The sequence below is a fragment of the Dama dama genome, chromosome 11 (genome assembly GCF_033118175.1).
Source record: "Dama dama isolate Ldn47 chromosome 11, ASM3311817v1, whole genome shotgun sequence".
Lineage (NCBI taxonomy): Eukaryota > Metazoa > Chordata > Mammalia > Artiodactyla > Cervidae > Dama > Dama dama.
The window spans coordinates 89,650,189-89,794,367 of record NC_083691.1 but is presented as its reverse complement, the minus strand read 5'-3'; the positions used below and the strand labels follow the sequence as shown (position 1 = coordinate 89,794,367).

The 144,179-nt window shown below is 38.1% G+C and overlaps 1 protein-coding gene across 4 annotated transcripts; it reads right to left on the bottom strand.

The window, feature by feature from the left end:
- Positions 1–23,092: 23,092 nt before the first annotated feature.
- ZNF638 (zinc finger protein 638) lies at positions 23,093–107,047 on the bottom strand. 4 transcript variants are annotated; one of them, XM_061155672.1, is made up of 28 exons: positions 106,916–107,047; positions 93,205–94,720; positions 88,765–88,826; positions 81,964–82,002; positions 80,941–81,233; positions 79,555–79,832; positions 76,005–76,151; positions 74,973–75,095; positions 60,082–60,140; positions 59,799–59,851; positions 54,908–54,958; positions 53,143–53,214; positions 52,282–52,368; positions 51,766–51,834; positions 51,162–51,199; positions 48,603–48,734; positions 46,162–46,290; positions 44,945–44,986; positions 44,302–44,436; positions 42,699–42,824; positions 40,150–40,187; positions 32,948–34,166; positions 32,283–32,348; positions 29,460–30,414; positions 28,537–28,641; positions 25,699–25,797; positions 24,853–24,971; positions 23,093–23,413 (listed from the first exon to the last, which is right to left on the bottom strand). In XM_061155672.1, exons 2-28 carry the CDS (start codon positions 94,516–94,518, stop codon positions 23,348–23,350), a joined length of 5,916 nt encoding a protein of 1,971 aa, XP_061011655.1. In that variant the 5' UTR covers positions 94,519–94,720; positions 106,916–107,047; the 3' UTR covers positions 23,093–23,347. The 4 variants fall into 4 exon arrangements, with proteins under 4 accessions (XP_061011655.1, XP_061011656.1, XP_061011654.1 ...); XM_061155673.1 differs by having other exon boundaries at positions 106,926–107,045; XM_061155671.1 differs by lacking the exon at positions 106,916–107,047 and adding an exon at positions 105,037–105,145.
- Positions 107,048–144,179: the final 37,132 nt, after the last annotated feature.

Below are 144,179 nucleotides of genomic sequence, written 5' to 3'. Positions count from 1 at the left end.
TTGACTGTGTGGATCACAATAAACTGTGGAAAATTCTGAAAGAGATGGGAATACCAGACCACCTGGCCTGCCTCTTGAGAAACCTATATGCAGGTCAAGAAGTAACAGTTAGACCTGGACATGGAACAACAGACTGGTTCCAAATAGGAAAAGGAGTACGTCAAGGCTGTATATTGTCAACGTGCTTATTTAACTTCTATGCAGAGTGCATCATGAGAAACGCTGGGCTGAAAGAAGCACAGGCTGGAATCAAGATTGCCGGGAGAAATATCAATAACCTCAGATATGCAGATTACACCACCCTTATGGAAGAAAGTGAAGAGGAACTAAAAAGCCTCTTGATGAAAGTGAAAGAGGAGAGTGAAAAGGTTGGCTTAAAGCTCAACATTCAGAAAACAAAGATCATGGCATCCGGTCCCATCACTTCATGGCAAATAGATGGGGAAATAGTGGAAACAGTGTCAGACTGTATTTTTTGGGGCTCCAAAATCACTGCAGATGGTGACTGCAGCCATGAAATTAAAAGATGCTTACTCCTTGGAAGGAAAGTTATGACCAACCTAGACAGCATGTTAAAAAGCAGAGACATTACTTTGCCAACAAACGTCCATCTAGTCAAGGCTATGGTTTTTCCAGTGGTCATGTATGGATGTGAGAGTTGGACTGTGAAGAAAGCTGAGCACAGAAGAATTGATACCTTTGAACTGTGGTGTTGGAGAAGACTCTTGAGAGTCCCTTGGACTGCAAGGAGATCCAACCAGTCCATCCTGAAGGAGCTCAGTCCTGGGTGTTCGTTTGAAGGACTGATGCTGAAGCTGGAACTCCAATACTTTGGCCACCTCATGCAAAGAGTCGACTCATTGGAAAAGACCCTGATGCTGGGAGGGATTGGGGGCAGGAGGAGAAGGGGACGACAGAGGATGAGATGGCTGGATGGCATCACCGGCTCGATGGACATGAGTTTGAGTAAACTCTGGGAGTTGGTGATAGACAGGGAGGCCTGGCGTGCTGCGATTCATGGGGTTGCAAAGAGTTGGACACTAATGAGCAACTGAACTGAACTGACTGATGTTGAGTAACAGATGTGGGAGTGGCCAGCCTTTCATTACTTGGGATCTGAGAAGGAGAACAGTCTGTCAGTGTTAAGTGGTATGCTAGCTGTAGATTTTCCACAGTGGATCCTCTTTATGAGACTGCGGAATTTCCCATCCATTTTTAATGTTTTCTTTTAAACCATGAATCGGTACTGAATTTTGTCAAATGTCATTTCTGAATCAAAAGATACAGCTCTTATCTGCTTTAGCCTCTTGATAATGTTGGATTATATTGATGAGTTTCCATATTGAACCCACCTTGTATCTGGAATAAATCTCTCATAAAATGTGTCAGGAAGCATTCTTTCTACTTTCTAAAAGAAATTGTATAAAATACTTCTTTGAATGTTTCAAAAAATTCTTCAGGGAAACTACCTTGTTCTGGAGTTATTATTATTTTTTTTAGAGTGTTTTAATTACAAATTCAATTTTAGCATTATCTGGGTTCTCTACTGCATCTTGGCTTCATTTGGTGGCTTTAGGTTTTTGAGGAACTTGTCCATTTCTTCTGAATTTTTTAATTTGAGCATAGTATTCCTTTATTATTCTTTTAATAACTACAGTATCTGTTGTGACATTTCCTTTTTCATTCCTGATATTAGTAGTTTGTGTCTTCTTCTTGTTAGTCGCTCAGTCATGTCCGACTCTTTGTGACCCCATGGACTACAGTCCACCAAGCTCCTCTGTCTATGGAATTCGCCAAGTAAGAATACTGGAGTGGGTAGCCATTCTCTTCAGGGAATCTTCCCAACCCACAGATCAGATCTGGGTCTCCTATATTGTAGGCAGATTCTTTACCATCTGAGACACCAGGGAAGTCTTTTTTGGTGGATCTTGCTGATTCAACAAAATCTTCATCAATTTTGTTGGGTTTCTTAAGGGAGTAGCTTTGTTTCATTAATTTTTCCCTCTCATAGTCCTCTTTTCAATTTCATTAATTTCTGCTCTTTATACTTTCCTTTTTTGGGTTTCTTTTGCTGTTTTTTTTCTAGCTTCTTTAACTATGAACTTAAGTGACTTGAGACACTTCTTTTACAAAGTAAGCACTTAAATTTCCCTCAGTACAGTGCTGTACTCAATATGTCAGCAAATTTGGAAAACTCAGCAGTGGTCACAGTATTGGAAAAGGTCAGTTTTCATTCCAATCCCAAAGAAGGGCAATGCCAAAGAATATTCAAACTACCATACAATTGCACTCATTTCACATGCTAGCAAGGTTATGTTCAAAATCTTTCAAGCTAGGCTTCAGCAGTATGTGAACCAAGAACTTCCAGATGTACAAACTGGATTTAGAAAAGGCAGAGGAATCAGAGATCAAATTGCCAACATTCATTGGATCACAGAAAAAGCAAGGAAATTCCAGAAAAACATCTACTTTTGCTTCACTGACTATGCTAAAGCCTTTGTGTTGATCACAACAAACTGGGAAATTTTTAGAAAGACAGGAATACCAGACCACCTTACCTGCCTCCTGAAAAGCCTGTATGCTGGTCAAGAAGCAACAGCTAGAACCAAACATGGGGAAATGGACTGGTACAAAATTGGGAAAGGAATATGATAAGGCTGTATACTGTCACCCTGCTTATGTAATTTGTATGCAGAGTATATCATGCAAAATGCCAGGCTGCATGAATCACAAACTGGAATCAAGATTGCCAATAAAAATATCAACAAACTCAGATATGCAGATGGTACCCCATTCTAATGGCAGAAAGTGAAGAGGAACTAAAGAACCTCTTGATGAAAGTGAAAGAAGAGAGTAAAAAGGCCGGCTTGAAACTCAACACTCAAAAAACTAAGATCATCCATTGGTCACATCACTTCATGGCAAATAGATGGGGAACAAGTGGAAATAGCGATAGATTTTATTTTCTTGGGCTCCAATATCACTGCAGAAGGTGACTGCAGCCATGAAATTCAAAGATGCTTGCTCCTTGGAAGAAAGCTATGACAAACCTAGACAGCATATTAAAAACCAACTTTACCAGCAAAGGTCCATATAGCCAAAGTTGTGATTTTTCCAGTAGTCATGTATGAGTGTGAGAGTTGGACCACAAAGAAGGCTGAGTGCCAAAGAATTTTGATGCTTTTGAATTGTGTTGGAGAAGACTCCTGAGAGTCTCTTGAACTGCAGGGATCAAACGAGTCAATCCCAAAGAAAATCAACCCTGAATATTCATTGGGAGGACTAATCCTAAAGTTATGCAAAGAGCCAACTCATTGGAAAAGACCCTAATGCTGGGTAAAGTTGAAGGCAAAAGGAGAAGGGGCAGCAGACTGAATGATTAGATAGCATCACCGACTCAATGAACATGAATCTGAGCAAACTGGGAGACAGCGGAGGACAGGGGAGCCTGGCGTGCTATATGTAGTCCATGGGGTTGCAAAGAGCTGGATGTGACTTACTGACTGAACAACAACATATTTTGATGTTTTCATCTTCATTCCTTCTTTTTTTCCTTCAAAAATCTTCTTTGACCCATAGATTACTTAGAAGGGTGCTGTTTAATTTTCAAGTGTTCGTGATTTTCTTATTGCCATTGCAAGGTATGGAGTTAGAGCAGGCGAGGTTCAGAAAAAAAACAAGACTGGCACTCTACAGGAACAGATCACCTTTAATGAGGCGAGAGGGGCAGCAGTCAGATTAGCAAGCTGCTGCACTTACCTAAGAAAAGAGTAAGTATATACAGGCATGTATGTAGAAAGTTACTGTCTTAAGGGGGCCTGTTCTTCTTCAAGGTTGCTGGGAGTAGTTATCTCTTAAACGGCTGGGGCAAGGAGTTCTGGAGATCAGCCAGAGGCTGGGCCAGCTTGGAGCTGGGCATAATCAACCTAATGTCTATTTTTTCTCTGGGTGAGACAGTTCTTTGTTTTGCCTAGAATGGTGGGGAGGACCTGGAAGGGAGTTTTAACTCCAGGCTACCTGGAGCCATGCAACTTTCCTTCATTCCAGACCTTAAGGAATATATATAAAAAGAGAAAAAGATATGGGCGCTGTTAATGCTCAGGGCTTCTTCATGCTGATAAATGAGGGTCAAGGGTTTGCAGTCTGGGAGGAAGGAAGTCTAAGGCCTGTAGTGTTGATTTTCTATTCTTGCCGTCAGGGTTTCAAGCAAAAGAACAATCTTGACTTGATCTCGAGAGATGGGCCGAATCCGTTCTTGGAAGAACGGTTGAAAGAGATTGAAGAGACAGGGTCCAAATAAGAGGAATAAAATGATAAGTACCAATGGTCCCAAGAAAGGGAGCAACCAAGGGAGGGCCTGTTGGAACAGGTTTTGGGGAGTTTAAACAGGTTTTGTAACTCTTTTTTGCGGCATTCAATTCTGTCTCTAAGTTCTTTGACTCTGCCCTGGACTATGCCCATTTCATTAACAAAATAGCAGCAGTCTTCCCCTAGAAAAAGGCAGGTCCCTCTCTTTTCTGTGGTGAGGTCCAAGGCTAGCCTATTTTGTAGGGCCACAGAAGCTAATGAGTTAATTTGTCTTTGGACTGAAATGAAGGACTCTGCTACTTGCTCCATATCCTCATTAAGTTCTTGGGACAGCTTGTAGTAAAAATGGGCCGAGGTCGAGATGTCCCCAATCTCGGTGTCTAGGGCTGCTGCTATGCCAGTCCCAATCAGGAGGGGGGGCTATGACAGCTTGTCTTTTTCTGTGGGAAAGTTTCCCTTGGGGGTAGACTATTTGTTCTGCCTCTTCTTCTTTGAAGAATGTTAGACCTGGGGTCAGGAAGACCAAGATGCAAGGTCCAGGGGGGTCAAGGGGGAGACATGAATATGCATAGGTCCCACAGAGAACGAAGATTCCCGGGTTGGTATAATTATTTGTGCTCTTCCAGAGAACCTAAGTGGAACAGAAGGAGGGAGTGGAGTTTGTAAGACCAGTGTAGTTGGGACTATAGTAGTTGATACAGGTTAGGTTTGAAGAGGCTGAGAGTAGGACATTGTCAGAGACTGGCCCAATAAGTTGTGTGGGTTTTTGTTGGGAAGAGGAGGTATAGTTACCCTGTGACAGACAGGTTGAGGGTAAGGAAATTGCTATGTGTGCTGAGGGAGACAGTGACATGCATATCCAACACTGGGATGTGTGTTGTGTGTACTGGAAGAATTGGAAAGAAGAGTTGAGAAGGCGGGTAAGGTGTTGGTTATCAGAGGTAGGTTTTAGGAGAGGCCGTAATTGGGAAAGGAGGTCTAGGTGTTTATAAGGCTCAGGGGTCTCCTGTAACTGGGAAATTAAGTTCTTTATATTATAACTTGTTCTTGTTTTTTTTTTTTTTTTCCTGATTTTGATCCAGTATCCTGCCCCCATCTGAGTACCCCCGGTGGGTAATGGGATAGAAACATGTTTGCTTGTTTTTTTTTTTAGCAAAGGCAGTTTAATGTCTTAAGAAACTTGTATCATGCACAAAACTCTCTTCTACTTGCCACAAACCTTTTTTACACTTCCTGTATTCATCACTTTATTTGTCCATTTGTAGAACAGCCATCTATAAGCCATACTTCCTTTTACTGTTAATAAAATGTAATTCCATTTCTTATACCTTTTTTACTGAAAACATGCATCTTACTTTCTTTCAGAAACCACGAACTGTTGCCTAGCTCATTTATAAGTTAACCTCAGCAATATTATCCAGAGACGAAGACATACACTGAGACATACATATAAATCCAGAGAGCTCACAGTTTTCTGCTTTAAGATTTAAAAGATCTCTTTGCCCTCTTTTTTTTTTGGGGGGGGGGGGGCTTGAGGTTGTACTAATCTGTCTAAGGCTGACATCTCAGGCAAAGTGGGTTGTCTATTTCAATAATGTGATAAGAGTTAACTACAGCCTTTTGTCTAGGCATGTTTCTGTTATATCAGGGTTGGAGCTGTTGGGTCAGAAACAGCTGTAGGTTGAAGTGTCCAGGTCATTCAGTGTCTTCTTGGATGGTCAACAGAGGTTGTCGCTGGGTGATTTTTAAGGAGGTAGGCCCTGTGAGAGAGATCTGATAGGGGTCAGTTAAGGAGGGCAGCGCAGTATCAGAAGTGACCCATTTTAGGCAAGAGAGGTGTACCCAGGAGGTGACCTCCTTGAGTTTAGCTGCAGTTGGGGTAAGCAGGATGATTTTGAATGGTCCCTGCCACTTTGGGTTTAGGACACCCTGGGGATTATCTGACAGACAGACCATGTCCCCAATTTGTAAAGGGAGCAAAGGGGCTTGGGGGTCAGGGGCAGGCAGGTTGTGGTTGACGAATTTTCAGAGGGCATTGCCGAATTCCGCCAGCAGAGGGGAGTGTAGGAAGCTTGGTATGGGAGGAGGTTCAGGGGGGAGTCCAGGAGGGAGCATGGGCCTTCCGTACATCACCTCAAAGGGGCTTAGCCCCAGGGGCTTTCTGGGCAAAGCCCGCGCTTTGAGGAGAACAATCAGCAAAAGTTTAGTCCAATCCAGATGTACCTCGAGGATTAATTTGGTAAGAGTTTCTTTGACTATTCTATTCATCCTTTCCCCCTTTCCTGAGGACTGGGGACGATAAGGAATGTGAAATTTCCAGGGTATCTGTAAGAATTGGACAAGTTGTTGGGTGACCATGGATGTAAATTCCAGGCCCTTATCAGACTGTAGGGATGAAGGCAGCCCAAACCTGGGGATAATTTCTGTGAGGAGGATTTGGGCCACAGTGTGGGCTCTTTTGTTTGTAGTGGGAAATGCTTCCACCCATCCCGAAAAAGTGTCCACAAGGACCAGGAGGTATCTGAATCTCCGAACCGGGGGCATATGAGTAAAGTCTATCTGCCAATCCTGTGCTGGGAGGCTGCCTCGCATTTGATGGGTTGGAAAGGAGGTAGGTTTAAGGTTGGAACTGGGATTAATACGTTGACATGTTTGACAGGAGGAGGTAAGGTTATCTAAATATTGTTGGTCAGCAGTGGATATGGGGAAGTGGTTACGGAGGGACTGTTGGAGTGTCTTGGATGAGGGATGAAAGAGTGAGTGTAGATAAGAGAGGATTTTTCTGGTGGTGGGAGGGTCGGATGGAGTCAGAGCTAAGAAGACAGGGAGGGAGAGATGGGACAGGGCTATCTCTTTTGCCTTCTGGTCTGTAGCATTGTTGGAGGCTGATATGAGACTTCTCTTTTGATGTCCCCTACAGGGGAGGATGGAAGCTTTGTTTGGTAAGAGTGCTGCTTCTAGAAGTTTGTGGATCAGGTCCGAATTAATAATGGGGGATCCCTTTTGGGTTAGGAAACCTCTCCCTCTCCATATTAGGAAGTTTGAATGAAGTCTGTTATAGGCATATTTGGAGTCTGTGTGGATGTTAACCCTTAGATTTTTAGCCAGAGTCAAAGCTCTGGTGAGAGCTATCAGTTCTGCCTGTTTGGAGGTGGTGTGAGGTGGCAGAGGTGAAGCTTCAATTGTCTGGGTCTCGTAATTGTGGCAAAGGTCCCCCTGGATGTGGCATATCCTGCTGCGAAGGGTGGGGAGTTTTGAGAGCTGCCATCAATGAACCACTGTGAGGTATCTGGGTCTGGGATGGGCTGATTGATCTGTTAAATGTTGAAAGGGGTTTTGGGTAAGATCTACTGTTAGGCTGCAGCTATGTAGGAGAGGGTCTGTTGTAGAGGATGTGGGTAATAAGCTGACTGGGTTAAGGGGAGAGCAGGGGGAGAATGAGAGCCAAGGGTTGAGGAGAAAGGCATGTAGGACTTGCACCCTGAAAGGAGGAAGGGAGAGGAAAGCCCGATGTGATAGTAAGTCTCAGGTGTGTGGAGAACAGACTCTTAAAGGGGCATGCCTAGAGAGTTTATTTGCTTCGGGTACGAGGGCTCTGATAGCAGCCATGGCCTGTATGCAGGGAGGCCACCCCTTGGTCACCATGTCCAGCTGTTTTGATAGATAGGCTATGGGAGCTCAGGTGTCTCCGGCCCGCTGACAGAGAAGTCCCAGGGCCTGTCCTTGGTTGGAATGGGCAAAGAGAGAGAATGGTCTGGTGTGATCTGGCAGGTGGAGAGTTGGCACTCAGAGGAGGCTCTGGGTGAGCTGGCGAATAGGATTGGCCAGAGAGGAGGGGTTAAAGAGGGGCTCATCTAGACATCCTTTAGTAGCCTCATAGAGCAGCTTTGCAATGAGGGAGAAATTAGGGATCCAGGTATGGAAAAAGTTTAGGAGGCTGAGGATAGACAGGAGTTCTCTTTTTGTTTTTGGAAGTGGACAGTTAATTAAGGCCTGCTTTCTATCTGGGGGAATAGTTTTTTGTTGGTGGAATATGGAGAGCCCCAAGTAGATGACGTTTGTCTGTACTACTTGGGCCTTGGATCAGGACACCCGGTAACCCCAGGATCCCAGGGACCCGAGGAGTTTGGCAATTATGTTGCAGACAGAGTTTTTGGGTTGGGCTACAAAGGAGGTCATCTACGTATTGGAGGAGATGACTTGGGGCTAGGTCCAGTGTCTGTAGGTCCTTTTGTAAAGCCTGTCCAAAAAAGTTGGGGCTGTCTCTGAACCCCTGGGGGAGAACTGTCCATGTTAGTTGTTGGGAAATGTGAGTCTTGGGGTCTTGCCAAGTGAAGGCAAAAAGGGGTTGGGAGAGGGGATAGAGGTGGATGGTGAAAAAAGCATCTTTGAGATCTAATACTGTGAAGTGGCTTGCAGTTGGGGGTATGGCAGACAGAAGGGTATAAGGATTAGGGGCTACTGGGAATGTTGGCATAATAGCCTCATTGATTTTTCTCAGGTCCTGGACCAGTCTCCAAGAGTTTGGTCCCTTTCTTACTGCCAGAATAGGGTGTTGTGTGGTGAATGGGTAGGAATTAAGATAGAGGCTTGAAGAAGACGGTCTATGATAGGCTTAAGTCCCTTGTGGGCCTCCGGGGTTAGAGAGTACTGTTGTTGGGTGATTATAGTTGAGGGGTCTTTTATGGTAATGTGGACTGGGGGATTATGTTTGGCTATGGATGGGTGATCAGTGTCCCAGACTTGGGGGTCTAAGGCGGGTAGATCCAAGGGAAGGTCAGGGGTGAGCGATAGGGACCGTCCAGGTGCCATCTGCATGCAGAATATAGAGACTGTATTGAGCGAGGGGTATGGTAATAAAGACTCCCAATCTGGATAATAGATCTCTCCCTAGGAGTGCCATTGAGCACTTGGGCATTATGAGGAATGAGTGTATGAGGGATGATGATTTTCCAAATTGACAGAGTAATGGAGGGCTGATTTTTGGCCTTAAGGGAACTCCAGAGACCACCTTGATTGCGAGTTCTGAGTCTTGAGTTAGGCCAGAGTAGGAAGTTGAGAGAGAGAAAGCGGCTCCAATGTTTACTGTAAAGGAGGTCTTTTTTCCGGCCACTATCCTGTCTACCCTAAGTTCCGAGCTCATGTCCAGCACATGGGCTGGGGGACTGTAATCTGGGCCCCGTCATTGGAACAACTCTTGTAGTGTTGGGCTGGGGTTCTGGAGAGAAGTGGGGATCTGCCCAGGGGCGCCAGGGCATCCCTGTGGACATTCCATTCTCCAAGTCTGGGAGATGGGGACCTCTCCAGGGGCGTCAGGGCGTCCCTGGGGGCAGTCCATCTTCCAGTGCCCCCACTGGCCACAGGTTGGGCATGCTTTTGTGGGGGGGCCGCAGGTTTGGGCATGCCATTGCCCAGCGTCCTGACTGGTTGCATCAGAAGCAGGGTCCGGGGCGGGTCTTGAGTCCCAGTCTGGGATGACTTGGGCCGGGCTGATCTCGTCCCTTAATTGCTGCCACCAAAAGGGCATATTTAGCTTTTCTCTCACGGTCTTTTCTCTCTTAGCTTCCTCCTATTATTGAACACCTTGAAGGCTACTTCTAGAAGGTCTCTTTGAGGAACCTTCTCTAGTTGTCGAAGCTTGTGTCTTATGTCAGAGGCGGACTGGCTGATGAACTGAACATGAAGGTAGAGTAACCCAGTAGGGGTGGTGATATCTAGGTTGGTATACTTTTGGACTGCCTCTATGAGGCATGCCAAGAATAAGGCTGGATTTTCGTCTGCCCCTTGGGTGATTTCTCTAACTTTATCATAATTGACATGGATATGAGTATTTTTCTGCATTCCTTCTAGAAGGCAAGTAATCATATGATTGAGTCTCTTGATACCTGGGTCACTGGGCTGGTAAGTCCACTGGGGAACTGACTGAGGCACCCCCTCATCAGCAACTGGGCTGTCCCGGTCTTGGTTATGTAAGTGATCGGCATGGGCTTTTGCTGCTTGCCAGATACAGTCTTTTTCATCTGGGGTGAGAGTGGCATTTAGGATATAATATATGTCATTCCATGTGAGGTTATAGGCCTGGGAGAGTCTCAGGAATTCTTTTCTGTATCTGGTAGGATTTTCAGAAAATGATCCTAACTTTTCTTCTATCTGGCTCATATCTGACAATGAAAATGGCATGTGGACTCAGGTGGGGCCCTCTGGCCCTGCTACCTCTCTCAGGGGAAACATATGTTGGGTACGTGACCATGTGGCAGGAGGGGAGGGAAGAGGGGAGGGGGAGTCAGGGAGATGGGGTAGTGGGGTTGAGGGGGAGTCAGGAGAGGTTTTGGGGTCAGTAGGTGAATTGGATGAGGGGGAAGGAGAGGGTTGGGGTGGCAGACAGGGAGGGGGCTCGTACGCTGGGTCAAACTCTGGGGGTGCAGAAGGTCGTGACCGGTGGTTAGTTGAAGAAGAGCCCTTTGGTTTGGGAGGCAAGGTGCATAGAATGACCTCGTGGGTGGAGCAGTTCTTGCATAGGGAGGGGCTGCTCCGAAGGGCCCAAAAGGCTTGGGCATACGGGACCTCCGACCCTTTGCCATTCTGTTTGAGGAAGTTTGTGAGATCTGATAAAATATTGAAATCGAAAGTCCCAAACTCAGGCCAGTGGTTTTGGTTATCTAATTGGTATTGAGGCCAGATCTGTATACAGAGTTGTTTTAAGTGGTTAGCTTTGAATTCAGTGAGAGAGAGTGGCTTGAGATTTTTGAGAACCCAGGCCAGAGGGGAATCCTTTGGGACAGATTGGCCAGACCCTGTAATTGAAAGGCAAGCAGAGGCTCCTATTGGGAGCTAGAGTCGTCACCAATAGTCGCAATAGGAGTTATGAGAAGGGAGCTCTGTGTCGAGGTGGAGCATCCCCCATCGTCACCTACAGAGTGGCCCTAGGCCGGGGGTCCCCGGGACCCGGAGAGGACTAAGTTTTAGGGCACCTCTAGAAAACCGTCCGGATTGGATCTTACCTTAATTTAGGGGCCGGCCTAAATGGAGTGTTGCGTGTAAAGCGGTCGAATAGCAAAAGGCCTCTGTCCTGGAGTTGGTCAGTCTTGCGAAAAAGAGAGTGTAGAGAAAACAGGGAGAGAGAGAGAGAGAGAGAGAAAGGCCAATATTCCTCGGGGTACGTGGAAAACCAATAAAGTCCTTACATAGGACTTGTACCACTCACGAAGGCACAGGGCGTCCTCTCGAGGAGGTCATGAAAGCCCAGGCAGGAAAGTGAGCTCGGCAGGCTTCCACGCTCCAAAGAGCTGGCCGTGGAGAAGAAGGAACCTCAAGCTCTCGGGTTTTGGCACCAAAAATGTAAGGTATGGAGTTAGAGTAGGCGAGGTTCAGAAAAAGAACGAGATTGGCACGCTACAGGAACAGATCACCTTTAATGAGGCGAGAAGGGGCAGCAGTCAGATTAGCGAGCTGCTGCACTTACCTAAGAAAAGAGTAAGTATATATAGGCATGTATGTAGAAAGCTACTGTCTTAAGGGGGCCTGTTCTCCAAGGTTGCTGGGAGTAGTTATCTCCTAAACAGCGGGGGCAAGGAGCTCTGGAGATAAGCCAGAGGCTGGGCCGGCTTGGAGCTGGGTGTAATCAACCTAATGTCTATTTTTTCTCTGGGTGAGAGAGTTCTTTGTTTTGCCTAGAATGGTGGGGAGGACCTGGAAAGGAGTTTTAACTCCAGGCTACCTTGAGCCATGCAACTTTCCTTCAGCCATTATGCTGTTGATTTCTGTGGGATTTCATTATGGTCAAGGAGCCTATTCTGCATTATTCTGATTGTTTTAAATGTGTCAAGGTTTGTTTCATGGTCCAGATTATGGTCTATGTTGGTGTACATTTTATATGTGCTTGAAAAGAATGTGTATTCTGCTATTGCTCAATGTTCTATTACTGCCAATTAGTTCCTGTTGATATGATGATTTTCATCAGTTTTTCTATATCCTTGATGATTTTCTCTCTAGCAATTCTATCAATCAGTCAGAGTGTGGTGTTGAAGTTCCCAAGTATAACTGATTTTTCTACTTCTCCTTTTAGCTCTATCAGTTTTTGCTTCAGGTATTTTAAAGCTTTCTTGCTTGGTTTTAAACATTTAGATTGCTACATCTTTTTGGTGGATTGATCTTTTCATTGTCATGCAATGTTCCTCTTTGTCTCTAGTAATACACTTTGCTTTACAGTATAATTATCTGATATTAATATAACCAGTTTAAAAGAACTGGTGGCCCAGTTTTGAAGTATAGTTTCCTAGAGCCACTTGCAGTATTGATCTCAATCTGTCTCAGTAAGAAACAGCACACTGAATAATGGAAATAAAAACAAAAATAACAAATGGGACCTACTTAAACTCAAAAGCTCTTGCACAGCAAAGGAAAAAATAAGCAAAATGAAGACAGCCCACCGATGGGGAAAAAATATTTGCAAATGATATGACTGGTAAGGGATTAGTTTCCAAAATTTAAAGTTTATGACACTTTACAGCATCAAAACAAACAATCCACTTAAAAAATGGGCAGAAGACGACCTGGACAGACATTTTGCCAAAGAGGACACACAGATGGCCAACAGGCACATGAAAAGATATTCAGTATCACAAGTTACTAGAGAAATGCAAATCAAACTACAAGGGGGTATCACCTCACACTGGTCAGAATGGCTATCATCAAAAATTTCACAAACAACAAAAGCTGGAGAGGGTGTAGAGAGAAGGGAACCCTCCTGCACTGTTGGGGGGAATGTAAATTGGTACAGCCACTATAGAGAACAGCATGGAGGTTCCTTACAAAACTGAAAATAGAGATACGATATGACCTTGCAATCCTACTCCTAGGCATATCACTGGAGAAAAAAATGATATGAAAGGGCCCATGTACCCCAATGTTCACTGCAGCACTGTTTACAATAGACAAGACATGAAAACAACCTAAATGTCCATCAACAGAGGAATGGATAAAGATGATGTGGTACATATATACAGTGGAATATTACTCAAATCATTAAAAAGAATGAAATAATGCCATTTGCGGCTACATGGATTGACCTACAGATGTCATACTGAGTGAAGTCAGGCAGAGAAGGAAAAATATATGACATCCCTTATATGTGGAATCTAAAAAGAAATGATACAGATGAACACACTTACAAAACAGAAAAAGACTCACAGACTTAGAAAATGAAATTATGGTTGCTGGTAGGGAAGGGAAGGAAGTTAGGGAGTTTGAGAAGGTCATGAACACACTGGTATATTCAAAATGAATAACCAACAAGGACCTACTGTATAGCACAGGTAAGTCTACTCAACATTATGTACCAGCCTGGATGGTGGGGGGTGGGGGTTGGGGGAGAATGGGTACATGTCTATGTATGGCTGAGCCCCTTGGCTGTTCACCTGAAACTACCACGTTGTTAATTGGCTATACCCCAATACAATTTAGTTTAAAGTTTGAAAAGAAAAAAAGAAATAGCATACTGATATTAGGATAACTTAAGGAAGATTTAATAAAGGTATGGCGGCTCTGGGGTAACAACGGGTAGTTCAGCACCTTATGATGAGTATCAGCAGTTACTAGCTACTGGAACCTAAATGGAGATTCCTATAAAGAACACATAGCCTTGATAAAAAATATTGATCTATGGTCGAAGTACAAAGCCTGTCTGAGGTGATCCTGCAGGGAGGGAGCCAGGAGAAATACTCTAACCTCATTCTGTTCAATCTCTTTCCCTGGCTCCTCATTATTCAAAGCCACTAAGAAGTGGACAAGCAAGGGATGCAGTTCACACAGCTTAGCCTCCTAGCCAGAAAGCAGGGTGACAAAGGGTAGACTGGATCTGGAAGGCCAAACAAAAAATATCTTAACAGTTCCTAACCTGAAGGACTTCTCTCTTGGATTATCTCTAGGTTTATCAGGCTCGAATTCTAAAGAAAGGATTATAATAACTGTATCTGTCCACAGTGGGAGCAAACCTGGACCTGTCCAGTGGGAGCACCCAGGCCCTAGAAAATACTTCTTCAATAGACAGACACTCTGTGGTAGAAATGCCATGGAGAATTTCAAGTTTCTGAGGACTGCTCTTGGTGACCTCTGACAGCCCTCCCAGAACTGAGATTCCACTGCCAAGACAGCTACAACAAACAGCCTGAAAAGTATGGAAACTATAGTCAGTGTGGAGGTCCTAACCACTGGCATTAGGACTCAGGCGGGAGTCAGAGGACACAGACTGGGGCTGTCCACAAGACATGACAATCACTGTGTGTGTGGATGCTTGAAGCAAGGCTGAGGAGATGAAAGAGGTAAGAGACTAGTGGACATCAGCCACAGATGAACAAGGAAAGCAGCAATATTACATTACAGAAAATGTGGGGGGGGGGGGGGGGAAGCCGTTCCCTTACATCAGCGTCAGAGCATGTAAAAACCACTGTGTAAATGTAATTTTCCTAAATGTGGGATTTCCTCTCAAAACTCTGCAAATTTCCCCTTGACGATGGGATGAAGTTCAAATTCCTTACCTGAACATCTAAAGCTATGAGTCTGAGAGGATGCTGACAAAACCTAAGAAAATGTGTTAGTTCTCAGAACTGAAAACCCAGAGGTAGGGTGGCTTCCACGTTGGTCCCCAGTGGCAGGGCTACGTAGAAGGGAAGAAATGAGTGCTTCACAAGCAAGCATCAGTAATCACATATATATAAGCCCTCCTAAGTATCTTTCATTCCCACCTCTAAACCTCACTTCCCCACCACATCAACCCTTCTCTCTCAGGTCTTGGAGCTATAGTATATGTCCCTTTAATTGACATGCTGGACAGATGAGATTGGAAGTTTGAAATACTTACGCACTAAGCTCTTCTACTCAAGGAGAAAGGCACCCTGGGTGAACACAAGAAGGCATGATCTTTGCCTTCCTTCTAACTGTAGGTCACAGGTATAATTCCAAGTTTAATGACACAATGTATTTAAGTAAGAAAGGCCTGAAATACAAGCTAATTACTTAATCAAGGGCTCAAAGAAAGAAAAGAACAGATTCAACATTCTTCTGTTGAATTCCATTTCCTTTTGTCTAAGTGTTTCTCAGGTTTCTAACATAATATAGCTTTGAATATTATGAGTTAAACGAACTCGATTGGGTTGCACTAAACAAGAGCCCCAGCAGCTCCCAGTGAAGTATGGGGCCACTTCTGTAACTGCAGAGTAGTTACATCTCAGTGCAAAAGTTTGACCCTCACCTTTGCAACATCCCTGAGGTGTTCTGACCCCCTCCTTCCCTGGCTGTGACAGCTGACCACAGGGGTTTGCCTTGGGAAGGTGGGGCAACAGGTCTGTTGCAGTTAGAGGACTGAAAATTAGAAAGTTTCAGACAACAGGGCCGTAACAGAACAGATAACACCTGAGTGCAGGTCCCAGTCAGTCCCTGCAGTGTCTGTTACAAGCCAGGCATCTTCTCTCTGGTCCTTAAATCATGACTAGCACCACCTCTGGGGCCTACGCACACCTGGAGTCAAGAAGCTGTCCTCCCTGCAACCAAGCCTAGGAAGCAGTGGTGCAATTACACTTCCACTCAAGCCTCTGGCTAATCTTTTCAAAAAGGCACCAAAAAACTCCAGGTGCCCCTCCTGCCCACAAAGAAGCTTTTCTTGGCAAGTGAGGAGAGGCTCAGAGGCTGCAGCTGTTCTACAGGCTGCAGGAGTCACCCCAGATGCAGCAGGGCTGCCCCTGCTAGGGGAATGCAGTCTACTAGCAGGGGTGTACAGAGGCAGAGCAATGGGCAGGTCTATTCCATAAAGGCCAAACTGGGAGAAGAGGCAGTCTGTAAAATACTTAAAAATAATAAAAAGTGAATATGACTGCTTTTTATCATCATCATTTACTGCAGGCAACACTACAATAGTAGTGATAAAATACCCCCTACCCTACCAGAAACCACTCCTACCAGTGAGCTACCAAGATTTTCCACCTTATTCACTAATGCTTTTGCAAGTAAACAAAATACTCCATCCCTATGCAAGGAAGGCCATCCTTCTTCCTTCTCTGACTCCATCACTATGTTTATCTATCAATTTCTCTTCCTCCTGACCCCAAGGATTCTAATCAGCCGACCAGAACTCTGAAGGGTAAAAAAAGCATGGGGCTCTGGGATAATGGTTTTCAATTCCAGTGCTATCACTTGCTAGATGTAGTCACCATCTCTTTGAGCTTGCTTCCTCACTAAGTTGAATGGGAATTATCATAGCATCTATTTCCTAGGATTATTTTGAAGATTAACTGAGAATGCTGCAAAACATTTAGCATTCTGGCACATAGATAAGATTCATATTCCACATACTCCTAGATTATGAGAATTAAATACTACAAGTCCACACTCTACCAGACAATATTCTTTTTTTCACTCACTCTTGACTCTAGTTCCAATGTCTAGTTTGATAAATTAGCTCATCTTACAGAAGAAAGAATTTTCATACAAATTATACATCTACAGTCACTGGAGTTGTTCCCTCATAGGTTGTATTACTTTCTCTGTATGAAAACTTAAAATTTACAAAAAGTAAAACCTTCATCTACAAGTTTAGTGACCACTACAGTAAAAGAAGCTGGCCAAGGAGGATGTGCTAACCACTTAAGTTTCAGTTCATGCCTAAAGTATACTTCATTAGTTCAATTGAAATATATAGTCCATTGACATTTCATAAAATTATTGATACACATAGGGTCCAAGTCTATCATCTTTCTGTAAGTTTTCAAATAGAAAACTTAATCCTTTATTTGCCCTTTCCTTTTTTTGGGGGGGGGTTAGATTATTTTTTAGTAATCATTTATCTTCTCTGTTGACTTTTTAAACGTATCAGGTTTTTTTTTTTTGGGGGGGGGTTTGGTGGTAGATGGTTAATTTATCACCATCTATCTTGAGTTATTATACCACTTCACAAGTAACATAAAAATTTACAACAGTATAATTCCATTTTACTAACCTTCCTCCTCTTTGTTGTAATTTTTCTTTTCCATATGTTACTTCCAAGTTTTACTTTTCCATATGTTACTTCCATATTTTACTTTTCCATATGTTCCAATTCTCAACATCTATACCTCTCAGCATTCAGCATAGGTGAAGTTGTCAACTATCTTTTTATGCTTCTGTTCCCATATAACCCTTTGAAAAAGACAGGAACATGATTTATATACAATATATTTACACATACCCTTTTTTAAAAAAAGTTCAGCAAATACCTCAGAAGCCTGTAATGTTTTGCTGATGAAGATTCATAGATGTCAGGGCAGAGCAAAATGGTAGAGTCAATCACAGAACCCTATCTCCCTTTTCTCATGGACTCTGTAGCATAGAATACGTTTTCCATTTCCCACTCTCTCCTTTCAAATCTTCTGAAGATCTTCTTATAAAAACCACTCCTTTAAGAAAAAAAATACTAAAGTTTCATTAAAAGATGTACTTCAGCTCATGGAACATGTAATTTTAACTTCAGCAGTTTTGTAATATATTAAAGATTCAGCATCTGGCAAATCCCCTCCTCTTATAAGGGATTCAGATATTCGCAGCCTCTCCTCTACCTTCAACCTCTGTTTTTCTTGTCACTGGATCCCCATTAAGGTTGGGCTTCCCAGGTGGCAGAGTGGTAAAGAATCCACCTGCCAAGGCCAAAGACCCAAGAGACATGGGTTTGATTGCTGGGTCAGCAAGATACTTTGGTGTAGGAAATGGCACTTCACTCCAGTATTTTTGCCTGAAAATCCTATAGACAGAGGAGCCTAGTGGGCTACAATCCACAGGGTCACAAAGAGTCAGACATGACTGAGCACACATGCAAGCACACGATCTCCATTTAGGCTGGCAATCAACGGCACAAGGTTATCTGATTATCCTATGGGTATGACTCTGCATATATACATAAAAATATATTACAAAATTAACAAAGAAAGGTTACTTGTATCAGAAAGAAAACCAAGAGAATGGAGATAGAAGCTAGGCTTCTTCTTAAGTGTGACTTTAGAACCATGTTAAATATTTTAGGTAACACAAAATTAAATTGAAAAGGTAACCCTTAGAAACAAAAAATGAAATAAACCTCAGTGTTAATCTAGATGGCAGCATAACTGTTAACTATTGGAGGTGACTTGAAAGCCCTATACTTTGAAGACAAAGTGAAAGGAAAATAGAAAAAAATTTTAATTTTTATTGGAGTACAGTTGATTTACAATGTCCTGTTAGCTTCAGGTATACAGCAATGTGAATCAGTTATACAAATACATACTTCTGTTTTGTAGGTAAGTTCATTTGTAACATTTCTTAGATTCCACTTAGAAGCGATACCATGTATTTGTCTTTCTGTCTTACTTCACCTTGTGTAACAATCTCTAGGTCCATTCATGTTGCTGCAAATCACATCATTTCATCCTTATTTTGCGGCTAACTAATATTCCATTGTAGATACGCACCACTACCACATCTTCTTTTATCCATTCCTCTGTCGATGGACATTTAGGTTGCGTCTATGTCCTGGCTATTGTAGATAACACTGCAATGAACACTGGGCTGCATGTATTTTTTTGAATTATGATTTTCTCTAGATACACACCCAGGACTGGGATTGCTGAATGATACGGTAGCTCTATTTTTAGGTTTTTGAGGAACCTCTATACAGTTCTCCAAAGTGGCTATACCAATTTACCTTCCCAACAGTGTAGAGGTTTCCCCTTTCTTCACACCCTCCTCAGCATTTACTGTCAGTATTAATAGATTTTTGGATGATGGCCATTCTGACTGGTTTGAGGTAATACCTCATTGTAGTTCTGATTCGCATTTTTCTAATAATTAATGGTGCTGAGCATCTTTTCATGTCCTTTTGTGGCCATGTGTATGTCTCTTTGGAGATATGTCTACTTAAATTTTTCATCTGTTTTTTGTTGGGTTGTTTCTTTTGAAAGACATTGAATTGCATGAGCTGTTTGTGTATTGCTTTGGCCCAAAAGTTCACTCGGGTTGGAAAAACCTGAAAAAATCTTTTGGCCAGCCCAGTTATTTTGGAGATTAATCTTGTTGGTTGCTTTGTTTGCGAACATTTTCTCCCATTCTGAGGGTCATCTTTTCATTTTGTTTATGGTTTCTTTTGATATAGAAAAGCTTTTGAGTTTAAAATTTTGTTTTTAATAATCACAATGTTGGTTGTGCTCTTGATATTGTTAATTCTAACTGATGTCCTTAAGAATCAGAATTTCTAACATAGGACAAAGAAAGATTTAGATTTAAGACAGAAGAGATTAAATACATTCGGTCTTAGTTGTGGCATGTGGGATATAGTTCCCTGACCAGGGATTGAACTTGGGTCACCTGCATTGGGAGCACAGACTCTTAGCCATTGGACCACCAAGGAAGTTCTCCATGATGCATTTTATTTTAAAAACAAAACATATAATTCCAAATTCCATCTACTGAAGAGCAATAACCAAATATAAGCAATGAACACCCTAAATAGCCACTGTTAAGAAATGGCTGACTCCAGATGTAGGGCAGGAGGTATACAAAATGAATCTGCAAAACCTTCACATACTAATAGCAAGGAACCTATGAAAATTACCTGTGTCATGTTAAAAAGAATGAAAAGTCAAATCAAAAAGGCCAAAAATCAAACAATTTGAACATCAACAGGCTAATATTGCAAAGGTTTTGCAACAAATATACTAAGATTTATGAATTAAAATACTTAAAATTTGCTTCTCAAACTATGTAATGCATGTTTAGTTTTTACCCCTATTTTTCAATCACAGACTAGTATTTGTACAATTTTTTAAATCAAATCAAAAAAAAAAAAAAAACCACAAGCCCAATTTTAAAAATTATTAGATCCAAGAGACAGTCTCTGTCAAACTATGATAAATTTTCTTTCAATTTCTGTACTAATACCAGTTTGTGGACTGGCCCTAGATCCAAAGACCAAATTCTGAGTAGCATGGCTTTACAGAACTGAGTATCTCATTTCTTCATTAAATAGGATACCAGAAGAGAGTCTATATATTAAAAATAATTTAAAAGACTTATGAACACTAAAAATATATGGATCTAACTTTGATCTTGATTCAAACAGTAAAAGAAAAATCATTTATGGAAGAGTAGAAAACCTTAACTTGATTTATATTTAAGAAATATTTTTAATCATATTATTGGTTAAGAATCCTTATCTTTTAGAAATACATAATGAAACATTTATAGGTAAAATGACATGCTGAGATTTACTTTACAATAATATGAGAAGTGAAACCAGGTAATTAAGTATGTACAGATAAATTACTGTATTCTTTTTAAAATGCTTGATATTTTCTACAATCATATAATAAAACATTAAAATAAAAATTTTAAGTTTTAAAACCTGACTCTCATACCTTTTTTTTTTTTTTAAAAGAACTCAAAAGGAGCCATTTTGGAGAGGCAAACTTCCACATTCTGTGCCAGAAAGGGTAAAAAATCTAAAAGCTTTTATAGAGATGTTGAACACAACCTTTTCTTGTTCTGGTGTCTAGATAAAGAAATGATACAAACTATGATGAAATGATAAAAGTTGTAATCCAATTATGTCCCTTAACTAACTAGTAAGCAGAAACTACTATGCAAATAACAGTCCATGTATGTAGTGTGAATAAAGGGAGGGAGATATTTCCAAGCTTTTCTGGAAAAGTCTAGAATACTTCTAAGATTATATGCAAAGAATATATGCTTATTTTGGGGGGTGGATATAAATAAATAAAAATCTTTTATATTTGGAGCCCTAAGATAAAACTCCCAGTCTTAAATACAGGCAGCAGTAGAGAGACCACTGTTTACTACATATAGTGAAAACATCAACATCTGTTACTAGGATGAAACACATAAATCACCTCTACTATACTTTCACACTTTAACAGTTCCTTTTAATTTAGAATCTCAATGTCATGATAACTAATTTGAAGGAAATAAGTGTTTCACATTTAAACTCTTATGATTAGGGAACTCCCAGGTGATCTAGTGGTTAGGACTATGCTTTCACTGCCATGCCCTGGGTTCAGTCCCTAATTGGGGAACTGAGATCCTGCAAGCCACAATTCAGTTAAGTTCAGTTGCTCAGTTGTGTCCGACTCTTTGCGACCCCACGGACTGCAGCACACCAGGATTCCCTGTCCATTACCATCTCCCGGAGGTAACTCAAACTCATGTTCATCGAGTCAGTGATGCCATCCAACCATCTCATCATCTGTCGTCCCGTTCTCCTCCTACCTTCAATCTTTGCCAGCATCAGGGTCTTTTCAAATGATTCAGTTCTTGGCATCAGGTGGCCAAAGTATTGGAGTTTCAATATTCAGGACTGATTTCCAGTAGGATTGACTGGTTTGATCTCTCTGCAGTCCAAGGGACTCTCAAGAGTCTTCTCCAACACCACAGTTCAAAAGCATCGATTCTTCGGCACTCAGCTTTCTTTACAGTCTAAGTCTCACATCCATACATGACTACTGGAAAAACTATAGCTTTGACTAGATGGATCTTTGCTGGCAAAGGCACAGCCAAAAATAAAAGTTCCAGACCAGGGAGTGAATGAATGCAAGCCTTGGCAGTGCAAGTGCCTGCCAGCACCTTATACTCCAATCTTTTAACAGTTCTTCTCTTGTCACCTCATTCACCTATATGGTTTTAATAATTCTAACAGACTCGTGGCATTCACAAGCCATCCCTCTCCACACACCATTCCTTAGTTTGTGGCATGTGGTACTATGCCATTTTGCTCAGGCTGTGGTTAAATGTGAACCGATTGTGCAACAATTGGTTGCTCACAATTGTGTTGTGAGCAACAACAGAGAAATGCTGCCTTGTGTTCTTCATTTCACTCTTGCTGACTGTGAGGTAATGTGCGCTGTTATGGGAGTAAGAGATCTAAAAAAGTAGTTGTTTTTTGTTTCCTTCCATTCACCCTCTTTGTTAATTGGTGCATTCTAATAAAAACAGGGGCTTCCCTGGTGGTTTAATGGTAAAGAAACTGCTTGCCAATGCAGAAGCCACAGGTTTGATCCCTGGGTTGGGAGAAGGAAATGACTACTCATTCCAATATGCCTGGCAGGCAGGCTACAGTTAACAGGGTCACAAAAGAGGCGGACATGACTGAGCAACTAAAACAGCAGCAATATAGAGAGATGGAAGATCAGATATTAAAAATTCAAAGTCAGTAGGCTTGTGTCTAAAGCACAGTTTCATCTACAACTTCACAGTACAGGGCTGTGTCCAGCACCTAACAATTCAGTGAGTTCCTTTTTTGCACCTTTGTAACTCCCTACGAACATATTCAATAATAATTCAAATGGTTTACAAAGCAATTCCTGTGGTCTACAGGAAGTAAAAGTTGTTCTGTCTTTGCAGTTTCAAGGTAATATTAAATGACTTGCTAGGAATCACCTTAAATGGATCCTGGCAAAAACAGCTGTTATCAGAAGCAGAAAAAGTATCTTTCTAATCCATTAAAAAACTCAAGCAAAGTTTTACTCAAACCTACCTGGGCTAAGCATGCCATAATTAAATTTTATCCAGAAAAACTGAAAATTTTAGAAAAACTGAAAATTTTAAGAAATCTTTGACCTGTACAAGGATAGCTGAAGCAAAGCCAAACACTCATGCCTTGATTCCTAGTAACATAAGAAAGAATCCCCAAGCACCCCAAGTCACAGTGGTTGTAGAGAAGCCTGTCTGCAACCAGAGGCAAGCAAGTCTTTAATAAATCAGCCACAAACACAACATGGTATTTTAAATATACAGTAGGAACATTTATTTTAACACTTCTAAAAGATATTTCTCCATGCCTGATGATTTGATATAAAAATCAAACCCATCATACTTTCCCCATCAGTCTCTCTACATCAAGGGCAATCAGAAATTTGTACAACATGAATATTTGCTTCTGAAACAAAAATTACAAATTAAGTGATAACAAAAATACACAAATCAACTGGACCCTAAACAAATTTCTAATGAATTCTTCCCCCCACCCCCTCAATCACCTAGAGCTTCTTTCTTCAGCCTCATTCTGCTCCTTTTCCTTTCTTTGCTTGGCCATGAACTTCTGTTAAAAGTAATTCACAATATAAAATATTTATTAGATGTTGCTTTGCTGTGTTACAATTATACCTAATACATTTCATTGTATTTACAATTTATAAAGCTTGATCCTACAAAATAAAGATTAAAGAAACACAGTGCCTTACATTAACATTACTTCTTTTCATCAATCATCTGGTATTTATGATATACTATGCATTATATTGATGCTTGGGGACTCAGTGGTCAACAGGATAGGTTAAGACCCTTTACCTCATGGAGCTTACATTCTAGTGGGGAAAAAGAAATAATAAAGAAATAATTAAGATAATTTGGGGGGTGGCAGTAAGTATTATAAGGGAAAGAAAGACAGTATAGTAAATGAGACTGATCCTTTTTAGGTGGGAGGAGTTCTCTATTTTAGCTAGGTCTTTTCTCTGTCAAAGGCCTTTCAGGGAAGCTGTTGTTTGAGCTGGGATTTAAAAGATGATGAAGAACCAGTTAGACAAAAGGGGTAACGAAAGGGCAAAAGAATAGCAATATAAAGGTGCAAAGGGGCCTTTAATATAGGAAAAATAAAGAAACAAAAAAGCTGGAACACAGTGAGCAATAATAGGAGGTCAGAAAAGCAGAAAAGAATCAGATCATGTAGGGCCTTAAAGACCCACAATAAGAAGTTTGGATATTATTCTAAGGGTAATATGAAGCCAGTGGAAGATTTCAAGTGGAAAAGTGATATGTTAACTTAAGAGCACAGGTAACATAGTACAATGTTAAAGGGCACAAGCCTAGAATAAAACAAAAGTAGGTTCAAATCCTAAATCTGCCCCTAACTAGCTATGTGATCTTGGGGATTAGATCCTTGGGTTTAGATACTCTTTAAGTTGACTGGGGGATTGAATAAGCTTCCAGCAAATAAATAACAGCTCAAAGAATGTTAGGTGAGTGTCTGTGCCACAAATAAAACATAGAGGATACTATAGAGCAACTCTCAAACATTCAGGAGGAAATGAGAACCACTGTTTCAACTATGGCTAATGATGATTCTCTGGGGTTGTAATCTAAATGCTTCCCAAAGATATACAACTTCAAAAGGGGGTAGTGGAAGTAAGGAAATGGTTTAAATAAAGTTAAGTGGATTCTTTGGCTAGACAAGTCCAAAACATTAATATATTATGTGTCCATGACTCTGCAAGAGGGCATCAGATTATATAGTTTCCCACACTTCTAATGGAGTGTCACATGGGACAAATAATACACAAAATCTATTCTGGCAAATGCTACCAGAAAATAAGGAATAAAAGCTAGAAGTTAGTGGCAAGATACAGTGAAGGACACAAATAAACTGGCACAAACCTTAAAAAGTTGTTCCAAGGGAAAGAACGTACATTTTGTAAGGGTACTTCAGTACTCTGACTGTGGTAGCAACACCTGAAGATTCTGAGTTAGGAATAAAGAACTCACCTCTGTATTTTGCTTATGACGTGTACTCTTGCAGTGATTCGTCATTGCTTTTTCATCTGAGTAGAAGAGGGAACAAATTGGGCAGAAGAATCCAGCCTTCGGTACAAGAAAGTCTAAATCTTGAAAATTCAGAAAGAGAAGGGGAAGAGGCAGGGGAAAAAAAAATCAATGTTATTTTTTCTATAGCTGTGTAATAAATTTATCTAAACATGACAAACATACTAAGCACAGCATACATTTATACATACACAAACACAGCAGTCAAGAGCAATTAAACCTCTAATCACAAAACTGAGGTCTTTATTTTTAAATGAATTCTACAATATCCCAGAGCTTCCAGGATGCCAGGGCACTGGAAAAGAATCTGGCAGTCTTTGAAATAAATCTCTTAAGAATCCACTGGTTTTTTTTTTTTTTTTTGGTTTTTTTTTTTAAAGAAACGGTATAATGGTATGAAGAGGCAAAATGACAGGCAACTGTCTGCTTGAGGAATATATTAGGTAAACAAAGAAGGTGCCCCCCAGCTCATCTGAGCTGGCCATGAACAAAGTTTGCTAGCTAAGCTTTTCCAGCATGTCCTAATACTCAACTATAATTTCTGTCTGGGAAAGTATAACTCAATTTTTACCAGAGCAGCAAAGAGAGTACATATCCCAGACTTCAAGAGTGCAATAAAAATATCTTTGCCAGGTCAAAACACAGAAATGCCAGTGTGCAAAACTTGTTAATTTCCACTCTAATCATCTAAGCAAGGTCACCACATTACTTATCTAAACAGTAGAATACTTATTATAATACTGAATTTTTATTTCACGTGAATAAGGAAAAATGTTATTTTTACTTTACCTTCAGGGACATCAGGTGCCACTGATCTCCCTGAAGAGTCCTCAATCTTCTTGCGTTTCTGTTCTGGTTCTGAATCCTCTAATCCAGATTCTTCACCAACTAAAGTCATTAAATTTTTCAAAGAAAAAAAGTTACTCAAAATAGATTTACAGATTTGTCTTTAATTTTTACAAAGTTGTGTTGGTTTCTGCTATACAATAACGCGAATCAGCCATAATTATGTATATATATACATCCCCTCCCTCCCTTCCATTTCACCCTTCCAGGTCATCAGAGCGCCAGACTGGGTCCCTGTGTTACACAGCAACTTCTTACCAACTATCCACTTCACACGCAATAGTGTATATATGTTGATACTACTTTCTCCATTCATCCCACTCATTCTCTCCCCCAACTGTGTCTACAAAGTCCATTCTTTACATCTGCATCTCCATTCCTTCACTGCAAATAGGTTCATTTCTAGATTTTGTGAGGCTAATATCAGATAATCTCTGCCTTCAAAGACTAATTTATGGATCATCTCTCTAAGTAAACCTTTCTCACCCAACTATTTTTCCAAGAGTCTTTATATAAGGAATAAATGGGTAAATTGGTTCAACCTTATTAAATGAACTTAAGGATATGGGACTGAAGTTTAACAGCATATTTATACATGATTCCAGAAAAAATTCAAAGGTTAATGGGAGAACTTCAGGTTCTACATTATGGATAACAGTTAGCATGTGATGCAAAAGTGCTGGCTTGGGAGAAGAGTGTAGATTAAAGGGAAAAGCACACGAGCAGAGAATAATTCTGACGGCCTCTACAGAAGTCATTCCAACCAAGAAAAACAGAGTCTACACTGATGGACTGAGACCCTTGTTAGACTGAATCACAAGTAAAATTACAAACATTCAAATCCAGCAAAGTGAATTAACATCTAAGAAAGAACTCAACGTTATCAGCAGACTGCATAATATGATCTTGGGGGAAGACAAAACCAAAAACTGGTTCCAAGCAATTCTAGTTACCCTCAGTAGGTGAAATACCTAACTGTTTTATAGCACTTGACAAACCTTTTTCATATATATATATCCCATTTGGCTTTTAACACATGTGAGATAGGCAGGTCAAATCATTATTATCCATATTTCTTCACAATGGAGAAAGAAAAACCACAAGAGGTAAAAAACTGATTTTGTTCAAGGTTGCATAGCCAGGAAGTGATGGGAGATTTGTGACTTCAAGTTCAGTGCTCTGCCCATGTAACTGGGCCACTGTTTACCACATCTGAGGGGATGGTTAGAAACTATTGAACTCATTATTTACTCTTCTTTTATTCCTTTTATCTTAACAGTCATCAAGTCCCAAAGAGTTGATTAAAAAGACTGTCTCCCTTTTCTTGACTTGATGGTTAAAACAGCCTCCAATCTCTTGCTGTAAGAATTTATTCCCTTACCAGAGTAACAAGCTTTCTCAAACATATTTGCTCCTACCATTCCAAAGGCACAATTTAATAATAAAAACAACAATGACATGTATTATTAATATATATAGTTACATAATAATTAAAAGATTAAAACAATTATTTTAAATTTAAAACTGTTTAAGTAATGACTTTCTTAAGCTAGGTTCTTCATCAAACATATTGCCCAATAATGAAAATAAATGGTTACAAAAGCAGTAAAGACGTGATCCTTTCTTTATTTTTCTGTGGAAATGAGGCAGTACTAAGCAAGCTGATAGCTGAAGCTGCCGCATCACAATAGAAATCCTGAGGGGGGGGAAAGCTCTGATGAAATCCTGCTAGAAGCATTTGTCAGTTAGTAAAACCACTGACTGGGTTTCCCTGGTGGCTCAATGGTAAAGAATCTGCCTGCAATGCAGGAGACATGGTTTAACCCCTGGGTTGGGAAGATCCTCTGAAGAAGGAAACAGCAACTCACTCCAGTAACCTGGCCTGAGAAATCCTGTGGACAGAGGCACCTGGCAGACTAGTCTGTGGGGTCACAAGAGCTGGACACAACTGAACAACTAAACAACAACAAAACCACTGACTATGGTTTGGTATCAAGGAGAGGTTAATGGAGAAGAACAGACAAAGGAGGAGTACCCACTTAGCCAAGAGAGAGAGCATCAAGAAAGAGCACATGATCAACAGTAACAAATGATACAGAGAAATCAAGTAAAACTATAACAAAAAAAACTTTATCCAGTTTGACAAAAAGCAGAAGGGTTTCAAGTTTCTATCACACCTGGTTAGGAAACGGGAAAGGAAGGAGGCCTAGATAAACTGTGGAGCAGCACGGAGGACCCAGCTGAGAGCCAGGTCAACCAGCCTGGACTGCATCACAGCTGGCGAACTTTCCTTAGAGAACATGGGATACAAAAGCAAGAGGGCAATGAGGATGCTGCAGAGACAATGGTACAAGGAATTCAGCATTTTGCTATGAATATAACAGACATTGGAGAAGGGCATGGCAACCCACTCCAGTATTCCTGCCTGGAGAATCCATGGACAGAGAAGCCTGGTCCACAAGTAACAATTAGCTAGTAAACGATCCCTACTTGATGCTGCAACATGGTCAGAATAACCTTTCATGGATCATTTCCATGAAAATTAGTAACAAATTACAACAGGATCGCCTATTATTCTATTATCCCACTCCACTAATCACTTTAATGCAAAGATAAAAAACTTTACCCAGATCTAATTATTAATAGCCTGCCTCCCCTCACTCCTATCCCTTGCCCTGTTCAATATTTTTCGATACTTTTCTTAGTAGATCTTTGGAACTTTAACCACCACCACCTCATGTCGTGTTACTCTCTCTCCCACTTCAATTAATCTTAGTTTACCTTCACTAATTTGGAAGGCCTCTTCATCTTTCGCTGGTTCCATTGTGACAGCTTTTTCTGATGGTGGCATTTTTCCAATTCTAACTCTCTTGGTTGGCACTGTAGCTTTAAAGAGAAAGTCTAATTTATTACAACAGTAACAGTGTTTAAATTAGTTTTAATTTAAAAAAATTACAGACTATACAAAAAATACTTCTTTGCAAAAAATACAGACTATACAAATTTGGAAAGGAAACCTATTTCTAATAAAAAAAAATAGGAGAATTCTATTTTAAAACACTCAGCATTAGTCTAAGGATTCTCCTTTCATTTTCCCATTTATCTTGACCAAAACTATACTTTGCTACCTGCTTTTCTTAAAGAACCTACACACATTTTTTTCTATTTTGTTCCACAAGTCTGTGGGATCTTTCTAGTATTTTGTACTCTTAGTATGGCTAAATCGCTCAAGATTTCTGTATTGGAAATTATCTTGCTCTCCCTAAAGTACTAAAAGTGAACTGACCTATCATTGTATACCATCAAAATATTACTTAAAAGTGAAATGGTACCTTCACAAACTTTTTCCTGAATTCTGTGTCTAAGCAAAAACTAAGAGGCAGTCAGACATAAATAGCCTTCTACTTACCAAAGCTGTATTATTCTCAATAATACAAATATAACACTGTCATTCCAATTCTAATCTGGGTACCCTAGTTTGCCTTCTGTTTTTGTTATTTTTTCCTTGAGATACAGTAACTTAGGCATAAGATCTGAACTAAGACAACTTAGTGAATCTTGAACATATTTCTTTGGAAAATATCACTTGGCCACAACTATCTGTTGGCTAAAAATGACATTATCAGTAATACTATAAAATATATTTAAAAAAATTTAAATGTAGTCCTCTCATAAAAAAAAAATTACTACTTCTAAGTATCTACCTGATGAACGTCTTTCAATCATGGTTTTCGGATTTTCTTCCATAATATTCTCATTTATTGGGCCCACTTGAGACAAAGCTTCAAGTTTTGTCTTCTTTTTGTCCACAGTTCTCTTTTTTCTATCACCTCTCTTATCAGCGGGATGGTCATTTTTCCTCTGTGTTAACTCAATTTTTAAATCATTGTCTCCATCTTCTTCCTCCCCAACTTCATCAACAGTAACAAAATTAAGCTCTTCTTTAAGGTTGTTAAAATCTGCCAGAGAGTCTTCATCCTCTTCAGTTACTTCATCTAAAGTCACTAAATGCAGATCACTGCTGTCATCCTGTATTTCATCTACAGTAACTAAAGTAGAAGGGTCTTCAGGCATCTGAGAAGAAATGAACCCAATAGAATCCCTTCCAGTATTTCCCTCTTCTCCTTTAGTATTTAAAGCAGCAAAACTGATATCTGCTGACTCATTTAAAGGTAGCTCTTCTACTTCCCCAATTTCATCCACAGTTACCAAGCGTTCCTGTTTGAGAAGATCTTGCTCTTCAGCCACAGACAGCACAGTAACATCTTTAGTTTCACTGTGAGAAATGCAATCATCTTGATCAATTAACTCATCTAATGTAAGAAGTGAGTTTGAATTTTTAACCATGTCTTCCACATTGATGTCATCCTCATCAATTACTTCATCCACAGTGACCAGAGCTTGTGCTAGCTGTGCGGCTGCATCTTCCTCTTCCCCAATCTCATCCAGTGTTACAAAAGATAACTCTCCCTCAACCACACGAGGAGCAGAGATCTTTCCCTTCTTCTTCTTCAAGTTCAGTTCAGAGGAAGGGGTATTTTTGAGAGCTTCTTTCCTTTTTCCCTTCAGTGGATTCTGCTTGACTTGAAAAGGATTTACTTCTTCTATAACCTCATCCACAGTAACAAATTCATCCAAATTAAATGGAAATAAAGGTTCCTGTTGGAAAAATTTTTTTAAAAAATCAGAATTGTGAACAACTGCTGATAACTGGCTAGGTCCCAAATAGTTTCAATAAATGTGCATGACATATCTATCATTTGCGAGAATTTCAAGAGACAGTATGAGAATTTCAGCATAGAGATGTTTCCTAAAGCTGAAATTATTTTTCAAAGCCACAAAAAGCCAAAGAGTAAACAATGCCTAAGGTAAATCCTAACAGTGTCAATTCAATTTCAGTAAGATTAAAATTATTTCCTAAATGATGTATGAGTTTTAAAATATGGTGCACAAAAATACTGCATTTAAAGCACTTATCAAACAATATAATGTCAAAGCTTACAACTTCCATATGTTAAATGATATCTAGCAAGAGTTTTGGAGACTTCAGAGACTACTAAAAGCACTTCAAATGAAACTAGAAAATTAACAGCTAACTAGATTGTTCCACTGATGAATTTACACATATAATACATATTTTAAGATATGCAATATTAAGATACTGGCATACTTTGCTTTATTGTACTTTGCAGATACATTTTTTACAAACTGAAGATTCGTGAAAACCCTGTGATAAGCAAGTCTACTGGAGCCACTTTTTCAACAGCATCTGCTAACTTCATGTCTCTGTCACATTTCAGTAATTCTCACATTATTCAAACTTTTTCGTCATTATTATATTTGTTATGATGATCTCTAGTTAGTGATCTTTGATGTTTCCATTTACAAAAAGATTGAGTTACTTAAGGCTCAGATGATAGTGTTTTTTGGCAATAAGGTATTTTAAAATTAAGGTATGTACATTTTCTTAAGACACAATGCAACTGCACACTTAACAAGAGTACAGTATAGTACAGACATAACATACATGCACTGGGAAACCAAAAAGTTCATGTGACTCACTTTTACTGTGATATTCACTTTACTATGGCAGTCTGGAACCAAATTTGTAATATCTCTAAGGTATGCCTATATAAGGTTTATGTTTTGAGAAAGTTACATGGAAAACTTATTACTAAGACTTAATGACAAATATAACTACATGTAAAAAAAAGAAGAAAACTAAAAAAAAAAAAAAAAAAAAGAGTTATCTGTGATTTGAAAAATGGTGCCAATACTAAAGAAAATCAATTCCTGGCAGGCCTCCTACACATTTAGTATGCTATCAATGGTCAATTACCAGCAAACATAATAATGGCATTAGAATACATGCCCCATTAATTTGAAGGCAGGAGAAGGAATCTGTACACAATTGTATGATCAATTTATTAAGCCATGAAACAAACCATAATCCTTACTTCTGGCTTTTTAAACTAGTAACATTTCTCCCTGCCCTAATAAAATAGGTTCAAATTTATCCCCTACCAGAAGAAAAATGTAAAATAACTGAAAAAATAATCTATGAGTAACAGAAACCTAAAATACCAACTAGCCAAATAAAAATTATAGTATGTTTATTTGGCAGTAGATGTCAGTAACCCTTAGAGTCCATCTAGTTAGGGTAAACTGAACCATACCAAAAGGACCACAATTTGGAGAGGACTCCAGTCAAAAGTCAATCTCCTTTACACACAAGACTTTACTCTGTATTATAACCTAACTCCTACTGAGAGGAGATTGTAGGTGTCTCCCTTTCTAATTCCCTTTCCATCCTTGTATAACTTTTTGCCCCACACTAAGAACACAAACTATTTAGCTTAGCTCAAGGTCAGAAAACAAACTGGTAGTAAGGTCAAAAGTAAAATATCTCATTCCTGTCCCTTGCTCTATACCAAGCTAATTACTATAGGAGAGACACAAATTACAAGGTAGACAAACTCTCATGGTATGATGGAACAGATGGGTCCATATTATGGACTGTTTCTTACCTCTTTGGATTTTGAACTTCTACCAGTGGTGTTTTTAGGATTCTTAGTGTTTTGCCCTGTCAGAGTCTGAAATATTAAATAAGAAACACAGAAAAACAAAATTTACAACTAGATTATTAATGTCCTTTAAAACCAAAAAAAGAATGCAGAAAGCAAATATTACCCAAACACATTTAATTATACAAATATTTAATAGGTATTTCAAGTGAAGTCAACAATCATTTTAACAGTACAGGCATCATCTCCATAAACTGTAGTTAAAATCAGTTTTACTGATCTTTTCTTCTCAATAGCTACAATGTCTATCAGTAAGTTGATAAATGAAGCTTCAATTTAAAAGAAAAAACAGTTTCCCATTTCAGAAGCAGGATGTTAAATCACTGCAGGAGATTCACTGAAGAATTTTTTTTTAATTCAAAGTTTTATTACTGACCATATTTTATCCAAATAATGCTTTCACATGTTAATTACAAATTTGAGCTTATTATTCTAACTGTCTACTGGCTTAAATCAATGGAGTCATTTAAGAAAGGGAAAAGGGAGTTTGGGGGCAAAAGGAGTGAGGAGATGAACGTATAAAACGGAATTACATCTCCTACTCCTTAGCTACAATAGAGAGACTTATCACTTCAAAGACACTTAGCCATTCTTCCTACCCTCCTCACCTTATTGTTGCTGTCATCCCGTTTCATGACTGAAGGTTTAGCCTCTGTTTCCTGAGGCTGTTTTGTAACATCCCTGTAATCCAGTTTAGAATCTTTGCCTTGCAGGGCCGAGATCCTTCCACTGCTTCCTCTGGTAACACCGCTCTGAATGGGTTTTAATTTACTGCTGTTTTCAGCCAAGCCTGACCTGGCACTTGTAGCCTTAAGTAGACCTGATTCCTTGGCTGAAAGCCTCTTTTCAGCATTTATTTGATCTCTGAGTACGGATTTTAGAAAACTTTTCTGGTTTTCAGATTTTGAAGCCGTAGCTTTTGCCTTTGTAGAGGAGACCACATCAGCCTTGATGCCTGATTTACTGCTAGATGCACTTGATGCAACCAGCACACTAATTTTACCAGTTTCATCAGGCTTATTGGCCTGAACCACTGTTTTATTTGGACATGCCTTGGTCACTGAGTTTTCTGCAGGTTTTTCTTTCACTGCAGCTAGAACCTTATCCAGCTTCTCTGTAACCATCCTATCATTCTTCTCAGCCTTCTCTCTTCCTATTTTCAGATCCATTCTGGCTTCCTTAGTGTTTAATTCATTCTCCTCCTTCTCATCCATGTTAGTTTTTTCAGAAATTCCCTTTGTGCTCACTGCTTGCTCATCCCCAGTAGAAATTCCAGGTACTAAGGCCACAGCACAAGTAGATGGTACTATTTCTGAAACAGTTTCTTGTTTGTCTACTTCAGCTACAGCTTCTATCACAGACTGTGTAATCCCAGAAAAGAAATCTGCTTCAGATGGAGAGTCTTCTAGAATTCCTTTGATGTTCTTTTCTTCTATAAATGTATTATCACATGTTGATAACTCTGTTTCCGGGTTAATAATTTCTGTCTCTTCCTTCTCAAAGTCACTGGTATATACCTGCTGATTTAAAACAGAGTCCCCTACATTTTCAGTGAATAAGTCAATACTGGCTGACGTGGACGCTCCAAGAGGAATTTCCACTTTGACCTCCTCTCCTTGAGTTTCAACTTCAAATGTTTCAAGAGCAAAATCAGAGACACATAGTGTTTTTTCTGGTTCTTCCTCAAAAGGCTCTTTCTGCTGTATAAAAGTTCCTGTTTGAACGTTGGGAACAGATTCTTCTTCAACCTCACTAGGTTTAATAGAGGGACTATCAGCTGCTGTTTGCACCTCACTTTCATCAACTGGACTGTTTTTCAAGTCAGGGCTAAAAGTATTTAAAAACAAAAAGAATACAAACAAAAACACAAACAAAAATCAAACTATGATGAGAATTCAACCATCATAAATAACCCTGCCAATGCTAACTGTTAAAACTTCCTAATGCAATAGCGATAAGCACTGGGAAATCCAGTCAATCAACATTAAAATGGTTAAGAAGTTTTGATGTAAATTTATAGATAACATAAAATTTTAAAAAGAGCCTCCACTGCACTAATGATTTCTTTTTAGCTCAATGAAATAATGGCAATATTATGACTACTGATATGAACTTTTTACCCACATAAGTTATAACCAGTTTTTCCCCTTCTGTGTCGTTTTCCCCCTGATACTAGAAGGCTGAATGTGAATTCAAGACATTGCAAATTATTATTAGATCCTATCTTCCCAACAGTAAAATAAGTTCATGGTTCATAAAACTAATGACTCATGCTTTAAAATTTACAATTTTCTAAGTGAGCCTTTCCAAAAAGGAACATAAAGAGAAAGTGCAAGTTCACACTCTTAATATGTCACCTCTTTCTTTAGGATGTGAAACAGATTTGTTTTTAATCTCCCAAGAACTATATTTATTAGTAATACTTACAAGAAAACTTTCTTGGGAAATATCTTTTAAATACTCTTGTCAGAAATTAAGTTTATGGCAAAGCTGATAGGATCACCTTTACATAAACAGGTAGTCTTATTATAAAGTATGTAGGTGCCTTTGCTATATCACAAGAAGATGTTAAATCTTTCCAGTTATAGAGAATAATTAAAGATACACTACTCTTCAGTTACCGCAAGATGATGTATTACCTGTGTCCTGAGACATTAATAGTATTTTAAAAGTTTGGAAAAACTGCTATCATATTAGGGTCTAATCATATGAGCCAATAAACAATTCCTTCCTCCCTCAAAGATGGTGAACTTAAAATTCCAAAGGAGAAAACTTTCCTAAGAGATCAGAGAAACACCTCTTGAATACGAAAGCTGTTAAGGCAAAGAGTTTCAAGAATTTATTTAAGTTAAAAAGTCAGGAACCACAGACTTTAATCAAATAATATTCTATTCATCTGTATAAGCTACCCTTTGTATGCTGAAAAGATTTAAAGACTTTTATTTGAAATAATTCGCATACCTTATACTAAAATATAAAATGGGTGCTTTTGATGTCTCAAATTCTTAACACAAGTGAAGAAAAAATTTGTTGCCAAGCACAAATATGATAAAGAAAAAGCTGTGAAGTCTTTAATATTCAATTAAAGCAGTCATGTAAATATTACTTCTCAAAAGGTGAGTTTTCATTTTTAAATTATAAATTTATAACTTCATTTATAAGTTTCATTTTTAAGAGACTGATTTCCAATAATGACTTAATTCAAATTCCTACCTCATTATAGAACTGAGCATTAACCCTAAAGGCTTACAAGTTAGAGCTATATGAAACTACCAATTTATCGGGCTTTACAAAGAGAAAAACGGTGATTTTGATTCCTGGCTCTAGGATATAGCAAGTCCTTCCTGTTTACCATATTTACATTTTGTCAGTAAATTTAAAAAGCTATTATCTTTTTTAACATAATGAATCAGTATGTAGGTCCACACTTCGGACAGACAGCATGAGTCTACTTGGGAAAATAGCTTAATTCTGTATTTGTTCTTGTGTGTCAGTCTTTTAAAATTATACTGCTTTCTTCACAGGATTCAAATAGTATCTAGTTTTCTGGCTAATATGGAAAAAGCTTCAGTGTTCACCAAGTTAACTTGGAGAGTAAGTTTGAGAAGTCAAATAAGTGAAATTATTAACACCAGAGTAAAAAAATCAGTCTTTTAAAAGATCAAAGAAAACAAAATCATATTCTGGAAACTAGACCAAAAAAGGACTTCAGGAAGGCAGGATTCAGTACAGAGGTATCTAATTTCCCATCCCCATCCTATCCCCATCCCACCATAACAGCAGGGTTTCAAAACGTTCAGAGAAGGTATACAATAAAAGCTGGCCATGAGATCAAAGATTAACACCATACACACATTTTCCATGTTTGCACAATAAAGGACAGAAACTGTACGGACCTAACAGAAGCAGAAGAGATTAAGAAGTGGCAAAAATACACAGAAGAACTGTAAAAAAAAGTCTTAATGATCCAGATAACCATGATGGTATGGTCACTCATCTAGAGCCAGACATCCTGGGGTGTGAAAGTAAAGTGGGCCTTAGGAAGCATCACTACGAACAAAGCTAGGGTAGGTGATGGAATTTCAGTTGATCTATTTCAAATCCTGAAAGATGATGCTGTGAAAGTGCTGCACTCAATATGCCAGCAAATTTGGAAAACTCAGCAGTGGCCACAGGAATGGAAAAGGTCAGTTTTCATTCCAATCCCAAAGAAAGGCAATGCCAAAGAATGTTCAAATTACCGCACAATTGCACTCATCTCACATGCTAGCAAAGTAATGCCCCAAATTCTCCAAGCGACTTTTCAACAATACATGAACCAAGGACTTCCAGATGTTCAAGCTAGATTTAGAAAACGCAGAGGAACCAGAGATCAAATTGCCACCATCCGTTAGATCATCAAAAAAGCAAGAGTTCCAGAAAAACATCTACTTCATCCACTTTACCTGCCTTGTGAGAAACCTGTATGCAGGTCAAGAAGTAACAGAACCAGAAATAGAACTGACTGGTTCAAACCTGGGAAAGGAGTAAGTCAAGGCTATATATTATTACCCTGTCTCTTTAACTTATATGCAAAGTACGTCATATGAAATGCCGGGCTTGATGAATCACAAGCTTGAACCAAGACTGCCAGGAGAAGTAGAACCACCTCAGATATGCAGATAATACCACTCTAATGGCACAAAGTGAAGAGGAACTAAAGAGTTTCTTGGTAAGGGTGAAAGAATGAAAAAGATGCCTTGAAACTCAACATTCAAAAAATGAAGACCATGGCACTGGGTCCCATTACTTCATGGCAAATAGATGGGGGAAAATGTAGAAACAAGTGATAGATTTTATTTTCCTGGGCTCCCAAATCACTGTGGATGGTGACTGCATCCATGTAATTAAATGGATTGTTTGCTCCTTGGAAGAAAAGCTATGACAAACCTAGATAGCATATTAAAAAGTAGAGACATCAGTTTGTGGACAAAGGTCCACATAGACAAAGCGAAGGTTTTTCCAGTAGCCATGTATGATGTGAGAGTTTGACCATAAAGAAGGCTGAGTGCTGAAGAACTGATGCTTTCAAATTGTGGTGCTGGAGAAGACTTTTGAGAGTCCCTTGGACAGCAAGGAGATCAAATCAGTCAATCCTAAAGGCAATCAATCCTGAATATTCATTGGAAGGACTGATGTTGAAATCTCTAATACTTTAGCCACCTGATGGGAGGAGCTGACTCATTGGAAAAGACCCTGATGCTGGGAAAGACTGAGGGCAGGAGAAGGGGTTGATAGCAGATGAGATGGTTGGACGGCATCATTGATTCAATGGACATGAGCTTGAGCAAACTCCAGGAGAGACAGTAGAGGACAGGGGAGCCTGGCATGCTGCAGTCCACTGGGTTGCAAAGTCAGACACGACTTAGCGACTGAACACAACAAACTTCCAAGAAACTTTAGAATGAGACGTAACACTGAATATTAGTTACAGCCACTGAGTTTTTCCCAACATTACTAATGAACTTGCAAACATTTCATTTTGCACCCTTATTTGCAGTTTTAATCACATGATAGATAATGCTGACATGGAGGGCAGTTAGAACAGGTAAAATGCAGAATTTTATTAAATTATTAATATATCCATGTGAGATTTCTTTTAAAAAGGAAACACTTTACAGTAACTATAAACAAGAGGATCATATTAATGAATTTAACAAAAAAAAATATAATAAGCACCAGTATTTTCTCAGGATCACCCCAATAAAGAAATGTGAATAAAAAAGAGAGAGAAAAAAGAAATGTCAAGTCTTCAGCAATATCCCACATCTCTTTTCTCTAATGTCATACATATATCAGAAAAAAATGACTGCAAAATGGAAATTTAAAAATTATTAGTGCTAGAACTTTAAAAATTATTTTCATAAGCTCAGACAACTATCTGTAAATTAAGACACACCTGATTTTAAAAGTCAAAACAATGAAAGAGAAAATGACCAAAACACATACAATAACTATTCTTTCACACATGAAAGAAACTGTCAAGTGAAATATATAAAGTGGATTTTTGGAAGAGCCAACTTACTTACCAGCCAGTTACTGTGCCCAAACTGCAGGTCTATCTATATTATCACATGTGGCACTGTTATTTATTTTATAGCAAACACTGCAATTGGTTTCTACATCTTAGGCATGTAAATGTAACTGGTACGATGATGTGCAACTTAAAAAAGTCTGTGTGAACACATATAGCAAATCTATTGCTTATAAATATACTTGTAATCTGCAGTGATTCTGGAGCCCAAAAAGCTTTGAGATGTCACTTTTAAAGTCACTGCAGATGGCGACTGCAGCCATGAAATTAAAAGACTCTTACTCCTTGGAAGGAAAGTGATGACCAATCTAGATAGCATATTAAAAAGCAGAGACATTACTTTGCCAACAAACGTCCGTCTTGTCAAGGCTATGCTTTTTCCAGTGGTCATGTATGGATGGGAGAGTTGGACTATAAAGAAAGCTGAGCACCGAAAAATTGATGCTTTTGAACTGTGATGTTGGAGAAGACTCTTGAGAGTCCCTTGGACTGCAAGGAGATCCAACCAGTCCATCCTAAAGGAGATCAGTCCTGGGTGTCCATTGAAAGGACTGATGCCAAAGCTGAAACTCCAGTACTTTGGCCACCTCATGAGAAGAGTTGACTCATTTGCAAAGGCCCTGATGCTGGGAGGGATTGGGGGCAGGAGGAGAAGGGGACGACAGAGGATGAGATGGTTGGATGGCATCACCAACTCGATGGACGTGGGTTTGAGTAAACTCCAGGAATTGGTGATGGATAGGGAGGCCTGGCGTGCTGCGATTCATGGGGTCGCAGAGTCGGACACGACTGAGCAACTGAACTGAACTGATACCTGTAATCAGCTTTATCATTTAAAAGTCTCATTTTATAAAAATTGAGACAAAAACTTGTAAGACGTTCTGTTTTTCAGGCATCTTATCATGAGGCAGTGTATCAAATAAGATAAACTTCCCATATTTAAACACTCAAACTCCTTCAAATTGATAAGCTCTTACTACAACTGACTGGGAGATAAGGGTAAACTCCTTACTATAAAAGGGAAAAGAATTCTCAATGAGTGATTCCCAGTGATAAGCAGTAAAACGGGGGTTTATTCATTGGTGGGACAAAGGTGGTAATGAGTATGGTATTTATCAGGATGAGAAAGTCACTAAGCAGAGGATATACCATATGCAGTCCAAAAAAGTGGCGAGTTACTAGTTTGTATAGACTCTGAAGAACAAACTTTCAACCTCTGAAAATATAAAGCAGTATACATGTTATTTTGTTTTATACCAAAATACACACTAAATAGTATCTTCTTCATTTTAAAAACTCAATGAACTTTCAAAGGGTTCTACAAAAAAAATTGAAAATTTACTACTATGCCTAACTATTTTGGAATAGAAAAGTCTAGCAAATAATGCTAACATAGTTGAATTGTTCAAGTCTTAGTAAAACATTTTAAAAGAAGTCAAATTTATATATTTAATACAAACTGTGTATATACATTCTCTTTTCCTTTAAAAAAAAAAAAAAAGAATTCAGTAAATATCTGAAAGAGACCAAAAAGAACAGTAACAAAAAGCCCCAAAGTCAAACATAGGCCCCTAAAACCCCCAAACAAAACAAGAAACACCCTGACAACACTCATATACACACAAAATTATCATGAAGATAAACTTTTTGTTGTAAGTAAACAATTATCATAAAATATAGAAATAAAATTCAGTAATTAACTTTTAAAAAAATGTTAGCAAACTTAAAGAAACATACCTTTCCTTTCCTAGTTCTGGGTCTTTCTCAGCTTTCACCTGTAATATAATTCCATATTTTATTAGCGTCTATTCTACTGGATTTAAAATATTCTACTCATCAATGCAGTGTTTTCAGTTCTTAAAAATCTAAGCTAAAAAAGACAAAACCATACCTTAAAAATAAATCAAAACAGGTAGTTCTCAGTGTCCATATAATTATCATGTTCTAGAACTTTTCCCCCCATTTTTAAAGAGTTCTAAATAAGGTTATACAGAATAAATGATACACAGAAATTAATGAAAAAAATAAGTTTCCATAATGCTGATAATAGGGAAAATTTTAACTTTAAAAGCCTGGCAATGCCACTTCTGCTAAGAATAAAACCTGAAATATCAACATCTTTTTGTGTGAAATTATAATTTTAAAAGACTTCTATTAATATTTATAAAGGAGACTAGTTGACTTAAAAAGCTTTCTACACTAAATATACAGAAATGCTGGACAAATTTTAACAATAATCCTTTTAAATATATATCTGAACCACCAAGAAAGCAATGTCCTGGAGCCCAAAATCAAAGAAGAAGGAATTAAAATTCAGTGCTTATGTACCAAGCATTGACCCAGGCACTTAGGATACATCACTGAACAAAACAGCAAAAATATCCCCATTTCAGAACTTTTACATACTAGCTGAAGGCTTTTTCTGTGGGAATCATGTGTGCTGAATTGAGAATTATCTTTCTTTAGATCTTGTCAGATTAAAAGCCAAGAACTCTACTATATAGAAATTGAATAATATTTCTAGAGAGGTTCCTGGTGTGAGAGTTGACATCCCAGAGTAAAGGCCTTCTTTACTAGGATACCTGGTAAGGTATTGCGTCTATTTTGTAATGATGTATAAAGAAAACTAAAGATGGCAGTATAAACCCTAACCACAGTGCTTACAAACAGTTTTCTCTTATTAGAGAAAGTTTGTTAGAAAACAAACCAACCTATATGATAGTGAAGGAAATCTATACCAGATACCTGTATTAGCTAACTTGCTTTTTTATTTATAAATTAGTAAGAGAGAAAACAAATGCATGAGAGAGAACAAATTAAGCACACAAAACTGACTAAAGATATTTCAGAGAACTCCTTTAAAAACAACTCTAAAGAATACTCTCTAAAGAACTGTCCTTAAAATTTTTAAAATTCAATAGGATATAGCATCCACAGTATCAGTACAAGTGCTACTTTCAGAAAGACAGAACATTAAACTTTGAAGAGAATATTCAAAGACGTAAGAGAAAAATTTTCCTCAGGTGAAGGAACATACCAATTTTTAGATCTGCAGAATGTAGGAAATAAAATCCAAATCAAGTTAATGCCTTGTTCACTGTACTTAATCATACTGATCCTCCCAAATCACCAAACTATCCTTAAGGCCCTAGAGCTTATTTTCTCTAAAGACCTCTTCTCCTTGCTATGTTAGTAGAACTTGCTCTCTTCTTTCTTTTAGGTCTCTCAAATAATTCTTTCTCAGAGGGGCCTGACCAGTCTAAAATACGCATATCCCCCTGCATACCCGGTCATTCAGCACTCTGTATCCTTTTATCTTGATTTGTCTCCACAGTACTTCACAGCACTTTTTAACCACCTGACACACACACAATATATTACAGCTAACCTATTTTATAATAGATAAGGTGTATATGTGTGTGTGTGAATTACTTACAGTCTGTCTTCTCCACTAAAAAAACAAACAATAAAAGAACAATATGGGCAAAGAATTCTTCACCTAGACACATTATCAATGAAATAAGTAAGAGAAAAATAAAGTCATTTCCAAATATGCAAGGATTCAAAAGGTCTACTGGCCTTACATACGTTCTGGGAAAATTAGCTGACAATGTATTCTAGCAAACAGAAAGTAATCCAAGAAAGTAGGAGATACAGAGTCCAAGAAATAACAGATGTAACTCAGAAGACCAATAAAAAGAAAAGCAGAGGTATACAGGTGCTTTACAAAGCAAATGACCATAAATTCAGAACAGAGTGTGAGAAAAACAGCTCTGAGAGCAGATTCAACAAATAGTAACTAAGTTATATGAACCGAGTAACACGACGACAGTGTTTTTACTATGGTGCAAGCCAAGAAACTGTAAAATCTTATTTCTTATACAAGAAGAGAGTTTGCATATAATTTAAACAAAAGAAAAAAACAAACTTCTATAAGGAGGAAGTAAAAATGGACTCAGTGTAGATTCTGCATTCTGGAGATAATCATGCTATGGATATTGAATAGCTCTGCATATATGACCATATATGCTACATTTCCTAAGATTACCTCAATTTATTCTCATTTAGACAAATTCACACTGTTCCATAAACTATAAGAACTGGAACAGTGATTGCAAAATAAAATTTTAAAGCAAACTAAACTTATAACCAGTTTGACTACTGTCCAAGAATAATTCTCAAAATTACTTTCAGATTACATCCTCTAGCTTTGGGAGAATAAATAACCTTTATGTCTCCTTCATTTTCTAAAAGCACAAACAAAAATTGATACAAAATAATCTTACCTCTGATGAGTCCATCTTTGGAGATAATGTGCAGCTCAATACATGGTCACCTATGTTCTGTGGGTTTTGTTTCAGAAAGCTGTACATTGACTGAGCAGATTCAGGGCTATCTAACTGAAGAATTGCCTTTGGAGAAGACAAAAAAATATTAAGTTTCTTAAAATATTAAAAGTAGAATTACCATAAGATCTAGCAATTTCATTTTTTAATATATACCTAAAAGAATTGAAAGCCAGAACTGGAACAAGTATTCGTACATGCATGTTCATAGAGTATTATTCACACAGTCAAAAGGCAAAAGCAACCCCACGTGTCAATCAACAGATGAGTAGACAGATAAAATGTGGCTCATGCATATAATGGGATATTTTGTCAGCCTCAGCCTCAAAAAGGAAGGAAATTCTGACACAGGCTACAACACATGCTGAAGACATTATGCTAAGTGAAATAAACCAGACACAAAAGGACAAATATTATACAATTTCACTTATATGAGGTACCTAAAATATCAACAGTCAAATTCAGAGCGACACAAATGTGAATGGTAGGGTGGTGGTTGCCAGGAGCTAGGAAAAGGGGGGATGGGGAGTTCCTATTTAATGGGCAGGAAGTTTCAGTTTATAAGAGGCTCTGGAGATGCAGAGTGGTGATGGCTGAACAATAATGTAAATATGGTTAACACTACTCAACTTTGACAAACATGATTAAAGAAATGTCTTAAACATGTCAAAGAAATTAGTATCTACTACTTGGTAGATCAGGTATATTTTATGGAGCAAATACTGTTAAGTTTGCTATAAAATCCTTTCGAACTTTCTAGGTAATATATGGTTGCGTCCACGTATGCTCAGTCATGTCCGACTCTGCTACCCCATGGGCTGTAGCCTGCCAGGCTCCTCTGTCCATGAGATTTCTCAGGCAAGAATACTGGAGTGGGTTGTCATTTCCTCCTCCGGGGGCTCTTCCCAACTCAGAAATTGAACCCATGTCTCCTACATTAGCAAGCGGATTCTACCACTAAGCCACCTGGGAAGCCCCAAGACATAGTTAACCAAACCCTAATTTTCATGGGCACATGTCTGAATTAAGACAGAGGGTACAGCAAATGTAAAAAGGATTTATCCTTTTGGCTTTAGCCAAATTATGAAAATAAGGTATGATTATTTCTACTTCTTTACATATAACTTAACAGAATTATCTCTGTGTATTTTAACACTGGAAAGGACTTTAGAAAATACCTGGTTGACCCACTTTCATTTTACAAATAAGAACTAAAAGTGTAAACAACTTAGCTAAGGTCACAAAGGTACTTAAGGCTAGATGAACTCAAGTCTAAACTTCCCCATAAGATAATGGTCTTTGTACACATTACCTTTCTACCCTGTGCAAGTTTCTATTTCCCCTTAAAACTAAGAGTTCTTCCTTCTTATTAGAGCCCAGGAGAAAATAAGATGGTATATTATAATTCTGCTCAGAGGCTGAATAATGTTTACAGGTGTTTCAGTTCAGAAGTTGAATTAGAAGTTGCAGACCATACTGAATATACAGTTCAGCTACATATTCTCTACAAGATAAACAGCTAAAAGAGAAGGGCCCTTGTTACCTTGTTTTTATTGCTCATGTATACATGGTGATCCACCTTCCCAAACTGAAGTCCCACACAAAGTACACACTGAAGCCCATCTTCCGGTAAGTTACCAAGATGTACAAATCGATCGTAAATTTTATCTACATTTACCTGTAGTTTTTTTTTGAGACAGCACAGAAAAAAAAAACACACACACACATAGCTGAAGTATCAAACTGCAAAACACAGATTAACAATAATTTCATTTTTCAGAGGTCAGGTGACATCCTCTCCCATGAGTAAGAAAATGACTATATAGGTAAAGATAATGTGGTATTAATTTTATATCTGAATGATCAGTGAAACAATATGCTTTAAAAGGAAGTATAATCTTTTTTCTATCTACATAACATTTACCCAAAATACCTAATATACCCAATATTTATCCAAGTCAGTTAATATGGTCCAGAATCTAAAAAATATTTCACAGAAGGGACTCCTTTATCCTCTATCTCTTATTTTTTTACCAAGAGAAGACTCATATGACATCTCCATCACTTCAATATTTTAAAACTAGTGCCAAGATTTTCTTTAATTCTTAACAGGTGAAAACAATAAAACAAACAATGCTTTTTATCAATTCAACAAGCGGACAAAAGCATTTAACTGCAAAATTTACCTCCGGGTCATTTTCTCTAATCAAGGTTGTAAATATAGCTTCCTAGAAAGGCAAAATAAAGAAGATTGAAGGTGCACACTCTTTCTTATTTATATATTTAATTAGTCAAGATTTATAATAAAATATGAACAAGCATTAAGAACTACCTCATAAAATGAGAGTCAAGCAAAATTTCTGTTCCTTCCAAAATTCTTTCCCTCTTTCTACACAAGTTATTTAAGTCACACCCGACCATAGACTTTAATTCTTCTTAGTCTTCTAAGAACATTAAAGACTAGTAAGGGGGTACCATTTAGGGAAAGACACTCAAATTCACATACAAGGAATAAGAGATCTAATTTAGCAGACAGTAAGAGAACTCAAATTACAAAGCAAACTCGAGGATGAAAATGAACAGGGATATAAGTTAGTGAAAAAAACACCACAAGGTTATTAAGTGCACAGCAATTCGATGTTACTGAATTATATAAACAGGCCAAGAGTGGCACCACACAAAGACATCAAAGCTGGAAGAAGCTAGATAAAAGGCTTAAATGCACAGAGAACAAACTTTACCTTATGAGACAAGAATTCTTAACATTTTTTTTCTCTTCAATGCTGACATATATAAAACTATCCCAGCTATTATATCACATTAGAATGATTCTCTATGGAAAGCTTTTTCAAAAGACATGCATTCCACCCTTCTCTAGAGATTCCTAGTATCTCTGCTTCATGCCTCTTAGCAGTAAATGTTTGTAGGCCACACAAAAACAATGAAGGATTTCTAAATCAGTTAAATTCGAATAGATTTGAATTTTATGCCAGTGTCATGACTTTGTGAAAAAGGTTTTGAGGGAGACTAAACTGAAGGCAGAGCATATAACAACGACTTTTAGTATGAGTTTTAAAGAGGTGAGGCAAAGGTGAATGGGATGAAGAGAGAACAAATTCCAGAAATTTCAGGAGTTAAAACAGATCAGACCTAGCACCAGCTGGTTATGAGAAATGAAAGGAAATAATCCCTTCCACCATACATGAGGAACTGGATTCCCTCAGTATGGAAGTAACTCTCAAACAATGAGATGGGAGACTACGGAGAAACAGGAAGATGCTTTCTTAGTGTTTGAGAAAAAACACATGAGCCAAAGGAGAAAACTAGAAAACAAAACAGACTGTAATAAATTTGATTAAAAATTTTAATAATTGGTAAATATGGTGGTAAATCTATTATTTACCTCGTCTTTTAAATTCATGTTTTCAGGAGCCATACTTATTGAGAGTTGATTTCCATCCATTGATATTGGGAAGCAGGTATAAAATTTTACCATAGAATCTGCAGATTTTCTATTTATTTCTATAAATGCCTTTTAAAATAGAAATTACAAGAACAAAAAAAGTATTAAGTTACTTCCCCTTAAAAAAATTTAATACTTAAAAGTCAAAGGAATTTCATAACTTCGCAAATATTTTTAAAATAAAAAATGCATTCCTTAGAAAGGTAAGGCCTATACTCTAAGAACATTACAACTAAAACCAAGAAATAATGACCAAATTCATAAGGCAATACTAAAGAGGAATAACAAGGGACACTGTAGTAAATGACACTAAGGAAATCTTATTTATCTTATTCATCACTATATCCTTACTACCAAGAGCAGTATCTAGCATGTAGCAGACGTCAAACGAACATGTACTGAGTAAATAAACTCAATGATTGACAAAATATGAGAAATATGAGGAATGAAAGAACCAAAGAAATGTGTGGTGGTTATCAAGTTATGTTCTGTTATTTTCTTAAGTATAAAATTGGAGCACCATACAATTTGGTTTTAATTTTCATACCTGGGTTAAAAAGACTGAACCTTGTTCCATATATTTGATAGTTAATGAGGTGAAAACAGTCCATATTTTTATTTATAGTTGTAGCTTTCTAAAATGAATTATCTCTTTATGTCATTAGCATATTTATCAAACTTTTAGTATTTTATAGCATGTTTATACAAATCCTTTGTTTCCCATTTACACAAATATTTTAAATCTTTTATTTCAATTTTGCTTTAATTTTAATTTCAAAATGTTTAAAATGTTTATATGAGTGAATCTGATATTTTTCCACATAACATCTAGAAAAATATTAAATCTCCAAAAACCTAATTGATTCAACTCTAATCAAAAGTGGGCATAAATAATCTAGATTTGTATTTGGATTTACATTTATGCACATTCACTTCGGTATATGATGCAAACTAAGAATCTGAATTATTCATTCCCAGAGTTTCACAATTTCCCCCTATTTCAAGGTATTATCACATAAAATTCTTATATTAAAAAAAGTATTTTTTCAACTTTTATCCATCTCTAAACATTACAAATAATGTGCTTTCTAGAAAACAGCTTTAATGAAATATAGTTTACATATCATAAAGTTCACCTGTTTAAGTGTACAATTCAATGATTTTTAATGTAGAGCTGTGCAATCATTCAAGCACTGATACTGAAGCTGAAACTCCAATACTTCGGCCACCTCATGCAAAGAGTTGACTCATTGGAAAAGACCCTGATGCTGGGAGGGATTGGGGGCAGGAGGAGAAGGGGACGACAGAGGATGAGATGGTTGGATAGCATCACCCACTCAATGGACATGAGTTTGAGTAAACTCCGGGAGTTGGTGATGGACAGGGAAGCCTGGCGTGCTGCGATTCATGGGGTCGCAAAGAGCTGGACACGACTGAGCGACTGAACTGAACTGAACTGAACTGAAAACTGAATATAATTACTTACACTTACTATCCCTTCCTTGTTTTCTTGAGTACACTGGTTCAACTCTTAAAAATTTCTAATGATCACCAACTCCTTTCTATAAGAACACTACTCCCCACCACTCTGAGGGTGCTGTTTCCATTATTTAAACTTCTCTGAACCTTCATGTCCTATAACTATTTTCTACAAGTTGTTCATTATTAACACATTTTGTTTTAAAATTACAAAAGTAATAAACACTTATTATAGAAAATTGAAGACATACAGATAAAACTAGGCTGGTTCTATGTACTGATGACTCCATCAGTGTGAGTCTGAAAATGGTTATTTCCCATTTGAGTATAAACGGTAAAAAAAAAAAAGCAGAAATACTAGTAAAGACAGCTAAACAAAACTTTGTAAGTTGTTAAAAAACTATTATTATATAAGGTATTTTCTGTTAAATGTTCAAGCAAATTTTTAATGGGGAAATCCATCCTTCCCACCATAAAACTACACCTGATTATAGAATAAAACTTTAAAAATAGTATGACAAAACCCCCCCCCCAAAAAAAAAATAAATAAATAATCAAATGCCAGAAAGTTATCATGAAAAAAAAAATAAACTTCAAAAAATTTCAAAAAAAAAAAAAGTGCAGTGATGCCACTTTTCCTCTAAGTAATGTTGTTTTGGAAAATATACTTATTTTGGACTAAAATATGTGTTATATTAAAATAAAGTGCTTACTGCTGTAAAAAAAAAAAAAACTTTAAAAATAAGTGATTAACTGTATTTTGTATTTTAAAAATGCCTTAGCTTGAGACAGCTTATTTTGAGGTGTTGCTCTTAAACCCTTTCTTCCAAGCTTTGTAAAGTTAATGTTTTTCAAAATGCGCTTGCAGACAACATGAATTCACAACTATTTTCAACTCTTACCTTTTTATGAGATGACAAAATCAAAATATCCTTTAAACCACCAAATGGTTTTACAAGGTTGGAAACTTCTTCAACAGAATATCCTTTACTAGGCAAATCAGAAATAAGTACCAGACACATTTCTTCTGTTTCCTTCAAAACAAATTTAAGAACTGACATTAAAACTGTTATTTACTTAGTTATATTTAAGTTTGACACTGCAGATCACTGTTAGTATTTAAATTGCATTTAATACTCTGATTAATTCAGAAAGTTGGTCTAAACCACAAATTAAAAACAATACAAAATGCATTTTTCCACTCTTTAAATACACAGAGTAATTCTGTCATCTAGTCAAGGTCTTTAGTTCTCTTCTGTAACCACTGCTTAAAAACAAGTTTAAAAACATAACGCTGCCTGTCTTTGACTATAACTCTTTCCTTTCGTGTACTGTTCCCATTCCTGTGCCTTGTGATGCTAATATATTTGATGCTCCAAATCAGCTCAGTTCAGTTCAGTCGCTCAGTCGTGTCCGACTCTTTGCAACCCCATGAATCGCAGCACGCCAGGCCTCCCTGTCCATCAACAACTCCCGGAGTTTACTCAAACTCACGTCCATCGAGTTGGTGATGCTATCCAGCCATCTCATCCTCTGTCGTCCCCTTCTCCTTCTGCCCTCAATCCCTCCCAGCATCAGGGTCTTTTCCAATGAGTCAACTCTTCGCATGAGGTGGCCTGAAGTACTGGAGTTTCAGTTTCAGTATCAGTCCTTCCAATGATCACCCAGGACTGATCTCCTTTAGGATGGACTGGTTGGATCTCCTTGAAGTCCAAGGGACTCTCAAGAGTCTTCTCCAACACCACAGTTCAAAAGCATCAATTCTTTTGCACTTAGCTCTCTTTACAGTCCAACTCTCACATCCATACATGACTATTGGAAATCAGGGCATATCCTTTTATCATACTGAGTAAAATAATTCCTTGTAAGCAACATAAAAAAGCTTACCTAGTCTCTTAGTATCCTTACCCCATAACCCAATCCTCACTACAAAATACTTCCATTTCTGCCTTCTCTTCTCTTAGATCTATTTTATTCTTCAAGATGACTCCCCCCAAAATGCCAACTTTTCCTTTAGTGGATGTTGGGTGAAATCCACAAAGTGCACTACACTAAATTTGGCAACTTGTAACTTTTCTTTCTGGAGGGTGAGAGGGTAGGAAATTATAATTTTCATAAGCTAGTTGAGAATGATTTTTAAATAGCATGCAAACTGTGTTCACAAATGATTCCTTCTAGAATGCAATAAGTCAATCTAAATATTCTACTGCTGCTTTAAAATATTCTTCTCAAACCAAAATAGTAAGTTAACACATACTACTTAATTACTACTTGAAGAATAGGGCAACCGCTCTAATATGAACTTACCCTCAGCACCTGAAGGGTCTCAGGATCTTAACCACTAATTTCTAAATTAATGAAATTTTAACATATTCAAAATGACACATATAAGGCACAGGAAAACAATGTGAACTTAATGCCCTTGAAATAGAACTGCAAATGCCACTTGCTCCTCTAAACATACAAAAAATTAACTGGTATTCTAAGTATTAACATATCTCCCATTTGCCTCTATAAGAAAAAAAAAAAAAAATTCACAAAATTCTATTGTTTTTCTACTCAAAAACCCAGCTGGCTTAACAATTTCTTCTCAGTGAAAAGAAATGCTCAGTAACATGTACAATTATTTATGATAATCTGCACCTCAATTTCTGTGACTTACTTTGCAACTCAAGATTTTTAAACTCAAAACACACTTTCAGTTCAGTTCACTCACTCAGTTGAGTCCGACTCTTTGCGACCTCTTGAATCGCAGCACGCCAGGCCTCCCTGTCCATCACCAACTCCCGGAGTTTACTCAAACTCATGCCCATCGAGTCGGTGATGCTATCCAGCCATCTCATCCTCTGTCGCCCCCTTCTCCTCCTGCCCTCAATCCCTCCCGGCATCAGGGTCTTTTCCAATGAGTCAACTCTTTGCATGAGGTGGCCAAAGTACTGGAGTTTCAGCTTCAGCATCAGTCCTTCCAATGAACACCCAGGACTGATCTCCTTTAGGATGGACTGGCTGGATCTCCTTGCAGTCCAAGAGACTCTCAAGAGTCTTCTCCAACACCATAGTTCAAAAGCATCAATTTTTTGGCGCTCAGCTTTCTTCACAGTCCAACTCTCACATCCATACATGACCACTGGAAAAACCATAGCCTTGACGAGATGGACCTTTGTTGGCAAAGTAATGTCTCTGCTTTTTAATATGCTGTCTAGGTTGGTCATAAATTTCTTTCCAAGGAGTAAGTGTCTTTTAATTTCATGGCTGCATTCACCATCCGCAGTGATTTTGGAGCCCCCCCAAAAAAAAAGTCTGACGCTGTTTCCACTGTCTCCCCATCTATTACAAGGGCACAAAAGACCATGATGCTCACCATACCTTGACATCTTTTACCTAGGTTTATAGTAAGAAAACTATACTGTGTCACAATCTCCTAACCTTAAAAAAAAAAGGGGGGGAAATTAAAAACTGACCTTGCTGACTGGTTCATTTTCTGTGGCCTCCACAGCAGCTAAAGATACAAAATAAAATAAGAATTCATGCAAATATATTTTATTTATCAAGATCTAACTTTATTCCACAATAGATTAACTAGTAGCTTCATGAAAATGTAACAGGCAAAAGACCAGAGAAATTTAAATAGCATACAGTTACAAAAATAACTGGCTTTCAATTAATACATTCAGTTTTACTTCTTCTGAGAGCAAAATCAAGAGATAAGGTGAAGATCTGAATCACAATATTCTTAAATTCACCTAGATATAACCCTGATATTGGGGGGAAAAAAAAAAAAAAAAAAAATATATATATATATATATATATAGTTGTTGCTGTTGAATCACTCAGCTGTTTCCAACTCTTTGCAACCTCATGGCCTGTAGCCCGCCAGGCTCCTCTGTCCGTGGGATTTCCCAAGCAAGAATACTACACTGGGTTGTCATTTCCAACATACTATATATATATATGTAATATGTATATATTTCCTACATATATATATGACACAAAAACCTCAGTAAATTTTTTTTAATCTTTCATCTTTAAACATAAGAAAACAAAATAAAATTTCTATTTACCTACCTGAAATAGTTTCTTTAGCACCATTTTCAGTGGTTTTGACTTCCACATTTGTCTTCATTTCAGAGCTTTCTGCAAGATCAAAGTGAAAGTCAAAGTTGCTCAGTCGCATCCAATTCTGTGAACCCATGGACTATATAGTCCATGAAATTCTCCAGGTCAGAATACTGGAGTGGGTAGCCTTTCCCTTCTCCAGGGAATCTTCCCAACTGAGGGATAGAACCAATGCAGGTCTCCCGCATTGCAGGCGGATTCTTTACCAGCTGAGCCCTTATTAGTCTAGAAAAACACACTAATACAATTAAACTAATGAATATAAACAGGAACTTAAGCTAGGTTATTTTGTTACTTCAAGTCTCCATAAGCTGACCTGATTGAAGACAAAGCTAATACAAATTTTCCTTTGAAACACAAAACAATCCTTTTCATTTTTAAGCAATGACTCCAAAATATATCTCGAATGTATACCAATAGGATTTAATGAAACACAAGTACTGAATGATAGCAATTCAAGCTTACCTGGTACATTCACAGATTTACTGGTGTCTTTGTTCTTGACAAGTCCAGCCTTTTTGATTTCCAGGGATTTCTTTCCACTAGATTTTGCTTTTAAAAGTAGAGTTGAACCATTATTATAAGGTTCTATTCAGCCATTTACCACGTTTCATACTAATATGTCAGTAAATTAGTTCAATTTCATTATAAAAGCAGCTCTTTTCCATGTATTTATTTCTAATTTTTTTCCAGTATCTGTTTACCAATAAGATTAAACAAAAATATAAACTGAGATATAATTTTTGTTAAGGGTTATTAATGATTCACAAATTTGATCCTCATGTGCCAAAAGCACACCAAATCACACACAAAAATTCTACTTTATTATTTTCACAAAGATTCTTTACAATTAACATTAGTCTACTGGGAAAATATATTAATAAACAGATCATGTTAGTTTCAACATGTTACAATTCAGTGTTCCATTTCTTGATGGAGGATACATTCTTGTAATATGGAAAGAAAATCTTTAAAGTAGAAATATTAGGGGAGTTCTATAAGCTGAGAAAGATAATATGAAGTGACAACTCTAAAAATATGAGGAAAAGAAAGATTAAACAGGAGGGAAGTGGTTATAGCAGCCTATTATGCAGCTGTCAGAAATGTTTCCAAAATATCTGCAATGGCAAAAGCTGTCAAAGACCAAAGCACCGAAAAACAAAAGTTATATGTGTGTCAAGTTTTAAGTATCAAAGAAGTATCTACTAAACTTTTCAAGATGTTATTAGATACAAATTATATAAAACTTGCTTTTGATATTATATTTATTATATTCTTTAAAACAGACTTATGAATAAACTTAATATAACCTTTCAACAGTCTTACCTGTTTTGATTGAAGCTTTATTACCTTTAGCAGCTACTGTTACCACAGATTTGACAGAACCCGCTGACTTCCCTAAATCACAAAAGCTCAGTCAAAACTGGTTTATTTATTAATTAGTATCAACAATACTCAAAGAACCTCACAAAGGATATAAGAGCAACAGACTATATTTTATTCAAAACATAAAATGCTATCATCTTTAGGGACACATATCATTTGCTACATTAGAAATGATAATGCACCTCCCTTTTTGGGTACTTAAAAAATAGCATTCAGGCAAGTTACTTAAATCATATCAACTAGAAGCAAAATTACTAACTACAGGATATAAAAACATTTCTATGATGGCTTTATTAGTTCCAAAAGCAGTTATATTTAGGACCTCCCAATTCACGCTTCCTTGGCTCCCAGCTGATTAAAAAGCCCTTCAAAGTGAAAGTTGCTCAGTCTTGTCTGACTCTCTATAACCCCATGGACTATTGCAGTCCATGGAATTCTCTAGGCCAGAATACTGGAGTGGGTAGCCATTCCCTTCTCCAGGGGATCTTCCTAACCCAAGGATCAAACCCAAATCTCCCTCATTGCAGGCAAATTCTTTACCAGCTGAGTTACCAGGGAAGCCCTTAAGAATACCTATATCATGGTCAGGCCACATCAAGATTGTTTTGACTCATTCCTAATGGGTCCTATTTTAACAGAACTTTTTGAACTGTTCTAACACTTTGTACATATGCATATGTTACTATTGCCTATATTCCAAAATGAAGTTTATATAAAGACTGTGATCATCTAAGTGTCACTAAAAAGACTGCCAGAGAACAAGAAAAACTGAACCTTTTTATTCAGAGAGCAACAAGAGGTTTTGTTCTTAAAATCAGGATTCTCAACAAGTAGCAAGACAGTACATGAGGAAAAGACCAGGTTCAGAAGTCATAAAATCCAAGCTGAATTCCAAGTTAAATTGTGAAGTCTGGGATAATTTACTGATTGCTGTGCACACTACCCCTTTATAAACAATGGTGGTAATCGTCCTATTTAACAGGACCTTCTGTGAAAATATGATCATGCTTTTGAAAAGTTATTAAAATGAATTATGACATCTACAATATTTAATCAAAATAGCTTACAAATCCACTGCTCATATCCAAAGAGAGACCTTAATTTTTGCTCAAAAAGAGAAATACTAATCTTTATATTGTCATTTAACCAGTCATTTCCTAGTCATGCCCAAGTTTTGTCACACTGCAGTAACCTAAGCCCAAATGAACCCTTAAGGTGCTTCTTTCACTATTCTATGCTATTACCACAAATCAATTCATTTTACTACTTCTAGTAGAGGAAAAACAGAAAGGGGGATAAATACTAGGGCAAGCAGAAAAAAATTAAATTAGTTACTTTAAAATATAATGTAGCCTACAAAAAAGGCAAAAAGAACATAATTTGCCATAAGTTTGTTATCTGGACTATTTTATAAACAAAAAGTAAACAGAGAAGACCAAAATAAGACAGAAAAAGGGAAATATTTCTAATATTCATCAAGAGAAATAGTTTGCCAGTTAAATTATCTTATTTTGATAATAACTTCAGGAAAAGAGCACTGTCTACTAAACATGCTTTCTCAAAACTTCTAGATGACTGTAAATTTCAAAAATTGGTATATACTCAGCAAACACTGTATCACATGAAATCCAAGATTGATGACAAAACCATCTTAAACAATTTAAAGTTAATCAACATGTCTAACATCCTAATATAGAAAACATACCTGAAGATTTATTTACTTTGGTTGCAGATGTCTTGGTTTGTCCACTTTTCGCTAAAACAATAAGAAAAATACATCAGTAACACATTACAAAAAATATAATTTACATTTAGGAAAGAGCTAACTTGGCATAAGCTTCTTATCCTTCTCCATCAGAGGGCAGAGAGAATGAAAACCACAATCACAGAAAACTAACCAACTGATCACATGGATCACAGCCTGGTTTAACTCAAAGAAACTAAGTGCCAACCCATGCAGGGCCACCCAAGACGGATAGGTCATGGTGGAGAGTTCTGACAAAACGTGGTCCACTGGAGAAGGGAATGGCAAACTACTTCAGCATTCTTGCCTTGAGAACCCCATGAACAGTATGAAAAGGCAAAAAGATACGACACTGAAAGATCAACTCCCTAGGATGGTAGATGCCCAATATGCTACTGGAGAAGAGCGGAGAAATAGCTCCAGAAGGAATGAAAAGGCTGAGCCAAAGCTAAAACAACATCCAGTTGTGGATGTGGCTGGTGGTGAAAGTAAAAGTCCAATGCTGAAAAGAACAATACTGCATAGGAACCTGGAATGTTAGGTTCATGAATCAAGGTGAACTGGAATTGGTCAAAGAGGAGACTGAAGAAGGCAATGGCACCCCACTCCAGTACTCGCCTGGAAAACCCCACGGACGGAGGAGCATGGTAGGCTGCAGTCCACAGAGTCGCTAAGAATCGGACACGACTGGGCAACTTCACTTTCACTTTTCACTTTTATACATTGGAGAAGGAAATGGCAACCCACTCCAGTGTTCTTGCCTGGAGAATCCCAGGGACGGGGGAGCCTGGTAGGCTGCCGTCTATGGGGTCGCACAGAGTCGGACACGACTGAAGCGACTTAGCAGCAGTAGCAAACAGGAGATGGCAAGAGTAAACATTGACATTTTAGCAATCAGTGAACTAAAATGGACCGGAATGGGCAAATTTAATTCATATGATCATTGTATCTACTACTGGTGGCAAGAATCCCTGAGAAGAAATGGAATAGCCCTCACAGTCAACAAGAGTCCAAAATGCATCACTTGGGTGCAGTCTCAAAAACAACAGAATGATCGGTTTGTTTCCAAGGAAAACCATTCAATATTGCAGTAATTCAGTTCATTTTCAAGGCCAATGATTCAATATCACAGTAATCCAAGTCTATGCCCCAATCACTAACGCTGAAGAAGGTGAAGTTGAATGCTTCTATGATGACCTCATAGTCAACAAGAGTCTGAAATGCAATCTCAAAAATGACAGAATCATCTCTGTTCGTATCCAAGGCAAACCATTCAATATCATAGCAATCCAAGTCTATACTCCAACCATTAATGCCAAAGAAGCTGAAGTTAAACGGTTCTATGATGACCTGAAAGACCTTACAGAATGAACACCTTTTCATCATAGGGGACTGGAATGCAAAAATAGGAAGTCAAGAGATACCTGGAGTAACAGGCAAGCTTGGCCTTAGAGTACAAAATTAAGCATGGCAAAGGCTAACAGAGTTTTGCCAAAAGAACACATTGGTCATAGCAAACACCCTCTTTCAACAACACAAGAGTCGACTCTATACATGGACATCACAGGATGGTCAATGCTGAAACCAGACTGATGATATTTTCTTTGCAGCCAAAGATGGAGAAGCTCTATACAGTCAGCAAAAATAAGAGCAGGAGCTGACTGTGGCTTAGATCATAAACTCTGATTGCAAAATTCAGACTTAAATTGAAGAAAGTAGGGAAAACCACTAGACCATTCAGGTATGACCTAAATCAAATCCCTTGCAATTATACAATGGAAGTAACAAGCAGATTCAAGGGATTAGATCTGATCGAGTGTCTGAAAAACTATGGATAGAGGTTCGTAATATTGTTCAGGAGGCAGTGATAAAATTATCCCCAAGAAAAAGAAATGCAAAAAGGCAAAATGGTTGTCTGAGGAGGCCTTACAAATAACTGAGAAAAGAAGAGAAGCTAAAGGCAAAGTAGAAAAGGAAAGTTATAACAAACTGAATGCAGAATCCCAAAGAATAGCAAGGATAGACAAGAAGGCCTTCCTAAGTGAATGATGTAAGGAAACAGAGGAACACAACAGACTGTGAAAAGACTAGAGATAAAAATCAGAGACACCAAGGGAGCATTTCACGCAAAGATGGGGACAGTAAAGGACAGACACGGCATGGACCTAACAGAAGCAGAAGAGATTAGTAACAGGAGGCAAGAATACACGGAAGAACTATACAGAAAGTATCTTAGTGATCTGGATAACCATGACGGTGTGATCACTCACCTAGAGCCAGACATCCTGGAATGGGAAGTCAAGTTGAGACTTAGGAAGCATCACTACAAACAAAGTTAGTGCAGGTGATAGAATTCCAGTTGAGCTATTTCAAATCCTAAAAGATGATGCTGTGAAAGTGCTGCCCTTCAGTATGCCAGGAAATTTGGAAAACTCAGCAGTGGCCACAGGACTGGAAAAGGTCAGTATCATTCCAATCTCCAATCTCAAAGAAGGGCAATGCCAAAGAATGTTCAAACTACCACACAACTGCACTTATTTCACATGCTAGCAAGGTCTTGCTCAAAATCCTTCAAGCAAGGATTCAACAGTATGTGAACCAAGAACTTCCAGATGTTCAAGCTGGATTTAGAAAAGGCAAAGGGACCAGAGATCAAATTGCCAACAACCGCTGGATGATAGAAAAAGCAAGAGAATTCCAGAAAAACATCTACTTCTGCTTCATTGACTACGTTAAAGCCTTTGACTGTGTGGGTCACAACAAACTGCAGAAAATTCTTCAAGAGATGGGAACACCAGACCACCCTGGTATTCTGCCTGCCTCCTGTGAAACCTGCATGTAGGTCAAGAATCAGCAGTTAGAACCAGGCATGGAACAACAGACTAGTTCAAAATTGAGAAAGGAGTATGTCAAGGCTGTATATTGTCACCTGCTTATATAACTTATATGCAGAGTACATCATGCAAAATGCTGGGCTGGACAAAGCACAAGCTGGAATCAAGATTGTGGGGAGAAATATCAATAACCTCAGATATGCAGATGATACCACCCTTATGGCAGAAAGCAAAAAGGAACTAAAGAGTCTCTTGATGAAGGTGAAAGAGGAGAGTGAAAGGACTGGCTTAAAACTCAAACAATCAAAAAATGAAGATCATGGCACCTGGTTCCATCACTTCATGGTGAATAGTTGGGGAAAGTGGTAGGTTTTATTTTCTTGGTCTCCAAAATCACTGCAGATGGTGAGTGCAGCCATGAAATTAAAAGACACTTGCTCTTTGGAAGAAAAGCTATGACCAACCTAGACAGCATGTTAAAAAGCAGAGACATTACTTTGCCGACAAAGGTCTGTATAGTCAAAGCTATGGTTTTTCCAGTAGTCATGTATGGATGTGTGAATTGGACCATAAAAATGGCTGAGTGCCAAAAAAACTGACGCTTTTGAACTACGGTGTTGGAGAAAACTCTTGAGAGTCCCTTAGCCTGCAAGCAGATCAAAGATATGATGTGAAGAACTGACTCATTGGAAAAGACCCTGATGCTGGGAAAGATTGAAGGCAGGAGGAGAAGGGGGCAACAGAAGATAAGATGGTTGGATGCCATCACCGACTCAATGAACATGAGTTTGAGCAGGGTCCAGGAGTTGGTGATGGACAGGGAAGCCTGGCCTATTGCAGTCCATGGGTCACAAAGAGTCAGACACAACTGAGTGACTGAACTGAACTGAACTGCCTAAGGGTCATGAAAGGTATCAAAAAGAAGCACTTTCTGAGACAGGCCTTAAAGAATAAATGAGAATTTGCCCCACCTTGACCCTCTAAAAGGAGTTTTAACTGGCTTTGTATTTTCATTACCTTGCACAAGGCCTGGTACCTACTAAGTAGGTACTTTAGAAGTACTTACTGATGCTGCTGCTGCTAAATTGCTTTAGTCGTGTCCGACTCTGTGTGATCCCATAGATGGCAGCCCACCAGGCTCCTCTATCCCTGGGATTCTCCAGGCAACAATACTGGAGTGGGTTGCCATTTCCTTCTCCAATGCATGCACGCATGTTAAGTTGCTTCAGTAGTGTCCGACTCTGTGGGACCCCATGGACAGTAGCCCACCAGGCTCCTTTGTCCACGGTATCTCTAGGCAAGAATACTGGAGCAGGTTGTTACTAAGTAAAGTTAACTGGAATTTAGACAATGACTCCACATCAACGGAGTATTTCACAGTATAAAGACCTGTGAAATGAAATAGGACAGGGCTTCCTTGGTGGCCCAGTGGTTGAGAATCTGCCTTGCAATGCAGATGATACGGGTTCGATCCCTGGTCTGGGAAGATCCCACGTGCTACGGAGCAACTTAGCCCGGGTGCCACAACTACTAAGCCCACGTGCCTTAGAGTCCGTGCTCCACAACGAGAGAAGCCACTCCAGTGAGACGCCCTAGCACAGCAACTAGAAAATAGCCCCCACTCGTCATAACCAGAGAAAGCCCTCTCGCAGCAAGGAAGCCCAGCGCAACCAAAAATAATAAATAAATAATTCACATGTCCTATTTAAAAAAAAAAAAAAGAAATGAAATAGGACAGAAGAGCTGGAAAATAAACTGCTCTGAGTAACCGAAACATAATATACATCTGTGTGACAAGAGACTGAAAAAGTTTCGGGGGAAAGGTAAAGGGTCATTTATGCAAGGCTGAAGAATTATGGGCTTTCTCCAGTGGATCACCAACTTAAAATAGGGGCCAATGTGGATTCCTTCTACTAAAGCACAATGAATACTATTTTCCTAGCATCATCTTCCAAGAAGTTTCCAGTAAACTGACAAAATATACTCATATTGGAGGAATATTAAAAGTAACAACTTACTAGCAGAAGCTGCAGTCACAGTTTCAACAGCTGTGGAAGCATCTGTATCTTTTCTATTAAAAGAAGAAAAAAATTAGCAAAGAAATTCTAACACCAAAATCTTCTCTTTAGAAGCTTACATCTAAGATACAAAGCTTAAATCTAAAAAAGTTTAAAATAATTCAATTAGAATGATGTCCCATTTGAACAGGGAGAAAAAATATAATAAAAATGTAGTCAAAACTTTTAAAATATAATTCATATGCATATTTGTTCTCACACAGAAAATCATAGAATTACTTACTTTAAAATAGATGCAGATGTTTTCTTTGAATCTGACATCTTTTTCTTCACCTCTTTGTTCTATGAAGGAAAAATATTTTGAAAACCTTAAGCCTCTTGTCAAATTATGAAAGGGAATATACAAAATATGCAAAAGCATAAGAAATCTACACACATATATAACCACAAATAAAAATCTTCTTACCCTAAAGTAAAAATGCTAATTACCTTTTCTATTTATAGACAGAAATAAAATATTTTCAACTTGTGATTATACAGTGTAATTTTACATCTTGTCTTTTATCACTTATTGACATTTTCTTATCACTATCTTTCAAAGACATTTCTAATAGTGCCATACCATTTCTGATATCTAATTACTATCATTCTGGTCAAATCTATCACAATCTTTTGCTTTAATTACTATAATAAACTCATAATGGTCTCTGCTTCTGTCTTTGCTTTTCAACCACCCTCACACCACTTTTAATATAGAACCAGACTGATAACTGCCACTGCTAAACTCAAAACCTTTCATCACACTCAGAAAAAAAGCTAACACTTAAAAAAAAGTTTACACTACTCATTTCACCCACTTTCTACCCCAAAATCACCACATATATCTCTACTTTCAGTCCCAAGCACCCTTTAAATTCCTAAAACAAAACAAACTACATAGGCATGAACTTGAGAAGTCTTCTGCAGTTGCTATTTGGAATGCTCCCAAATCAAGGAACAATTTACACCTTCACCTCCTTTTCACATTCTTAATGAAACCTTCCATAACTACCTTACTGAAAGGTGTGTTGCTCTTTAAGCTTGGCAATTAGTGAACATCCAATAAATATGTATTAAAATGATTTGAGCTTATAATTGTTTTCATTTTATGTTTTCTGTTCTTTGGAGGCATCCTTGACATTTCCTTTTGTGCCATACGGGACTTTATCCAAACATCTCCCTTACCCCCACTGGTTTAGAAGATACTCATCCTCCTACTTATATTCTACTAATGCGCATCTCCAATTTCAAAAGAAATATGAAACTACTGATTTCTTCTTATAAATTTAAAAGCCCTTACACCCGTGACTTACATGCTAATTTTTGATGACACGATTTTAGGACAAAGTTATTGTTTTTTGTTTTTAACAATTTATACCATTTTGACTTCCCTGGTAGCTCAGGCGGTAAAGCTTCCCACCTACAGTGCGGGAGATCTGCGTTCGACCCCTGGCTCAGGAAGATCTCCTGGAGAAGGGAGTGGCAGCCGACTCTGCTATTCTTGCCCACCCCAACCCCTCCAAAAAAGGGGCTCAACGGAACGATTTACACTATTTTATAAAGATACAACTATTTGTGTTTTATCCTGTTTAAATGGGCTTCCCAGGTGGCGCAGTGATAAAAAAAAAAATCTGCCTACCAATTCAGGAGATCCAAAAGACTCAGGTTTGATCCCTAGATCAGAAAGATCCCCTGGAGGAAGAAATGGCAACCCACTTCAGTACTCTTGCCTGGGAATTACCACAGACAGAGGAACCTGGTGGGCTACAGTCCATGGAGTAGCAAAGAGTCGGAAATGACTGAGCATACATGCACTCTATGTTTAAACGGTTTTATCACTCGTTGTTGTTTAGTCACTAAACCGTGTCCAACTCTTATTCTTCACCACTGAGCCACCAGGGAAGCCTGGTGCAATCACCATTTTATATCATAACTTCTCCATTTCTTAAGTTCTTCATTTTGATGATTATATTTTAGGAAATACATATAGATGAAAGGTTCTTTGAGCCCATACATGTCTGAGAATACTGTCCTAGCATACAACTTGATTATTTGACTTGAAATCTGCGTAATAAATTACAATGAATCAATCTTTTTTTCACTCAACCCTGAGAATGAGTTGCTTGGCTATCTAAGGCTGGTCTACCGCTTTTTACATTTACACAGTTATCTGCCCGGATCACTAGGGCTTTCCCCTTTATAACTGTGAAACTTAACATCTTCACCAGTTTTTAAGTGCTATCTTCTTTCTGGAATCCTAGTTATATGCAGATTGGGTCTCTTAGATGTATCCACCATGACTTTCCTCTTCATTATTTTAGACTTTTTAACCTTTACTAATAGACTGTTAAGTCCTAAGAAGGATGGAAGCACATCTGCCTTGTTCATTAATGCATCTTCTGCATGTACCACAATGGCTGACATACAAAAGATGTTTAAGAAATAGTTCTTTCCTTAAATATTTATTTATTGGGTCATGCTGGTTCTTAGTTGCAACAAACCAACTATTAGTTGTTGCATGTGAGATCTAGTTTCCTGATCAGGGATCGAACCCACACCCCCCTGCATTGGAAGCACAGAGTCTTAGTCACTAGACCACCAGGGAAGTCCCAAGAAATAGTTTTTGAATTAAAATGAAACTAAACTCTCTTCTGAACTGATTGTATATCCTCAGTTTTACCTGTTATTAATTAGATTTTCCATAATGCTCAAACCACTGTGCACTGCTTCCTGGCAATGTTTTTGTTCTCCATGCAGTCTTCTTAAATCTAAGCTGACTGCTTGCTCTAGGTTTTAGATATAACGTCACCATGAATCTTGCTGAAACCAGTAAATCTGAGTTTTTTAAGTCTTGTTTTTTCTGATTTGTTTTCTTAAAGAGCCTTAGCACTATTTTATAACTGCAGAGGTCCTTCTGTCTGTTGAAAACTCTGATTATATTCCTTTCTGTATCAAGAGCTCCTGCTTCCTTAAGGAAAATTTTGAGTACCAACATGTGCCCATTTTTCTGGAAAAGAAGAATGCTTGCTTTCAGCAGACTGGTTAAGAATCATTGTTAAAGACTCATGTCTACGCTGGCTTGTAATTAAACACAAGGTTATTTGTCAGACAAGGTTTGTCACCAGAACTGTGCAGAACCATACTTTAATCCTTCAGGTGTAATACAGGGATGTAGAAAATTTTTACCTTTTCTCTAACATTTTATTACTGATTCCAAGAAGTAGCAAAATGAAGAGAATATTCTCTGAATCACAGAGTCCAAGGCAGTCCTAACATGAAACATCAAATGTGGGCAGAAAGGTTTTGTCATGGCTTTAACTATTCATGTCAAAATTAATGTGTAGACCAAGAAATCTATAGGGCTGACCTTCTTTTTCCTAGTTTGAGTTTCCAGTCTATTTTGTGCTTGCTCTAACAGGAAAACTTAATGTCTTCCCCTATGGTAACAGGCCAAAAGATTGTCCCATAAACTTCTAACCTTGAAGAAGCCATAACCAGAGTTCTGTTGGGGGTTCCCCTCTGGGTCAATCACAAGAGAGAAGTCATGAGTAAACCTTCAAAGGCTTTAATTCAGCACCATTCAAACCATATTTAACTGAAGAACATCAATGTCTGTGACAGGTAGATGGCATGTTTTCTAGTTTTCAGTGTTGATACTTAGGCCATTCATTACTATGAAAATCAAAATAGTAAATGACTGAACTTTTCAACTTACACTGCTGCCTTACCAACCTTATAAAGAAGTCATCTAAGAGAATTATTTCAATCTGTTTGAAATACTCTAACACCCTAAATGTATCATTACTTGGCCATTTTCCCAGATTAAACATTTTAGAATTAAAGAATATTGATCTCGCATTTAAAAATTTAATAATCAGCTAGTCCTGCTTGAGAGTCAATAGTATAAAAGCTATTTCTTCTTTCTATTCTCAAGGTTACTAATCTACCCCAAACTGTTACTACTCTTAGAGTAGTCTGGTTGGCTAGATGAGTGCTCTAACTGGATTTCAGTGATCTTTTCTCTTCTTTCCTTTAATCAATATGCTAAGCTTTCTTTGCCTTCAGAGTCATTTCCCCAACTAATTCATTCTGCAGATCACTTCCTGATGAATCTTTAAAATCCATCGATTTCACTGTCACAGCCCTGCTGAAAACTCTGAATAACATTTAACTGTCTCAAAATAAAGTTTAAGTTATTAAATTATGTATTCAATTCTTGCTTCCCCTTATTCTTCTCGGCAATAGAGGAGGATATGTGTCACAGTTCTGATAAATCAAATGTAGGTGGAAGTTGCTGGGGAACTCCTCCTTCTTGGTGGGGGTGGGGGGGGGGCACACTAAAAATTCATTGTGTTCCTGACACATTCCTTTCTTTCTCTTCGAAAGATTGAAATAATGCCAGAAGGTACAACAACCATCTTACAAAAAGGATGAAAATAGAATTAGAAAAATCAAAAGGCTGTGTTCCTGAAGATATTTTAGGGCTGCTCTACAGCCACAGATCACCCACCAGCCAATTTCCTGTTATAAGATAAATAAACCTCTTATTTGTTTAATAAACCACTGGAGAAGTTTTCCGTTAACTGAAAATGAAAGAAATTCTAAATTGGTAATGACAACAGTCACCATGTAATCATTATTCAAATTAGGACAACGGGACAATGAGATAGGCATGTATGTACCTAATATTAGTAAACCAGGATGATGGGTTACTCCAATAATAACTAACCAGAAAACATAAAAAATACAACTCTTTTCTTTAATAGTAATTGAAATAATATTTATAACATACACAAATAAATAAAAATTAACACTTCTTCCAAAATACATGTTACAGAAACATTACAAAAGAATGTTATGGAAAAAAAAGTAAAAATTCGTTGAGGGACACAAAATGAAATCTAAATAAATGAAGAAATAAAACGTGTTTTTGCACAAAAAGATTTAGTACTGAAAATATATCAATACAAATTCAGTACAGTACCAATTAAACACCCATTAAGATTTTTTAGAGAACAAATTGATTCTAAATCTAATATATAGGAGTAAATGTTTAAGATTAAGCAAAAATACATGGAAGGAGAGAAAAAAGAGAAACGATTCTATTAGAAAAATGACAAGTATTATAAAGCTATAGTTAGAAAAATTTAAACCACATAGTATTCATATGAAAATAAAAAGACTGAAACAGATCTATATGTATAGGGTAATTTATACACGAGACAGCTTTACAAATCAATGAGGAAAGATAAATGAGGCATAAATAGTGTTGGGTTAATTGGTTACCCATTTTGCAAACAGTCATATCATTCACACACTGTATCACAAATAACAGATTTAAAAAATAATGGGAACATATCTTTCTGGCACTGGTATAAAGGTCTTCTAAAATAAAAGAAAAAACCCATTAAGAGCAAAAGAGCAGTAAACTGGAGTATACCAAAAGTAAAAAAACTTTATGTATCATATAAGCAACAGACTAAAAGAAAATACTTTTCATGTATAATACAAAATTAGTATCTTAGGATAATGAATACCTTCAGATGAAAATTTTTTAAAAGGCAAATAACCCAATAGAAAAATGTGAGGAATAGGATGCACCAATCTCCTTCCACAGATAATCAAAAGTACATCTACATGCAGACCAACTTTCAAAGAACATCTACTGAACAATACCAGAAGACAGACTTCCAAAAGAGCATGAAAATCTCTGCATAACTGGGCAGCGCAAAAGAAAAGAGAAAATAAAGAAAGGAATCAGGACAGGACCTGTGCCTCCAGGAGGGAGCTGTGAAAGAGGAAAAGGTTTCTGCACACTGGGAAGTCCCCTCACTGATGAGATCAGCTGGAACAGAGGGGGAGGAATGGAGCCTCAGAGGAGAGCTCAGCAACAGATGTGCAGAGGACAAAGCCAAGAGAGACCTGATCCCCACAGCCTAAAATGCTTGTCCAGTCAACCACTAGGGCAGGTGGAGCTTGTGTACTGAGGCCTTGGCTTTGGAGGTCAGGCCCAAAGGACAGAACTGGAGTTGGCTGTGTGAAGACAGTCTGAAGGGGCTACGAGGTAGAACACCACAACTGATGGGAGTCTAAGAAGAAGCCTGGGTCCTTCAGGGACACAAGGGACCACTGTTAAGGGGCGCAAGAGGAGAGGTGTGTCATAGAAGCTTCTTTCTCCATACGCTTATAGGCGGCCCACACAAATTCCAGGGGTGGGTGCAAGTCGTGACTACCATCTCAGACTCCAGAGGTAGGCACAGACTGCTGCCACTGGCATTGCCAAGAGTTCTACAAACGGACGCAGGTCAATGCCCCCACCTTTCCAGGAACTTGCATGGCCTGCCACTGCCGCGAGTCCGCCATCAGGGTCAACTTCCCTGGGAGCGTGTGAGGCCTGCCACCGCTGCCAAGGGTTTCATGACCCGATGCCAACCACTGCCTCCACCTCTCTGGGGGTTTGCAAAATAACACTGTCACAGCAGTGGAACACAACTGCAGCCCCCACCTTCCTGGGAACCTGCCTGAGTTGAGAATCTGTGCACTTGCATACTCTTTATCAAGGTGGTAACAACCAGCACATGCTGACGAAAGAGACAGCAAGAATCCAAATCAAAAACGGCCTTCACACCAAAAAAATATTAAAACCCACACAAGCTATACAGGGATGTTCCTGCTTATAAATAGCCCCTAAGACTACATGAGACAGTTGTTTCTCCTGAACTCTCGGACTAAGAGAAGTACAAGGAAAATGAGAAGCAGAGAAACCATTCTCAGTTAAAATATCAAGAATATTTCCCTGAAGGAACAATGAAATAGAACTCTTCAGTCTAATAGACACTGAGTTGAAAAAGGAGGTAATGAAAATACTGAAGCAATTAAGAAAGGCTATCAAGAGAAATACAGATTATTATTAAAAAAAAAAAAAAGAACTAGAAACTGTTAAAAGGAGCTAAGTAAAACCTAAAATTTCATTTGCCAAAATGAAAGCTGAGCTCAAGGTAGTAAATAGCAAAATGAATAATGCAGAAGAATAAGTGACCTAGAAGACAGACTAATGGAAATTACCCAATCAAAAGAGCAGACAGAAAGCCAAATGAAAAAAAAAAAGCTATATAAGAGACCTATGGGGCAATATAAAGCAGGTCGGTCTATGCAGAGATTGAAGAAGAAAGAAAAAAGGGGATTGAAAATGTATTTGAAGAAATTATGGCTGAAAATTTCCCAAACCTAAAGAAGGAAACATATCCAGATACAGGAAGCACAGAAGGTCCCAAACAAGATGAACCCAAATAGACCTACTTCAAGACATAATAAAAATGGCAAGTTAAACAGAGAATTCTAAAGGCAGCAGAACAAAAACAGAGTTCATTACTAGGGAACCTACATAAGGCTATCAGTTGATTTCGATACAGAAATACTGCAGGCCAGAAGGGAGTGGCAGAAAAAAAGGAAATGATCAAATCACAAAAAGTAAAAGAAAGGAAGAAGCAAAAAATCAACTGAAAACTACAGTTTGGTGTGGCAAACTGTAAATGTGTATGTAAATCAACTACACTTCAACATTTTTTTTTAATGAAAAGTGTAAATCAACTATATTTCAATAAATTTTTTAAAGAAAAAAAAATCATTAAATACATGAATCAACAATTACCTTAAATGTCAATTCTCCAATCCAAAGACATAGAGTAGGACTTCCCTAGTGGTGCGCTGGATAAGAACCTGCCTGCCACTGAAGTAGACACGCATTGGACTGCCGGTGCTGGAGACTGCACGCGCCAGGGAGCACACAAGCCTGGCCCCACAGCGGAGGAGCTGTGTGCCGCGACTGCTGACCCCGCGCCACAGAGCCCGTGCCCAGCGACAGAGGGTGCCGCGGTGAGAAGCCCACACACAGCAAGGGCCCAGCACAGCCAAAATTAATTAACTTTTAAAGATGAAGAGTGGATATACACTATCGTGTAAAATTAAAAAAAAAAAAGCCTACAATATTCTGCCTAAAAGAGATACACCTACACATACAGATTGTAAGTGAGGGCATGGAAAAAGATATTTCATGCAAAAATAAAGAAAGTGGGACTTACAATATTCATATCAGACAAAATAAACTTTAAAGCAAAGGCTACAAAGATAAAGGACACTATATAATGATAAAAGGATCAATACAAGAGGAAGATTTTACACTCATCAACAAATATGCACGTAATTTAAGAGCACCCAAATACATAAATAACTAACAGATATGAAGGGAGAAATCAGCAGGAAGACAATAATAGTAGGAGACTAACACCTACTCACATCAGTGGAGAGATTTTCCAGAGAATCAATAAGGCAACAGAGGTCCCAAATGTTACAACAGAAAAGTAAGACTTTTTAGATATTTTCAGGACACTGCATCCAAAAAACCCCACAGAATATACATATTTTTCAAGTGCACACACATTTTCTAGGATTGACCACATGTCCTGGGGCACAAAACTAACCTAAACAAATTTAAGGGTACAGAAATGATTTCAGGCATTTTCTCTGATCACAATGGCATGAAACTAGAAATGAAAAAAAGAAAAAAAAATGAGTACATGGAGACTGAATAACATGCTACTAAAAGAAGGAAAAAAAAAAGGCTCAATAAGGAAATTAAGAAGTACCTTGAGACAACACAACCACACAAAATCTATGCAATCCAGCAAAAGCAGTTCTTAGAGAGCAGTTCATAGTGATACAGGTCTTCATCAAAAATAAGAAAAATATCCCAAGTAAAAAGCCTAATCTACTACACAAAAGAATTTTTAAAAGAATAAACAACCTAAAGTCAGAAGGAAGGAAATAAAGATGGGGGCAGGGGAGAAATAAAATAGAGATTAAGAAAACAATAGGGGGAAAAAAGTCAACAAAATCAAGAGCTGGTTCTTTGAAAGGGTAAACAAAACTGAACTTCCAATACAAAAAGCCCAGGACTGGAGGGCGTCATAGGCAAACTCTCTCAAAGAAGAATATAAAAGACTGAAGAAGAGAGAACACTCTCAAAGACACTCTATAAAGCCACCATCACTCTAATACCAAAACCAGCGGAAGAAATCACCAAAAAAGAAAATTACAGGTCAGTATCGTTGATGCATATATAACATGACCAAGTGGGGTTCATCCCAGGTTCACAAGTATGGTTCAACATACACAAATCAACATAACACATCACAGTAACAAGTCAAAAACCACATGGATCATCTCAATAGATACAGAAAAAGCATTTGATAGGATTCAATATCCATTCAAGATAAGAACTCTTAATCACTTAGCAAATAAAAAGGATCTAAATTGGAAGGGAGGAGGTACAATTGTTACTATATGCAGGTGACATGCTACATATATAGAAAGCCCTAAGAACTATACACAAAAATGAATAGATCTAATAAATGAATTCAGCAAAGTAGTAGGATACAAGATTAACATTCAGAAACTGGTTGCATTCCTTCACAGTAACAATGAAATATCAGAAGGAGAATGTCCTTTAAAATATCACCAAAAGATATATGGCAGAAACAAACAATACTATAAAGCAATTATCCTCCAATTAAAAATAAATTGAAAAAAAGAAAAGAAAAGAAAACTTCCATGAGAAAAAAAGTGTCTCACCAAAAAAATTTAAAAACCTAGGAATAAATTTCACCAAAGAGGTGAAAAACTTACATGCTGAGAATTATAAAATATTAAAAAAAGATTCAAAGAAACTGAAAAATAGCCCATGCTCTTGAATTGAAAGAACATTGTTAAAATGGCAACACTATCCAGAGCAATCTACAGATTTAATGCGATCCCTATCAAATTACCCCCCATGACATTTTTTCACAGAAGTAAAATAATCCAAAAATTTATGTGGAACCATAGACCCACAATTGCCAGAGCAATTTGCGGGGGCGGGGGCGGGGGCGGGGGGGGGGGGGGGGAGAAAATCAGGAAGCATAATTCTCCCAGACTTCAGACAATACTACAAAGCTACAGTAAACAAAACAGTTTGCACCTGGTACAAAAACAAACATGCAAATGAATGGAACAGTATAGACAGCCCAGAAATAAACCTATACATCTACGGTCAATTAATCCTCAACGAAGGAAGCAAGAATAAACAATGGGAAAAAGACAGTCTCCTCAGCAAGTGGTGCGGGGAAAGTTGGACAGCTGCATATAAATAAATGAAGTTAGAACACACCCTCTCACAACACACAGAAATGAACTCAAAATGGCTTAAAGACTTAAAACATATTTTGGCGTTTTTGTAAGATGTGAGTTTATATCCTTCTGCTCTGCCACCTTCAGTGTCTAGTTTTATTTATTTAATACCATAAAACTCCTAAAAGAGAGCATAGCGGGATGGGGAATACGTGTAAATCTATGGCTGATTCATATCAATGTATGACAAAACCCACTGAAATGTTGTGAAGTAATTAGCCTCCAACTAATAAAAAAAAAATAAAATAAAATAAAAAATAAAAAAATAAAAGAGAGCATAGCAAAAACATGCTAATACAAATGGTACCAACGTTTTTCTTAGTCTCCCAAGGCAACAGATATAAAAACAAAAAAACAAACCACACAAATTGGAGCAAATAAAACTTACAAGCTTTTGCACAGCAAAGAAAACTATAAGAAAAACCCAACAACAACAACAAAATATGAAGACAAGACCCGGAGTGGGAGAAAATTTCTATAAATGATCGGATCAACAAGTGCTTATCTCCAAAATATACAAACAGTTTATATAACTAAAAAACAGAAAAACGAACAACCCAATCAAAAAATGAGCAAAAGATCTCAATAGTTACTTCTCCACCTCAACAGATATTTTTCCAAAGCCATACAGAGAGTCAGTAAGCACACGAAAAGAAGCTCAACCTCACTAATTATTAGAGAAATGGAAAACAAAACTACAATGAGGTATAATCTCACAGCAGTCAGAATGCTCATCATTAAAAAGTCTATAAATAACAAATGCTGGAGAAGACATGGAGAAGAGAAGCCTCCTGCACTGCTGATGGGAATGTAAACTGGTACAGCTGCAAAGGAAAACAAAAAGGTTCCGCAGAAAACTAAAAATAGAATTACCATATAATCCAGCCATCTTGGGAATATATCCAGGCAAAACTGTAATTCAAAAAGACACATGAACCCCTATGTTCACAGCAGCACTGTTCACAAGAACTAAAACACCAAAACAACCTAAATTTCTATCAACAGATAAATGGACAAAGATATAGTATATATACAATGGAATACTACTCAGCCATAAAAAAATGAAATAACGCCAAGTACAGCAACGTGGACACAACTAAAGACATTATCACACTAAGTGAAGTTAAGTCAGAAAGAAAAAAACAATTATCACATGATATCACATGGGTGGAATCTAAAATATGGCACAAATGAACCTATCTGTAAAATGGAAAGACTTTTAGACATAGAGAACAGAATTGGAATTGGCAAGGTTGAGGGGGGAGGGAGAGGGATGGCCTGGGAGTATGGGGTTGGTAGATGTAAATTATCACATTTAGAATGGATAAACAATAAAGTCCTAATGTACATCACAGAGAACTATATACAATATCTTGTGATAAACCATAATGGAAAAGAATATAAAAGAGAATACATATGTCTACAACTGAGTCACTCTTCCAACAACACAAGAGAAGACTACACATGGACATTACCAGATGGTCAATACCGAAATCAGATTGATTATATTCTTTGTAGCCAAAGATGGAGAAGCTCTATACAGTCAGCAAAACAAGACCAGGAGCTGACTGTGGCTCAGATCATGAACTCCTTATTGCCAAATGCAGATTTAAATTGAAGAAAGTAAGGAAAATCACTAGACCATTCAGGTATGACCTAAATCAAATCCCTTACAATTATACAGCAGAAGGGAGAAATAAGATTCAAGGGATTAGATCTGATAGACAGAGTGCCTGAAAAACTATGGATGGAAGTTCTGGACATTGTACAGGAGGCAGGGATCAAGATCACCACCCACAAAAAGAAATGCAAAAAGGCAAAATGGTTGTCTGAGGAGGCCTTACAAATAGCTGAGAAAAGAAGAGACGTGAAAGGCAAAGGAGAAAAGAAAAGATATACTCATTTGAATGCAGAGTGCAGAGTTCCAAAGAATAGCAAGGAGAAATAAGAAAGCCTTCCTCAGTGATCACTGCAAAGAAATAGAGGAAAACAACAGAATGGAAAGGACTAGAGATCTCTTCAAGTAAACTAGAGATACCAAGGGAACATTTCATGCAAAGATGGGCACAATAAAGGACAGAAATGGCACGGACCTAACAGAAGCAGAAGATATTAAGAAGAAGTGGCAAGAATACACAGAAGAACTGTACAAAAAAGATCTTCATGACCCAGATAACCATGACGGTATGATCACTCACCTAGAGCTAGACATCCTGGAATGTGAAGTCAAGTGAGACTTACAAAGCATCACTACAAACAAAGCTAGTGGAAGTGATGAAATTCCAGTTGAGCTATTTCAAATCTTAAAAGATGATGCTGTGAAAGTGCTACACTCAATATGCCAGCAAATTTGGAAAACTCAGCAGTGGCCACGGGACTGGAAAAGGTCAGTTTTCATTGCATTCCCAAAGAAAGGCAATGCCAAAGAATGCTCAAACTACTGCACAACTGCACTCATCTTACACTCTAGTAAAGTGATGCTCAAAATTCTCCAAGGCAGGTTTCAACAGTACATGAACTGTGAACTTCCAGATGTTCAAGCTGGATTTAGAAAAGGCAGAGGAACCAGAGATCAAATTGCCAACATCTGTTGGATCATCAAAAAACAACAGAGTTCCAGAGAAATATCTACTTTTGCTTTATTGACTACACCAAAGCCTTTTGACTGTGTGGATCACAACAAATTGTGGAAAATTCTTCAGGAGATGGGAATACCAGACCACCTGACCTGCCTCTTGAGAAACCTGTATGCAGGTCAGGAAGCAACAGTTAGAGCCGGACATGGAACAACAGACTGGTTCCAAATAGGGAAAGGAGTACTTCAAGGCTGTATATTGTCACCCTGCTTATTTAACTTACATGCAGAGTACATTATGAGAAATACTGGGCTGGAGGAAGCGCAAGCTGGAATCAAGATTGCCAGGAGAAACATCAATAACCTCAGATATGCGGATGACACCACCCTTGTGGCAGAAAGTGAAGAAAAACTAAAGAGACTCTTGATGAAAGTGAAAGAAAGTGAAAAAGTTGGCTTAAAACTCAACATTCAGAAAACTTAAGATCATGGCATCCAGTCCCATCACTTCATGGCAAATAGATGGGGAACAAAGGAAACAGTGACAGACTTTATTTTGGGGGGCTCCAAAATCACTGCAGATGGTCACTGCAGTGAAATTAAAAGACGTTTGTTCCTTGGAAAGAAGTTATGACCAACCTAGACAGCTTATTAAAAAGCAGAGACGTCACTTTGCCAAAAAAGGTCCATCTAGTCAAAGCTGTGGTTTTTCCAGTAGTCATGTACGGATGTGAGAGCTGGACTATAAAGAAAGCTGAATGCAGAAGAATTGATGCTTTTAAACTGTGTTTAGAATTGAACTTAGAGAAGACTCTTGAGAGTCCCTTGGACTACAAGATCAAATCAGTCAATTCTAAAGGAAATCAACCCTGACTATTCAATGGACGGATAGGAGCTGAAGCTGAAGCTCCAATACTTTCGCCACCTGATGCAAAGAGCCAACTCAACTGGACAAGACCCTGATGCTGGGAAATACTGAAGGGGAAAGGAAAAGAGGGCAGCAGAGGATGAGATGATTAGGTATCATCACCAACTCAATGGACATGAATCTGAGCAAACTCCTGGAGACAGTGAAAGACAGGGAGGCCTGGCATGCTTCCGAACTCAGCAACTGAACAACAACAATAACAAAAGCTAAGAGACTTTAACACCACCAGACCAGCTTTGCAACAAACACTAAAGCAACTTCTCTAAACAGGAAAGAGACCAGCAACTTAAAATACCTTGTACATATATAGAAAACCTTGTGGGAATAGCAAATCCAAAAACTACCATTGAAAAACACGTCAAAAAAAAAAAGGCAACTCAAACACAACATTAAAGATGATCATAAAAAGTAGATACCATTTTTTACATACTGGATTTTAAAACTGCAAATATTAAAATGTCATTTATAATGGAGAGACACCTGTATTCACATAAATTATTAGACTGAATTGTTACAGCTATTTAACAGGTGATCCAACATTTCTTTTTTTTTCTTCCAGCATTTCTTATTACAGTATATCCTAATACCCAACAAGTCCACTATAGCTATCACCTCAAAATGCGTAAGGCCTATGAAAGCCATGTACAAGAAAGTTAACTGAAGTCCTGTTTATAGTAATGAAAAACTAGAACCTAAAAAGCAATCCATGAGGGAACTGATAAAATAATCATGGTATATTCATACAAAGTAAAGCCACATAGAACTTTGAAAGAATGAGGAAAATCTGTAAGTGTTAACATGGTTTGATCTCCAAATAAGCGAATGAAATATGCAAGGGGCTTGCAGGATGTAGTCAAGGTTGTAGTTGGGACCTAGGCAGAGATTTCACAGATGTTTGCTAATTCTGTTACATATTTTCCCCTACTCTATTGCTTACCATTTAATTGTTTACAGTGCATCAAGCAATTTGCCATTTTGACAAGCAATCCAGTAGGGGAAAATATCAATGTAACAGAATTAGCAAACATCTATGAAACCCATATGGGACTTCCCAGGTGCTGCTGGTGGTAAAGAACCTGGCTGCCAATGCAGGAGACATGAGACTTGGGTTCCATCACTGGGTGGGCAAGATCCCCTGGAAGAGGGCATGGTTACCCACTCCAGTATTCTTTCCTGGAGAGTTCATGGACAGAGGAGCCCAAAGAGCTGTAGTCCATGGGGTCACAAAGAGTCAGACACGACTAAACAACTAACACACACATGCATACACGAAGTTCAGTTCAGTGTACCTGAATTTATACAGCCTGAGTTACCATTTTAAGTTTTATGCATTTCTCCGTACATAACATACTTTAAAAAAAGTTAAACTAAACAACAATGAACTGCATAAGAACTAAATTCAGTTTACCTGTGACTTTTTCTTTCCTGGAACACATACTTTCACACTTTTCCCTTTTATCAGAAGAGGTGTTGTCTCAATGTATTCCATGACTGCAGTAATTGCTTCTTTAAATTCCATTTCCAAGTAAGCCTAAAATGAAACATATTTTACTTTTAAGTCAAAAATCTACCTTAAAATTCTCTGTGTGACTTAATACTTCCTTAGGGAATATAAAACTGAAATTACCTCAAGTGCTGGTTGATTTTACCTTTTTTCACCTTGCTAAAGTGTAATCTGATCTTTAGGATGTTTTCACACACAAAATGGACATTTAACCTAATGGAATTTCTATACCATTACCAAGGTAAGAAGGAAGCAGTCCATGGCAAGATCATAAAAGAGTAAGAAACAGGAAGGCAGGGCTCACTGAACAACAGGGTAGCAAGCAGGATCTAGTCTAGCTGCTGTTAAATTTGACCTTTTTAAAGTTTCTTGCAACAAACAAAATTATACCAACTATGTTCCCTTGTTTTACCTCCTAATTTCATGTTCTGTTTACTCCAGGGTTTGTAGAGTTTATAAAACTTTACTATATAGGTTACAAAAATAGAATTCAAATGTAAAAAAATACTGTTCAAACAAAATCATTTTTTTTTAACATCACCTCACTGAAGTGCTAAAGCAATGAATGGCAAACTATGGCCTGCCATCTGTTTTTTTGTTAAATAAGATTTTTGAACACAGCCATGAGTATTCATTTATATATCATCTATGACTGTGAAGTACTAAAACACAGTTGTACAGCAGAGTGAGTAGTTGAAATCCTATGACACGCCAACACCTAAAATATCATCTGGACCTTCAAAGAAAAGGTGTGCTCATCTAAAAAAAACAGTGTGTGGTTTTAAGGGATATAAAGCAGTATTCAGGAACCCTGTTCATTCAATTACAAACATTTACATAGCTCAATAACAGGTGTATATGGAGTAAAAGCTGAAAGATCTGACAAGTCTTTATAAAATACAATTACGACTTTTTAGAATAGATTAAATAACTCACTTCCTTTCTGTATGGAACAATCAGGATATCATTAACTTTTCCAAACGGTTGAAATATTTTTCTAATTTCTTCTTCAGTACAGCCATCTTCTGGTAAATCAGATATCAGAAGAACAGGACCATAATGTGAAGACTGGTCCTTCCGAAGCTATTTTTGAATTGAATGAAAATTAAATCAAATTAAGTGACAAAAGGCATAGTTACAATAATTCCCAATATAATTTTTCTACCATTAATCTTAGTACTTTAAGCAGTCATTTTTTATTAAAATATTATATTTTCTGCTAATAAATATAAATAATTCTTATACTTTCTGCATATAAAAATATTTTGGAACATTTAAAAACTTTTTGAAATGCTAGGGAAAAAAGGAAGAAATGTTTTATCCTTTATCACTCAAACCCAACAGCAGGTAGTGTATAGGCAACCAATCACAGATGCTCTTTTCTGTGCTGAAGCATGTCGTAACAAACAAGACCTATAAAGTAGTCCAGAACTGGTAAACAGCACTTTTCTATATGAAATTGGATGGCACATCATCGGTAAAGCTGAAGTTATAGCTTTATTTAGCCTGTTATAATAATTTTAAATATATCTAGATAGGCATAATATTTTAATCAGTTCAGTTCAGTCACTCAGTCATGTCCGACTCTTTGTGACCCCATGAATCGCAGCACACCAGGCCTCCCTGTCTGTCACCAACTCCCGGAGTCTACCCAAACCCATGTCCATCGAGTCGGTGACGCCATCCAGGCATCTCATCCTCTGTAGTCCCTGTCTCCTCCTGCCCCAAATCCTTCCCAGCATCAGGGTCTTTTCTAATGAGTCAACTCTTCGCATGAGGTGGCCAAAGTATTGGAGTTTCAGCTTCAACATCAGTCCTTTCAATGAACACCCAGGACTGATCTTCTTTAGGATGAACTGGTTAGATCTTCCTGCAGTTCAAGGGACTCTCAAGAGTCTTCTCCAACACCACAGTTCAAAAGCATCAATTCTTCGGCACTCAGTTTTCTTCACCGTCCAACTCACACATCCATACATGACTACTGGAAAAACCACAGCCTTGACTAGACTGACATTTCTTGGCAAAGTAATGTCTCTGCTTTTTAATATGCTATCTAAGTTGGTCATAACTTTCCTTCCAAGGAGTAAGCGTCTTTTAATTTCATGGCTGCAATCACCAGCTGCAGGGATTTTGGAGCCCAAAAATATAAAGTCTGACACTTTCCCCATCTATCTGCCATGAAGTGATGGGACTGGATGCCATGATCTTAGTTTTCTGAATGTTAGGCTTTTTTTTTTTTTTTAATGTTAAGCTTTAAGCCAACTTTTGCACTCTCCTTCACTTTCATCAAGAGGTATTTTAGTTCTTCACTTTCTGCCATAAGGGTGGTGTCATCTGCATATCTGAGGTTATTGATATTTCTCCCGGCAATCTTGATTCCAGCTTGTGCTTCCTCCAGTCCAGCGTTTCTCATGATGTACTTTGCATAGAAGTTAAATAAACAGGGTGACAATATACAGCTTTGACGTACTCCTTTTCCTATTTGGAACCTGTCTGTCGGTCCATGTCCAGTTCTAACCTGACCTGCATACAGGTTTCTCAAGAGGCAGGTCAGATGGTCTGGTATTCCCATCTCTTTCAGAATTTTCCAGTTTATTGTGATCCACACAGTCAAACGCTTTCGCATAGTCAATAAAGCAGAAATAGATGCTTTTCTGGAACTCTCTTGCTTTTTCGATGATCCAGCGGATACTGGCAATTTGATCTCCGGTTCCTCTGCCTTTTCTAAAACCAGCTTGAACATCTGGAAGTTCACGGTTCATGTATTGCTGAATCCTGGCTTGGAGAATTTTGAGCATCACTGTACTAGCATGTGAGATGAGTGCAATTGTGCGGTAGTTTGAGCATTCTTTGGCATTGCCTTCCTTTGGGATTGGAATGAAAACTGACCTTTTTCAGTCCCGTGGCCACTGCTGAGTTTTCCAAATTTGCTGGCATATTGAGTGTAGCACTTTCACAGCATCATCTTTTAAGATTTGAAATAGCTCAACTGGAATTTAATCACTTCCACTAGCTTTGTTCGTAATGATGCTTTCTAAGGCCCACTTGACTTCACATTCCAGAATGTCTGGCTCTAGGTGAGTGATCACACCATTGTGATTATCTGGGTCATGAAGATCTTTTTTGTACAGTTCTTCTGTGTATTCTCGCCACCTCTTCTTAATATCTTCTGCTTCTCTTAGGTCCATACCATTTCTGTCCTTTATTGTGCCCATCTTTGCATGAAATGTTCCCTTGGTATCTCAACTTTTCTTGAAGAGATCTCTAGTCTTTCCCATTCTGTTGTTTTTCTCTACTTCTCTGCATTGATCCCTGAGGAAGGCTTTCTTATCTCTCCTTGCTATTCTTTGGAACTCTGCATTCAGATGGGAATATCTTTCCTTTTCTCCTTTGCTTTTCGCTTCGCTTCTTTTCTCAGCTATTTGTAAGGCCTCCTCAGACAGCCATTTTGCTTTTTTGCATTTCTTTTCCATGGCGATGGTCTTAATCCCTGTCTCCTGTACAATGTCATGAACCCCTGCCCAAAGTTCATCAGGCACTCTATCAGATCTAGTCCCTTAAATCTATTTCTCACTTCCACTGTATAATCATAAGGGATTTGATTTAGGTCATACCTGAATGGTATAGGGGTTTCCCTACTTTCTTCAATTTAAGTCTGAATTTGGCAATAAGGAGTTCATGATTTGAGCCACAGTCAGTTCCCGGTCTTGTTCTTGCTGATAGATTCATATATACAATTTGAATATACTTTATTGTTTACCACCTATGTTAAAAATTGACTCAAAAAAACCTTTTAAAGTTCCACTGCTGCCATCTAGAAACAAAATGAATGTTACAGAACAATTTAGCCTTTTCAAAATTAATTCCCTGTACTCAGTATTTCTTTAAAATTCTGTAATATCAGCTTGATTATTGTAAGTTCATCCTGTTAAATATAAGCACTATGGGGGCAGGGAACTGTAATTGTTTAAAGTTAAGACAATGTTATGAGAAATGTATACCTAAACACTTGAAGATTTGTTAATATTACAAAATACACCTGTTAGTACCCAGAAAACAGACTAGTATTCTACACTGGGCAACAAAGTAGCTTCTGAACTATACTATAAAAAAACATAAAACAGATTAAAAATGATTCTCAGCAGAAAGTCACTCATAGATTACTAACAAAGATCACAAAAACTCATTAATACTACTGATTATGTCCATTTCCCCAATCAGAGAGCAAAGCTTGTAACACGCATCAGTGTGGTCAGCCAAAAACACCAAACAATCAAAATGTTCTCACTTTTGATATTTGTAATCTATAAGATTTTAATTATTGGACTTTTCCTGTATTCAAAACAGAAATCAATAAAAAAATATTTCATATCAAAATAAATCACAATTTCATCAGAAATATGAAAATTAAAAATTCTGAACTTTGCTTCTCTTTGTCATATTAACAAGTGTACGTACGTACTTCCACTAACAAAGAACTACTGACCTTACGTTGCAGAGAAACAGTTTTATCAGCCATCTGTTTACTCTCTGGTGTGGTGTCACCTTCCAGACTCTTTGATTTGTGGCGTGTACAGTGTCCTCCTATGTTTGAATCACTCTTTGCAGAGCTTGTAGATTTAACTGACATCTTTGCCCCACTGCCAGTTTTGAGTTTCTGTGCTGGTGAGGGTCCTTTATCAACTGCTTCAAGATGCTTCTGTTTGCTGAATTCTGACTCATGCCCAGATCGTTGTATTACATCTTCTAATGCTTTTTTTCTATCTATTAAAAGTACACAAATACTACTTCAATTGAAAAGAACTTTATAAAAAAATAATATAACCCCTCAAGTGCCCAAATATTTAACACACTGAGCCACTGTTAGGCCAAGCAGGTGGCAAGTACATACAAAAAAATTATTAGTCTTTAATTCTTCACTCAAAAAGTATTCACATGAAGACCCTTTATTCAGTGAGCTTCTCTTAAACCAGAGATCCTCACACTTTTGATTTCAGTATCCCTTTACATTATTAAAAACTAAGAACTCCAAAGAGCATTTGTATTCAATGTATCAATATTTACCACAAAAGAAACTAATATAGAATTTTTACAATATTATTTAATAATAAACTGCTATGTTAACATAAACAATATATTTTTACAAAAAAACTTTAATTTCAAAACAAAAATTATTTAGATGAGTATTATTTTCCTGAACACTTAAATGTTGGCCTTAAAAGAAGACATCTGAAGTCTTTAATTAGAGAATTCTGCATTCAATGTGCTGGATACACTATTTTGGCTACCATATTTTAAGAAAAATCCAATTTCAGACATATGTAGTTGAAAAAGGAAAAATATCACAGACCTCTGAAAAGATTTCAGAAAAAAATTATGTAAAAAATATTTCTGGAAAGGTCACTAAACCAACATTAAGACACATGCTGAAAATTTGAACAATTTTAAAATGTTTTAAATTAATTCATGGAAGACAAGTCTATAATCAATTACTAAGGCAAACTACGATATCTGTATATCCCTGGTTTTTTAAGTTTGATGTTGGCTATGTAGATACACTTTCCCACATTTCTTATGATACATAATAAAAGGAAGAAGAATCAAACAGCTGGTAATGTGAATCAAATTTCATACAGAAATTCTAAAATTTAATAAATTACAACATTTAATTTCTTAAAAACCTTAGAAGTTTCAGAAAGTTGAGCCAAATATCTCAAAATGTCAACATTTAAAAATATCTTGAGAAGAATACATAAGTCACCATTTCAAGCTTAATGTAAATACAGAAATTTAAAAAAAAAATTAAATGAACAAAAAAACCTGAAATGGTTTAGTCAAAATAAGTACTTATTATTCACAAACATAAATGTACCTGATGACCTTTCTGATCTCCTTGATGTCCTTTCGGGGCTAACTGATCGAAAGCATTTTGGACTACCTCTAAAAGGATTTCTCATTCGATACGGTGAACGGGATCTGGATCTGTATCTAGGAATAAAACGATGGCAAATTCTTGGACTTCGGCTTCTTGGTCTATACATACAACGTACGGGGCTTCGAGATCGACGAAATCTGTGACTTGAGCTTGATCTCCTAGAATGCCTCGGACTGGGGGAGTGAGATCGTCCTCTTGGAGTTTCATTTTCTTTTCTGTTGCCTTCATTTCTACAAAGTTCAAGAAAAAAACCACAAGATTCATTAGTTTTATATAAATTTAAATTTATATCAATGACAGATTTACCTTCTTAAAATCAAGCTACTGATATTAACAATGCCAAACTCTAATACCATATAAAACAAAAACCTGCTTGTTATGATGCAGTTCGGTTTTGTAAATGAATAAGGATCAATCAAAGCAGATGATCACCTCTTTAACTGCTTACATTACTGTTTTGTTTACTCACAAATAAATATCACCAATTTCTTGCATTTTCCCTATATTACTACTATATCCAATTATGTTTTGAAAGTATTAAGTTATATTAAAGAATTTAGGAAATAACAAATGTTTCTCAACAATTTTCCCACAAAGATTATGCCTTCCACAAATATTTGACTCCTATACTTGTATTTATACACACTGAATAGGGAAACCCCATTCTCAGCCTTCAAGCCATTTATAATCTAAGATCCCACAAACACAAAATAAGAATAAAAGTATAAAGAATTTTCAGAAAAGACTAAAAAAGAAAAGTTCATAGATGGGAGCTATTACAGGTAAATTGGGGTAACTAAAGATTCCTAGAGATGATTGCATTTCCCTACTCTTTAAAAATAAAAATGGTAAAAACGAGATTCTATTCAAAACAGTGCCTTAAAAAAAAAAAAGGAGTACGTGTTTACTTTTAAAGGAAAATCAAATTTCAATAATACCACTATTAAAAAAAATAACTACCTTCTTGATGGGAGGATCTCAGGATTCCAATCAGGATACCTATTTTGAGAATAAACAATATTAATGAACAGTTAAGATTATAAGGCTCAATCTTTCCCTGCAATATATAGAGAATACTGTTCAAAACAAAAGTTAAGGGAAGTCCCTGGCAGTCCAGTGGTTAGGACTCCGTGTTTTCACTGCTAAGGGCACAGGTTCAATCTCTAGCTAGGGAACTAAGATCCTATAAGCTGTGTGGTGCAGCAAAAAAAAAAAAAAAAAAAAGAAAAAAAAACTTTAAAAATTGAAAAAAAGAATTTTTAATTAAAAAAATTTAAAAATTTTTTTAAAGTGATTTATTAGTATATTAAAATATGAATATTTTCTTCAAAGTAAAATATTTTGAGTGTCTAGTTCAATAAATAATAAGTTTTAGGCAACTCAGGAAAAAGAAACACATTCCCCATACTTTAAATGCGTTGACATTTATTTAGGTAAAACAGGAAGTACACATAAAACTGTTAAGAGGTATAGAAGAGCTTATAAAACACCAGCTTAGGGAGGCGTTAAAGACAGTTCACTCAGTCTGCAGAACTCTAGAGGACACCATTCTACAGAATGAGACATGAATGCTGCCCCTTATATTGTACCAAGTGTTCCTCAGAGAGGATCTCAGGAGACAATTCAAAGAAAAGGTTGCTTTTCAGGTAGCCCTTTAAAAAGGGTTATCAAGAGGCATGGATCAGGTTAGGTTTCACACAGTGGCAATACATAAAAGGAGGATTAGAGGCAAACATATGTTCTATTCCAGGAACCAGTGTGACCACAACATGGACATGACAAAAAGGATTTATGAGGCAGAAAACCTGGCAAGACAGCTCAGAGACAAACTATGAAGGTCCCTGAAGTCATGTTAAGGAGGTTGAACCTAAGTAAAAGGCAATGGAGAACAATAAACATTTTTGAAGTGAAGGGAACATAGGAATGTTTGCGAAACAACTGGAAATAAACGTCTGGATTAGAGAAAACAATGAGTGTTGAGATACTTAGAAATCAGGCATCAACTACAGCACCAAGAGTTAACAAGATAAAGAGAGAATGGAGTTACAGGGAAAAAAGAGGGCTGAGGACAGAATCTTATGCACACTAACAATTATGAGTAAAACAAAGATACACCAATGAAAGAAATTAAGGGGTAATCACAGAAAGAAAAAGTAGGAGGAGAAGTTAACACCATAGAAGTCCAAGAAAAAGACATCTTCATCTTCAACTATTCCAGAGAATCTGGAATAATGGGAATAAAAATTGCTGATGTACAAAAATACAAGTTCAGTAGCCAAGAGGAGAGCTATGTAAGGAAATGCAGGCAGCAAGCCACCTGACAAGAAAATAAAGTGAGGTCAAAAACTAACTAAAGGTAAAACAGTTTTTATTTGTTGACATTTGTCTCAGATATTGTTGGCAGGTTAACTCAGAAGCAATTCTCACCGTGTGCCAAATAGAGAGTCTGTGTACCATAACCAGAGAGGACTGGGCGCCACAACAAACACCTAGCACAGTCAAAAACAAACAAAAACGCAATTCTCAACTGCCTTTTCCCAGGTCTGCCTCCATAACAAAGGCTAAAAAAAGCTAAATTTGCTTTCCCAGTCTCTTTAGAAGACAGCCAGTGATAGGTTCAAACCAATGACATATAGGTGGCAAAACCACTGGCTGACTTCTGAGAAAATTTCTGCACCATCCTTCCTGCTTTGGGAGCAGACTTGAAGGCTGGAGCATCTTGTAACTACCACAATGTGACAGATTGAGAAGGCAAAAAACTTAACTTCAACCCAGTATGTCTATCACTCAGCATCAACAACTGTCAAACATGAACGATTTTTTTCATCTACTACTACAATTTTTCTCGGGGATGGTTTTGGTTGCTATCTTCTGTACAGGGTTACAAACCTCCATCCATTGATCTTCAGGCACTCTGTCTACCAGATCTAATCTCTTTAACCTATTTGTTACCTCCACTGTGTGTGTATATATATGTATGTTTTATATATATATGTATGTATAAGGGATTATGACTTTAACATCATCTTCTTTTAGGATTTTATATAGCTCAGCTGGAATTCCATCACCTCCACTAGCTTTACTGGTAGTTATGCTACCTAAGGCCCACTTAACTTCACACTGCAGGATGTCTGGGTATAGATGAGTGACCACACCATCATGGTTATTCAGGTCATCAAGATCTTTTTTGTATAGTTTTTCTGTGTATTCTTGCCATCTCTTCTTCATCTCTTCTGCTTCTGTTAGGTCTTTACCATTTCTATCCTTTATCATGCCCATCCTTCCATGAATATGAAATGTTCCCTTGATATCTCCAATTTTCTTGAAGAGATCTCTAGTCTTTCCCCTTCTACTGATTTCCTCTATTTCTTTGCATTGTTCATTTAAGAAGGCCTTATCTTTCCTTGCTATTCTCTGGAACTCTGTATTCAGTTAGGTATATCTTTTCCCTTTTCCCTTGCCTTTCACTTCTCTTCTTTCCTCAGCTATTTATAAAGCTTCCTCAGACAACCACTATGCCTCTGTGCATTTCTTTTTCTTTGGGAGGGTTTTGGTCACTGCCACTTGAATGATGTTACAAACTTCTGTCCATAGTTCTTCAGGCACTCTACCAGAACTAATCCCTTGAATCTATTGGTCACTTCTACTGTATAATCATATGATATCTGATTTAGGTCATACCTGGATGGCCTAGTGGTTTTCCCTACTTACTTCAATTTAAGTCTGAACTTTGCAATAAAGAGCTTACAACCTGAGCTACAGTCATCTCTAGGTCTTGTTTTTGCTGACTGTATAGAGCCTCGCCATCTTTGGGTGCAAAGAACATAATCAATCTGATTTTGGTACTGACCATCTGGTGATGTCCACGTGTAGAGTCATCTCTTGGGTTGCTATGACCAGTGCATTCTACTTGACAAAACTCTGTTAGCCTTTGCCCTACTTCATTTTATACTCCAAGGCCAATCTTGCCTGTTATTTTGGTATCTCCTGACTTCCTACTTTTGCATTCCAATCCCCTATGATGAAAAGGACATCCGTTTTTTTGGTATTAGTTCTAGAAGATATTGTAAGTCTTCAAAGAACAGGTCAACTTCAGCTTCTTCGGCATCAGAGTTTGGGGCAAGACTTGGATTACCCTGATGTTGAATGATTTGCCTTGGAAACAAACCAAGATCATTCTGTTGTTTTTGAGATTACACCAAGTACTGCATTTTGCTAGAGAAGGAAATAGCAACCCACTCCAGTACTCTTGACAGGATAATCCCATGGACAAAGGAGCCTGGTAGGCTACAGTTCATGGGGCTACAGAGAGTCAGACATGACTGAGTACAACAATCTGAAAGTCAGTTACTTAATACATGTAAACCTTAGCTTTCTCTTACATGCGATCCTGGAAATACAGCTTGTTGTCAACACAAAGAAGTTATTAAATTTCCAGAGCTTTCCAATTCAAGAGGGGGTAATAATATTTCAGATGTGAAATGATGTTTCATATCTAAGTTAACCACTAGAATACATGTTCTTCTATCTGCTGCCTGTGTGTTGCCTAACCAGTTTAAAATGTTTCAGAAGCATAATACATGACAATACAATATAATGGCTAAGAACAAGGACCTAAGTAAGCGACATCATCTATATCCCAATGTGATACATAAGTATATATATTATCTATAAAGTTTTTGTGACAAAAATGTTCAACCTGAATTTAATGAAGAGGAAAAAGACCAGAAAGGTGCAGAATGTGGAATAGTCTACAAGACAAGACATTTCAAAAATCAACCATTATGAAAATATCCTCAAAAACAATGTGGGGAGTGAGATAGGCAAGGATAGTTATAAGGGGCATTTTGGAAAAAATGGGAAAATTTGAATTTGGTCTGTGTATTAGAAGGCATTATGAAATCATTGTTAATCATTGTGTTATACTGTAGTTATAACAGATAACCACTGTAGAAAAATTTCCTTATTCTTATGGAGGGGGCGCCTGAAGCAGAATGGCATGTATACATATGGCTGAGTTCCTTCCCAGTTCACCTGAAACTATTACAACATTGTTCATTCATCAGCTACACCTCAATATAAAAGTTTTTAAAAAAATTTTCCTTTTTAAGAGGCAGATGTAGAATTAAGGAGTTAAGTGTTACAATGTCTGCAATGTATTTTCAACTAGTTTTTAAAAACTGTAACTAATATTAAAAATGTGCATATAAAGTATAATAAAATAGACACATCAAATGTTAACAGTTGGTTAATAAAGAGGAAGACTATGTTTATCATCCCTTCAAATTTGTTGCACCTTAGAAACTTTTCAGAATAAAGTGCTGAGGAGGCAAAAGTTTTAACAAAGAGTCATGAGTTAGATATTAGTTGTGCCAATTATTTGCTGTGTGACAGCTAAGAAGCTGCCTCTCACTGGTAAAATCACAATCATTACATGTATCTCTCACATAATATCTCAGTTAATATTATGAAATATTATTATTTCACAGGGCTGAAATATCTCACAGAATTGCTTTGAAGATTACAGACACTGTGTAAAGCACTTAGAAGAATGCCCAACACACAAGCATATAGCTCTTTATTATGTTACTTATTATTTTTAATACTAAAGCTAACACACTATCTTTTCTCAAGTTAACCAATTTTACTTCTGTGTCGTAATTCAGAAAAATGCAGTAAGGTGAAGAGACAGAAGAGATAATAAACCTTAAGAAAAGACATTGGAACCTAAACATTTATCAGTAGGGGCTTCCTAGGTGGCTCGGTAGTTAATAAAAAAAAAATCCGCCTGCCAATGCAGGAGTTGCAGGAGACACAGGTTGGATCCCTGGGTTGCAAAGATCTCCTGGAGGAGGAAACGGCAACCCAGTCCAATATTCTTGCCTGGAGAACCCCATGGCCAGAGAAGCCTGGCAAGCTATAGTTCCTGAGGTAACAGAGTCAGACACAACTGGGCACTCACACGTACATCAGTAAAGGAATGACTAAACAGATTTAAGTACAGAAGCACAATGCTGCTTATAAAAAAAGAATGAAATAGCATATGTTTTGTCTTGGAAAGATCCAAAGCAGCTAATCAAATCTAATGAATTGGTTAATTTTTGAGCAGTAGAGAGAAAGCCATGATGAAATTATTCAAGAGTACCTGAAAAAGGTAAAAATGTAAAACAGTGCAACAAAGTAGCAGGCACGGAAAGGACATGCTTTAAAATCAGGGTGCTATGTACATGAAAAAAAGACTTATCTACACAAAAAGCTTTCAGTAGGCATAAATGCCATTTGGCATAGAAAATTAATGGCAGTGCATGTAGCTAGACTCCTGTAACTTGCATTTAATGCCTACCTACAGCAACTAATTCCCTCCCATCTAAATCCCCTAGTTTCATAAAAATAAGACGTCCCACTGGGGTTCTGTGGGAAAATTTGTGACTTTAGGAGAGATTTCCATCTACAGGAGCAGCAAGGTCCAGTCCAAGTAACAAACGACCTGCATGTGCCAACCGCCGTCTGCGCTGCAGATCCGCACAGGCCGGCGGCTCTCCCGCTGCTCGCAGCCTGCGTGACGCAGGAAGGGCTTGCATCGCACGGTGCATCAGGCGCAGGCACACGGCGCCGACCGAGCTACGGAGCCCTATTCCCGCAACTGCTGTCGCTGCTTTAGAGAGGGACTACCCCACAGTAGTCCAAAAGGCTCAAACCAAACACCTCTGCAGAATTTATGAAAAAAGAAGTGCTTTATTTTTTAACTCCAGGAATGCTAGATATTCAGAGCACTAAAGTCTGGAACTAAGGGGGTCACTTTGCTTTGTGGAGAAGTGTCCTCATGAGGACAAAGAGGAAAGGAACAGACAAGAAATGAAAGTATTACTGACACTGATTTTTGTTTGAGCACCTAATCCAGATCTTCTTCAAACTAGAAACACCCAAGCTTTCTAGTTAACTGAGCTAATAAATTTCCTTACTTTAAAAAAAATTAAGTCTGAGTAAGGTTTATCATGTATGATTAGGAGAGTCATGAATAATCACAAAAAAATTTTGGTGACATTTTCATAAAGAACAACGCAAAAAAACAAAACAGCTGTCACAAATTCATTTGCTCAAGAACATGCTACTATCATGAGTATAATGACCAGGAATTTGACACAGAACTGAATCAGCATGTTTAACAATCCTAGGGGAACACAATTTTATGTAATTCCAGAGGATATAAGAGAAAAATCACACTTTTTACCTTCATAGGTGCCCTGTCTTAAAGAAGGAAAAGGTGAAAGAACTAAAGAACCAATGGTTAGGAAGCACCATATCTAGCTTGTTCATCTCCTACTTAAGGGTGTTTTTTTTTTAAATAGGTTCTAAACCAAGAGAGATTTAGACCTGAAATTAAATACTAGTGTTGGTTTGAGTGGTTTTTAGTTAGTTATCCTTTGAGGAAAGGGTGGGAAGAAGGAGAGGGAAGTATAGGAGAAGGGAAGGCTATGTGTTCTGAAACAGATAAACCATTCCAAGGAAGGCAAGGCAGCAGGAATGAACCAATTAAATTTACATACTGGGAAGGAGTCAGAAAAAAGGATCATATTTAATTCTCTCCTTTTAGAAAAAGTTTAAATATATTTGTATAAAATTAGTATTTCAAATAAGCAATAGCTTTCTAAAAATATTTTTCTCCAAAGTACCACACTAAAGGTATCAAACAATCATACCTGAAACATTTAACTATTCTGTAAATTTGCTACCTATAAGAATGAAAAAAATTGTTCTTACTGTTGACGTAACTGTCGGCAACTCTCAATATGAGTAGATGTATTTTGATGCTGAATCCAATCCTATTGTAAAAGGAGAAAAGTGCACAAATTAGAACATTCCTCATTTGACTAATGACATTAGGCTTTTTAACATAACACAGCATCCCTTGCGTTTTCAAAAATTAAACAAACCTAGTTATAAATGCCATATGGATACTCAATAAAAATTTCACAAATAAAAGGACTCCAATCAAAAGCACTTAATATCAATTCATTGATGCCATTTTAAAACATTTTAGCTATAGAAAACATTTTAAAAATCCTACCCATGGATACTCATTTTGATGCCAAACATACATTTAAACTTGGAGAAAATAAAAGCATGGATGAGAAATAACTCATCTCAAATATTAAAAAAAAAACCCACACTACAGAGAGTATCAAGAACTCTATAAATAGAAGGCTATTTGAAATGGCATCTCCAAAACAGAGTCTCGATGCCTTACAACTTTAAACTTCACGCTAACAACATTAACAACAAAAAATCCTACCTCTTAGGCCAATACCATTCCAAACAAGGTACTCACTATGTACTGACAAAGGATAAGATTAGTAAAAATATGAAAAAATGCTGCTGATCAAAATGTTTATTATCAGGATATAGTGGAAAGCAGTATCATTTCAAAGACATAATATGCCTTACATATAGAACTTTACAATCAACAAAATGCTTTCTCATTTAACTTCACTCACAAAGCTGCCCTAAAATTATATTTTGCACCCATAAAAAGCTCCTGGAAGATACATCTGATTTTTTTTTTTAAAGGCAATACAATTTTCAAAGAGAGTCCCCCAAGTGAAACAATCAGTTAAAAGCAAAGTGTGAGTAATGTTTTATTGTGTCTCCAATATTTGGACAGGCAGAAAAGTTACTCAACAGTTCCTTCCATATTTTAAAACTTTCTTAAGGAAAATGTTACTCATTTCCATTTCAAAAACATTTTAGTTTGTCATTGCCAAAGACGAACTAGAACTATCCAATTAAAAACCACAGTTGACACTAATTTTGGACTCTGCCTTGTTAAGAACTATCTGAAAACAAGTGCATGCTACTTGCAATACTCAGCAGCAGGTTATGACAAACCCTAAAGTATTTCCTTAAGCCACGGAACTGACTGGATTACAAAAAATAAAGTCTGCATACCCTGCTCAGGGAAATAGAAAGCTAGAAGAGACTGGCAGTTAAGAGTCTTTAGTACTGCTAAACCCATGTCTTTGATAGTAACTAAATATTGTTTACATTAGACACACTGACAGGTACCAAATTGGGCATGATTTAATCAGACCACAAAGTGTTTTATTTAAGTTGCCAACATATAAAAATCCAGACTTTCAGCTTTTCTTGAAAAAACATGAAGATATAATTATAGTACTAGATATGTATTTGACATAGCAACTATCAGCTAATGCTGACAGCTAAAAGTTATTTAAGGCATACTCTGTCCAGTTCTACACACACACACACACACACATCCACTTTACTGACATTCCTCACTTTTAGGTTCAGTAAATATATCTACACCACCCCAATTTCTACTCTCCAATGAGACAACGGTCCAAAAGCAGGGCTTCTCTCCAGAGAAAGAGTGATAATTACCTACTAGGCAGGAGATGCTGCAAGGACTGTAGACTTGAGTGGACCCAGAATCCAACTGTGAAAACACCTACCCATATCACTCTCTTATCTACCAACTACTTTAAAAAACCATTTATGTCAGTATTTTTTTGAACTGAATTATTTCAGTCAGAAAGACATAGCTTTTCTAAACCAACTGTGACAATCAAAAAGATGTAACTTCTAAACTAAGCATGACCTCTCTGATGTCTGAAACTCAATTTATTAAAAAAAAATTTCTCATTTTCTTGTCTTTTTCAGACTGTAGTTTTGACTCAGGGGTAGGTAACATTGTTAGCTGTTACTTAGCAAGAAAAAAATGTGCAGTTGGTAATTTATATTTATTGGTTACACATTTATAATGTCAAATACATGCACACCTACAGGGCAGCAACATACATCACAGCAACGAGAGGTAGGTTATACTACCTAAGTCCATGTTCACAAATCCCTATCATTTGTCACCTAGTAGAGAATTCATTAGTTAGGTTCATTGTGCTGTTCCGACTGTTAAAAGGTATCTGTTCATTTAAAAAGGCAATCAATTTCTATGAACTCTAATAATCATTAAGTGATTTCTTTTAATGTTTAATGTTCCTTTATCATATTACAGGCTTCCCTGGTGGATCAGACAGTAAAGAATCTGCCTGCAGTGCAGGAGACTCAGGTTTGATCCCTGGGTCAGATTTTTATTATACTTTTATCATATTAATCCATACTGTCACCAACACACACTTGAATAACTAGGGAAGCCTCAAATTAGGTGTCCTACCCTATCTCTCTTCATTCCTGTTCATCTTGCACACATCAGTCAGATTTATCTTACTGAAATGTATTTTTTAACTTGTCATTTCACATATCAAGAATCTTAATTAGATTCTTAATGCCTCTCATTTCATATCTAAACTCCCTGGGCTAGTTTTTCTAGGCACCTCAAACTTATCATTGTTACTCCTATCTGAAATGTCATCCCTCTTCCCCTGGGTACATCTAAGTCTACTCATCATTCAAGAACCACCTTCAACCTACTCCATGAGGTCTTCCCTCCCAGATCACTTTAGTCCAGACAGACTTAGTGCACCTAGTCACTCAACAAGTCTTATCTAACTGGAGTATAGAAGTCTCCTGATGCCAGAAAGTATAATTTTTAATTACACACTGTGAAATACACAATAAGTATTGGTAAGTTGATAATGCTGACCTAAACTGATACAAGCCTGCAATCAAAATAGAAATATTCAATCTCTCCCCCTATAGCCTATCCAAATAAGTCAATTACAATCACCAAACTATTTGCTGCCTTCTAATTTTTTAAAAATTCCTTAGGTGTGTTAATTTTTCTCCTCAGCGAGACTATATAAACTGCTTAAGAACAACATGTAAACTTTAGTTTATTTTCATTCCAGCACCTAACGTAGCATCATGTACAAAACTAGTAACCAGTAAATAGTTACTGAATGTGTATATTTTCTATTCAACAGAATAAAAATTAAAATTTTTAAGGTATTATTTTTTCTTAGATTCACCATGACTAACTAAAGTTCAAAAAAAAATGGAACACAGGGGCTAACACTCAATTCAGTACTTGGGCCAGGGCTACTAGATTTTAACTAAGTGCTGAGATTTTTTAAGACTTTGCTATTCCCTTTGAAAGAGCAAGGCAATTATTATTAGCACTCAGAAAATCTGGCTAAAATGAGGTAGAATGCTGACTTCCTTTGCTTTCAATAACGTTTCTGACTGAAGCATCAGTTCCAGGTATCAGATTCTTGGTGGCTGAAACCTGGTGAGTGGGTAACAGAAAGACAATAAAAGGACAATACTGGAAAGAGAAAAAAAAAAGGGGGGGAACAAACACCTATAGACTTTTAAGCCTATTAAAGTATACAATCAATGCTACAGCCTTGAATCATAGCTTGTTCCTATAGGAAATACTGCAATACATTCCTTCCTGGTCACATGTAACATAAATCTTCAAATCACATTAGTAAATCGAAGAAACAGTAGTTTCCAAACATATATAGTAAATAAAACATATTCAGAAAATTCTACTCAAATCCACCAGTGATTACTATCAAACAATATTCTATGTTATTCTTCGGGAACTCAGTAAAACACTTCATTCTAACTCTCCTAACCATGAAGACACCTAAAGCTTCTTTGATTTTTAAAGACTCTTCTCTCTAAAGATCATTTTACACTCTATGCTCTGTGCCCACAGCTGGTCCCAATAATTCATCCTGACTCAATTTTGCTATGGTATGGATTTAGTTATCTTAGGAAGCTCCTTCTCATGAAGCACTAAAAATCCAAATAAGAATAATAGAGTCAGAAAATATTTAAATCAATATTAACTATCTTTAGCTCAAGACAGGCAGATACATGCAAGGCTATAATATACTGTCTCTTTAAAAGTGTGCAGTAAAAATATTTTATTCCAAGTTTTTATTTTTATACTAACAGGTTCTCTTATTCAGATAAAGGTAACTCATGTGACATTGTCTTATAAGTACAGTTTGTGTCATATAAATTTTATGTTGCATTGTCTGGGATAACCTCTCAAAAGTTCAAAATAAATGGAAAAATCCATGTGGTGTGCCCAGTCACAGGAATACAGAAAGCCTAACACTCAATTCAATACTTAGATTACAACTAAGCGTTGACAGTGCAATCAAAATTTCTGCCATTTCCTTAATGACTAGTTAACACCAGCATACATATGAGAATTTAGATGAAATTTGGGCACTGAGTTATCATGATACAGTGATCTTTAAAAACACTCACCTTCAAATGACTACATTCTACGTTACACAGAGAACACAAATGTGGAAATATTCTTGGAGATGCTGCATAATAATCATTCATCATAGAAGGAGTTGGAAGTCTCTTCATCTTCTGGGCATCAGCATGCGAAAACTTTGGTAGCCACGAAGCTTTCACAATCCCAAAGGGAGACTGAATGGGGATGTCAGCCTCTGACTGGTAATTCTTTTTACTTCCTCCTGATCCATGTACATTAGATGAATTAATGACAGGGTCACGTGGGATCCGCTCTTGTTGGCTTACAGTTGAAATTAATTCCGATGAAAAAGGTTGCTGGTTCATAGGAGGAGGAATCAGAGACTGACTCATTGTCTGATTAACTGTCTGGCTAATGGATTGGCTGACAGATTTTACAGGTTCAAGGACTGACTGTCCTCTTGAAATGTGTAAACCTGACATCTTGCTTCCACTCTCAACTGGGAAAAAGGACTGATTATTGGAGGACTCACTGGGGAAGTCCATCTGTCGAAACACATCTTCAACAGGAAACATAGAATTACACATCACATTTGGAGCAGGAACAGATGCAGAAATGCTTGGCTGTGACCGAAATTCATCCTCGACCTCATCAGTTGGAATTTCAGGATCATAAATACGTACTTCAAGTGGATCTTCTGTGTAGCCATATTTGCTTGCATGCCCATAATCAATCACATTACTCGAAACTGCCTCATTACCAAGTGTTTCTTTATTTCTGCTCCGAGAAGGTAAATTAGGTAATCGGCGCCCCATTTTTCGCATTCTTATATCCCTCAAGATTAATGGCATATTTTCAGGAGTTAGCTGTTCATCAGGATAGCGACTGAGTTCTTCTAAGTCTTCATTAGATAATCCAAAACTTGCTAAGATACTTGAGGCACTCTCTTTTGTATATCGGCTCTGTACTTTAGGACTCTGCTCTGTAACCTGCGTTACAGAACTCTGCTTCACTCCCACTGATGCAGATATATGAGGCTCATCATCCCATCGGCTACCATGAGGCTTCTCCTTCTTTTGTTGTGCTTCATGAAAATCCAATTTTTCTTTGGTCAATCTTGGATCAGTTTGGTGTTGAGTTACCTGAACATTCATTCTCTGTGGTTCCATATTCTGATAAGATTCATGGCAGGCAAATCTGTGTGGAATTCCACGGGCTCTCCCTGCTGGGTAAAATCTTGGAAGACCCATAGATCCAGGCCTCATAAATGGTCCTGGAGGCCTCATCTCAGAAGGGTTCGGTGCTCGTGGCCTCTGAAGTGGAAAGTTTCCTCGAGGATTAAACCTGGGTCTCGACATGGCTATTTTCAAGAAAGCCTGATTTAATAAAGTATAAGGTGGTGTTGAACTATGTGAGGCAATGGCATTCAGCTGCTGCAGCGCCAACTGAGTCTTAATCTGAGCAAAGTGCAAAGAAGATGGGCCCAACAGAAGTGGGTTTGCAATGCCCAGGTTCAAGGAATTCACAAGTGGTGCGAAATTTTCCAAGAATAACACAAAGCTGAAAGTTAAAACACAAATATTAGATCATTTTAACTCAAACTACTTCATGAAGTGGGTTCTACAGCCAGTGTAAAACATTTTGAAACAAAGCCATGAAACCATTCTGCATTTCATACATTTTTAGTGTTTATGAGGATTTTAAACTTTCCCAAAAACTTGCTCTTCTTTCCTGAATCCAGAATATAAACCCCAAACCACAAGCCAGAGTTCCCGTACACTATGCTGCGCTGGGTGCTGTCCTAGGTGCAGAGCGGCAATTACAACTCCTTTTAAAACTTCTTAGAAGTGTCCAAATCCTGCATGCCATTGGGGGATGGGGTGAAAATATAATTCAGTTGCTGTGGTCGGTAAGTTCTCAGTTGTTGTTTATCACCAAAGATCTCCCCCCCACCCCACCCCCAGCCCTTTTGATTTTAGTGGAAAGGAATGAGTTCAGAATTATTCATTCACTTTATTAAAAATTTTTGTCTAATATGACAGTCATTATCAAGTATTCAAGCCAAGTAAAACATGATTCCTATAGGCAAAGTGCAAGCAATCTAACAAGAAAAACAAAATAAAGAGTGTGTCATTATTACAACAATGCTAAAAAGCATCAGCAATGGATTTATTTCTGGAAGAAGTCAAGAATACCTCAGTTGAGCTTCACAGGATGGGTATCTTCTAGAGTTTTGAGGAAATTGGGAGAAGAGAGATTTCAGATAACAAGGTCTTACTGAACATGCATTTACCAAATTTTAGAAAATGTAGAAGAGCCTAGGTTAAGGTTTCTAAATAAAATATTGTAATAAGATGAAAGAGACTGCTGGGATGATTTAAAAATTTAAAACTAATTAAATTTATCAACTGCATGTTTCTGACAAAGCTATAGTATTTTGGCCCAAGACAAAATGTAGCTTCAGTTAAGACATGTGAATATTCAGTAACTCCAGGACTATTTAATGAAATTATCTATGAAGACAAGAGGAAAAAAATACTTGTCCAGAACCCCTCTCCTTTATGCCAACTTTTAGCTACTGTTTTTACTGACTTTGGAATTTTCTCCCAAACTATCCATTTTTCAATACTGTTCTCTACACCAATTCCTTCAGTCACAGAGGCTCAAAAGCATCTTATTCTCCATTTTAAACTAACTTTTTTAACTATAAAATTCTATGTATTCCTGTCAAAATCTCTAATATAGAATTTTCTTTTTCCTTTCACCATCATCACAACCCTACTGCAAGCTCCCATCACTCTCACCACAGCTGCCCTTCATCCCAATTCATTCTGTCATTAATATCCTTAAAGCATTTCTTTCACTATCACTCCTCTACATAAAAACCTTCACCACCCTCCAACTAATAAAAAAAACAAAAAATTAAAAAAAATCCTTTTGATATAACCCCTAAAAAAAAAAATAAATAAAAAATAAATAAAATCAGTTTGCTACCAAAAAAAAAAAAAACAAAAAAACACCTTCACCACTTTATTGCTACCTGCAAGATAGTGTCCAAACTTGTCAACCTGGCATTTAGTATATAATCTAATCTCAATCTACCTTTCACATTTTACTAGCCAATAATACTTAATGAAAAATTTCTGCTACAGGGGCTTGACTGGTGGTAAAGGCTCCATCTGCCAATGCAGGAGACTCTGGACTGATTTTGTGCTGTGGAGCAACTAAGTCTGTGCGTCGCAACTCCTGAGCCCATGTGCCACACCTACTGAAGCCCGCACACCGAGAGTCCATGCTCCATGAGAGGGCACCGCAATGAGAAGCCCACACACCACAATGAAGAGCCCCTACTTGCCACAACTAGAGAAAAGCCAGTGCAGCAACAAAGACCCAGCACAGCCAAAAACACGTAAAATTAAATTTTAAAATGTATGCTACAGCCAAATGGTCTGTTTGCAATCTCCTGACCACTTTCAACATTATTGCTTCCATACTTTATTCATACTGTACTACCCAGAATACCCCTAGCTCTGAACCAAACTCACTCTTCAAGATTGTTTCAAAGTCACACCCCACAAGAATCTCTCTGTGGATTTCCTATGGCACACTTTGGGCTTCTCTGGTGGCTTAGATGGTAAAGAATCCATCTGCAATGCAGGAGACCTGGGTTCAGTCCCTGAGTCAGGAAGATCCCCCAGAGAAGGGAATGGTTACCCACTCCAGTGAGAAGAGAAGGGGATGACAGACAACAAGATGGTTGGACAGCATCACCACCTCAATGGACATGAGTGTGAGCAAACTCCAGGGACAGTGAAGGACAGGGGTGACTGGCACGCTGCAGTCCACAGGGGCACAGAGAGTTGGACACAATTTAGCAACTGAACAATGGCACACTTTCAGCTGTAAGTGTAATAAATGCAGTATTCATGCAATATTCAAATTCATTTCTAAGCCAATAATGTATGTCAGATGAGAAGGGTTTGATTTCTACAAGGTTCACCACTTACTATTAAGGTCTTGGACAAGCTACTTAACCTCCAGACCATAAGTTTTCTCATGAGTAAAATGGGAAAGTATCTTCCTCTCTGGATTACTGTTAAGGACTAAGTTAGATGAAATATAAATATGTATAATGTCTAATAAAGGAGCTGCCCAATAAACATTAGTTTCACTCTCCCTCCCCTCACTCAATTAAGCTGGGGCCTTTCAGGCACATAAATTACACTCCTAAGCACCAGTGAGTTAAATTTGGGGCAGGGGGCTAAGAGATGAGCAAAAGCAGAAATCATAAAAATAATTTCTAACTCCTTTCACATACCTCTATCCTAACAGATTCAGAAGAACAGAGTTAAATCTTCAGAAAACAAGACCCATCCTGGAAGAACTACAATATAACAGGTGTTCTGGAAGTTCAAAAATAAAAGCAATCACCAAAATTAACTGTGCTTTATAAAAAATGTTTTGAAGCAATTAATTCATAATAATGGAAATGTCTTTTTGAAAAAACTCTAAAATGCAAAAAGATTAGAAAAAGGTAAGCTCCCCAACCCCCAACTAAACACTTTTTCCTTGACTATTGTAAACTGATAATCTATAGTTATACACAGAGGTTCACTGATGCACCAGCATTTAAAGAATCAAATGTTATTGTACCTAACAAGTGCAACAAAGAATTTGGGATCTTCATTAAAATAACCTAGAAAACAAAGGATGCACTTTGGCAGGGGTGAAGTGTGGTTGTTTAGTGGATGAGGGAAGTTTGATGAAGCACAACTAGCAAAAATATTTGTTGAGGAAGGTGAGTGACGGGTCCAAAAGAATTCATTACCTTTTCTCTCTACTTTTTCACACGTTTGAACATTACCAAAAAAAAAAAAAAAGTGCTAAATATTAAGTATGAAAATTTTAACAGAAAACAAAAAAGGAGGGTTGAAGAGTATAAAACCAACATAACTTCATACTTCTCTATCAAATCTAACATTATCACACCAAAGTCTAACAAAGCCAGAATCAGCTAATCTGTTATGATTATCAGGCAACATATAAATAACAAGCAGATTTAACTCTAAAATCTCATTTTAGTTCATTTTCCCCTACATCATTCCTTCCCACCTGACTCAACTGACAGTTCATTCATTCAGATAACAAACGTATCTCACTCATTCCTCTCTGTTTCAATATTTATTTTGGTGGGGAAAAAACTATTTGTGAGATTGAGTAAAATTAAGCAAAACAAGCCAAGGGCTCTTGATATGAAGCCTATTATTAGCAATTAGGTTATCCCACACCAAAGAAAATAAACCTTCAAGTCTTTTGAGAATGCAGCTGATATAACCTAAAAACAATGTGGTAAGAAACAAGAACCAGTAAGACAAGGGTAAATTCAACATTAACACCTGGAAAACAACTGAACAAATAAAGACAACAATTATAAATCCTTTTTCATTTAACTCCAGTTCTGGCCACAAAGAGGTTCATTCACCCAACAAATTTACAGAGAATCAACACATCATTAAACTAACTTAGAAAAACCTGAATTGAGATCTGAGTTCTTAATTATTACTTTGAACACAATTGTGATTAAATAATACTCACCCTTTAAAATGAATTTTTATTCCTGATGATAAAAACAACATATGCTTGTTAAAGAAAACAATAAAAAGCAGCAAGTGAAATCCTTACCAGTAAAATCATTACTGATAATGAACTAATATTTTGATGGAATTTCTTCTAGTTTTGTATATGTGCATACATACATGGATGGGAAGGGGAAGAAGGTACACAAAACTTCATTGTATGAACTATACTAGTTGCTACTTTAAATCAACATTTTATTTTCTTATGTTTAATATTTTTCAAAAACAGGGTATTTAATGGTCAGAAAACATTTTGAACTCCTGAAGACAAGTAGCAGTTAAAAACTATCTTCCATGCCCTATCAACTAGAACATGCCTCTCTGAAACTAGATATATCCAATAAAATGTCAATGAGAAAAACTCTAGAAGCATCTAGGAGAAACTGAATTCTTGAGGCAGAAATGAAGAAATAGCTTGATGTATTAAAAAATTCACCATTCTATCCCTTGAGATACTTTCTGACATGTTCACTACCACAATCAAAAACTACCTGCTATTTTGATACAATCTTTCAGATGGAAAGGGATCCTTCATTTTCTTTATACATATTGATAAAGTCTGAAATCTAAAAATATAAAAGCATCATCAAAAATCAGTCAGGCAGATCATAATGGCTTCAATTAGATTCATAATGAAAAGATTTATATCAAACCCCATACTTGAACTTTAAAGCACTTCATGGTTTAAAAAGCATTTCGATATTCATTATCTCATCTGAGCTTACAACAACCAAGTATGCAAGGGAATTCAAGTTTACAATTAAGTAAAGCCTTAGAACTAACCAGCAAGGTCACAAATTGAACTCCTCTCAATGTTCTTTCCATCCTGGATTCTGGGTACATAAAATTTAAATTTTACAGCCTTGTTTTTTCTAATTATTAAAAAAGCAATACCTGCTTGTGACCACCCTCCCCAAAGGAAAGAAAAATCATCTTCATGACATGCAGAAAAGAATAAAAAGTCTTCTATAACCTTACCTACCACAAAAGGAAAACTACCATTAACATTACTTTTCTAGTTTTATACCCACATAACTGATTTGATACCCTGCGTCAGATCAACTGTGTCTCAGAATACATATAAACCTACCTTCACACTTACTAACAACCCAGGTAGTACACTGGCCAGTCACTTCTGTGCTATTCTCAGGTTAACTGGTTCTCAACCTTCTAATCTCCTCTAGTATATACAGACAGATCCACTCAGCCAACTCTTTTCTACCTTTAGCTCTGTCCCACAAAAGGTATGCAAGTCACAGAACTCTGAAGGTGTCACAAGCGTAAATACAGAATATCATGCTGGATGTTAAAAATGCCAAAATGTGGCACACCTCAATCAAAGTACCAAAGAAACAAAGAAAAAATAAGCAGAACACTAGAAACACTGTGTTTATCATTAAGGGCATCACAAACTTCACAAAGGATTGGTAACCATCATGATTTCAGATCTGAAAGAAAATGGAAGATCAACTTGCTAATAATGCACAATATCAGAAATAGATTACCATGAAGCCATTAATAACCTTGGATAGCAATGATTTGACAGTTATTATTTCCAGAAACACAACCTTTTTTATAAACAAGATATGTGAGTATAATCACATGCTTTTTTTCTTTTTTAGGAATATACATACTGCACACATAAATGATTCTTTACAGACAACAAAGTATTCCCGTAAATGATGCCCCCTGAGATGTTCTTTGGTGGTTCTGCTTATTATTTTGCTACTCTCAAAAAATACATCAGTCCAAAAGAAACCACCAGATCCAAACTGGAATAAAGATATCTTTTCTGGGATTTTTTTAAAACTAGAAATGAGAGAAATCTTCAGTACTGATAAAACTGTTGCCAAAATGCAGCTGACAGCATACTCACCACCTTAGTAAGAAAGCACAAACACTGAAACAAAATAATGCCAATGTAACAGGTAAGCAGGACCAAGAGGTAAATACAATACTGAAGACATTTACTACCCAGCTGTTCTTGAGGTAAAACTGCATCTTTGCCCTCCCTGCCCTCAAGAAGTGCATGAGCCAAAAAATGTTCCCATCTGCCTAGAATGGGTTTTCAAAATCTTAAATTTGTTGGTGTTCAGTCGCCCAGTCATGTCCGACTCCTTGCGACCCTGTGGACTGCAACAAGCCGGGCCTCCTGTCTCTTACCATCTCCCAAAGTTTGCCCAAGTTCATCTCCACTGCATCGGTGATGCCATCCAAAATCTTCAATTACGCATACCTAAATTATCTGGCCAAACGTCTTAAAATGCCAAATGCCTTAAAGTCTTTACAAACTAGAAAACAGGATATGTGTCTTTTTATGTAAAAAATGGAAACAAGACACATATATCCGCTTAACGGTTATAAGAAGTAGGATAACCAGGAAACAATTAAGTAGGTTACCTATAAGGGGTAACAGAAAGGACTGAAAGGAAATAAATGGAAATGATATTTTATGGAGTACACCTTACTATATAATTTTGACTTTCAGAACCAGGTTAACAATGTAATTTTTTTTTTTTAATGTAAAAAGGATGGGAAGAAGAGGGGAAAGCTAAAACTGAAAGCAAACTAATTCATTTTTCAAATGAACACCACAGCTCATTAAAAGGGAAAAAGAAAACTACGCAAGTAATTTATGACCCCACTATTTGACTTAGGAGGAAAGAGAACTTTAAAAGTTCTCACTCTTTTTAGTAGTCTGGGTTTTTTTGCTTTTTTTTGCAGTGGTATGGATGAATTAATTCTTAAATAACTTCAGATATACCATGGGATTGAGCAGAGGCTGGGAACCAGGATTCTCACTGTGGAAAACAGGATTATAAATATATATTTATTTCATATATATATATATATGTATATATATATACATACATACAGGCTTTCCTGGTGCTCAGACAGTAAAAGAATCCACCTGTAGTGCAGAAGACCTGGGTTCGATCCCTGGATCAGGAAGATTTCCCCTGGAGAACGGAATAGCTACCCACTCCAGTATTCTTGCCTGGAAACTCCATGGACAGAGGAGCCTGGTGGACTACAGCCCATGGGGTTGCAGGGTTGCGAAGAGTTGGCCACAACTGAGTGATTCACACACACACATATAAATACATACACACACACACACACACACACACATACATACATATATACATGGAATAAGAGAAAGCAATAAAGAACTGGACAGTAATAAATTACAAACCACTAAGAAAACCAGGTGTCCACATCTCCATAGCAATCAATCATTGTAAACGTAGAGGAATTACTAAGTTGGAAAATCACTGTATAACCATCATAGTAATGTAAAGATTGGTTCAGGCAAAATTCCTGAGTGAAATTTTACTGAGGAAAAAGACATTTGCGTGGTGTTAAAATATCTCTCCACAGATCAGTTAGTTCAAGGGGGAAAAAAACATTTTGACCAAACATGTGCTCAGACATCATAATTCACGAAAGGTAGATGGACTTCATGCTCCTCTAGATCTGGTACCATGGGGGGAAACATAGAAACTTGATTTTTCTGGCCAGGGACATATAATTTACTCAAAAGGAAACATAAAAAAAACGAAGAAAAAAAAAATCCGAAGTGAGAAATGTTCTATTAAATAAAAAGAAAGCAAACAGTATTCTTCAAAAATGTCAACCTCACAAAAGATAAAAAAGACTATAGAAATATTCCAAAGTAGAGAAGACTAAAAAAACATGGTAACTAAATGCAGTTACCTTATCCTAGACTGATCCTATACTACAGGGAGAAAGAACTGCTACAAGAAACATTACTGGGTCAACTGAAAAAAATCAGAAAAGTTAAAAAAAAAAAAAATTATCAACATTAAATTTACTGAGACTGATAACTGTACTGTGACCACAGAAGAAAATATCCTATTCTTAGGAAATAAACTACTAAACTAACTAATAAACTAATAAAGGGTAAAGGAGTACAGTTTGTGCAAGTTACTTTCATAACAGTTCAGGGAAAAAATAAGGGTGTGTGCACATTCAAGCATGCAAAAGGATAGAGGGAAGGGAAACAGGGTATTCCCCTGTCAGCCAGCATTTTAACTCATTCAAAAATAGTTAATGACCCAACACTGGGCTACCTAACATCTTAGTTACATACCCAGTCAAAAAAGGACTATAAGCAAGTATGGCAACCAGCAGAAAGTTGGCAATGATAAAAAAAAAAATCAGCCCTAAGCACTTTTTTGGATTTGGCTATTCTTTTTCTACATCATATTCACTCCCTAACTATTGACTGTTAGTCAGACCATTATGCAATCCATAATAATCTGATCTTTGGAGAAACTTCCACTGATCTGAAGACACCCACCCTGCTACGAAGGGTGCCAGCAAATGATTTCATGCAAAACTGGGTAACTCCCGAAAATAAAATTTACGACTAACATAGCATAGTGTTTTTTAAGAACTTAGACCCTAGATTCAGCACTTTAATTCTGATCCTGGAGTGCTAAAAACGTGAGTCTCAGCAAGCTGATTAACCCATGACTTCATGTAATGTTGATGTAAAAAATGATTAAAATTATACCCCCCAACATGCAACAGATGGCTCAAAAAATATGTTAATAAACAAAATGCTTTACTTAAGAAGCAGGTAATTGTCTGTTTCTTTCATTAAGACCTAGGTAATTTCCAAAAATTTCAATATGGTGGTATAGCGTGTAAGAAATAAATGGGGAGATTTGAATAAATGACTGAATCTCTGACATTAAGAAATTATTATTACTTTAGGTGTGATATGCATGTCTTTTTCTAAAATTTTAGAGAAAAATTCTGAACTATAAGTTGAGGAATATGTTACAGGAATAGCTTAAAAATAATAGGATGGAGAGTAGACACAAGATTTACTTATAATTTTTGTTGTAAATTATAATTGTTGAAGCTGAGTGATCAGTATATGGGTGCATCATTATATAATACTCTCTGCTTTTGTATAGGCTTAAAATTTTCCCTATTAAAAAAAAATTTTTTTTTTAACAAGTGAGGAAATTAAAATACAGAAAGTTGGTAACATTCACTCATTAACAGAGACAACAAAGAAATCACCTGAAAGTTTAACAAAATGAAGACTGTGGAAATGAGGCAAGGAAAAAGTATGAAAACTTAAAGACTGTAACAATAAATATATTTTGGTATTTAAGGGGCTCAAGAGTTGAAAAATAATCCAAAACCTAAGTATCCCAAGGTAGCACCAAGAAAATATCAAAATATGCACACCTTAAAAACTCCTTCTCCTATATCCCCTGAACTTTTTTTCTCTTTTCAGTACAAAACCATTATTCTTGATCTTCACTGATCATTAGAGCTGTGTTTTATTTTATACCTCACCTTTTCCCTACCATGGTTTCTTCCTTTCCATTACTCTTATTTTCCATGTACCTATCTTCCTCTCATTTTCATTTCAATCACAAATTTCAGACTACAATAAACAAGTAAGTTGAAGTAGTGAAAGAGTAAGTAAAGTTAAATATAAAGAGGGTTTACTGGCTTTAGCCACAAGTATAATTACTTTCAGTTTGGAGGATCTCTAAACCACCTCATTTCAACATTCAGTGGCTTGTTTACTTGCAAAACAGCTCAAAATATGTTACTGGGTACCCAGACTAGAAGCACTATTTCTCAGTATATAAAGCATTTTATTAATAATCATTTGGACAGATTTTTTTCCAAACCCTGATCCATATACATTAAGTCATAGCAAACAGAGCATGATTTGGACCCCAAAGCCTGTGTTCTTACCCAGACTCAGGCAACCATCAGCTGAGTTCATTCACCTGACCCATGAGTATCTAACACAAACTAGGCATTGAGACAGATACAAAGATGAGCATAACAATCATATAAATAGTTACAATTTTGATATGTGCTTCAAGAGAGGTATACATAAAGTAAGAGGTATACATAAAGTTTATAGATGAACAAAGTATTTTAATGAAACAGTAGATGATCTTTCAGTTCCAAAATTCCATCAATTTAACCTACATTCTTTAAGCCTCTTCTTTTTATTAAGAGGGACTATCCACAGGTTGTAATTTTCTATCAAAAGATGCTTCCTACGCACTTAAAAATTTGTAGTAGTAACAACTAACATTTATTAAGCACCTAGTTATGTGTCAAAGGATAGGGGCTTTTCACACATTTTCTCCCTCACAATTCCAGGCAGGAAGCAGTATTATTACCACTTTACAGATAAGGAAATAAAAGTTCAGGAAGACTAAAATAACTTACCCCACATCTCACTCAGACAGTAAGAGGAAAACTGGAATTCGAAGCCAAATCTTCTGATTCCAAAGCCTATTCTCTTTCCACTAAACTATTTGTCTCTCATTTTCTTTCACTACATAAAAACAAAATTTCCAGAGATGACCTTCTTAAGAGCACCCAAGAGAAAACCTTTAAGACAGCCATGAAATACAAAGTGATCACTGATTCTAAGAAGCATTTTTAAAACCTGAGTATCTGCTGTATACACCTTCCATAACAAAATAACACATTAGTTACAAACCTAAAATATAACCAATACTCAAGGTATTAGGTATGTGTGACATAAAGCTAGTAATAAAAACGGATGAGATTTTGTGTTTTCTTCCAACTGTTTTATCTTTCCCTCACTTGGTTTCAACAACCAATCAAGAAGGGAATGGTACAGCATATTTTAGTGTATTAACGTGTTAATTTTTAATTATTAAAAAGCGTGTATTATTTAAGTGTCTATTACATAAAATATGTATATTACATATTATTTAAAAGTGTATGTTATGTAATTATTTAAAAGTGTATATTACAAAGTATGGGAATACAAAATAAAGTGTGTATGAAATGTTGCCAAAAATAAAAAGAATACAACACAGGCCCACTAAGTCTAGAATACCTCGTCAACAATATTTAAAGCTATGTTGAAATAATGTAAATTATGCGTTCATTTTTCTGTATAAATTTCATTAAACTCATTTTTTAAGTTTTTTCAGTTTATCAATTTTAATTGTAAATCTGAATCAACAGACATCCTTGAACAATAAATTAACCCTTTGCAACAAATAAAAAAAAATTTTGGGGGGTGCACAATTCCAAAGCTGGTTAGAAAAAGAATTTAAACCAACATAAATCGCCGGATCCCGATAACAAATTTTTTTCAAAACTTCTCCAGATAAAACAGTTTCCGCCCCCCCCCCCCCAAAATTTCGCCTAGGAGCAAATTTTAAGATTAAGAGGAAATAGCTTGAGGCAGCCTTCACTGTCTAGTTCAATTAAAGATCTTGTAATAATAGAAGTTTCCCTCATTCAGTTATCTCAACAGAAGATCTGTTTCAGCTGTCCTCAAGGATTGTTGTATGTGGTTACACGTTCTCCCCCCAACTTGAACAGAACGGGCCCAAGCTAGGAATCACTAGCGATCCGCATTCTCGATTCCTCTGAGAAATCTGGAAATAAGTATCAGAGCAGTTCATGAGCTCTTCATATCTGAGATGACATTCTCTTTGCTTTCATTCCCGCACAAGGCAGGCAGAGGACCCCTGGACCAGCCCAAGCCGCTACATCGTACGTTCCCCCTTCACCTCAACTCCCCCTTCCCCAACCCCAAACACAAACACGTTCTTCTCCTCCACGCTTCTTAAACAATGTCGCTCGCTAATGGGCTCAGCTCGAGCTCCACTGCCTCTCCTCCGGGCCCGACGGGAATGGTTCCTCCCTCCGCGATGCTCCCTCACCACCGCTTCCTCCTGTCAGGCCTGGCGCGGCCCGGCCGGCCCTGCGCCGATGGGGAAGGGGCAGCTACGGCCTTGCCAAAGGGCTGTTTTCGTTTCTCCGCCCAGTGCAAAGGCGTCAGGCGGCTCTTTCTGAGGCAGGGTCCTAGCCCCGGCGCCCGAGCTGGCCCTCCGGAGCAGTGCGCTGAACCGACGCTGTGGCTGGGGAGCCAAGCTCCCTTCCCATCCCGGGGGTCCCCCAGTCTCCTCCCGCCCCCGCCGTCAGCCCGCCGCCATTTTGTGCGCAGTCGCTGCGACACAGATACAATAGTCGGCCTGGATCTTACAGGAAAGGCTCAGGACCCCCACGCTTTGGGCTCCCGCGTTCCAGCCCCCTGTTCCCCACAAGGCAGCCGTCCTACCTATGCCTACCCGACTAACCGCCGGATCCCATTTGCGCCCCACAGTTTAGCACTCAGGCTCCAGTCTCGACGCCGAAGAAGCTACCGCCTCCAGAGAGCCGCACGCATGCGCGTCTGTCGAGCCTTTGCGAGCCCTCATCTGCTGCCGGCGCCTGCGTACCGCCGGCCCAGGGCTCTCCCGTAGACACGAGAAACCGACCCGAGGAACTTGGTTCCGGAAGGGGGCGCTCTCGCTTGTGGTACTCCAGGCGTCCCTGGCAAAACTCCGGCACCGGTATCAGTGCCTCTGCCGGTTCTGTGCCTGTCCAATACTGTCCTGTCCAAATCATGAGCATATGTAAGACCTGCATTGTCTCACCTCCTCCATGAAGTCTTCCCTGATCATTTTTGCCTTCAATAATACATTAAAATAAACAGTATTCAGCTGGCATTGGATATTGTAATGCTTTGCCTGCCTTTTATCCTCTATATAAAGATACAGAAATAGATATAGACTTGCAATAATGCGAGGTATATCATAGCCACTGCAAATGTCAGGAAATTTGAATTCAATTAAATCTTATTGAGCTAAAAGCTTAACACTTTAAAGATCCTTTCTTGAGTTGTTAAACAATAAAAACACCTACCTAATGTGGTAAATATTTTTAACCTTTCTTTTATCAATTAAAAACCTTGGGTTGAGAGAACTTGAGTAACTTCTCAAAGTAACTCTACTATACCACCAAAAAAGTCAATCATTGGCAAAATCTGGTCAAATTCACATATCCTGCCTTTTGGATACCACCAAATTAATATCAACAACCCCGTTTGGAGCATCAGCTTTATCTAGTACCCAAACAGATGTACTTCTTTTATTCACATTAAAATTAGCATACAAAATGCTGCAAGAAAAGTCTTTTATAAAATATCTTCCTGGATATTCATTTCAAACTAAAAATCTTGATAGAGGCAACAAGCCACAACAAAGAAAAAGCCAAGCTATCCCCAAATTCCAAATAATCAAGGTTCAAGTGTGATTATTTCCTTTCATATATTTCTTTATATTCATATAGACATACACAAACATGTTATTCGCATGTAATAGGAAATGTTCTTCATTCTTTTCTTCCCAAAGATTTACACCTTAGCCTGCTGTTTGCTTTCCTGATTACTGACATTTCTCCAAGTAAATCATATAAATTCTTTTTTAAATAGTTGCATAAAATATTCATAGTATAACTCACCCATCAATTAATTCAATCTGTTGAACACTAAAGTTGACACTACAAACATTGTTTTATACAGTCTTACCAACTGATATTTTTATTTCCAAAGGCAAGAATCCCAATAGTGAGACAGCTAGATTAAAGGAGATAATTTAATTTTACTAGATATTGACACAACAGTTTTCAAAAAACTTATATGAATTCCCATTGTTACTAAATATGTTAACAAATGATCATTCTCTACAACCTCACTTCTTTCTCTAAATTCTAAAATAGTTTAAAAATCAATGGACCTGAAATACAGAACAGACTTTTGAACTTTGTGGGAGAATGTGAGGGTGGGATATTTCAAAAGAACAGCATGTATACTATCTATGGTGAAACAGATCACCAGCCCAGGTGGGATGCACGAGACAAGTGCTCCGGCCTGGTGCACTGGGAAGACCCAGAGGAATCAGGTGGAGAGGGAGGTGGGAGGGGGGATCGGGATTGGGAATACATGTAAATCCATGGCTGATTCATATCAATGTATGACAAAACCCACTGGAAAAAAAAAAATAATAATAATAAAAAAAAAAAATTAAAAAAAAAAAAAAAAATCAATGGACCTGTCTGCTCTTTAAGCTTGGTAGAATTCACGTTTGAAATACCTCTTCTGGCACTTTTTCTAGGAGTTGCTCTTAAACAACCTTCTCTAGATATTTTATGATATATAATAATTTAACTAGAATTTCTCTCCTGCCTCCACAACCATTCTTGTAATTTACATTCTCCTAGAAAAAGTATCCATTCCATCTAAGTTTTCTAATTCATTTCCCTAGAGTTGGGTACACTAACCTCTTCTTAGATTCATTTCCATTATGTTGCTCCCTTACATGGCTTTATTTCTATAGCACTTATCACCTTCTAACATACCATGTAGTTTATCTCATTATTTCTTACCTATCTCCCTCCACTAGAACATGAGCTCTATGATGTCAGGGACATTTATCTGATTTTTTTACTGCTTTATCTCTTAATACCTAGAATGATACTTCGCACACAGTATAAAATCAATGTATATCTGATGAAAGGATGAATGATCCTGATGAGTTTAAAAAAAAAAAGCCCTTTTAATATAATTTGTATTTCTAATGAGCTGGCTGTCTCTTTTATCAGGAGATGGTGCTTGTATACAAGGAATATAACCCTTTGTCAAATATGTTGCAATTGGTTCCTCCTCATTGACAATTTTTATTTCTTAGTGTCTTCTGCCATTATAAAATTTAAATGTAATCAAATTTGTCATTTATTCTGTTATGACTTCTAAATGGTGTGGGCATTTTGTTTGTTGTTTGCTTTTGGTCTAAGAAGCCTCATCTTACCACCCCACCCAACCCAAAGCATATACACACAGAAATTATCCAAAAATTCTTCTAAAATTTCTATATTTTTGCTTACAATTTTATAACTTTTTTACATTTAGACTTTCAATTAATCTAAGATGAATTCTTTTTATGATAAAAAGTAGCAACCTAACTTTGTCTTCTTCCAAATGTATTAGATCAACCATGAAATTTCCATATATTAAGTAAACAACCATTTTCCCCCTTCTCTGTAATTTCTTCCTTTTTAAAAAAATGACAACAAATTATTAAATTCCTATGTATAAAAATGGATTTATGGCCTCTCTAGTCTATCCTACTAATCTTTTTGCCTACCTATGGGCCAGTACCATTTGTTCATCCACCAACTGATACAATAAATATTACTCAAGGGCCTACTCTGTGCTGGGAACCCCCTCGGTACCAAAGTATCAGTGGCAAACCAGAAAACAACACTAACTCCTGCTCTCATGGCAGCTCCAGCCTTAATGGGGGGGCACAGACAATAAAGTAAGTATGTAGTATGTCCGATGGTGATAAGTGGTATGAGGAAAAACAAACACAGAAACCAGGACATAGGGAACCAGGAAGTGACAGAGGCTAAAATTTAAATAGGATGGCATCATTAAGAAGGCAACATGTAGCAGAAACCTGACTAAGGTGTGGGAAAAAGCATAAGCTGCAGAGATATCTGGGAGGAAGAGCATTCCAGGCAGAGTAAATGTAAAACACTGAGGTGTTTCACTGAGGTGAAAGCCAGCTTGGCATATTTGAGAAACAGCAAGAAGGCCAACAAGGCCGCAACAGCATGAGTAACTAAGGAGATGAGTGGAGGGAAACCGGGAATATTGGTTTGAGCTGCCATAACAAAATACCACTGGCTGGATGACTTAAACAACAAGAACTTATTTTCTTACGGTCTTGGAGGCCGGAAGTCCAAGATCTAGATGTGGACAGGTTTGATTTCTCCTGAGGCTTCTCTCTTTGGACAAGAAAGTTGGCCACCTTCTTGCTGTGTCCTCAAGTGGGCTTTTCTCTGTGCCTCTGTATTCCGGGTGTTTCTCCCTTTTCTTAAAAGAACATCAGTCATAATGGATAAGGGCCCACCCATCTGATATCATTTAACTGTAATAACTTCTTTAAAGGAAAATAAAGCAAATAAGGGAAAATGATGAAGCAAGGGCGGGGTAATGCTTTCATTAAGGTAATCAGAGAGGTCCTCCCTGGAGAGGAGAGAGCATGTTGGGTGTGTTGGAGGAATAAGAAAGCCAGCTCAGCTGAGGTGACAGGATGCAGGGGAAATTGAGGGTGGAGAGGTATCAAGGAACCAGACAATGCAAAGCCTTATGAACCACTCAAGATAATATAAAAACACTGAATAAAACACTAGATCAGGAACTGACCTTTCTAGTCCCTGCTCTGATACTAAACACATTGAGTTTCAATCTCTTTTAAGGGAGGGGACCAGATTAGCTTGCCTATTAAGATATGAGTCTGGAAATCTCCTGAAGGATGCTTATCAATATTCATGGCAAAATATTTTTTTAATCTTATTGTTGTTTAGTCTCTAAGTTGTGTCTGACTCCTTTGTGACCCCATGGACTGTAGCCTGCCAGGCTCTTTAGAGTCTACTATATTCATGTTACTCCAGGATTTCATGTCATCTAGTCTCCTTGGTGGAGAAGGCAATGGCACCCCACTCCAGTACTCTTGCCTGGAAAACCCCATGGACGGAGGAGCCTGGTGGGCTGCAGTCCATGGGGTCTCGAAGAGTCGGACACGACTGAGAGACTTCACTTTCACTTTTCACTTTCATGCATTGGAGAAGGAAATGGCAACCCACTCCAGTGTTCTTGCCTGGAGAATCCCAGGGATGGCGGAGCCTGGTGGGCTGCCGTCTGTGGGGTCGCACAGAGTCGGACACAACTGAAGCGACTTAGCTGCAGCAGCAGCAGTCTCCTTGGACAACTTACAGATATTCTCATTCCCATCTAAAAATGTCTACTATCAGAAAAAAAGCTATCCTACCCCATATCCTCTTCTCACCTACACTCTTATTTTGCAACTCCCCATCCTCTTCTTTTACCCACTCTGTTTTCTGACTGGTCAGACAAGTACGGAGCAGCTCTATCCAGAGCCCAGTTTCTGCCTGTTCAGCACAGTCCCAGTCAATGCCTAAACGAATTAGAAAAAGAAGAGTCATCACAAACATATCCTGTGATTTGTCAACATAAATGGGGCTTTGTTTCAATCACAAAGAATCTCATCGCCATTTCATCTCAGTGGCAACTATCCTAATAGAATTTGGGGGCAACCATTGTCTTTAAAATCCAACCCTAACTACTGGGATAGACAAGGGGCCATGATGAAAATTTGAGAAATCCCACACCATTTCAGGTCCTGCAACAGAACATAAGCATTGAGAAAACATAGTTCTTACTGATACTTGAATTTTGCAGGATTTATGCCAGACTGTAAGTTGTGTAGCCAAGTATAATATATAAAGAACTGTAGAAACTAACTCAAGAAAACTAGTTAATTTTCTGAGTTGTTATCATAGCTAATGCAATGGTGAACTAAAATCTGTTTGCCTCTTCTTATGGTGGTTTCTAAATCAGTCCACAAATTCTTTGATACATTTCACTTCACAAACAGCCCAATTCCATTTCCTCTGAAGGAAGGTTAGATTTACCAGATTGTTTCTAATGAACAGAATGTGGTACAAGTGATGCTATGTGACTTGCACGGCTAGGCCATGAAAAGGGTAAACTCTGACGGACTCTCCCTTCTCTCCTTGGATCACTCACACTAGGGAAAGCCAGAGAAGTCTGTAAGGAGAGAAATTAAAGCTTCCAGCCAACAACTTACCATGAAATTGGCAGCCGTTTCAGGGAGCCACTTGGGAGACAGAACCCCCAGCCTCAGTGAAGCATAAATGACTACAGCTTAAATCAACATCCTGAAAGCAACTTCATGCCGGACTCTAAGGAAGAACTGCCCAGCTATGAATTCCTGACCCATAGAAATGGTAAGGATTAAAAAAAAAAAAAAAAAAAGGATATTTTTGTTTTGAGCCATTAGGTTTCAGGGTAATTTTTTATGTAGCAGTACATAACAAATGTCTTTGTTATCTGAAGATTAGGGTCTCAATTCATTAAAAATACAAATCAAAAGCATATTTGTCAGTGAACAAGCACCTGGGATTTAGAAATAACAGAATTTTGACTTGAACTCTAAGCAATACAAATAAATAGTTTCCTCATGCATAAAATATGAGAATAATCTTTTACCTTCAGGATTTTCATCTTATGAATGATTTACCACTATACTTCTACATGTGAGCTTTCCTGTTGGCTCCGACAGTAAAGAATCTGCCTGCAATGCGGGAGACCCAGGTTTGATTCCCTAGTTGGGAAGATCCCCTGAAGAAGGGAATGGCAACCCACTCCAGGATTTAACTGGAGAACTCCACAGATAGAGAAGCCTGGTGGACTACAGCCCATGGGGTCACAAAGAGTTGGATACAACTGAGCAACACATACACACATACACACACACACACATCTCTGTATAGATCCTACATACCAGCTACAAAAGCAACTCAAAAAGATCCATTTCAAGAGTAGAAGCATGAAGAGTTCTATAGACATACCCCCCAGTGAACCAAACATACTGGTGAAAATTATTTTAAAAAACAATAATTTAAAGTCTCTATAAATTGTCCTTAAGGCACACAGCAAATGAAGAAACATTTAAGAAAATCTACTAATTCCTGGTAAGAAGTGAACGTTTGTGGCACTTTACCCATAACCCACTCACTTGTCACTCCCACTAATCTCATGTGATGGAAAGATGAGCCACCAACATTTCTTTTCCCTCCTAACTCTGTGTTACAGAGAATAAATTTCAGGCAAGTACAGCATAGAGGTTTAGGGCTCCCTTCTTAAGCCTAGGCCACACACATAAATTGGAGGCTCAGTCCCAGATGCAGCAGGCCAAAGATCCTGTGGTCCTAACTGGCCTTGTCCCAAGCTGTTGGTGGGCTTCCCTGCTGGCTCAAAGAGTAAAGAATCTGCCTGTAAGGTGGGAGACCTGGGTTTGACCCCTGGGTCAGGAAGATCCCCTGAAGCAGAGAATGGCAACCCACTCCAGTATTCCTGCTTGGACAATTCCATGCACAGAACAACCTGATGGGCTACATACAGTCCATGGGGTCCCGAAGAGTCGGACATGACTGAGTGTCTAACACTTTCACTTTCCTTCAAGCTGTCGGTAGGACAGAGATTCTATTCCAAGAAGACCAGAGGCTACTGCCCCCACCCAGTGATCTGCTCTTAAGCAGGGCTGTCATTCCAAAAGAAGTGGGCCACTGTCCCCAACACCTGCTCTGGCACAGTGGCTCAGAAATTTTGCCCAGGCAGAAAGGCAGCCATAACAACAGAGAGCTCTTAATCTCTCCTAAGAGGAAATGACTTTATTTAAAACAGTATAGGGAAGTTCAAGCCTAAGCCAATTTTTCTATTATGTCAAAAATAATGGAAAAATTGAGTTAAGAAATTAAAAGGAAGTCTGATAGCTTCAATAATAACAGCAAGCTAAACTGTTAGGTCACCAAGTTTAACAGAGAGAACCAGCAAAAGAAAAAGCTAAAATAGCCTTCTAGGGACAGAAAACATGTCAAGAGACTAGTCTCAAAAAGTACCCTAGTAAAGGAGGCCAAATTAAATTGGACCAAACTGCAAAGTAATTTATGTCCCAGGGCACACACAGAAACAACAGAAAAATCAGCCTAAAAGCTGGGTGTGATACCAATAGAGGCAGACAGCGTAACAGAGAGATCAGGGAAAGACACAAAGTGACCCCTGCTGAAACACTGTCATCCCAGAGCAATCTGTGCACACTGAAGGCTATAACCTCTGAGGAGCAAGTACAGAGTCTGAATATTACAGGGGCAATAGATTTCACTAAAATAGTCAAGTCACTAAACAATTAAGTAGACAAATAGCAACAAACAAATCCCAGGGGAGAGGGCTAATCAGTATCCAGATTCGTTACAGATCTAGAGGGTCTAATTTTCAACAAAAAAATTACAAGGCATACAAAAAAACAGGACAGTGTGCCTGACTCTTACGTAGGAAAAAAGGTAGGCAACATAAACTGGCTATGAGAGGGTCCAGGTATTGGATTTAACAAAGATTTCATAATAACCATTATAAACATATTGAAAGAGCTGAATAAAACCATGCTAGAAGTAGATAAGGGTATGACAAAGTTGTAACAAGTAGAGAATGTCAATAAACAGAAAGAAGTAATTTTTAAAAAGAACTTATATTAACATTGTGGAGGTAAAAAAGTACAATAACTAAAATGACAAGTTAACTAAAGGGGTTCAACAACAGATCTGAACTAATAGAAGAAAGAGTCAGGTCTCTTGACAACAGTCATTGTTGCTGTTATTGTTGTTTAGTCGCTAAGTTGTATCTGACTCTCTGTGACACCATGGACTGTGGATTTCCTAGGCTAATGGAGTGGGTTGCCATTTCCTTCTCCAGGGGATCTTCCCAACCTAGGGATCAAACTCACATCTCCTGCATTGGCAGGTGGATTCTTTACCACGAGCCACCAGGAAAGCCCCTTGAAGACAGACCAATGGTAATTATGCAGCTCAAAGAACACAGGAGACAAAAGGCTGAAGAAAAATGAACAGAGCCTCAGAAGAATGCTGGATACCAGTAAGTGCACCAACATATGCATAATGGAAGTACCAGAAGAAGAGAGAGGAGATAAAGAGGAGTTAAAAAAAAATTAAGATATAATGTCCAATGGCTTTGCAAATTTGATGAGAAGCATTTAATCGACACATCCATGAAGCTCATCCAAGTAATATAAATATAAATATATCCACATACAAGCATATCATTGTAAATATGTTAAAAGACAAAGACAAAAAAGAATTTTGAAAGCAACAATACAATAATGACTCATGCCATACTGATTTCTCATCAGAAACAATGGGGGCCAAAAGACAGTGGAATGACATACTCAAGTGTTGCAGGAAAAAAGTTGTCAACCAAAAATCTTATATCCAGCAAATTGATCTTCCAAAAATAAAAATAAAAAAGACATTCCAAATAAACAAAAACTGAGAATCTGTTGCAAGAGACCTATCTTACAAGAAATGCTAAACAAAGTTATTAAGGTGGAAAACAAGAGACTGCAGACAGTAATTCAAATCATCATGAAAAAGCAAAGACACCACGTAAAGGTAATTATGAAAGACAATATAAATGTTTATTTATTTTCCTTTGTTCTCTTAAGTGATTTAAAAATCAACTTATAAAAGAACAGTTATATAATTGTATGGTTGACCTACAACACGTAGAAATGTAATCCATTTTGACAATAATAGAAGAAAATGAATGAAAGCAAATCTGTATTTCAGTAAGGTAAGGACACCAGGTGGTAACCTGAAAACACAGGAACAAGTGAAGAGAAACAAAAATGGTAAATAAGAAGGTTACTATAGCAAATTCTGTAAATATAGACTTGCTCTCCTTTCTTCTCTCAGCTTCTCCAAAAGACATAAAATTATATAAAGTAATATTTATAACACTATATTTTGGCATGTGTGACATATATAATGTTATTTTTAAAGCACTGAAAAGGGGACAAGGCACTAGAACTATAAAAGAGTAATGCTTTTAAATATCACTAAAGTCAGTACAAATCTGAATGGGTTCTGAAAAGTCTAAATGTACATGGTAAACCCTAGAGCAAGAACTAAGAAAATAATTCAAAACAATCTATATAAAGAAAAAGATTATTAAAAGAATTAAGATGTTACACTAGGAAAACAACTACATAATACAAAACAAAGCAATAAAGGAGGTACAGAAGGGAAAAGTTATGAGACTAATAGAAAACTAAAAGTAAAATAGACACAAATCCATCATATAAATAATATTATATGTGAATGGATTAAAGAATCCAATCAAAAGGCAGAGATCATCAAAATAGATGAAAATGTATGTCCAAATATATGCTGTCTACAGGACACGCACTACAGACTGACTGAAACAATTAGGTTGAAAGTAAAAGAATGGGAAACATTATCAAGCAAATACCAATAATAAAAAGCTGAAGAGGCTATACTGGTGTTAGTTAGGTAAAATAGACTTTCTACCAATTCAATGTTGATTTTATTAAAAAATTATTTCTTTACAGCTCCACCCTCCTTATGTTGTTATTGTCACCAACTACAGCTTTATATAATGCATACCCATTAATATAGATTTATAGTTATTACTTTACACCATAGATTTACTTTTTAAATCAAATAGGAAGAAAAGGTTACAAACCAAACTTGCAATAATATTGACTTTTACATTTACCTTTGTCAATACTTCTACTATTTTTGTTTATTTTTTCATATAGTTTTGAGTTACTATCTAGTGCTCTTTCATTTAATCTTGAAGGACTTTCATTATCATTTCTTATGGGGCAGGTCTACTAATAACTAATTCTCTTGGTTTTTGTTTATCTGGGAATATCTTCATTTCTCCTTCATTTGTCTTTTGTTTTTACCTCCAATAAAAGGACTTCAGAAATAACATACATTTCCACAACACCAACACTATAGTTTTCAGAGTCATAGTAAGATACACAATTACATCTGTAATTAATACAAATGAAAACATTTAAGCAGAAGTTTCTGTTACAAGGCGAAAGAAAAAAAAAAATCAAGAAAGCAACCACCAAACAAAAGAGATCCAGTGCTTCAGACAAGACAAATCCAAAAATAGCATATGAGAACTGTTTTTCTTTCCTGAAGGGTTTCTGTCATATCCAATGATAAGGCCATCAAAGACTGTTTCAATACCAGCACCAGAACCAGATATTCCTTCTGTTACAGCACTTGTGTCAATAAATTTGGCTGTAGTTATCAATGTCTTTGCTTATTGCTCTAGCCTAGCAAAATAAGCGATTTGCTTATTGCTTCTAGTAATCCAGTGGAAACTCCCACTGGATTAGCTGAGACACACACATTCCGGGCCCCATCAAATACTGTAGAGCTCTCTCCAGTCAAAGAGAATACTGACGATGTAGACACTGCACTGGATGCAATCCTGGATCCAGTTTGGATCAGAGTTCGAGTGCTAACAAGCTTGGCATATGTGAGCTATCTTAAACTCTTTGGGGTGACAACTGGAGGACTTGAGTGACAAGTGACATGGGCTCCTCTCCCACCTTCCATCTTTCTGGGGATGGCAGCAATGGCAGTTGAAGGAATATGACTCTCTTTCAGTTTTTAAGGATAGTTTTACCAGACATAGACTCCTGGTTGACATTTTTTTCTTTTAGCACATCAGCAAGTCATCCCACTGCCTTTAGCCAATATGGTTTCCTAAGAGCAACTGGCTGTCATTGTTACTGAGGCATCCTTGTACAAGACAGGTCCTTTCTCTCTTGCCTCCTTTCTGTAGATGAGAGAAATCTACAAGGAAGTTTTCAAGACTTGTCTTACTCTCCTAACAGTATGACTATATTGTGTCTTCCAGTGATCTCTCTTACACTGCTTGGAATTCATTAAACTTTTTGGATGTGTAATTTTATGTCTTTCACCAAATCTGGAAAGTTTTTGTATATTATTTCTTCAAAATGTCCTTCTTTCATATTTTCTCTTTTCTCTTTCTCTGGGATTCCTGTAATATATTGGTATGTCTGATGCTGTCCCACATACCTCTTAGGGTTTGTTCTTTTTAAAAAATTTATATATTTTTTTTCCTTCCTGCTCCTCTGACGGGAAAATCTCAATTAACTATTTTAAAGTGTGCTGATTTGCTTACTCAAATCTACTATTGGGCGCTTGTTTTAATTTCCTTCTTAATCGCCCTATTTGTGAAGTTGGGATGCCCATTTTAGGATTAAGGGCATGACTGAACACATGACAACCAACACTGGAAAAGTGAGATTGAGGGCAGTTTGCTCTCACTTACTATTAATACTTACAGCCTGGGGGAGGAAGACATCACGCGGGACCCCCTGGGAGTGAACAATCACATGTGGGAGATAAGCTTTGCAATTTTGAGAATGTAGGTTGATACCTGGTTCCTGCAGTAAGCTGCAATTGTCTTGTTTGAATACGTTCACAGGCATGCAAGAAAAGTAAACCTATTACTTAGGGATAGGCAGGAACTATACCTGGTCCCCATAAAGAAAGGCTGTCTTGCTGTGAGTATTGAGTTTCTTTTTGAAGTAATGAAAACGTTTCTAATAACGATTGTGGTTATGAGTGTGTAACTATGAATATACGAAAAACAACCAATAGTTTCAATGGATGAATTTTATGGTATATGAATTATATCTCAATAAAGCTTTTATATTAATAGTTCCTTTCATAATTAACGAGAGTTTAAGGCTACACAGAAAAAAAAATAAAAAGTGTAAACTTCAAGTCAGCAGCCAGGCCAGTTTTCAAGGAACAATGGGCTATGAGCTTTTCATCGTTCATGATCCAACAGCAGCTCTGCTGATTTATCTCTTCACTCCCTCTGAAACAGGCACTTATTGTTCCCTACTTAATAAGTCTACCACAGGTGACTCAGTATTTCTAGGTTTGTGCTTCACTTCTACTTTAGCTTTTGCTTCTCTTCTTTTTAAGAATCTCAAATTCAATTTTTGAGGGTGTTCTTGTCCTCTGCTGCAGAGTTCTCATGCCAGTCTACTCACAAGTCTAAGGCACTTACCCCTGATTTAATTAGTTGTGGCAAAGGCAGTAAGGTAACAAGATAAATTGTGGTGGGTATGCAAAATGATACAGCCACTCTAGGAAACGGTTTGCTGCTTTCTTGCAAAGCTAAATACATTTATTGTATGCCCCAATAATCCCACTCTTGAGTATCTACCCTAGAGAAATAAAAACTTATGTTCACACAAAAACTGTATACAAATAAATATCCATAGCAGATTTATCTGTAATGATCCCAAACTGGAAACAACCCAAAGTTTCTTCAAAAGATGAATGGATAAACAAACTTTAGTACATCTATACAGTGAATACTATTCAGCAATAAAAAGGAACAAATACATGAAACAACTTGAAAGAATTCAAAACATCATGCTAGGTGAAAGAGGTTACATACTATACAATTTCAACTCAACATTCAAAAAACTAAGATCATGGGATCCAGTCCCATCACTTCATGGCAAATAGATGGGGAAACGATGGAAACAGTGACAGACTTTATTTGGGGGGGGCTCCAAAATCACTGCAGATGGTGACTGCAGCCGTGAAATTAAAAGACGCTAGCTCTTTGGAAGAAAAGCTATAACCAACCTAGACAACATATTAAAAAGCAGAGACATTACTTTGCCAACAAAGGTCCGTCTAGTCAAAGCTATGGTTTTTCCAGTAGTCACACATGGATGTGAGAGTTGGACTATAAAGAAAGCTGAGCGCCAAAGAATTGATGCTTTTGAACTATGGTGTTGGAGAAGATTTTTGAGAGTCCCTTGGACTGCAAGGAGATCCAACCAGTCCATCCTAAAGGAGATCAGTCCTGGGTGTTCATTGGACGGACTGATGTTGAAGCTGAAACTCCAATACTTTGGCCACCTCATGCAAAGAGCTGACTCATTTGAAAAGACCCTGATGGTGGGAAAGATCAAAGGCAGGAGAAGGGGACAACAGAGGATGAGACGGTTGGATGGCATCACCAACTCAACAGACATGAGTTTGAGCAAGCTACAGGGAGTTGCTGATGGACAGGGAAGCCTGGCATGCTGCAGTCCATGGGGTCACAGAGTCAGACACAACTGAGCAACTGAACGGAACTGAATTGACTATATAATTTCATTTTTTTACATCCTCAAAGCCACAAAACTATAGTTATGGAGAGCAGATCAGTAGTTGTCAGAAGTTATGGGTGAGGAAAAGTATGACTACAAAGGTCTAGCACAAAGGAGTTTTTGGAATAATGAAACTGTTCTTTTCTTTTTTAGCTTGGCTAAAAAAGATTTTATAATAGTTGTGGCATGCAGGATCTAGTTCCTTGACCAGGGACTGAACCCTGGCCTCCTGCACTGGGAGTGTGGAATCAGCTGCTGGACCACCAGGGAAGTCCAAAAACTGTTCTTTATTCTGATTACGGTGGCAGTTACATAAACCTATATACGTGGTAAAATGAAAAAAAAAAAAAGTACACCAAAAGAAAAAAATCACTTTTTCTGTTATTACTTTATTATTTTCATAATACAAGTATTACCACTTACTATTATCATAATTTAAAAAAAAAACTAATGGACTTAGAATATTTTACATCCTGAATGTTTGTGTTCCTCCCCACTCATCCCCCCACCCCCCCAGTCCCCCAAACTCATAAATTTACATCCTAATCCCACATGTGATGGTTTCAGGAGGTGGGGCTTTTTAGATGTAATTAGGTCATGAGGGTGGAACTCTCATGAATGGGATTAGTACCCTTAAAAAAGAGACCCCAGAGAGCTCTATGCTCTTTTCCTGCCATGTGAGGATACAAGAAGAAGATAGGAGCCGCAACCTACAAGAGGGTTCTCACTAGATCTGACTATGCTGGCAACCAGGTCTTGGGCTTCCAGAGTGTGAGAAATAAATTTTTGCTCTTTGTAAGTCACTCATTCTAGGATATTCTGACAAAGCACAAAGTGACACAGGTATTATATTAACAAGAAAAATATGGAAGAAATGCAAATAGCCAACAAAGAAAAGATGTTCAGATATAGTAAAAGTCAAAGGAATGCAAATTAAAACAGCAACAAGATACAGTTCATTTTTCAGACTGGCAAAAATTAGAGAGACTGATAGTGTCTATACTGATGAGGGGAATGTAGGGAACTAAGTATCCTCATAAGGTGGTGAATGTGTAAACTGGTAGAGCCTTTTTTAGAGGGCATTCTAATAGTGTCTTTAAACATACACATATATATCCTTTAAACCAAATAGTATAATTCACTTAGACAATTCTAGTACTTACAATGGTGCTACCTGGTATACAAGGAATCATTAAATGTATGAAAATTGAGATTACCAGGTAAGATTTCCTGGAAAAGAGAAAAGTTTAAACTGAACCTTCAAGGATGGTTAGGGCTTCCCAGGTGGCACTAGCAGTAAAGAATCCACCTGCCAGTGTAGGAGATGTGGGTTCAATGCCTGGGTTGGGAAGATCCCCTGGAGGAGGGCATGACAACCCACTCCAGTATTCTTGCCTGGAGAATCCGATGGACAGAGGAGTCTGGTGGGCTACAGTTCATAGGATCGCAAAGAGCTGGGCACGACTGAACAGATTTAGCACAGAGCACATACACAGGGTTTAAATCCGTGACAACCAAAAAAAAGGATATTCTAGGAGAAAAAAAAGATGAGTCACAGTGGCTGAAAGAGGCAGGATAAATATGGTAAACTGACAGTGAAAGGCTTTCACAGGCTTCAGTGAAAAAGAAAAACAGGAAATTAGAGAGTACAAAATGGAAATTTCCTCACTCAGTGAGGTCTGCCTCGTACTTTAGGACCCAACAATATTGGGCCTCCCATAAGAAATCCCCCTATACCCAGAATTAACTGATAGTCCACTGTACTTCCACAGCCCCTGAGGGAAACCTCTTTATCACTGGATCTCAAACTTCATCCTGTATCAGAATCACCTGATGAACTTATTAAAACACAGACTGATGGCCCCATCCTCAGAGATTCTGATTCAGTAGGTCTAGGGACCACAACTTGAAGGCCATTGCTCTAGTCAAATTAACCTCCTCTGAGCTGCTATTAATAAAATACCATCATAGTGAGCAACTGTTGTTTTTGCCTTCCCAGCATTTTCCTGCCTTCTTCCAGTAACCAAACCCTTTTCCAGACGGGAACCACTTCTAAGTAGTTTATGTGTTGCTGATCTGCACCACGCCCCACCCCCCACCCCACCCCCAAACACCGTAGTAGACACATGACCAATCAGAATATTCCATTCTCATGTCACAGTAGTTGATTCAGGATTGAGGAGGGACTTCTCCACTGGTGGTCCAGTGGCTCAGACCACACTCCCAATGCAGAGGGCCTGGGTTCACACACCGTAACTAAAGACCCCCACATGCTGCAATGAAGACTGGAGAGCCCACCTGCCACAGCTAAGACCGGGTGCGGCCAAATAAATAAATAAAAAATAAAAGTAAAATTTTTTTTTTAAGTGAGGGGACTGCCCTTGCAGTCCAGTGGTTACAACTTTGCCTTCTGACACAGGCGATACCGGTTTAATCCCTGGTTGGGGAGGTAAGATCCCACATGCCTTCAGTCCAAGAAACCAAAACATAAAAGAGAAGCAATACTATAACAAATTCAAAGATTTCATTTTAGTAGAATAAGATCCTCCCTGCCTCTATGCCAAGAAATCACCAAGGAAGTCTATGGTATTCTCCAGAGTTACTGGCAGCTCCCCTGCCACCACGAGAAGGCAGCCTTACGATGAAGCCTCTGCAGATAATAGCAAATGAAGAGAGGAATAAACCTGGGTTCTATAATGACACAGGGCTTCCTGGTGGCTCAGCAGTAAAGAAACCCCTGGGTCAGGAAGATCCCCTGGAGAAGGAAATGGCAACCCACTCCAGTATTCTTGCTTGGGAAATCCCATGGACAGAGGAGCCTGACGGGGTCCATGGGATCACAAAAGAGTCAGACATGACTTAGGAACTAAACAACAATAGCAATAATGACATAAATGAGCCACTGCTGAGTTTTACCAGTTTGAAGCCCACTCTCTACTACTGTTAGGTAAAACAATGAATTTGTTTGAATTGGTTTTTCTGTATCTCAAAGTCAGAAACTATTCTAAGTCATATAATTGACTATTTATGGCAGGAAAGAACAAGCTTCAGTCAAACTGATCTATCTGAAAACATACAGTAAACACCATAAATAGCCTTGCAAAGAGGTGCCTTTATTGCCTAGACAGAAATCCCAAAATAGTGTGAGTCAGATATACTAACCTTAGTTAGCTAAGTCGCTCAGTCATGTCTGACTCTTTGCAACCCCGTGGACTGTAGCCCACCAGGCTCCTCTGTCCATGGGGTTCTCCAGGCAAGAATACTGGAGTGGGTTGCCCTTTCCTTCTCCAGGGGATCTTCACAACCCAGGTCTCCCGCATTGCAGGTAGACGCTTTAACCTCTGAGCCACCAGGGAAGCCATACTAACCTTACTACATTGCAAAAGCTTCTACTGCATGCTAAGCAAAGGAGGGACTTCCCTGGTGGTCCAGTAGTGAAGAATCCACCTTCCAATGCAAGGTTCAATCCCTGGTCTGGGAGCTAGGAGCCCACAAGTTGCATAGCAACTAAGCCCACAAGCCACAACTAGAGAGAAAAGCATGCACCACAACAAAGTCCCAGTACAGCCCCCCCCCCCCCAAAAAAAAATGTAAAGTGAAGAAGGAGACATGATGGGAGATCTGATTAGGATCCAAAAAGAGCCACAGAAACAGGACAGGTGATGGGTCAAGGTCATTCCAGGCCCCCTCCAGCCCACCCCAAATGACTCTAGGTGGGACAAAGGTACCGCAAGGTAGTGAGCCAGCCTCTGGGATGCAGACTGTGGACAAGAGGAAGATAAGCTGTGCCTCCCCACCTTGAAGATGCCTAAAGACAGAGGCCAAGACTGAAACAGCCAAATTGACTGAAGGAGCTTAACAGAGAAACGCCTATTCCTAAGGAACAGAAATGAGCTTTCCTATTCAATATCAATGGGGATGTCGTCTTTCTGGAAGGCACTTTACCTTAACAAAACCTTTTTTTAAAATGTCTCCATCCTGGATATAGCAATTTTATATCTAGAAATTGATCCTAAAGAAATTAAGACTTACAAATAACAAATGCTGGTGAGAGGTGGAGAAAAGGGAACCCCCCCTACCCTGTTGGTGGCAATGTAAATTGCTGTAGCCACTATGAAGAACAGTAAGGAAGTTCCTCAAAAAACTAAAAACAGTTTCCATATGACCCAGCAATCATACTCCTGGGCATACATCTGGAGAAAACCATAATTCAAAAAAATACACGCACCCCAGTGTTCACTGCAGCACTATTTGCAACAGCCAGGACATGGAAACAATCTAAGTGTCCACTGACAGAGGAATGGATAAAGATTTGGCGGGTTGGTTGTTGTTCAGTTGCTAAGTCATGTCTGACTCTGTGACACCATGGACTGTAGCACATCAAAAAACAGGTTCCTCTGTCCGCCACTATCTTCCAGAGTTTGTTCAAATTCATGTCCAATGAGTCAGTGATGCCATCTAACCAACTCATCCTCTGCTCCCCACCAGTCCCTAGAAACCACTTTTCTACTCTATGTTTCTATGAGTTTGAGGTGTTTTTTTAGATTCACGTGTAAGTGACACCACAATACTGTCCTTCAACATGTATGAAATCCTTTACCTAAACAATAAGCAAGCACAAATTTACTCTGCAAAAATTTACAGAGCAAGCATTTTGATTATTCTGTAAGTTTTAAAATATATGCATTCTTAAACTCTTTTTCTTGTTTTCATCAAGGAACATCTGGTCTGTTACACTTCCAAATCGACTTAAAAAAAAAAAGTGGCATTTTAGAGTTCTTTTGTTGCCATCTTGTGGTCTTTTGTAGTATTGCTAGTGAAAATTTTAAACCTTTGAGCCGGGTTCTGGAAAAATTTTGATCCCCTTCTATGGATGCCTGAATTTATACCTTTTTAAAAGTGTGGAGATCAAAACTGGGCATAATCCAGTCTATTACTGAAGTGCTAGACCAAGGCTGGCCATGCCCAAAACCAGAAAGGAAAGTTGTCCCACCAAGTCCCTCCATGACTTTCCAGTTATAACAGTCAAAACAGTTCTTTATGCAGAATTCATTCTTCGTTTCCTTAGTTACTCCAGTAACACTTTATATCAAATCAGAATTCTTAAATTAGTCACTATCATATTTCTTCACCTCAAGGATGGTCTCCCCCTCAACGGTATTTCCCCTTGCCTTCTGCTGAGAGCAAGAAGGAACAGGCTGGCCCGGGCGAGACAAGGCCCAGGGGAACGAACACTCCTGTGTGAGGGTCAGAGGGGAAGACTGATGAGTCCCTTAGACACATGTCCATTTCCTGCCAGCTCCCTAGTGTTGGCAACGGAGAGCTCAACTTAAACCCCAGAAAGAACCTGAGTGCAGCCACCTTACCTGCTTGTCTGCCTTATGGTCAAGATAATCTTTGAAAATTCCTTATTCAAATATACCATTCACAGTTTTGTGTAACCAATCCTAAAGACCAGGTGGTCAGTTCCTCTAATTCTTCACTCAGCTTTCTTTCTTTATGACCTTCTTATGTTTTTCTTCTTTTGTTCTTCTAGTGTTCACAACCTGAGACAGAATGCTTCTAACCCCTGCCCCATCCACTCATGTTTGAAGATCTGTAGGAGTGGTTCTTTGATTGATCCAATAACTCAGGAACTATCTGACCCTCAGATATACTAAAAATTCTGCAATGAAAGAATGTGTGTATATAACTGAGGGGCTTCCCTGGTGGCTCAATGGTAACGAATCTGCCTGCCGATGTAGGAGATCCCTGGGTGGGGAAGATCCCCTGGAGAAGAAAAGGGCAGCTCACTCCAGTATTCTCACCTGGAAATCCCATGGACAGAGAAGCCTGACGGGCTACAGTCTACGGGGTCACGACACAACTTAGCAACTAAAAACAACACATAGACAACTGAAGCACTTTGCTATATAGCAGAAATTAACACATTATAAATCAATGAAGTGTGTATGTGTTCAGTCACCCAGTCGTGTCCAACTATTTGAGACCCCATGGACTGCAGCATGCCAGGCCTTCCTGTTCCTCAACATCTCCTGAAGTCTGCCTGAGTTCACATCCATTACATTGGTGATGCCATTCAGCCATCTCATCCTCAACGATACTTCAACAAAAATAAATAAATAAAAATCCTGCAGTGGGTGAGACATTCCCTTAAAACTAATATTCCTGCCCAAAAGTTTAAAAATACCACTACTGTTCATTTGTCTCACCTCCTGAATGATGCATAACTCTTCTTTATAAATGGTCGGTTCAGTTCGGTTCAGTTCAGTTCAGTCGCTCAGTCACATCTGACTCTTTGTGACCCTTAAAACGATTTACACACTGTTTCCACAGACTGTTACAGAATGGACTGCATAGTCACAAAGTGAGGAAAAGGCAACAGCAGTCCCTCTGGCCGTCTTCAATAGTACCTATTTCTCTTCCTTTACCTCCATGAATCAGTTGATTTTGAGTAACTTAAATGACTCTTTCCAACCCCAAGAACTGTAGCCTGCCAGGCTCCTCTGCCCATGGAATGCTCCAGGCAAGAATACCAGAGTGGGTTACCATTCCCCTTTCCAGGGTATCTTCCCTACCCAGGAGTCAAAACTGGGTCTCCTGCCTTGTAGGCAGATTCTTTACCATCTGTGCCACCAGGGAAGCCCAGAGAATTACCATATGATCTAGGAATTTCACTTCTAAGTATATACTCAAAATAACTGAAAGCAGGGACTTAAGCAGATATTTGTACACCAATTCACAAGAGCCAAAAGGTAGAAACAACCCAAATTTTACCCACAGGTGAATGGATAAACAGAATGTGGTATATACACATAATGAAATTTGGCTCTTAAAATGTATGAAATTCTGATACCTTCTACAACCTAACTTATATGCAGAGTACATCATGACAAACGCTGGGCTGGAGGACGCACAAGCTGGAATCAAGAATGCTGGGAGAAATATCAGTAACCTCAGATATGCAGATGACACCACCCTTATGGCAGAAAGGAAAGAAGAACTAAAGAGCCTCTTGATGAAAGTGAAAGAGCAAAGTGAAAAAGTTGGCTTAAAGCTCAACATTCAGAAAACTAAGATCATGGCATCTGGTCCCATCACTTCATGGAAAATAGATGGAGAAACAGTGGAAACAGTGGCTGACTTTATTTTTCTGGGCTCCAAAATCATGGCAGATGATGATTGCAGCCATGAAATTAAAAGACGCTTACTCCTTGGAAGGAAAGTTGTGACCAACCTGGACAGCATATTAAAAAGCAGAGACATTACTTTGTCAACAAAGGTCCATCTAGTCAAGGCTATGGTTTTTCCAGGGGTCATGTATGGATGTGAGAGTTGGACTATAAAGAAAGCTGAGTGCCAAAGAATCGATGCTTTTGAACTGTGGTGTTTGAGAAGACTCCTGAGAGTCCCTTGGACTACAAGGAGATACAACCAGTCCATCCTAAAGGAGATCAGTCCTGGGTGTTCATTGGAAGGACTGATATTGAAGCTGAAACTCCAATACTTTGACCTCCTGATGCGAAGAGCTGAATCATTGGAAAAGACCCTGATGCTGGGAAAGATTAAGGGCAGGAGGAGAAGGGGATGACAGAGGATGAGATGGTTGGATGGCATCACCGACTCAATGGACATGGGTTTGGGTGGACTCCAGGAGTTGGTGATGGACAGGGAGGCCTGGTGTGCTACAGTTCATGGGGTCACAAAGAGTCAGACATGACTGAGTGACTGAACTGACTGATTGACTGACAACCTAGACAAACCTTGGAGACATTATGCTAAGTGAAATAAGTCAGACACAGAGGTACAAGAATTGTATCATTCCCCGTACATGAGGAACCTAGAATTGTCAAATTCATAGAGAAAGCAAGTAGAATAGTGGTCATCTGGGGTTCCATGGAGGGAGGAATGGATAGTTACTGCTTAATAGCTCCTGAATTTCAGTTTGGGACGATGGAGAAGTCCAGGAGCTGGATGGTGATGATAGGTGTGCAACAGTGTGAATGTACTTAATGTCACTGAAGTGTATACTTAAAAATGGTCAAAATGGTAGATTTCATGTTATGTATATTTTACCACAATAAAAAGAAACTGAACACATGATTTCGCATGCAAAGTCATATACTCAGACTTTTTTTCTCTCCAGTGAATTACACACACTAACTAACGAAGACAAGGAAATGGCTACCCACTCCAGTATGCTTGCCTGGGAAATCCCATGGACAGAGGAAGTTGGCAGGCTACAGTCCATGGGGTCTCAACAGAGTTGGAGGCAACTAATCAAGATGAGAATAACTGCTCTTGGCCATGTCTCAGAACTAGGTCACTAGTTCCTGGGATGCCAGATCTGATTTCTTCTCAAAGTACCCATGGCATCTCTGTCTCACCCATTACCTCAACAATCAGTAATTGTCATTCAAGGCAGTTCACTGACTGCAACAACCAAAAAAGTCCCAGCCGGCTAGGGTAAAGGTCCCCAGTTCATCACAATATATACTTTATCCTAGACTCCCAAAGCGATGAAAGGAAAGCATGAAGACACTAGAGGAGTTTTAAAATTTGTATAGGTTTCCATGTACAAGGCTAACAGAGATATAATTCAAGTCATATAGTGGTGGTTCTCAAACTTTAGCATATGCCACAATCATCACACATTGCTACTGACATATGCCCCAAGTATTTCTCATCCTGTAGGTTTGGGATGGGGCCCAAGATTTTGCATTTTTAGTACGTTTCCAGGCGGTACAGGAAACTGTTGGCACAGGGACCACATCTGAGAACTACTGAAGAACCCAATCAGAAACATATTCTTGTCATACCTATCTGACCCCAAAGAAGGTCAAAAGGGAGTACGAAGAAAGGTGAAGAGCTGCCATTTCACCCTTTGAAATTGCCGTTTCTTAAATAAATAGATTTTTTCCAAAACATTCAGCAAAATTAAAATGTAAACACCCAAAGAGATACTGAACTTTAGGGAAGAAAAAGGGAAATACTCACAGTGACAATTCAGTACCTACAAATTACTTAAGATTTAGAAGAACTTTTTCCATCATCCTCTTTTTCTCTGTTTTCCTTGGGCCAGTTTAGAAATTAGAAAAAAAACTTTTTTCCTGTTGTCAAAAGCTTTACTACACTCTTTCAAGCCTATAGTTCTGTGAAAAGGCAATACACAGCAAGCAATTGAGAAGGCAGAGCTATAGCTGCATCAGAGCCAAGGGGAGGATAGCACTGCCAGGGGGAGGGGAGTACCAGGCAGCTTCTCACAGACCACACGCATCTCACAGATCCCAAACCGAAGAATTTCAATGAGGCAACGACAGGCTCTCAGGAGTTAGTCCAAAACATAAGTAGCACAGCCTCTGGTTACTCACTGGAACAGAATTACCTGTCTAAACTGAGTCTGGGTGGAGTCTCTGATCCTATCAAAGCTTATGGGTGCTATTTTTTAATGCTTTGCCTAGAAGTTTTCACAGGGAACTCTCATTGAAGATTCTACAGGGGGTGAGAGAGGGGTGAAGGGAAAAGCTCTGGCCCCATGATACTGAGCTGTCTAGTACATACTTACAATGTTGAAATGCTCAATTTTCATTCCCTAAAACTGCCACCATGAAACAAACCATCATGCAAATAGATTTAATGTCTAAGTTAAGGAAACGTGATAGCAGTGTAAATTAATTACCAGTGTAATTAATTCTAATTAATTAGAATGATGTGATCACCATATTTTCATTGCCGTCTTCCCCAAGGACGTAGCTAACATTTTACCTTTCAACTATGACAAGAGTCACAAATTCTAACACCTACTGGGGACGGACACACACACACACAGGGGACAAGCTACAACGTCAATAATCGAAGAGATCAAGATAACAGAAAACTCAATGCCAGAAACAGAATTAAACTTTTTTTTTTTTTAGAATTAAACATTTTTTTAATGAACCATGACTTAGGCATGTAACATAAATGCAAGCAATTATGATATTAGAGATTATAAATTTGAAACTGAAATAAAAAAACAAATTAAAAGAGAAACAATTATTAAAATTTTCTTGCAGCTCATATATTTTTGATACAGAACCAAAACCTTGACACCCTTTCCCCTGTACCAATATGTCAATGTAGTTAGCATGCAACATATAATACAGAACTCAGCCCTTGAATCCAGTGTATTTTTTAAAATTTGATTTTCATAAAAGAAGACAACACCTCTTAAACACAGGTAATTTCAAACAAACATGAAGCTTTGCATAGTGAGTTTTGAATTTAGGATAACTCAAAGGTATTTTCAGAATTCTAATGCTCCGATATTATAAAATTTAGCTTTTTTAATACTTTCATTTGGGGGACATAACTGGTGGTCCGGTGGCTAACAGTCCAGACTCTCAATGGAGGAGGCCCAGGTTTGATCCTTGGTCAGGGAACTAGAATCCACATGGCTCAACTAAAGATCACGCATGCCGCAACTAAGACCCAACACAGTCAAATAAATAAATAAATACTTTCATTTGTAGCCATCCATTCACCTTATTGTTATTAACTGAAAATTAATTTTTCATTTTCATAAAGTATAAAATCAAAAAGTCTCTTAGAATTCAGTCTTAAATTCCATAATTGGAGGAATGACAATAAGGCCATAATTTTCACTTTTGGAAAGCAACTTCAGTATGTGAAAGTGATCCAGACTGTTTCTTAAAAAAATATTTGCCAGAGATTTCCCTGGCAGTCCACTGGTTAAGACTGTGCAGGGGGCGCACGTGTATTCCCTGGTCCAGGAACTGCTGCAGAGCCAAAAAAAATGTTTGCCACACACACACACACACACACACACACACACAGAGAAAAGGTCCGTTTTCATTCCAATCCCTAAGAAAGGCAATCCCAAAGAATGCTCCAACTACCGCACAGTTGCTCATCTCACACGCTAGTCAAGTAATGCTCAAAATTCTCCAAGCCAGGCTTCAGCAATACGTGAATTGTGAACTTCCAGATGTTCAAGCTGGATTTAGAAAAGGCAGAGGAACCAGAGATTAAATTGCCAATATCCACTGGATCATCGAAAAAGCAAGAGAGTTCCAGAAAAACATCTATTTCTGCTTTATTGACTATGCCAAAGCCTTCGACTGTGTGGATCACAATAAACTGTGGAAAATTCTGAAAGAGATGGGAATACCAGACCACCTGACCTGCCTCTTGAGAAACCTGTATGCAGGTCAGGAAGCAACAGTTAGAACTGGACATGGAACAACAGACTGGTTCCAAATAGGAAAAGGAGTGCGTCAAGGCTATATATTGTCACCCTGCTTATTTAACTTATATGCAGAGTACATCATCAGAAATGCTGGGCTGGAGGAAGCACAAGCTGGAATCAAGATTGCTGGGAGAAATATCAATAACCTCAGATATGCAGATGACACCACCCTTATGGCAGAAAGCAAAGAGGAATTAAAAAGCCTCTTGATGAAAGTAAAAGAGGAGAATGAAAAAGTTGGCTTAAAGCTCAACATTCAGAAAACTAAGATCATAGCATCTGGTCCCATCACCTCATGGGAAATAGATGGGGAGACAGTGGAAACAGTGTCAGACTTTATTTTTGGGGGCTCCAAAATCACTGCAGATGGTGACTGCAGCCATGAAATTAAAAGATGCTTACTCCTTGGAAGGAAAGGTATGACCAACCTAGATAGCATATTAAAAAGCAGAGACATTACTTTGCCAACAAAGGTCCATCTGGTCAAGGCTATGGTTTTTCCAGTGGTCATGTATGGATGTGAGAGTTGGACTGTGAAGAAAGCTGAGCACTGAAAAATTGATGCTTTTGAACTGTGATGTTGGAGAAGACTCTTGAGAGTCCCTTGGACTGCAAGGAGATCCAACCAGTCCATCCTGAAGGAGATCAGTCCTGGGTGTTCATTGGAAGGACTGATGCTGAAGCTGAAACTCCAGTACTTTGGCCACCTCATGCGAAGAGTTGACTCATTGGAAAAGACCCTGATGCTGGGAGGGATTGGGGGCAGGAGGAGAAGGGGACGACAGAGGATGAGATGGCTGGATGGCATCACCGACTCGATGGGCATGAGTTTGAGTAAACTCCAGGAGCTGGTGATGGACAGGGAGGCCTGGCGTGCTGTGAATCATGGGGTCGCAAAGAGTCAGACACGACTGAGCGACTGAACTGACTGAACTGAACTGATATATATTTACTACAAATGGGAGAGCTGAATTATATGGCACTCCTTTTGAATCCTTGTAAAAATAATCCTTTTTTTTAAATGAGTAGTTAGATGAGCTGTAATGCCAACCAAAAAAGCCAAATAGTTGAGTCATTCATCACTGGTAAACTGAGGGGAAAGATTTTCCCTTTTATGCAAGTACAGATTGATTTTTTATAACCATTAAAAAAGCACTGTCATCTCTAAACTATACATTGAAGACTAGGGTTATGCATACCATAAATTCTTCAAAGTCTTAAACTATCTGAAGTTCAGGAATTAGTATCCAATTTATGGTGATCATTACTATCTTGGCTGCATTTTTTAAGCATTTAGTAAATTATTCCTAGTAAAATCTGCAATAAACAAATCATTAAATCTAGGCCTTGTCTTTTCAACATGGTCCAATGCTAAGCCCAACTATTCACTAATCTAGGAGCACTATCTATAACCAAGCTAATATATTTTTATCCACTTATATTAAATTTTGAAAGACTTTTCTAACATATGTAAGAGTCACTCGATATTGCCAATTCATTGTCAAATCCAAAATTTCTTCAATTCATTAAAATTTTCAGGCATCACAAATTTGTTAACTGTGTAATATTATCTCTTTATGTATTTTCATGAGCTTAAATTGAAAATGCCACAAATGATTTAAATTTGTTATATGACCTGGTCATATCTTCAGTATGCTATGAAACAGTATTTCCAATAATATTTACATTTACTTTTTTTCTGTTAGGTACATAATTTCTGCTCTACTCAAAAGGTATTGCTTTAGGAACTTACCATTGATATACGGTATTGATGCCCAGGAATTTTTTTTCTTACCAAGTAAATAGCTACATATTGTAGTAGTGTCCCTTATTTCACATTCAAAAACAAGCCCTGTTGTAATTTTTCCATATACTAGTTATGTTGCTTACTACGTCAGGTTGATTTTAAAATGGCATCTTGGGACTTCCCCAGTGGTCCAGTGACTAAGACTCAGTGCTCTCAATGCAGGAGGTCTGTGTTCAATCCCTGGTCAGGGAATTAGACCCCACATGCCCCAACTAAGAGTTTGCATGCCGCAATGAAGACTGAAGAGCCCACATGCTGCCACTAAGACCCGGCCAAATAAACACATAATAAAAATAAAGTCTGTTTTAAAATTGAAAAAATAAAATGACATCTTAATTTGTGCTCTTTTGATACAGATACACTTTGCATACTAAAACAGTAATGTTCTGCATTTCCACAACAAAAATCTTTTTTTTTTTTAGTAATCAAAAGGGCTTTTTCTTTCCCTACTTTTGAGAGAAAGTGAAAGTGAAAGTGAAGTCGCTCAGTCGTGTCTGACTCTTTGCGACCGTGGACTATAGCCTACCAGGCTCCTCTGTCCATGGGATTCTCCAGGCAAGAATACTGGAGTGGGTTACCATTTCCTTCTCCTTTGAGAAAAAAGTGGACTCAAAATATACTCCCCTTCCTTCTTAAAGCTACAGTGAAAAAACAGTAGCACAAGGACCAAGGATAACTGACTATTGACACTTAGCCTCGAAACTGGGGGCAAAAGGGAGTGGTGGAGACATCCAAGGGGAGATGTCTTTCTAAAAGGGATAGGCACACCCCAGCTCCAGTCTATTGCTGCAGCACACTGAAGTAATCTCAGCCTTCATGGAATCTTTAAACACTGGAAATGCAGACTGGTGTATGTGTAGTGTGTGTGTGTGTGAATGCAGGCTGTGTATGTGAGTGAATCTGCTTTTTTTTCTTTTGGCCTCTTCATGGCATGTGGGACCTTAGTACCCTGACCAGGGACTAAACTCATGATCCCTGCATTGGAAGCACAGTCTTAACCACTAAACCACCAGAGAAGTCTGAATCTGCTTTATTTATTTTAAAGTGTTGGCAGCTAACCCCAAACATAAAACACTGTTATAGTCCAACAAATGGTCCACAGGCAATCAGTTTGGGACAACTTCCCTTCCAAACACCTTCCCCGACCCATCATAAGGTTTAAGTCTTGAACATCAATCGATATTCTTAGCAAAACTAGCAAACAGTAGCCTTTTTACACAAAAAGCTCTCCCTTCTTTGTTTGGAGCTTAATACTCTTAAAAAACTGGTTAACTTCCCAGAACACCCAGTTGCATCTAAAAAAGCCTAAGTTGTTTTTATTTTGCCTTTTTAATGGTCTTACCTCCTAACTTCATGTAATCCAAACCTCCCTTGTTCTAAGAAAACTCAGCTCAAAATGAAGCTAACTGTTCAGCTCTTCTAAACTAAGCCCATAGAAAAAAATTAACAAATTAGAAAACTCCTAGGCCAAGAAATTCTTGTTCTGTTTCTATAACCAGTTTGTGCCAAAACTCAAATATATGGCACACATTCTATCAATTAGTAATTCCATCCTTCTCTATGAAAAGCAAAGAAACCTACAAAGCAAAAGTACTCAAGCAGCTATGTCATTTAAAATAAACCAAGGAGGGAGGGGATATAGGTGTACTTATAGCTAATTCCTATAACTGTGTCCTGAGAAACCTATAGTGGATTTCTCAGTTAGAACTCAGCAACAGTTAGAACTGGACTTTAAACAACTGACTGGTTCAAAATTGGGAAAGGAGTATGACAGGGCTGTATATTGTTACCCTGCTTATTTAACTTACATACAGAGTACATCCTGTGAAATGCAGGACACGATGAATCACAAGTTGGAATCAAGAATGCCAGCAGAAATATCAGCAACCTCAGATATGCAGATGATACCACTCTAGTGGCTGAAAGTGAAGAGGAACTAAAGAGCCTCTTGATGATGGTGAAAGAGGAGGGTGAAAAAGCTTGCTTGAAACTCAACATTCAAAAAGCAAAGATCATGGCATCTGATCCCATCATTTCATGGCAAACAGTAGGGGAAAAGGTGGAAGCAGTGACAGATTTTATTACGCTGGGCTCCAAAATCACTGTGAACGGTGACTGCAGCCATGAAATTAAAAGACACTTGCTCCTTGGAAGGACATCTATGACAAAATTAGACATATTAAAAAGCAGAGACATCACTTTGCTGACAAAGATCCATATAGTTCAAAGCTATGGTTTTGCCAGTAGTCATGTACAGATGTGAGAGTTGGACCATAAACGAGGGTGAGCGTCTAAGAAATGATGCTTTCAAACTGTGTTGGAGAAGACTGTTGAGAGTCCCTTGGACAGCAAGGAGATCAAACCGGTCAATTCTAAAGGAAATCAACCCTGAATATTCATTGAAAAGACTGAGGCTGAAGCTGAAGCTCCAATACTTTGGCCACATGATGCGAAGAGTTGACTCACTGGAAAATATCCTGATGCTGGGAAAGACTGAAGGCAAAAGGAGAAGAAGGCAGCAGAGGATGAGATGATTAGTAGATAGCATCAATGGATATGAATTTGAAGAAACTCTGGGAGATAGTGAAGGACAGAGAAGCATAATGTACTACAGTCTTCGGGGTCACAAAGAGTTGGACGTGACTTAGCGACTGAACAACAATAGATGATTCACTTCACTATATAGCAGGAAGTAACACAACATTGTAAGCAATTACATTCCAATTAAAAAATAAAATAAACCATGGATAGGGACTTCCCTGATAGTCCAGTGGTTAAGACTCTGCTTCCAATGCTGGGGGCAAGGGTTCAATCCCTGGTTGGGGAACTAAGATCCCACATACCACAACTACAGAAGCCCGCCCACTGCAATGAAGACCCAGTGCAGTCAAAATAAATAAGTATTATTGAAAAAAAAAAAACTGAACAATGAAAAAGGATTTTTAAAAAGGCATTTTACATGTATTCTCTAATCAGTCAATAAAACTCCAAAAGTAAAAAGATTTTTAAAAATCATAAATATTTGAAAATTAACAAACATATTACTAAATAATATTTGGAGCAAAGAAATCAGAAATGAAATTACAAACCATTTAGAAGGTGATGAAAAGGAGAAAAATTTAGACCAATGAGATATTACTTTAAAAACTAAAACAGTCCTCAGAGGAAATTTTAGAGTCTTAAATGCTTTCATCATTAAATAGGCTTTAAAAAAATGTAAAGAAATTATTATTCAAAGTAAGGAAAAAGGATAAAAAACAGAATACAACAGGAAGCAGGAATTGATAAACTTAAGAGTAAATTTTTAAAATAACAGCAAGGACATATAAATCCAAAACTTTGTTCTTTGGAAGAACAAAAAACCAAAACCCTGATTTTAGTAAAGAGGAGAAGGAGGGAGAGGCTGAACAAAAATACATAGGATGAGAAATAAGAAAGAAGATATAAAAGAGACTAAATAAACTGCAAAAGATAATCACATGCAACCCCATGACAACAAATCTGAAAATCAAAAGAACACACATGACTTCTCAGCAAACTATAAATTATAAAAATTGACTCAACAATAGAAAATTTGATTCAATGAATTACCTCTAAAGAGAAAAACTTGTGGGTTGTGTCTATATATGATACATATATGCATAAAAAAGTATAGCTAAATAATATTTATATTTCAGCAATATAATCATAAATATTTATAAACTAAATTTTGCTGAAATGTATATATTATCTTGCTGATATAAGACCACATTGCGAAGATGTGGAACGTAAGAAGAGAAAGATTAACTGAAAAGTGACTATTAAAATATCAATATGATCTCATATGTATAAAATTAAAAGATATGCACATGTACACACATACAGAAATGCATGAAAAGATGATAACCAGAATGGTAACGGTGGTCACCCCAAGATGAAAGGATACCCCTGCTTGCATATCTCATTCCCATCTTCTCTGGCCCCTAGTGCCAACAAACAGTGAGCATGGAGGGTGAGGGAAGGACAACACTGTAAACTGGCTAACTTTTCAAGGGAATCTCCATTCTTTGAAGGAAACACTGCTCAGATTTGAACAGACATCAGAACCATTTTGGAGAGTCTGTTCAAAGAGATTACTGGGCTCCACCCTAGGGTTTCTGATTTAGTAGGTCTGAGGTGAGGCCCAAGGATCTGCATTTCCGGTAAGTGCCCATATGATACTGATACTGCTGTCCCAGAGATTACATTTTGGGGATCACTGTCCTAAAATAACTTTCTTTTTTTTTTTTTGTGGTGTTTTTTTTTTTTTTCTTTTTTTTTTTTTATTATTATTATTTTTTTCCAGTGGGTTTTGTCATACATTGATATGAATCAGCCATGGATTTACATGTATTCCCAATCCCGATCCCCCCTCCCTCTCCACCCGATTCCTCTGGGTCTTCCCAGTGCACCAGGCCGGAGCACTTGTCTCGTGCATCCCACCTGGGCTGGTGATCTGTTTCACCATAGACAGTATACATGCTGTTCTTTTGAAATATCCCACCCTCACATTCTCCCACAAAGTTCAAAAGTCTGTTCTGTATTTCTGTGTCTCTTTTTCTGTTCTGCATATAGGGTTATCGTTATCACCTTTCTAAATTCCATATACATGTGTCAGTATGCTGTAATGTTCTTTATCTTTCTGGCTTACTTCACTCTGTATAAGGGGCTCCAGCTTCATCCATCTCATTAGGACTGGTTCAAATGAATTCTTTTTAATGGCTGAGTAATATTCCATGGTGTATATGTACCACAGCTTCCTTATCCATTCATCTGCTGATGGGCATCTAGGTTGCTTCCATGTCCTGGCTATTATAAACAGTGCTGCGATGAACATTGGGGTGCATGTGTCTCTTTCAGATCTGGTTTCCTCAGTGTGTATGCCCAGAAGTGGGATTGCTGGGTCATATGGCACCTAAAATAACTTTCAATATTCTAAAAGGTTCTTGAAATTACTGTGGTCTCCTGTTCCACTCTCTTTTGCCTTTTTTATCCCCTTCTATTATCATTTGATTGAAGTTTGGAGAATTAAATTCTCAAATATTTTTTTCTCAAGTTTCTGAAATGCACCTTAAAATGTTCATGAAGATCCTGTATGTGCTCCTAGTACACTCTACTACTACAAAACTAATGGTTGAAAAACACAACAAAACTATAGCAAATTATCGATATATGAGTCTGATAAGATCAGAGTATCTTTCTTCCTCAGTTAACTGTCTAGTCACAGGCCAGAAGCTTTGGTCTGTGATGCTGCCTAAGTTTCCAAGTTCCCTCTATTTTGTTGCTTACGTTCTTTTTGTCTGCCTAATTGAAGTCAGCTCACCACACAATTCTGTCCACCAGAGGAAGACAGAGAACAAGCCCAAAGAAGGGGAGAACAAACCCAGTCCTTTAAAATTTGCATTCTCAGCAAGGACACAGTGCCGCCAAAGGGCAAAAGCTGGTTCATGGGTGGTAGAAGGGTAAACAAACTCTAGTCCTTTTTATGCTAAAGCACAGATATTTAGATACAGTGCATAAACAGATACATGATGTATCTATGGTATTAAATTTTCATGGGGGCAATTTGGGAAAAAAGTGTCTAAGAAGGCTCCTTACAGGAGTGATAATGAAAGAAAGACTGCAAATGTATGTTTTAAAGGCAAGTTTCAGAAACTGCACACATCTCTTCTGCTCTCAAGAACTTAGTCACAAAGATAAACCTAGCTTCCAGGGAAGCTAGGAAATACTCCAGCTGGGTGGCCACTGACCCAGAGTAAACTTGATTTCTTCCCATATGAGCCTCTTCACCAGGCTGCTTAAGTGTTCCCACAACAGGACAGTCAGTTACACTCAGAGCAAGTAAGCCAAGAGGCCACATGGAAGCAGGAACGTCTTTTACGACCAAATCTTCGACTCTATACACTGCCACTTCCATCACTGTGCATACAGGTATACAGAGCAATCCTTATACAATATGTGAGTACTGGAAGGCTAGATCTGGGGATCAGCTAGGAGATTGGCTTTTTACTTGGAAGTATAATCAGAAGTTCTCATATTTGTATGAGTAGAAAAATCATTCTGGTTAAATTCTAGTTGTCCTCAAGGCCCTGACAAAAGGTTAACTCTCCAGCCAAATTTCACTGCTTCCTTGTTTGTGATTCTACATCACACTTTCCCACCTCTGGGACAGAAACTATCACACTGTATGATGGTTCACTAATGTACAAGGCTGTCTCTCTAGTGAAAATACAGGACTGAGGCTTACTATGTCCTCCAAGCTCCAGGCAGGGTTGAATTTTTAAAAGTTGCCAGTTACTCTCAGCACTGGTAGGGAAACCAGTCTGGGAACAAAGTGAGAAGCTAAATTATCTATTTAGCTCATCACTGATTTGCCTTATAAACCTAAACAACTTGCTTAAAATAAGCAAGTAACCTACCAAACAAAACAAACCCAGAATACAAATTTTACTCATTTCAATGCTAGATCTAACCTCTGTCAACCAGAATTTTCACATAGATAATTTTGTTACCAAGTCCAAGCTTGCTATGCTCACCACGTGACAGACCAATTAACCAAGAGGCGATGTGTTGAGGCAAGGAATATGACTTTATTTAGAAAGGTGGCTGACCCAAGAAGATGGCAGACTAATGTCTCCAAATCTACGGATGTGAGAGTTGGACCGTAAAGAAGACTGAGCGTGGGAGAATTGATGCTTTCAAATTGTGGTACTGGAGAAGACTTTTGAGAGTTCCTAGGACAGCAAGGAGATAAAACCAGTCAATTCTAAAGGAAATAAACCCCAAATCTTCATTGGAAGGACTGATGCCGAAGCTGAAGAGCTGACTCTTCACCTCTTAGAAAAGACCCTAATGCTGAGAAAGACTGAAGGCAAGAGAAGGGGGTGACAGAGGATGAGATGGTTGGATGATATCACCAACTCAATGAACATGAATTTGAGCAAACTCTGGGAGATAGTGGAGGACAGGGAAGCCTGGCGTGCTGCAATTCATGGGGTTGCAAAGAGTCGGACATGACTTAGCTAGTGACTGAACAATAATAATAATGTCTCCAAATACCAACTTACCAGGGTCTGGATATCATGTTCTTTTATAGAACAGAGAGGGAGAAGAGGTGAGGAAGTAAAGTAAAAAATTCTATTTATCTTACATAAATAAGAGGGGATGTGTTAATTTCTTCTTGTCTGCAGCCATTCACAGGTGGGCTGGGTCAGACTGTCTCTAACAAAAGCACTTCAACAGTCAGGTAGCAGGGCAGGGTTCCCTGAGGCAGGCCATTATGTATGACTGCAATGAAAAAAAAGCAAGAAAAAGTAAAGGGTAAATAAAGTCAAAGAAACAGATCCGACATGGAGTCAGAATTGGTTCTTCCCTGCAGCAATTTTATACTGGTAGGCAAATTAAAATCCAAACTTCGCTGGATAAGTTTTGTAAGAGAAAAACGTGTGCTTCTCTGGAAAACTATGGTGCATTGGGATCACACTCTACCAGATTATCTGACTCTAGCCTTTGATTGCCATTGAGCTGTTTCTTCAGCTTCTACTGAGGAAAACTGATAGTGGCGCAAAATAATTCTTGTGTCTAGGCATGTGAACTCTGTCTGATAGAGGTTCAACTGATTTCCCTCTACTGTCAAAGAGGCCAGTTCAGAGTTTGGTGCACATTCATTCCAACAGTCCACTTCTGTAAACTCTCCCTTTAAACTCCTTGTGACACTGTGTAACTCCAATTGGGGCTTGAACCTACGTGCCAGGACTCCAACCCAGCCAAAACCCAGACTGGGACTTCAAGCCATGGTTTCTTATCTGAGATCATACACCCAGGTTCAGGACTTAATGAAGCTCAGGTTCTTGATATCTCATCACATAAAGAAATCAGTGAGAGACAAAGTGATAGGTAAGAAGTGGATTTATTTAGAGAGAAATACACTACACAGAGTGTGGGCCATCTCAGAAGGAGAGAGCAGCCTGGAAATATGATGTGGTTAGTTTTTATGGGCTGGGTAATTTCAGAGGCTAATGAGTGGGAGGACTGTTCCAACTATTTTGGAAAAAAGGCAGGGATTTCCAGAAATCGAGCCACCGCCTACTTTTTGACCTTTTATGGTTGGCCTTGGAACTGTCATGGGGCCTGTAGGTGTGTCATTTAGCCCGCTGATGTGTTATAATGAGCATATAAGGCTCAAGGTCTAGTGGAAGTCAACTTGTCTTGGACCCATTTGGTTCTAATCAGTTTATGTCATGTCCTCAGGCTGCATCGTTCTTTCAAAGGTTATGCCCTACCCACTTCCCTCAAGTATTCCCTGCTGACTCAAGACAGTAAAGAATCCACCTACAATGCAGGAGACCTGGGTTTGATCCCTGGGTTGGAAAGATCCCCTGGAGAAGGAAATGGCAACCCACGCCAATATTTTTGCCTGGAGAATGCCATGGACAGAGGAGCCTGGTGGGCTACAGTCCACGGATTCACAAAGAATCGGACATGACTAAACATTTAACGCTTTAATTTCTTCCCTCCAGTTCCACACGCATGCTTGTGAAGTGGAGATGATGCTTCCATGTATGCAGTGAGGACCTGTGCAAAACACTATGCGTGAAACACATTCACAAAGACTGCAAAGTGGATGGTTCCCAAAGGAGGTGCACAGTGTAGTGGCCCCAAGCGCCTCAAAGAGCCAGGATTTGACTTGTGTAATTCTATAGGCTGTGATTTTTTTAAAACTTTGGTTAAGATCACTCAACCAATCCCTCTTGTCCCAGATATATGTCCTGTTGGAGGAAATTTTTCAAAAATGGGTAAAGCCATGATTTTCATACAGATATAAAAAGAACACATTTAAGTCACTAATTAAATGAGGGAATCATTAAGATGTTACAACTGGGCTTCCCTGGCGGCTCAGAGGTAAAGAACCTACCTGCCATTGCAGAAGACACGAGTTCGATCCCTGATCAGGAGGATCCCACATGCCATGGAGCAAGTGAGCCCATGTTCTACAGCTATTGCTCTTGTGCTGTAAAGCCCAGGAGCCACAACCACGTGCCCCAACGACTGAAGCTCATGCTCCGCAACAAGAGCAGCCACCACGACGAGAGAGTAGTCCCCACTCACCGCAACCAGGCTCCCAGCAGTGAAGGCCCAGCACAGCCAAAAATAAATAAAAAAATAAAAGATGTTACAACTGAAACAGAGGGGAAAGAGTAAGGGCACCACATTTAAAAGAATGACATAGCCCAAGGACATCTAGAACCAAACAAGTTCAAGGCGGCAGACAAGTCAACTCCACTAAACCTGGAGCTTCAGTATATGCTCATTGAAACACATGAGCAAGATAAATGATATATACACACCCATAGGTGCCATGACAGTACCAAGGCTGGCCATCAAGGGTCAAAAAGTGAGCAGTGGCCCAATTCCTGGAAACCCCGCTCCTCCCCACAATAGCTAGAATACACCTATGAAATTACCCACCCTTATAAAAACTGACAATCCCATATCCTGAGGCCTCTTGCCTTCTGAGATAGCCCACACTCTGTGGAGTGTGTTTTCTCTCTAAATAAATCTATTTCTTACCTATCACTTTGTCTCTCACTGAATTCGCTCTGTGATGAGACATCAAGAACCTGAGCCTCATTAAGTCCTGAAACCAAGTGTGTGATCTCAGTTAAAAGACCACGAGTTTTGGCTAGGTTCATGTCCCAGCCAGGTGGTGAGTTACATAATTTCACATGGGTGTGTGCACTAGGAAAGCCTGTCCCATCATCTGATGATGAGGAAATGTTTTATGAACCAATAATATATGTTTATGTGCTCAGCTATCATGATGTAAGCAAAGAGCATAAGAGTAGAAAAGAATAAGGGGAAGAAATAAGAACAGCTTCTAAATGTTTACAGCTTTGATCAGTACTGTCCAACAAAATTTCCGCAGTGATAAAAATGTTCTAGATCTGTGCTGTCCATTATAGTAACCACTACCCATGTGTGGTTATTGACCACTTGAAACTTGGTAAGACTGAAACAGAATTTTTATATTATTTCATTTCAATTAACTTATATTTAAAAGTTAAATATGTGGCTAGTGGCTACCATACTGGACAACACAGGTATAGACAGACAACCAGCAAAAGGACAAATTGCAAGACTCAGAAAAATGGGATATGTAGGTTTCTCAAGCTTTTTGGTCCAAGGACCTACATAATTAAAAAGCATTGATACTCCAAAAAACTTTTGTTTATGTGGGTTATATGTAGCTATTAGATTATCTTAAGAAAAAACTGAGAAATTTAAATTATTTAAAAATTTTAGTCCATTTAAAAATAATCTCATGATTTTGTTTTCCAAAACAAAAAATAAATTAGTGACAAGAGTGGCATTGCTTTATATTTCTGCATTCGGTATATTGTAACACTATAGGCAGTTGACTCACTGGAAAAGACCCTGATGCTGGGAGGGATTGCGGGCAGGAGGAGAAGGGGACGACAGAGGATGAGATGGCTGGATGGCATCACCGACTCAATGGACATGAGTTTGAGTAAACTCCAGGAGTTGGTGATGGACAGGGAGGCCTGGCGTGCTGCGATTCATGGAGTCGCAAAGAGTCGGACACGACTGTGCGACTGAACTGAACTAAACTGATAGGCCTCTAGGAAACTGCACTGTATGCTTGTAAGAAAAAGGCAAACATCATGGAAGTGTTAGTATGAAAAGGATCTCAGGAACCAAGACCATATTAGTGGTCCTAGTTATAGGACAAGTAAACAGCAACATGTTGGCTATT

Coding starts and splice junctions, on each gene's coding strand:
- ZNF638 (XM_061155672.1), bottom strand. CDS start 94,518: ATGTCGAGACCCAGGTTTAATCCTCGAGGAAACTTTCCACTTCAGAGG. Junction 40,188..42,698: donor CAAAGATGGACTCATCAGAG/GTAAGATTATTT, acceptor ATTATATTACAG/GTGAAAGCTGAGAAAGACCC. Junction 28,642..29,459: donor GATTGAAAGACGTTCATCAG/GTAGATACTTAG, acceptor TTCTCTTTAAAG/CTACAGTGCCAACCAAGAGA.